At 33.4% G+C, this 142,789-nt stretch overlaps 12 protein-coding genes, 3 long non-coding RNA genes and 1 pseudogene across 30 annotated transcripts; 8 read left to right on the forward strand and 8 right to left on the reverse strand.

The window, feature by feature from the left end:
- The first annotated feature begins 1,234 nt into the window (after window positions 1–1,234).
- LOC148550048 (uncharacterized) lies at window positions 1,235–3,012 on the forward strand. Of its 2 annotated transcripts, none has more exons than XR_015896883.1 (5): window positions 1,235–1,373; window positions 1,518–1,637; window positions 1,719–1,821; window positions 2,607–2,693; window positions 2,835–3,012. It is a non-coding gene; the product is annotated as an uncharacterized LOC148550048 (long non-coding RNA). The 2 variants fall into 2 exon arrangements; XR_015896884.1 differs by having other exon boundaries at window positions 2,607–2,652.
- A 604-nt stretch (window positions 3,013–3,616) lies between these two features.
- Window positions 3,617–5,800, reverse strand: LOC110266123 (uncharacterized). Its single transcript, XM_021110087.2, has 3 exons — window positions 4,989–5,800; window positions 4,639–4,737; window positions 3,617–3,818 (listed from the first exon to the last, which is right to left on the reverse strand). Exons 1-3 carry the CDS (start codon window positions 5,798–5,800, stop codon window positions 3,791–3,793), a joined length of 939 nt encoding a protein of 312 aa, XP_020965746.2. The 3' UTR covers window positions 3,617–3,790.
- A 1,707-nt stretch (window positions 5,801–7,507) lies between these two features.
- LOC148550049 (psbP domain-containing protein 2, chloroplastic-like) lies at window positions 7,508–9,344 on the reverse strand. Of its 3 annotated transcripts, none has more exons than XM_088497139.1 (5): window positions 8,929–9,344; window positions 8,585–8,734; window positions 8,083–8,135; window positions 7,927–8,005; window positions 7,659–7,783 (listed from the first exon to the last, which is right to left on the reverse strand). In XM_088497139.1, the coding sequence occupies exons 1-4, from the start codon at window positions 9,244–9,246 to the stop codon at window positions 7,951–7,953; spliced, it is 576 nt and encodes a 191-aa protein (XP_088353265.1). In that variant the 5' UTR covers window positions 9,247–9,344; the 3' UTR covers window positions 7,659–7,783; window positions 7,927–7,950. The 3 variants fall into 3 exon arrangements, with proteins under 3 accessions (XP_088353263.1, XP_088353265.1, XP_088353264.1); XM_088497138.1 differs by having other exon boundaries at window positions 8,094–8,155; XM_088497137.1 differs by lacking the exons at window positions 7,927–8,005; window positions 8,083–8,135 and having other exon boundaries at window positions 7,508–7,783; window positions 8,929–9,342.
- An 18,186-nt stretch (window positions 9,345–27,530) lies between these two features.
- Window positions 27,531–28,514, forward strand: LOC148550050 (uncharacterized). The gene is made up of 2 exons (XM_088495914.1): window positions 27,531–28,240; window positions 28,355–28,514. Exons 1-2 carry the CDS (start codon window positions 27,531–27,533, stop codon window positions 28,512–28,514), a joined length of 870 nt encoding a protein of 289 aa, XP_088352040.1.
- Window positions 28,515–49,549: 21,035 nt separating this feature from the next.
- LOC110266129 (uncharacterized) lies at window positions 49,550–51,327 on the forward strand. 2 transcript variants are annotated; one of them, XR_015896889.1, is made up of 5 exons: window positions 49,550–49,688; window positions 49,833–49,952; window positions 50,034–50,136; window positions 50,922–51,008; window positions 51,150–51,327. It is a non-coding gene; the product is annotated as an uncharacterized LOC110266129 (long non-coding RNA). The 2 variants fall into 2 exon arrangements; XR_015896890.1 differs by having other exon boundaries at window positions 50,922–50,967.
- A 604-nt stretch (window positions 51,328–51,931) lies between these two features.
- LOC148550051 (uncharacterized) lies at window positions 51,932–54,115 on the reverse strand. The gene is made up of 3 exons (XM_088496050.1): window positions 53,304–54,115; window positions 52,954–53,052; window positions 51,932–52,133 (listed from the first exon to the last, which is right to left on the reverse strand). The coding sequence occupies exons 1-3, from the start codon at window positions 54,113–54,115 to the stop codon at window positions 52,106–52,108; spliced, it is 939 nt and encodes a 312-aa protein (XP_088352176.1). The 3' UTR covers window positions 51,932–52,105.
- A 1,707-nt stretch (window positions 54,116–55,822) lies between these two features.
- Window positions 55,823–57,954, reverse strand: LOC148550052 (psbP domain-containing protein 2, chloroplastic-like). 8 transcript variants are annotated; one of them, XM_088496056.1, is made up of 6 exons: window positions 57,830–57,954; window positions 57,587–57,734; window positions 57,451–57,480; window positions 57,244–57,341; window positions 56,900–57,049; window positions 55,823–56,098 (listed from the first exon to the last, which is right to left on the reverse strand). In XM_088496056.1, the coding sequence occupies exons 5-6, from the start codon at window positions 57,011–57,013 to the stop codon at window positions 55,859–55,861; spliced, it is 354 nt and encodes a 117-aa protein (XP_088352182.1). In that variant the 5' UTR covers window positions 57,014–57,049; window positions 57,244–57,341; window positions 57,451–57,480; window positions 57,587–57,734; window positions 57,830–57,954; the 3' UTR covers window positions 55,823–55,858. The 8 variants fall into 8 exon arrangements, 7 of the variants coding, with proteins under 7 accessions (XP_088352182.1, XP_088352179.1, XP_088352181.1 ...); XM_088496053.1 differs by having other exon boundaries at window positions 57,244–57,480; XM_088496055.1 differs by having other exon boundaries at window positions 57,451–57,734.
- A 4,589-nt stretch (window positions 57,955–62,543) lies between these two features.
- Window positions 62,544–65,477, forward strand: LOC107611736 (uncharacterized). Of its 4 annotated transcripts, none has more exons than XR_015896024.1 (5): window positions 62,544–63,735; window positions 63,880–63,999; window positions 64,081–64,585; window positions 64,727–65,012; window positions 65,156–65,477. It is a non-coding gene; the product is annotated as an uncharacterized LOC107611736 (long non-coding RNA). The 4 variants fall into 4 exon arrangements; XR_015896022.1 differs by having other exon boundaries at window positions 64,081–64,405; window positions 64,504–65,012; XR_015896023.1 differs by having other exon boundaries at window positions 62,544–62,787; window positions 63,588–63,735; window positions 64,081–65,012.
- Window positions 65,478–65,978: 501 nt separating this feature from the next.
- LOC107613987 (uncharacterized) lies at window positions 65,979–69,614 on the reverse strand. Of its 2 annotated transcripts, none has more exons than XM_016316199.3 (4): window positions 69,326–69,614; window positions 67,350–68,518; window positions 67,000–67,101; window positions 65,979–66,184 (listed from the first exon to the last, which is right to left on the reverse strand). In XM_016316199.3, the coding sequence occupies exons 2-4, from the start codon at window positions 68,459–68,461 to the stop codon at window positions 66,157–66,159; spliced, it is 1,242 nt and encodes a 413-aa protein (XP_016171685.2). In that variant the 5' UTR covers window positions 68,462–68,518; window positions 69,326–69,614; the 3' UTR covers window positions 65,979–66,156. The 2 variants fall into 2 exon arrangements, with proteins under 2 accessions (XP_016171685.2, XP_088352175.1); XM_088496049.1 differs by having other exon boundaries at window positions 65,979–66,501.
- An 18,323-nt stretch (window positions 69,615–87,937) lies between these two features.
- Window positions 87,938–89,568, forward strand: LOC107611737 (uncharacterized). The gene is made up of 4 exons (XM_088495915.1): window positions 87,938–87,961; window positions 88,078–88,212; window positions 88,293–88,754; window positions 89,263–89,568. The coding sequence occupies exons 1-4, from the start codon at window positions 87,938–87,940 to the stop codon at window positions 89,566–89,568; spliced, it is 927 nt and encodes a 308-aa protein (XP_088352041.1).
- A 45-nt stretch (window positions 89,569–89,613) lies between these two features.
- Window positions 89,614–90,006, forward strand: LOC148550053 (uncharacterized). Its single transcript, XM_088495916.1, has one exon. It carries the CDS (start codon window positions 89,614–89,616, stop codon window positions 90,004–90,006), a length of 393 nt encoding a protein of 130 aa, XP_088352042.1.
- Window positions 90,007–92,062: 2,056 nt separating this feature from the next.
- Window positions 92,063–95,326, forward strand: LOC107614034 (uncharacterized). The gene is made up of 10 exons (XM_021110107.2): window positions 92,063–92,387; window positions 93,011–93,108; window positions 93,220–93,262; window positions 93,529–93,611; window positions 93,690–93,754; window positions 94,001–94,059; window positions 94,188–94,247; window positions 94,494–94,526; window positions 94,836–94,901; window positions 94,998–95,326. The coding sequence occupies exons 1-10, from the start codon at window positions 92,133–92,135 to the stop codon at window positions 95,040–95,042; spliced, it is 807 nt and encodes a 268-aa protein (XP_020965766.1). The 5' UTR covers window positions 92,063–92,132; the 3' UTR covers window positions 95,043–95,326.
- A 1,055-nt stretch (window positions 95,327–96,381) lies between these two features.
- Window positions 96,382–101,755, forward strand: LOC107613049 (putative glucan 1,3-alpha-glucosidase). The gene is made up of 6 exons (XM_016314884.3): window positions 96,382–98,144; window positions 98,973–99,246; window positions 99,368–99,503; window positions 100,309–100,519; window positions 100,609–100,815; window positions 101,032–101,755. The coding sequence occupies exons 1-6, from the start codon at window positions 96,558–96,560 to the stop codon at window positions 101,398–101,400; spliced, it is 2,784 nt and encodes a 927-aa protein (XP_016170370.1). The 5' UTR covers window positions 96,382–96,557; the 3' UTR covers window positions 101,401–101,755.
- Window positions 101,756–111,901: 10,146 nt separating this feature from the next.
- Window positions 111,902–114,126, reverse strand: LOC107613196 (uncharacterized). Its single transcript, XM_016315084.3, has 3 exons — window positions 113,984–114,126; window positions 112,930–113,640; window positions 111,902–112,278 (listed from the first exon to the last, which is right to left on the reverse strand). The coding sequence occupies exons 2-3, from the start codon at window positions 113,539–113,541 to the stop codon at window positions 112,066–112,068; spliced, it is 825 nt and encodes a 274-aa protein (XP_016170570.1). The 5' UTR covers window positions 113,542–113,640; window positions 113,984–114,126; the 3' UTR covers window positions 111,902–112,065.
- Window positions 114,127–115,613: 1,487 nt separating this feature from the next.
- Window positions 115,614–123,097, reverse strand: LOC148550054 (beta-galactosidase 10-like). Its single transcript, XM_088496296.1, has 19 exons — window positions 122,435–123,097; window positions 121,870–121,965; window positions 121,457–121,569; window positions 121,314–121,380; window positions 121,107–121,199; window positions 120,860–121,003; window positions 120,501–120,589; window positions 119,901–120,006; window positions 119,719–119,806; window positions 119,414–119,532; window positions 118,965–119,129; window positions 118,403–118,599; window positions 117,890–117,999; window positions 117,691–117,800; window positions 117,348–117,455; window positions 117,120–117,230; window positions 116,804–117,018; window positions 116,080–116,410; window positions 115,614–115,974 (listed from the first exon to the last, which is right to left on the reverse strand). The coding sequence occupies exons 1-19, from the start codon at window positions 122,585–122,587 to the stop codon at window positions 115,864–115,866; spliced, it is 2,526 nt and encodes an 841-aa protein (XP_088352422.1). The 5' UTR covers window positions 122,588–123,097; the 3' UTR covers window positions 115,614–115,863.
- A 6,019-nt stretch (window positions 123,098–129,116) lies between these two features.
- On the reverse strand, window positions 129,117–141,978 carry LOC148550055 (beta-galactosidase 6-like; annotated as a pseudogene).
- Window positions 141,979–142,789: the final 811 nt, after the last annotated feature.

Here is a 142,789-nt window from a genome sequence, read left to right on the forward strand (position 1 = left end):
TCTTTCCATATTTACCTAAAAAGTTGTGGGTTCGAATTTTCCTATTTTTTAGTAAAAAAAAAAAAGCATTGATATTTTTATACATCAAATAATTTTTTTTAGTCACAAAAAATTTTTTTTTTCTTTTTGGTTTTTCAATCCAATAAGGAATATTATCGTATCGCAAAATATGTAGCAGTGCTTTATTGGAGTCGGTTTCAAAAACAGCCGCCCTCTGCAGTTTAGCGGCGATTTCGGTGACACATTGGAGAGAAGCGGCTATTTGCTCTTTCTTTCCCTCATCCATCACCGTCTCTGCACCTCCCCAAAGTTTCTACGCTCTGCTAGCTCCTCTGCTTCTTCTGCTCCCTCTGCTCTGCCAGATCAGCGTAGCGACACGAGCATTCTCCACCACGCCCGCCGCATGTTCTTCTTCTCCTTCTTCCTTTATTTCTTTATTTGGATTCTGGTTTATTTTTCTTCTTTTTTTTCTGCTAGGTTTTCACCTGTTTACAAGAGGAGAAGTGCCCCTCACCCATAACAAAGGGGCTCTTCTGTCCTTCTGCTTTGCACCTTCACTTCTGGTTTTCTCTTCATGTTTTTTTTTTTTTGTTCTGATTTTTTGCAAACTCTGCTCTTAGGTTTTCTACTAATTAAATTGATTGTTTTGATTTATGGTAGAAGAAGAGAAAGCTCAATAGAGAATCTTTTTAGTATATTCCATTCAATATCAGAATATCTAAACAAGTTGTAAATTGCAGTGTGAGAATAATTTTTACAAATATTTCTATAAATTTGTCATAATCAAGTGATAATACCCTTTGAGTTTGGACATGGGAGCTTAGAAGATAGGTCATGAATCTTGGTTGATATTGAGACTATTAAGCCTACTCATGTTTTTAATGTTGATGATTTCACTAGTGCCTTTAATTTGAAGTGGTTTGAGGCTAACAAAACAGAATCTATTGGTGTTGATGTTGTTGGTGTGCTAACATTGGCAAATGCTTGCAAGGACCATAGCCTCCCCATGTGAATTATGCCTTTAGTGGCAATTTTAAACATAAACCAAATTCTAATGTTTCTTTCTACACTAAAACCCAAGTCAAGGCGAGTTCCAAAAAGTATACAGTCTTGGTTAGATGATTAGATGTCCGATGTTTTTGGTGCATCAGGACTTATTGATTTTTATAATCAGTATATATTGCGAGTGAATTTGTCTTTGACCCTTTTAAAATTTTGTGTTAGGTTGAAGAGCTTCTAAAGGATTATGATTTATGAAAATGTATGAACCCTCAAAATTCAATTTCCAATATCCTCTGAACTTAAGCAATTCACACAACTTCATCACTAAGATGACAAGATCAGATAAAGTGGCTAAAGTATCATTATATCTTGTAAGATATTTTATGGTCATTTTATTGCTTTTTTATTTATTATTATTTTTTATGTTGACTCATATTATGCTTGTAATTGTAAATAGGTTCCATACATAACTAAAAATCTGATATATTTGTATTGCTTGAATATTCATCCAACAGGCATATCAAAACAAAGAGGGTCACTAGAGTTGAGTTGAACAAGAGACTCAGACACAAAGAACAACAGAAAAAAGCAGCAGAAGCTAAGAAGTTGGAGGACTTGTCGAAAGAAATTGACAGGTAGTATGAATTGATCTTTTTCTATGTTTACAAACACGACAAAGTGTGATATTTGAGCTGTGTTGATTCTTCTGGTTACAGCATACCTGAAATTATGGAGGAAATCAAGCAAGAAGATGAGGAAAAGCAGAAGAACATGCTAAGATAGGTTAAAGGCACGGCCACCACGCTTAGGAAAGCACAAGTAAGTAGGCTTTTCTATTTATCTTAATTTGCCATCAAAATCTTAGTTATTCAAATGAGAGAACATGCTTAGAGTACTTCAGTGGTTTTGACCTAACACATATTATACACACAATTCTTTGTGAGTGTCTATTTATCACAATTCGTTAATAAGTTTGAGCCTGTTCCCCTTCAAGTTCTCCTAATCGAGGAAATAAATGGATCCATCCAGAAGCTTATGGTAAGCTTGTAAAAATTCTCTTGCTTACTTTTTGTTATCCGTTTTCTGAGTTTTTAAAACATCCAAGAAACTTTTCAATTTCCATGACATATATGTAGGGTTGTTGTATCCTTATAAAGGATCGATATAAAAGTTTAGAGAAGAAAGGATTGATTGTTCCAACATCCAAAACATCCAAGAGGAAGTAGTTTACTGCTCTAACATTATATGAAACATGTCATCATCAAATCATTTTTGCATATAGTTCATACATCTATATTTTAACCGTTTGATATGACACATTTAAAATTTGTATGACATTGTGTTTGTGTTATGGCTTTGGCACGAAGTAGAGTCCTCTTGATTGTTGGTTCCATAACCAAGCATTGACGCCAGGGATAAAAGACCAATACAATTTTATCTAAATCAAGATTTTGTTTTCTTGTGTTCGTTTCATTTATACTCCTAGCTAGTCACAGTTAATGTGTTTTCATATTAATCTGTAATCCGATATTTTTACATATATTTGTAACCATATTTATAATTTCTCAGAGCTTGAATGAACTTTTTTTTTTCTTTTGCAACAGTGTTCAGTGAGCATTACACACTCCTTTGTGCAATTTAGAAACAAAGGTAAACAAATACACACTCCTTTGTGCAATTTAGAAACAAAGGTAAACAAACTTCTCCTTTTATGGTCGCTCCACTTTAATGTGTTGAGCTTTCTTTGTTCAAAAAAAATCTTTTCTTTATATCTATTTAATTTCATTCTAAGACTAATTTGACATTTTCCATCTTCTCCTTTTCTTTGGCAGATCAATATCAGCATAAAATATCTCCTTAGCTCTCCACTTGTTGCATTCAATCTCAGCTACCTATCCGCTAGGGAAGACCATTATTAAAATGACAAAATACGCATTTTACTTCTGGCATTTTGTTTCGGAGATATCATTGTCTTAAACTCTTGATTTGTTATTAATTTATTCTTGTGATATTTTAGCCATCTTTAGGTTGCTTTATTTTTGTGTTTGTTTGGATGTAGAAGCAATTGAGCAGCTTTGTAAGACCAACATTTTTTTAATTTAATTGTGAAAATTGTGGGGGTTATAAACCAAATAAGAACAACAAAAGTGTTATTACAAAAGTCACTTATTCTCGTTCATAAAAAAGAGGCAATAATATTAATAAATCAAAATTTTGTTACTGGCATCATGTAAATACAGCACACAACAAGTTAATTGGAGTAATTGTGTAAATACTTAACAAGCTAATTAGTATCAAATATTTTGTTTATAATCTAATTAGTGTCAAGTTCTTCTTATACTAACTCTCAACTTCAATGACAACCAAATAAAATATGAAAAAAAAGTAATCATTAATAAAAGTATAAAATTAACTAAATATTTTATAACTAATTTTTATGGATGAAATACTTTTAAAATTTTTTTACATATCTGTTTAATTAATACATTTGAAGCTAATAATCTTTTAAAAAGATACATCTTTTTTACCAAAAGTCCCTTCGGCATAGCCATCAAGACTTTTGATAAAATCTAGTTCACTGTCCTCTTCGGCATTGCCATCAAGGCCAGAGAACTAGAAAATCAAATATTATTGATAAAAATGTTATGAATCACAATTACATCTATATTGATTTACAAAACCAGCTAACAATTAACTCGAACTAGATATGTGCAACCTAAATAGGGCAATTAGATATGTGCAACCATTTACATGTTCTTCCTGCTTTAAGCAAATCCTCCTCCATCCATTAAAAACTTCGGAATAGGGCACAATTTCTACATTGAAAAACAATTAAAATAGTATAACTATCATGAATAATAACTTAATAGAGTTTAAAATAGTCAATTAAATATTTTCTATATTAGTAGAAATTGAATTAGACTAACTAAATGAGAGTAAAGAAATGACTTACGATGATCAAATTACATCAAAAATGCTTTTTCTTAGCTTTTTTCCTTTAGCCAATTCTTTTTGATGTTTAAAATATTTCTGAGCATGACTGGCAATTTGACTAGAAGTTTTTGTTTGTACATAATATTTTGAAATTCTTTTCCAGTGTGAACCTTCTTCTTGGTATCCTCTAAGAAATAACCTACCAAAATATGATTTTTGAAATAATTATTAATAAATTTTATACTAAAAATTTTTAAACAAAAACATAAACTATTTAATTAGTAATGATATTTTTAGATATCAAACAATTTTTTTTCTTTTTTGGTTTTCAGTCCAACCAAAAATCTTATTATGCTAACCACGGTCAAAACAAAAATAAATTTAGCAATCAATAAAAATTACTTTAGAACTCGCTCATATTGCTAGTTATTGGTACACAAAAACACTGATGTATGAAACCTTTAATTAACAAGAGAACAGTGAAACTGATCTTATAAAAAAGAGGTGCTAAACTTATATATTGTAGACAACATACAATCATCATCGACAAATTAGAGATATATCTAAATCAAGAGAAGTGCTCCTATATGTTGATACTAGTTGCTTCACTTTTTTTTTTTTTTTTGTAAATACCAATATTCAACTAGATAATAAATAAATAAATAAATAAGAGGCAAAAAGAAGTAATATAATCATAAATACCTATGTTCATCTTGGGTCCAATGATATCCTGAATTCCTTGGTGCGGCCTCCTCCTCTGCAGTTGACACGACCTCCTCTGCAGCCGGCAGTACCTCCTCTCTGCCATGATAATAAACAAAATATTTGATAATCAATGAATTTTATGTAAACAAAAATATTTATATATTTGATCATCTCCATTTCAAAATATTTTATTTATTTTAAAAACAAATCAAAGGGAAAAAAAGGTTCATTGTTTATTAGGTTTGTTCATAAAACTTAGAGAAGAAAAAGGAAATATAGAATAAGTAAACAAAAAGAAAGAAAGAATACGAGAAATAAACCTTGCGAAATAAGAAGAGAATACCGACCTGTGATGTTGATGATCAGTCGAATAAGGCGGTAATGGTGGTGGATTGATGATGGGGATGGAGTGAGGGTTGTGTTCCATCATGATGGTCATGTTATCAGATGCAGCATTGAGAGGAGTGTTTGTAGGATAACCGTTATGGATGGCACTGATGTCGTTCATCAGCTTCTGAAAGCGTTCTTGCAGCTGTGCCGGGGTCCTGCCGGGGAGACGAGCAGCCACTTCCTCCCAGTGGTTACGTAGAGCATCCTGAAAACAACTGGTAATAACAGACTCAAAAGCTTTGTTCTCCTCCCAAGTCCAGACCGGAGGTTGAGGTTGAAGTGGTTGATGACCACCGACATCGGGAATCAGCTCTAACATGTTCCTGGTATCCCACTCAGTCTGAGGCTGAGGCTGAGGCTGAGGCTGAGGCTGAGGTTGGGGATAACCACATGTGTCAGCGAAAAACTCATTCGTCGCCGTCTCAGACTGAGGCCGAGGCTCAGAAAGAAGCCGAGGTCGAGACCGAGACCAAGGCTGAGACTGAAGTGGCCGAGACCAAGGCTGAGGTTGAGACTGAAATGGTTGATAACCAGATATGCCAGCAAAACAAGACTGCTCTGTCATATTCCTTTTATCCAACTGCAGCTTGGACTGAGGTTGAGGTTGAAGTGGTTGATGACCACCGACATCGCCGGCAATCAGCTCTAACATCTTCTCCATATCCCAATCAGCCTCAGGCTGAGGCGGCGGATTACCACCCACATTGTCGTCGTCGACAAAAAGCTCTGCCTCTATCATCCTCAGCACGTCTGAATTCTCTTGACTCATTCTTGCTTTTAAGTGGTCGCCTTCTTAGTTAGCTTCTTGCTTCTATTCCTTTTCTTAAACACAACATTTATATAAGCTCACTTGTTAGTTAGAGTACGTTAATTAGATTAGATTCTAGTTAAAAATAGAAAAGATTTCATTTCAAAAATTTCATATTTAAATTAATTTTAAAATTTTTTGTTTTCGTATTATATGTAAATGTAGAAAGTTTTAAATACATAAAAAAGATTCTCATATATAGGACATAAAAAAAAATTTAATTTCTAAACAATATAACTAGTGTATTTTTTTTTTAAATTTATTATATTTGACAATAATTATTATTAAAAAAGCAAATGATCGTATTATCCATTAATATAGTGTATAAAATAATTTTTTATTTTAAAATTAAGTCTAATTAATGAGATAAAATTTAAAATAATATTTTATTTTTTTATTAATATTTAAATTTAAAATTAATTAACAACTCACTTTCCTTTTAATTTCAATAACAAAAAAATTAATTCGGTGAAAAATATTTAGCATTCAATGATTTTAATCATTTGACTTTTAATTACTAAAAGTTGGATTAAAAGTTTTAGTTTGGTTGATTTTTATGATTTTCAACCGAACATAAATCAATTGTCATATTTTAAAAACCAAAACTCAAGAGAGGAGAATAATATCTAATGTATAATTAGTCATAAGATAATATATATTATATTATTATGTAAATAATATTTAATATATAATTTTTTGATAGAGTTAATATATAATTTATGGAGAGTTGATTTATTATAATTCTTTTATAAATTTTGTAGAATATAAAAATAGTGATATTTTTTATATTATTATTTAAAAAATTATTCATAATTTTAAACTTAATTAATAATATTTATTATTGCTTTCTAATCGAAATATTGTGTCCTTCTAAAATCATCTGCAATAATTTGCCTTGTAGGATATCTATAGAATGAAAATTTGGATGAGACTTCAAACTTTTTCTGGCCAAGTAGCCAACAATCTAATCCTCTTTTCCTTCCTTGTACACATGCTTTAATTACAAGTTATCTATTTAGATAAGAAATTAACAAAAAAAAATTAACTCGTTTAGAATGAAAGATTTTTTAAAAAAAAAAGATTAAATTTTTATTTTGAATATCCATATATATTTGATATATAATTAGTTCATCTATTTAAATTTATAGTAGATCTAAACGAACTGAACTAAATGGACCAATTTGTTTAACACTCCTATTTACACAGCTAACTATATTCAAAATTGAAACTACGATTTAACCAACAATATTTCTGAGCCAAAATATTTAGATTTCCGTTTTCAATTATATAATTATAACTATGTATTTTTTTTCTCTTTCTTCATAAATAGCTTAAGGGAGGAAGGATAAGTAGAAAGGATTCTATGCCTGTGAATTAAATCTAGTTGAGACCTTGCTTACTATAATCTTCTGAAAATAATTTGCTCATGCAATCAACATTTTTATCTTTGTTGAAAATAATTACACACCTCCTGCAACATTTTTCCTTTTAAAAAGATATAATGTTCAACTGTTTAAGTAATATGTAGATATATAAGTTAAAACATAGTGATATAAATAAAATCTATACACTAGAATTTCAGTCTGGTTGATTTTTTATGACTTTCAACCAAGACTGAACATAAATCAATTGCCATATTTTAAGAACCAAAATTTAAAAGAGGGAGAATAATCAGAGAAGAAATGAGATTTTCATTCCAAAGTTTTAAGCTGCTGCATTAAAGGAATGGAGAACTTGATCTAAAATAATTTGTTTATGTGGCTCAAGAGGACTCTCTGGTTTATCAGAATGAACAATGTTAAGAAGATAGAGTTTCTTTGAGGTCAATATCCTCTTCTTTCCTCTACGAGTACTATCAATGATGTATTCAAATTCATAAATTTGCAAACTTCCATCCCCTGATCTTTCTGAAGCTGCAATTAGTTCAGCTTCCTTTGTACTTTCCTGAACATGAGGAGAATAATACACACAAGTTAAAATGATATACAATCACATAGACATTTGATTATTCCTGAGGATCAAAGACAATTATGAACACAGAAGGAATATTTCACTATTTCAGAGAAATAAGCTTTTTGCCTTCTTACTTTAGTTGTTAAATGCAGAGCAAACTATATGTAATGGCCATTATTCCTTTCGTCGAAATATAGAAGCAACAGGGTTAGCCTGGTGAACAAGCATCCGCATTAACACAGGATTCGGAAAAGGGCCACACCTAAAGAGTGTAATGTACACAAATTAACCTGATAATTACATTAGTGACTGTTTCCATGGCTTGAACCCGTGTGACCTTTCCCTATATTTGTTAAAGAACTCCTGCTCCGTGAATATATCTATGATCATTGCTACTTTTGATTTAAATAAATAAAGATCAACCAAGAATCTGCTATGGATAAAAGAAATCATTATAGGAATATTTTAGAGAATAGGTGAGGTGCCAATAGTTTGTGATAGAAAGGGAATGTTCTAGATTATTATATGTAATTATTTGGAATGAATGAAACGCAGAAGACAACTGTAAGCTAATTAGTTAATTTAGCCATTAGTGTCTTAGTGCTCAGTATTAGCTAAAATCTGTTCACAACAGAATCAAACTAATCCAAGAAAAATTTCCAGCTCATTGTTCCCTTGCTTATGTTGTTACCCTAGAAGTACAGGGAGATTCTTCTAATCAATACCATCAACACTTGACTCAAATTTTGCATTGGTCATAGAAAGTTCCAGCAATGGAAACAAGAACCTTACCTTAAGCCTTTCTGCTTGTAAATGCTTATCAGCTACAAACTCGGGGATCCCGAAGTCTCCAAGATTTGCAAGACGAACTGGGTTCACGACAACCCCAATGTTGTTGCTCCCCATACTTGCATCTTGAAACAAAGCAGTTGCCCCATCCCCCTATTCATTGTAGAAAAAAAATAATTTACCCACCTCATTCCATTTCCATTTAACTCTATTGAATCATTTTCAAACGCATCATACCAAACAGAGAGGAAAAAAAACATATGCAATTCTTCACAGTAGAAAAAGCTTATCAAAGATTAAGGTTAATAGTAATTTTGAATGCTAAAAAAATGGGTAAATAATTTTACCTTAGTCCAAGAAGAGGGTATAAGAAGAGTGTAACCTTCCTTGGAATCAGTGTATCTGTGAAGCTCCAAGTCCAACTCTTGAGCCATCAAGAATGCAGCACTAGTGTTTGATAAATTGCACGAAAGAAAAGTTGTGAGAAGAGGAGGAAGATGGAGCTTCCTCTTAGTAAAAAATGTTGAGAAATGCAGGATGTGGTTGTTGTGAGGTTCATTGTGAAGAATGCAGGAAGCAGAATTGAAAGAGGGGATTGAGAAGAAGGTTCTGGAAGGAGAGTGTTGTGAATGGTGGAGAAGAGTGAAGCAAGTTTTCAAAGCCATTGGAATTGAATTGCAAAGTCTAATGTGTTGGGTTTCATTCGTCACAGCTCACAGCCTCACAGGGACATGACAACGTTAAGCGCGTTAATTGTAAAAATTGAACTCATTTGTTACCGTTTTATTTTTATTAGTAGTTTCAAATGTTTGAGGTTTGAAAATCAATCGGGTCATCTAAGCAGTGAAATTAGATATTCAAAAATATAATCGAAATTTAATTAGGATTTAATGGGATATAATAAAATAGAGGAATGTTAGGGGACCAGTAACTTTTGTGATTTGTAGCCATCAAATAGCCATCAATGATGGTTTTAATAGTGTGAGATTGGTGTGAGATTTCATCCAATGGCTCACTTTTCTTTGCTGGTTACATGCTGGCCAGAATTTAACAAAGTTGCTGGTCTCCTAGACTTTTCCAATAAAATAATATATTAATATATATAAAATATTTTAAAAAATAGGGTAAAAAACAAGAATAAGCCATGGAGAAAAAGACATTAGTACATTACGTGAATAAGCCAAAACAAAATCCGTTTCACCAATCAATCAATGCACAAATATATGTAGTTCGAATCAATCAGTTTCGAACCTGGATTGAACGTAGTTCGAATTGAGGCAATTCGAATTACTATGAAGCCTGAACTAAGCATAATTCGAATTGAGGCAATTCGAACTACTATGAAACGTCAGCTCAACATAATTCGAATTGAGCTGGTTCGAATTACTCCTATCTAATTCGAATCAAGCTGATTCGAACTCCTCTCATGCATGCCATGCAACGTAATTCGAGCTGGCTTAATTCGAATTACTCCAAGTCTAATTCGAACCAGGCTGGTTCGAACTATAATGGAGCAGAGTTGTATATATATGTTGTGGACATGAGTTGCTCTCATTAGAGGGGTAGAATGGCTAGTGAGGAGAGTTTTGTGGTGTTGGTTCACCACAGAGGATCGATTAAGAGGAAGACACGTTCCGGTGTGAAGTTCACTGATAAGGATTCTCTCTGTATTATCGTGAGGCCTACGCTAAGGTACGATGACCTTGTTAGCTCTGTGCTGATGAAACTGGGTCTGGATGGTGTGAAACGGGTTAAGAAGTTCTTCTATCGCATTCCGATCACGGTGCTCCAAGAAACCGTGAAGTATGATTGTTTCACGATCGGGAGTGATGAGGACTTGCAGGTCATGTTTCAATGTCGCCGGTAGTTTCCGGAAGTGAGGACACCAGAGCTGTTGGCAAAGTTGGTTGATGTGGTATCCAGCTCGGGGTTCGAACCGGAATACCACCACTTTAGCCACGGTAGCTAGTTCTAGCTCCAGACCTGCCGTTGCTTCTACCTCCGTCCCTGCGTACGAGCCACCCGTCCACCCTGTCGCCTCCCCTTCCTTCGCTGCTGATCTCAACGGCAGTGTAGGCGACGAGGTAGAAACAGGGAAATTTCGGCCGAAATCTTTACAGTGTGCTGCACCGGTGGGGTTGGAGAGCAATTTTTGGATGATCCAGAGGACGATGATGTCGAGCCTGATATGATTGCTGATGACAGTGGCGATGATATTGGAGCGAGTGAGCCTGCTGGGGCGGGAGGTGGTTCTAGCTCTGGCACACAGCAGTACCCTCCACATTTTTCATCCTTGGACTTGGATGCCATGAGGCAGGAGGGGGTTCAGGGGCAGCCTGCTGGGTTTGGCGCCAGAGATGCGGACGGGTCTGCAGGTTTGACAGAATTCCAGGTTGGTCAGCAATTTCAGGACAAAGATGAGGCCCTGTTAAGTGTGAAGACTTACAGCATCCGCCGAGGGGTACAGTACAAGGTAGTGGAGTCTGACTATCGCCGGTATGTGGGCAAGTGTTCTGAGTTCGGGAATGGGTACACATGGTTGATTCGGCTGAGTCTTCGGCAGCGCAAGGACATTTGGGGCCAGTGAAGGCAACATACGGAAGGCTGGCCGAACTATTTGTTCGCAAGGGGAGAGAGGCTGAGGCCCAGCTGCGAACCGGACAACAATTCAGTCAGCACTTGGTGACTTGTATCGAGGCCAACTTGAAGACGGCGAGGTGCTTCACGGTGACTTTGTACGACAGGGATAACTCGGAGTTCACCGTCGCAGAGACGACTCCAACTGGTTCGTTCTTACTGGGTAGCTACAGAGTCTCGCTTGCATCTCAGACATGTGATTGCGGATACTTCCAAACACTTCATTTTCCGTGTCTGCACGCACTGGCATGCTGTTCCTACTCACAGCTTACATGGCAGCCTTACGTCCACCAGGTGTACCGTCTTAGTTCAGTGTTCAGTGTGTATCGGATGGGATTCACACCTCCCATTCCGGAGGGTTTCTGGCCACCATATGATGGGCCGACTATGATCCCGGACCCTAACAAGAGGCGTGCGAGAGAGGGTCGTCCGAGGTCCACTAGGATACGGACCAACATGGACGAGTCAAATCCGAACCGGCCAAAGAGATGTGGCCTCTGTCGGCAACCCGGACACACACGTCGGAGTTGCCCACAGGTCGGAGGGCCAGAGCATACAAGGGGACATGAGTAGGTGTATTGTTAGCTTTGGTACTTTGTTTATTTCACTTTAGCGTTTACATTCCACTGTTATAGGTTTTCTTACTTGTTGTTGTTAAGTGATAGAGTTTGTTAATGTTAATGCGATGTACTGTGCATCAGATCTTACTTAATGAATATGTTCCGTTTCCGGAGTTTTGTACGAAATGTCTGTTGAATTCACAACGCAATAAATAAATCTACAAATTAAACTAATACATGATGCGGAAAATATGCTAGTAACTGAAATAAACCCTGAACAGCCATTTTCAAAGTAGAATATCATGATTTGGAACAACATATATATACAACTCTACTCCTTTATAGTTCGAACCAGCCTGGTTCGAATTAGACTTGGAGTAATTCGAATTAAGCCAGTTCAAATTACGTTGCATGGCGTGCATGAGAGGAGTTCGAATCAGCTTGATTCGAATTAGATAGGAGTAATTCGAACCAGCTCAATCCGAATTATGTTGAGCTGACGTTTCATAGTAATTCGAATTGCCTCAATTCGAACTACATTCAATCGAGGTTCGAAACGGATTGATTTGAACTACATATATTTATGCATTGGTTGATTGGTGAAACGGATTTTGTTTTGGCTGATTCACGTAATTTCTTTCTCCCCATGGCTTATTCTTGTTTTTTACCCTAAAAAATAGATTTAATTTTTTTTTTTGTAATTTATTATTTTGAATCGATTAACTGTTAAAATATATATATCAGTTTAATTAGGTAATCAATTTTTTTTATTTTTAATTAATTTTCTGTCAATCAATATATATTAAATCGAACTAATTTGATGGCCAATTCTTAATTAATTGGATGGAACAGATTAATTTCAATCTGATTTTTAATAATATGGTCATGTTAGTTCATTTTAAAAAATAAAAACTCAAAATAAGAATTTTTTAATAAATTTTTTATTGAGATTTTTTATATCTATAACAATATATAAAGGTAATAGGAGAATTTGGTATCCAATTTTCGCTTTTTTATGTTAACCCCATTAATAAAGAGTAACTGATATAACCTTTTATTTTTAAAAAGGTCAAAAAAATAAATTACCAATTCACTTTTTTTTTTTATTTCTATTACGGTTACTTTTCTATTTCACGGATAACTTTCGATCACTTCGTCTTCTTTCTTATTTCATTCTCTTCTTTTAGGTTTTTGTCTACTTTTATTAATTTTTTTAACCTCTCTGTATCTTTTTCCATTTTTTAAATTAATTATGTGTTACTTTTTTTTTTGTGTCTTCAAAAAATTGTAAAAAAAATGACTCATAATTAACTATACCAAATTTTTTCCATTTTTATGATAATAAGAAAAATAAAGGGAATAGAAGAGTTTGGTGTCTAATTTCTGCTTTTCCATCTTAACCCTATTAATAAAGAGTAACTGATATAACTCTTTATTTTGAAAAAAAGTCAAAAAAAAATAAATTACCAATTAACTTTTTTTTTATTCCTGTTGCAGTTACTTTTCTATTTTACGTATAATTTCTAATCTTTTCGTTTTCTATTTTATTCCATTCTCTTCTTTCAGGTCTTTGTTTATTTTTATTAATTTTTTTTATTTCTTTGTATCATTTTTTATTTATTAAATTAATTATGTATTACTTTTTTTTTGTCTTCAAAAAATTATTAAAAAAAATGACTCATAATTAATCCTACCAAAAATTTCATTTTTATGATAACTATGAAAAGTGGTTATAACTTTTCAACAACTTGTGGTAATATAAAAGATTGGATTAAGGCACAGTAAAAAAAGACTGAAAGTAGATAGAGTATATATTTTTTGTCTTCATATGATTTACATAGAAAATTAAGAAGGAATCAATTTTTAAGAAAAAAAAAAGATATACTTTAGAAGGGATGAAGACAAGGCAAAAATAGTCTCAATTTATATGGTTTAATACTAACTATATACTCTGTGATATATTGTACTCTGACTTGTAATTCGGTCTCAACTTTTAACAAACATAAATAGAGAATTCATTACATACATACATGCATTTTTAAAAAATGATATTATAAAATAATAAATTAAAATATTTTTTATAATATTATTTAATTGATATATATCATTAATAATTTGTTTTGTAACTTTTTTTAGATAAATATATTAGTTTTACCGCTGATTTTCATATATCATATATTTAAAAATAAAGTAAAAGTGTTTCATACAATATTACTTGGTTAACATTTTTTATTCATAATATCTTTCATTTTGTTAGGTCACATTCTATTTCACATAATTTTTTATTCTATTATTTGACCACAAATTAGTCATTTTTTAGTTTTGTTTTAAATCTTAGTTTAAAATCTTAATTCTGTTTTAGGGCAATATACCAAAATAAATAATTTGACTTCCAATTTTACTAGAATACACATTTTACAAAACGGATACTACATTTTTTCCATAAACTATATAAACCGCGATAGGGTACCCACGGTTTACAAATGAACGTAAACGCTACAGGGATCTCGCGTATTACGTTCGAAGCCAAACTGCACATAATCCGCGATAGAGATCTCGCGGTTTGTATATGAATTATAAATGTACATAAATCGCGACCCTTTTTGGGGTGAAATAATAATTTAGTTGATTCGGAGTGTTTTCAAGCCTTTCTTCCTTCCTTGCACTATCATCGTTGGTATCTACATCTCTCCATCTTCTTGCTATGCATCACCATGCATCACTATGTCCCTGCTGTTAGTCCCACCACATTGTTTGATTCTCCCACCAAAAGGGTATTAGCCAAAAATCAGCCAAAATATCTTTGGTGAATCCAAAATCTCTACGAGTTAATATATATGGATGTTTCTTCTGCTAAGTATCAGAATGTTTCTTTTTCATACTAAATGGTTGTTCTTTTATATATTTTTCGAACTTTTTTGTATTGCAAATGTGAATGTCTCTATTTCTTTAAGAATTTCATATTTTTTTTAAATTTTATAGATATTTAATTATTTTTGCTAAAATATAACTGGATATTTCTTTTGTTAAGTATTAAGATATTTTTTTCATATTAAATGAATGTTTTTTTTATATTTCTGTAATTGTGTAGTTTGCAGTCTCTTTAATCATCAAAACGGCACCTAATATCCCAAAACGCAGAGAGCAACATCGTGATGATGCTGCTACCGTGCAATTACTGTGAAAGCCATTGACAATCCAAACTTCACATGATCACCTGCATCATAGTACCCTCCAACCAAGTCCACTTTCAAAAATAAGAACATATATTCTGTGCCGCTCTTTTTCAGTCTCTACTTTTCGAAGCATGTGGGCAAACGGTTAACCCGCTTAACGGTGACGTTGGACTACTGTGGACTGGAAACTGGTACATGTGCCAGGCCGCCGTTGAAACGGTGCTCCGAGGAGGCTCCCTCAGGCCTATGCCGGAGCTACTCGGTCTCGACGCGCCTGTTCCTATCGCTATTGACGCCGGCTTCGAGGGAGAAGTCACGTGCGCTGACGCGCGGAAGCTCCGAGACCCGAACCCGAGTCCGAACATAAGGTTCACGAGCTCCCGATCTGGTAAAGACAGTTTCAGCTGGAAGCGGAAGCGATCGGAGGAGTGGGTCGCGGTGGGGAGGCGGAGAGGGCTAGACGGTGAGAGAGAGGTCTGTGTGTGTGATTGTTGGAGGTAGGTAGGTTAATGTGAGAGAGAAGATGAAGGTTTTTATAGGTTTTAATTAGGTTTACTTAATCAATTTTAAATTTTTAAAATTTTGAATTTAAAAAATTTAAAATTAATTATTAATATAAATTAATGTGGTTTTGTTTAGTTTTTTACTGGTAACCTCTTGGTTCCATATGCTTTTTCTTTGTCAGGCTATGCCTTCTCTAATTATTGACCCATTTCATTGGCTAAATTTTCTGCCATTTGATCAAGAGAATCTCAATGATGCTCCTGAATCTTCCTTCAAGTTTAAGAACAATTTATTTTTATATAATATCAAATATGAAATAAATTACAATATTAAAATAATTAATTGCATTTATATGGATCAACCATTAAAAAATAAGACTAGTAAATTAATCTATTATTCACTATAACTCTTTTAATTCAGGTAGTACAAAATAAAAAAATTTAGAAATAAGGTATCTTTTTAAAAAAATTTAAATGTAAAAAATTGAAAATAAAAATTATTTTTAAAAAATAAAAATAAAAAACGAAATCTAAACCTGTTCTTAACAAACCCCTTCTCTCTTTCCACGATGAGATGTCAGACAAGGGTGAAGCACTGAACCTAGTGAAAATTATGCTAAGGTTGAAGGTCTAGGACTCTAGGTTGAAAAAATATTCAACTGGAAGAAAAAAACACATATACACAGAAACCGCGAGACACCTACCGTGATTTTTAGCCATTTTGCATATCAACATAAACCGTTGTAGGAGTATAGGTTTATGCACGTTTGTAATTCACATACAAACCGCAACACCCCTATCGTGGATATGTGCAGTTTGGCTTCGAACGTAGTCCGCGAGACCCCTATAGCTGTTTACGTTCATTTGTAAACCGTGGATCCCCTGTCGCGGTTTACATAGTTTATGGAAAAAATGCATTTTGGTATTCGTTTTGCAAAATGTGTATTCTGGTAAAATTGGAAGTCAAATTATTTATTTTGGTAAATTGCCCTATGTTTTAATTTGTATTTTTTGTTTAGTTTATTTTTAATCAAATTTGATTTATTTATGGGCAATTTACTGAAATAAATAAACTGGCCTCCAAATTTACCAGGATACATATTTTACAAAATGGATACCGAAATGTATTTTTTCTATAAACTATGTAAACCGCGACAGGAGTCTCGCAGTTTACGAATGCACGTAATCCGCTATAGAGTGTCACGGATTACGTTCGAAGCAAATCATCACATAATCCGCGGTAGGGGTGTCGCTGTTTATGTGTGATGATGCAAACGTGCATAAATCGCTACAGGGGTCTAGCGGTTTATGCTTTGTCAAATTCGCCTATATATACCACTCAAGTTAGGGAGTGGGGCATTTGAGGAGAGTTATTTTCACACTTTCACAAATGGATAGTGAGGAGAGCTTGTTGGTTCTAGTCCACTACTCTGGTAAAATAAATAAAAAAAGGTAATAGGCATGGTGTTAAGTTCACTGATAAAGAATCACTGAGCATTTTTATCCGTTTGATTGATACTTTGTCGGATCTGAAGAGGAACATATTGTAGAAGGCAGGGTTGTGTGGGGCCAAGTTGGTGAAGAAGGTATTCTACAAGATTCCGATGGTAGTTGTGTCAAGTGGTGTGCAGTATGAATTATTTGTGGTAGGGTCGGATGAAGACATAGAGGTCTTGTTTCATTGTCGGCGGAGTTTTTCGGAGGTGAGAATACACGATTTGTTTGCCAAGTTGGAAGACCGTGTCGACAGTTCCGGGGCTTCAGTGCCAAATCCTTAGTCGACGACAGTGGGGGGTGCTTCGACTTCGATGCTTGTCGTTGCACCTGGTTGTCTCTTAGCAGCACCTTCACTTGTTCTAGCACCAGCAGCTAACTCACCTGGTTTGATTACTGGTCTTGTTGGTGGTGGTGAGGCGGATCACGTTGAGGACGCGATACGGGAAGATGATTCGGACAATGAGCCCGATCACATATCGGGAGATAGTGAGGCGGAGACTCCAGTGGCCCCACCTGCACCTTAGGGGCCATCCAGTTCTGGGTCCCACCAACAAATGTAAGACTCAAGACTTTTGAAAAGTCCTATTTTGAATTAATCTCAAATTATATATTTTTTTATAGTTTTAATTTCAAAAATTATTTTTAGTAAAAATAATTAAAGGCAATTAATTGGATTTGAAATAAATTAAAGTTTTTATCCAAACTTTATACTTATGGATTATTTTCCTATTCATGATTAAAGTTTTAGAAATTCGAGAAATAATGAGGTTTGGCTATTTAAATTAGAATTTTGTGTAATTTTATAATTATTGAATTATTTTCTATATTTAAATTATAAAATTGGTAGTTATGAAATAATATGAATTTTATATGATTTGATTTTAGATAATTTAATTAATATCATTTAATATTTTAAGTTAAAGATAATGAAAAAATTAATTATATTACCATGAATTTTTATTTAGGGTAATTTATTGAAAATCAATTAGTATTTTTATACCCCAAATAATATTTTTAAAATAATTTTAAAGATCAAATTAGATTTCAAATTAATATTCTATATCCTAATTTGATTAAATTAAAAACAAAATCCTAACTTTTCTAATACTACCCACCGCCAGTAACCTTCCTTCCCCAAAACCCACTACTCAGCAGCTTCAGGAAAATCAAAGAAAGAAATAATTAGGGCTGTACACGGATCGGATCGGATCGAATATAGCCTAAAATTCTATCCGATCCACACTGTACTCATCGGATCGGATCGGATACGATATCCGCATTTTTTCAGGCCAGATCCGATCCGATCCGATCCGCATATTTGCGGATCGGATCGGATCGGATATCGGGTATATCCGCATAATTAAAAAAAAAACTATTTTAAAATTCTATTTGGCTATTTTTACAAAAAAATATCCATAAAATTCATTTTTCACCTGTTTGAGCCTATTTACTTCTAGAATATTATCAATAAAAATTCTCTTGAATAACAAAAAAAATAATAACACAAGATTTAAGTTTAATTATTCTAAGTTGAAGTACAACATAAAAAATTAAAAACAAGATATCATAAAATTCATAAAACAACACACTAAAATTTATATCACATTAAGGTTTACTTTCTTAAACTATGCTATTTATATGAGACATGCGGATATGCGGATTTGCGGATCGAATCTGCGGATATCACTGCTAAATCCGCAATCCGATCCTACCATAGTGCGGATCGGATAATATCCGCAAAATTTGGATCGGATGCTGATAATTACCGTGGATATGCGGATATTATCCGATCCATGTGCAGCCCTAGAAATAAAGAAAAGAAAGGAAAGAAAGAAAGGGAAGAACGGAGAGGGTGAGAAAAGGGAAAGAGGGAAACAGATCCGCAGAGGAGGAGGACGGGGAAGAGAGAGATTTGAAGGGAGAGGGAGACCGTGACTGGCGGCGCCACCGCCTCGCCCAGCTGCCATGCTTCTCGTCGTCGCCGCCGAAGGGAAGAAGGAGAGAGAGCGCCGTCGAACAGAACGCGAGAAGGGAGAGGAGTTGTGTTCTGTTTTTGACGTCGCACCACCGCCACGCCACCATGCTGTGCGAAGTCACCGCCGTCGCCTCGAGCCTCGCTGTCGTCGTCCTCGGCCCGAGCCCTTGCCGTTGTCGATGGGGTCGAATCCACCGCTAGTTTGAGCTGAGAGAGAGGAAACGCGTATAGGAGAGAGAACAGGGGGCTTCGTGGGAGCTTTGCCAATGCCTAATTGCCGTCACAGGAGGAACGTCCCGCCACCACTATGCTCTGTCGCCGTCGAAATTGGAACATCCACCGTAACTCTGCTTCTTCCTTACTTAAAATATGTTCTGCTTCTATTCTGTTCCACTGTTTTGATTATTGTTGGTGTCTCTGCTGCCTTAATCACTCATATTAATGCTACCGACGCCACTGGCTTGCCATTTGTGCTCGGCTGTGCCCTTATTTGCCGTTCTGATTGTTGAAAGGAAATGTTGTCGAAGCTATAACTTCTCCATTCCCCATTCTCTTATTTCTTTTCTGGTAAAAAAAAAATTCTGTTGTGCTTTATCTCGCCATAATACTCCATTCCGACTCTGTTTTATTAGTGCGTAATGTTTCTCTTTGCCTTGCTTGGTTGTGTTTATTCTGTCTGTTACCTAGAGCTGCTGTGTTTGCAGTTATTACTTTTGCTTGTCATTCTTCTCCATTAGCAGAGGGTGCTTGGAATACAAATCATGATGTAGCTGCTGCAGAATAAGGTGAAAAGAGGGTTTATCGCGTTAAAATCGCTGCGGGTTTGATTCTTTGAGGTAGGGATTTTTCTTAAAATCTATTTTATATTACAGAGTTGTGATAAATAGATATTGATGCAAAAAGATATACTTCTGTGATTATATTTGTCTTGTGGATGTGATGGTTGGTTGGACTGGATTATTGGATGCTTGATTGTGTGAGTGATGTATGGTTGTTGATAAAAATCGGTTTGAAATGTTATTTACTTGATTATTATGAAAAGTGAATTTTCTTGGTTTTGGAGTTTACTTGGTAATATAAATGAATCGATTTCGGAAATAATTTGAGATATGAAAATAAATTGATTCTGGGAGCGGTTTGATTTTGAGTTGATCTGATTTTATAAATGATTTAATATTTGAGCTGATTTGATTTTAAAAAGAGTTTTATTGTTGGAATTGGTTTAATTTAAAAATAATTTGATATTGGAATTGGTTCAACTCTGGAAAATGTTTGAGATTTGGAAATGGTTGAGAAAAGGTTTGAGAAATGTTTAGATGGGACCCGAAAAGGGTGGCAGTGTCCGAGTTTTAGAGGAGATGCTGCCGAAATTTTATAAAATTGGAAGTTTCATTTATTATTTATCAAAGAAAGAATTATGTTTTGAATTGGGATTGTTAATGGACGGAATGGAAAGAAGGATGATGAGGATTTTCTTTGAAATATGGTTTTTGAAAGAATTTGGAAATGAGATTTGGATTGATGAATGATTATGATGTTAAGAATGTTGAGAATGCTGAGATATCAATTGAGAATGTTAAGATATGATTTTTGAATTATTCATATGGCTTATGAATTTGAATTATCTGAGATACGAGGTTCCCTGGATAAAGTACCATGGCTTTCCACCACGTGTACCAGGTTGAAAACTCGATACTCTATTGACCCTACAACGTAAGTGTGACCGGGCACTATATAAATTCCCGGGAATGTAATCCCCATTGAGCAATATTGATTATTTGAGAAAAAGCTATGCATAGACTCTTGGGGATGCACGTCGGGGGACAGTCTAATTATTTTCAGACTTATCGGGTTGGCTGGATAACCGACAGATGAGCCTCATCAGCCATAGGAAAGGCATGCATCATATGCATTTGTATGCTTTGTTTGGGTTTGAACTTGTTTTGGTTTGCCTAATTGCTAAACTATTCTTAACTGCTACTTGAACTATTTGCTGTAACTACTACCTAAACATGTGCTTTCCTTGTTTGTCTTGCTTGTGTTTGTCCTGGCGTGCTACATTTGAGAATGAACTTTGGTGCTGGATTAATGATTGTGTTGTTTGATTGCGTGGTTGGTTTCTGATTGAGATTTTCCTATAAGAAAGGAAAGGTTTCGGATTTCTGAAAGATTAAACATTGTTTCTTTGAAAAGGTTTTGAACGATTACCTATTGGTTTTTAAAAGATTCATAAGGCAATGATAATCACTGAGCTTGAAAACAGTTTTCTTATTAAATATCTTCTTATGACAATTTTGAAACTCCGTGATGAGACCATGTGGTTAGGTTCTCACCCCCCTACAACTTTACCTTTTCAGGAACCGGATGAAGCATTATGAAGAGTTATACTGCATTTAGTTTATATGTTGTTGTATTAATTAGATTATTTTCTTCCCTCATCTTTGTTATTACAAGTTTGTAAGAGGGATAGGAGTTGTATATTTTATATGTATATTATATCATGAGATATTATGTAAGGAGTATTGTATATGAATCTATGCCTGCTTGTATTTTTCTTAAGATAAAGTATTTATTTCTGGTTTTCAAAGAAATCAGCGATACGGTGTCAAGTCAAAGGCTCCTATTTTAATATTTAGTATATAAAGTAGTCGTAATACTTCTTGCTATCAAAGTGGCGCAGTCGAAAGCGTGACATTCTGGTAGTGAGGGTGTTACATTATGGTAGTGAGGGTGTTACATTATGGTATCAAAGTGGTCTTTCCTGTAGAGCCTTGGGAATGGACTGGTTATGCTTCAATTGCATACTCTGAGAGTCTGTCATGTAGTAGGTCTTGTTTGAATAACAAGAATTAGAGCTTTATGAACATGACGGTCTATTGATTAATGCTATTAGTCTTGCGTTGCATAATTCCTGGTATTAAGTTTGGCCGGCTTAACACCAGTGAATTATGTATATGTAAGCACTAATGGGTTATCATAGACGATATGCGAGTCATAGATAACGCGAGACGCGAGATTTGGGAATGCTAGAGACTAAGTTCTAGAGATTATTTCTGTTTCGACGTATAATCTTTATTCGTGCTTGATGTTACCTCTTTCTTTATCAATTGTATTGGAATCTCTAGTTCTTGATTTCTTTCTTGAAATGTGTTTTGTATATTTTTCTACCATATCTTGTCATTCAGATATATCTTTGCTTGATTATGTTCCTAATTGTTGCTTGAATCTTTAAGGAACATTCGACCTTGACACTATTCATAAATTTGGTATTTATTGATTTGATCTTGAATTAGTTTTAGTGCAATGCATAATCCTTGATTCCTAAATTATTTGAAATCTTAAGAGTCGCGATTCGTAGTAAATTGATTATGCGATTTAGTTCTCCTGTTCTGTGTTCTACAACTATTGTGTGTCCTGCTCGGATTACAATTTTTGGTTTTCTGTTTCTTTGTAAAATGATAAAAGCTGACCTTATTTTGATAAAATGTATCAATTCTAGTAGTTTTCTTCTACAATTCTTATCTTGGAATCTCTTTTAAAAATAGTTTCATTTTGGTTCTTTTTCTGTTTGATTCTGATTGTAACCATTATGTGAATTCTGAATACGACAACCTTTGATTTTACAAGTATTTTCCTACAAAAAATAAATAATTTCTTTATATAGTTACAACATGCTTTTATCTACAAGTACTACTTAGTCTTTATTTATCCTTACAAGAATACTTTACCTTAGATTTTCTCATTATATATATATATGTTTACTTGATTATGTATCTACGAACACTTCAAACCTCCTAAAGCAAGATGTCTGCTTTTATTCTAATTAATTTTCATTTAATAAACTTTATATAAATTATTTTAATTTGAATTTGGTTTATCATAACATAATATTTACCTTTGTTTAGTTTTTTTTTTGAAAAATATTGTATTTATATACTTTCTTTAGAAAAAGATAAACTAATTCCCTTAGGTTCAATTTGAAGTTGTTCTAAATTGCTGTACTCTCTTTCTTATTATTGCCCATGTCGAAGCTCTTGAATTCAGAATTCCTTCTTAAGCTTTTGAATTAACTCCCTTTACATTACACTTCATTGCTTATATACATCCTTGTTTGTTGATAATCTCACGTATTTTCAAAATCCTTACGAAATACCATCCTTGTCTAATTGTGAACCTGGGCAATCTCTCGATTTCTTGCAAATACCGTTTATGCCGTTTGTCCTTCTCTTCTCAAGTTCCATATTCCTTGTATGTTAGCTCCTAGTGATGTGAATTGTGCACACGAAAAATGAATTTGGTAAGTGTACAAGGTTATAAGGAGTCGCGAAGTTTCGAGGTAACGCAAACATCTATACTTTGTTTAGTTCCCTCAATTGTTTATTTCATATCTTCTCTTTTTGCTAGGTAAGATGATCTTCCTCTTAAATTTATCTATTCCTTGTGGACCTTTCATTTGATTGCATTCCTACACATTTCCTTGGATTTTGTAAATGACGTCCTTGACTCTGGTCACCTTCCTGTGAATCTTGTACTTTGATTCATCTTGAATTCAATTCTAACCGTTTTCCTCTCATCGTCTCCATTGAAGTTCTTTAATCTCTCCATACGTCCGCCTCTTATTTGTAAAATGCTATTTGAATCTTGAAGAACGTCTATCCTTGTCATTATACTTCTCTTTGACATAACATTGGAATTATTTTGGGTACGATACCGACCCTAGCATCTTTGAAAATGTAAAGTGCCTTTTTTTTATTATATGTGTTCTAAATTGTGCCATTCAATTTGACGTGTCATTCCTCCTTCTCTTTTCTTGAGATGTAATTTAAATTTCCTTGCTTCACCATTTGTACCTTACGTACACCTTGATCTGTTTACACTTCTGACTATGTTAAAACTTTTGCAATACGGCTATTGATTTCGTACTCCTCCACGAACTATGAAAACCCCGTGATTATTTGAAGATGTTCCGCAGTAATTCGTCACCATAGTCTTTAATCATTCATTTTCTATGAAATCTCATACTTCTTCGACTCAGCTTGGATATGTTTTAAATTAATGCGCTAATTTTCTTTTTATTGATCCTATTGAATTTCTTTGGTCCAAAGGTTATCCTTGAAGTTGTCAATTGATTTCTTTCTAGCAAACTTTGTTGCTTGAGCATCATTGTTTACCTACAATTGCATTTATTCTTTCAAATTCTCGCGAATGCGGTCCTTGTCACTTTTCATTCTTTTCTATGGTCGATTATCTTTATGAGTATACTCGAGATTAATTTTAGTATCTTGTGTGATCGTTAGACTTAGTAAACGACACATTAGCTCTTTAGGACACGTTTGATGAACGCAAAAGGTGAAAATTTGTAAATATACGACGTTGCAGTGAGTTGTGGAACCTTATTTCATGTGAAAGAATTTTGTTGATGTTGGGTTTGTGACCATTAAGATTTGCGAAGTGTTGACGAGGTTAAAAACCCTCAGATGAGTTGTTTGATGAAGTACGATTAAGGATGGAGGAAATAAGTTAAGTTGAAGTTTGAATAATTGAATCTCTGAAGTTGGTGTGAGAATCCGGGTATTTGAAACTATATATATATATATATATATATATATATATATTAAGAACTTTTTGCTTTTTCTTTAAATGTATTCAAGAGTGGAGTGATATGAAATCTCTTTTATTTTGTATCAATTTTTTATGATGAAAATTTTTATAAGGTGGGTAGGATGTAAGACCCAAGACTTTTGAAAAGTCCTATTTTGAATTAATCTCAAATTATATATTTATTTATAATTTTAATTTCAGAAATTATTTTTAGTAAAAATAATTAAAGACAATTAATTGGATTTGAAATAAATTAAAGTTTTTATCCAAACTTTATACTTATGGATTATTTTTCTATTCATGATTAAAGTTTTAAAAATTCGAGAAATAATGAGGTTTGGCTATTTAAATTAGAATTTTGTCTAATTTTATAATTATTGAATTATTTTCTATATTTAAATTTTAAAATTGGTAGTTATGAAATAATATGAATTTTAAATGATTTGATTTTAGATAATTTAATTTATATCATTTAATACTTTAAGTTAAAGATAAAGAAAAAATTAATTATATTACCATGAATTTTCAATTAGGGTAATTTATTGAAAATCAATTAGTATTTTTATACCACAAATAATATTTTTAAAATAATTTCAAAGATAAATTAGAGTTCAAATTAATATTCTATATCCTAATTTGATTAAATTAAAAACAAAACCCTAACTTTCCTAATACCACGCCCGCCGCCAGTAACCTTCCTTCCCCAAAACCCACTACTCAGCAGCTTCAGGAAAATTAAAGAAAGAAATAAAGAAAAGAAAGGAAAGAAAGAAAGAGAAGAACAGAGAGGGTGAGAAAAGGGGAAGAGGGAAACAGATCCGCAGAGGAGGAAGAACGGGGAAGAGAGAGATCTGAAGGGAGAGGGAGATCGTGACTGGCGCCGCCGCCGCCTCGCCCAACTGCCATGCTTCTCGTCGTCGCCGCCGAAGGGAAGAGGGAGAGAGAGCGCCATCGAACAGAACGCGAGAAGGGAAAGGAGCTGTGTTTTGTTGTTGACGTCGCACCACCGCCACGCCGCCGTGCTGTGCGAAGTCACCGCCGTCGCCTCGATCCTCGCCGTCATCGTTCTTGGCCCGAGCCCTTGTCGTCGTCGATGGGGTCGAATCCGCCACTAGTTTGAGCCGAGGGAGAGGAAACGCGTATAGGAGAGAGAACAGAGGGCTTCGTGGGAGCTCCGCCACTGCCCAACCGCCATCGCAGGAGCAACGTCCCGCCACCACTGTGCTCCGTCGTCGTCGAAATCGGAACATCCACCGGTAACTCTGCTTCTTCTTTACTTAAACTATGTTCTGCTTCTATTCTATTCCACTGTTTTGATTATTGTTGGTGTCTCTGTTGGCTTAATCACTCAGATTAATGCTACCGCCGCCACTGGCTTGCCATTTCTGCTCGGCTATGCCCTTATTCACCGTTCTGATTATTGAAAGGAAATCTTGTCGAAGCTATAGCTTCTCCATTCCCCATTCTCTTGTTTCTTTTCTGGTAAGACAAATTCTGTTGTGCTTTATCTCGCCATAATACTCCATTCCGACTCTGTTTTATTAGTGCGTAATGTTTCTCTTTGCCTTGCTTGGTTGTGTTTATTCTGTCTGTTACCTAGAGCTGCTGTGTTTGCAGTTATTACTTTTGCTTGTCATTCTTCTCCATTAGCAGAGGGTGCTTGGAATACAAATCATGATGTAGCTGCTGCAGAATAAGGTGAAAAGAGGGTTTATCGTGTTAAAATCGGTGCGGGTTTGATTCTTTGAGGTAGGGATTTTTCTTAAAATCTATTTTATATTACAGAGTTGTGATAAATAGATATTGATGCAAAAAGATATACTTCTGTGATTATATTTGTCTTGTGGATGTGATGGTTGGTTGGACTGGATTATTGGGTGCTTGATTACGTGAGTGATGTATGGTTGTTGATAAAAACCGGTTTGAAATGTTATTTACTTGATTATTATGAAAAGTGAATTTTCTTGGTTTTGGAGTTTACTTGGTAATATAAATGAATCGGAAATAATTTGAGATATGAAAATAAATTGATTCTGGGAGCGGTTTGATTTTGAGTTGATCTGATTTTATAAATGATTTAATATTTGAGCTGATTTGATTTTAAAAAGAGTTTTATTGTTGGAATTGGTTTGATTTGAAAATAATTTAATATTGGAACTGGTTCAACTCTGTAAAATGTTTGAGATTTGGAAATGGTTGAGAAAAGGTTTGAGAAATGTTTGGATGGGACCCGAAAAGGGTGGCAGTGTCCGAGTTTTAGAGGAGATGCTACCGAAATTTTATAAAATTAGAAGTTTCATTTGAAGTTATTAATTAAAAAGATTTATTTTTAAACATTATATATTTTAAGATTGATTTATTTATCAAAGAAAGAATTATGTTTTGAATTTGGATTGTTAATGGACGGAATGGAAAGAAGGATGATGAGGATTTTCTTTGAAATATAGTTTTTGAATGAATTTGGAAATGAGATTTGGATTGATGAATGATTATGATGTTAAGAATGTTGAGAATGCTGAGATATCGATTGAGAATGTTAAGATATGATCTTTGAATTATTCATATGGCTTATGAATTTGAATTATCTGAGATACGAGATTCCCTGGATAAAGTACCATTGCTTGTCACCACGTGTACCAGGTTGAAAACTCGATACTCTATTGACCCTACGACGTAAGTGTGGCCGGGCACTATATAAATTCCCGGGAATGTAACCCCATTGAGCAATATTGACCGGACACTTGCCTAGCCACTTCGATTTCGAGCGACCACCGACAGCTCGATTACCACGTAATCTGTGCGAGGATATATCCATTGGTCCGGACGGATGCAGCGGTTACGATAAAAGTGTTGCAATAAGCTACTGAGTCAACTTACGGATTCAGGCCTAATTATAGGAAGGTGTGGAAGGGAAAGCAGAAGGCAGTCACATAGATTTATGGAGATTGGAAAGAGTTGTATGCCGAGTTGCCCCGGTGGATCCTTGGGATGCAAGCAACGATGGATGGAACGGTAGCTTTGTTGAAGACTTCTCTAGTGTGTGTAGGTGATGAGGTTGATGAGTCTATAAAGTACTTTCATCGACTTTTCTGGACATTCCCTCCATGCGTTGACGGTACACATCTGTATGGGAAGTATGGCGGGACTTTGCTTCTGGCTATTGCGCAAGATAGAAACTCGAATATATTGCCAGTTGCCTTTGCACTTGTTGAGGGAGAGAATGCTGAGTCGTTGGCTTTTTTCTTACCCCACTTGTGTCAACATGTGACCCCACAAGAAGAGATTCTGGTGATCTCTGACAGACACAACTGCGTTAAGGCTACACTGGAGGCACCAGACAGTGGTTGGCAATCGCCTCATGCATATCAAGCATATTGCATTCGACACGTTGCGGCTAATTTTGCTCTCAGTTTCAAGGATCAGGATGCAAGGCGGATGCTCGTGAATGCGGCGTATGCCAAAACTGAGGCCGAGTTTGACTACGGATTTGATATTATGAGGACGAAGAATCCAGCTATGTGTGATTGGGCCAATCGACTGGAGTACGATACGTGGACCCAACACCAAGATGGAGGCAGTCGGTTCGGCTACATGACGATGAACATATCCGAGTGTGTTTACTCTGTATTGAAGGGGACACGGAATCTGCCAGTTACTACACTTGTGAAATCCACATACGGGAGGTTGGCAGAGCTTTTTGTCATCCGAGGGTAGACAGCAGGGGTGCAGTTGGGATTAAGCCAACGGTTTTGCCAGGCGCTGGTCAAGGCGATAGAGCGAAACTTGAAAGATTCGAGGTGCTTCACGGTTACTCTGTTTGACAGATATCAGTCTGAGTATACCGTGGCTGAGACGACTCTTACCGGTAACTTTTCGCTTGGAACGTATCGGGTTTCCCTCAGAGATCGCACTTGTGACTACGGGTACTTTCAAGCTCTCCATTACCCGTGCTGCCATGCAATTGCAAGTTGTGCTCAGTCCTGATTAGACTGGGCTACATATGTCTGTGAGGTTTATACCATGAGTAAGGTATTCAGTGTATACCGGATGGGGTTTTTGCCCCCTATTCCAGAGGGTCTTTGGCCACCGTATGCCGGTCCTACTATCGTTCCTGATCCTAGCATGAGACGTGCCAGAGAAGGGCGATCGAGGTCAACAAGAATCTGTAACACCATGGATGAGGCCGATACTAGTCGGCCGAAGTGATGTGGGCTATGCAGACAGACAGGACACACTCGCAGGACTTGCCCTCAGCGAGGATCCACCCCCAGTGCTGAGGCATAGGTGTCATTAAGTCGTCATGATTAGCTTTCATTTTTCTTTTCTTATTTGTGTTCTTGTCCTGTTTTAGTTGTACTTACTGTTAAGTAAAGTTGTACTTACTGTTTGCTTTACAGTGACGTGGTTATTGTTAGCGATTCTCTATGTAGTTGGGATTCTCTTGAGTAAAGGTGTTCTAATTTTATTCGTAATTCTATGAGTTCAAGAGACTAATTTTAATTAAATCAAAGTATCAACCTATGTTGCGCCATACATAAAAAATGCAAACCAAAGTTTCATCCAAAAACTCATCCTCCATTAAAATTGAACTAAGTCCACACTAAGGCATAAACTGCTAGACCCCTATAGCGGTTTATGCACGTTTGCATCATCACACATAAACCGCAACACCCCTACCGCGGATTATGTGATGATTTGTTTCGAACGTAATCCGCGACACCCCTGTAGCGGATTACGTGCATTCGTAAATCGCAGGACCCCTGTCCTGGTTTACATAATTTATGAAAAAAATACATTTCGGTATCCATTTAGCAAAATGTGTATTTTGGTAAATTTGGAGACCAGTTTATTTATTTCAGTAAATTTTCCTTTATTTATTTATTCTAAAGTATTATTATTATATTTATAAAAAATCTTATATGTAGTTGATTTTTGTAGTAGTTAGGATTATGGCATTAATGTTTGAAAATAAAAATGTAGCGAGGAGAAGAAGAGAAGGAATTATAGTAAAAAAAATCCAATATCAAGGATTAAGTTGTAATTTCAATCAAAGTTTTATTTTTTCTAATATGTCTTTTTTTTTGCACAAATAACAGTTAAAAACGGTGAAAGTGTAATTTAAATTTTTTAAATGAGTAACTAAGTCTAATATTTCAACCTAGAGTTTATTTCTCTTTACATTTTTTTTTGTAATCTACTTTTATATTTTTTAAAATACAACCAAATTACAACATTTATAAGGTGAAACCATATAGATATATTTATATTTATTTAAAAAAAATTGTTGATTGATTTTATGTAGGTTGTAAACCAAGACATTGTAACATTTTATTGTTTTGCTAGTATTATTTTGAGCTTTTTCTACCAATAGTTCAATACTTAATTTGTTGTTTTTTAAAATTTAAAATAACAAATCATATTACTTCTTTATTCATGTGTAAAATTATTTTTATTTCAGGTTCTTTACATATTCAAATATTATTATGTCTATACTTCAGCATATATTTTTGGGTAATAATCTATTTCTTCTCGATGACATAACATACTTATGAATAAATAACTTCAATTTTAAAATGTGATTTTTGATTATTTACTTGCATTTCATCTCTTTAATTTTTATTTATTATTTTTAATATTATTTATTTATTTATTCGAAGAATCTCTTCAAAAACTATCAATTTAGTATTCAAATTATATTCTAATTTTGTCTTTACATTTTTTTTTCAATTCTATCCTATTCAAGAGGAATAACTCAATAAATATCTAACTTTTTCTTCCTCATTCTTTTTACTATTTCAATTCTTAGAATTTATAATTATTTTTTATTCTTTTTTATTCTTTCATAATTACTTATCGACTATCCTGATGTTTATACTTATCTTCACATAATATTTTATGTATATGTTGATTCACATAAGATTTTTAAATTTTTTTTAGTTATTTTTAAAGTTTTATTTACTTTTAAGTGTAACTAAAATTAATAATTTAATATAAATTAATAAATTATTTTACTTTATTAGTTAAAATTATGATGTGATTGTTATTATTTCTCCATTCAACTAATTATAATATTACAAAAAAGTTTTATTTTTTTGAAATTTTAGAAAATATGAATGCAATGATCTTTGAATTACATGGCTTAAGATTCAAAGATGATGTTTTTAAATACATATTGATTGGAACTAAAAAGAATATTATAAAAATATGCATAACTAATAGAAAATATATTGATAATATACATGCTAATTTAAATAGCCAAAATAAAATAAAATAAGTAACAAAAAAATAAAATTTTACCTTTTGTTTTGTGGTACAAAAATAATATATAATAATATGATAAACCGTATTGTTTTGATATAAAAAAAATATGAAGCTTTTAAGATAAAATAAAAAGATGTGATATTTTATGCGTTAGATAATTTAAAAAATACTTATTATAGAGAAAGTTAAAACTATTTTGACCTAAAGAAAACTATTTAATAAAATTAAGAGAGCAAAAGAAAGAGGATGTTAAAATTTTGTAACTAATAAAAAGAATCACCACCATCAAGCTATTAAATTTGAGTAATATCAAGTGAGAATTTAAAAACAAACTCGAATGATAAGTTCAAAAGTTTTCTATTTTTCTTTATATGGTATTGAAATGATAAATAAAATAGTAAAAAAATTCGCATTAGTTATAAAAACTAATGTCATCCTTAATACGATCGCATAATTTCAAAACATACAAAATGATATAATAAAGTATAGTTTAATTAATGTGCACAATAAAACAAACATAAAACTTATATAATAGCAGTCAAATATGAAAAGTAACGACAACCATCTGTTTTAAGGTATTATATTAAATTGTAACTTAAATTTATAATTATTAGTTAAAAACTTACAGTAATATACTATTTTTATTATATTAGTTAAAATTAATATATTTTGATATTAGTTTTTAGGATTACTAACATTAAATTTTGATAATTTGAACAAAATGTTTAAATATTTTGTCTTAAATTTTTTATTAATAGAATAATAAAATTACTTAATACGCACGTCAATAAAAAAATTATTATTTTTATACATCTAGATATTCAAGAGACAAAAACGAATTCTTTTAATAATACTTTAACAACTCATAAAAGTTAACATAATGGATGGTTATAAATCAAAGTGATAGATTCAGATTGAAAATTGTGATAATTGTACTTGGTGATAATTAACTACAATCGGGTGAAGAAAAGGTGTTGGAGGAGAAAAAAGAAAGAAACAAAGGAGAACAAAGCAATATAACAGTTGTGCTGAGACAATGGCAGATATGTGTATAGAGAATAATAGTAAGAGAAATAATAGTAAGAGAAATAATAGTGTGTGATACAATGAAGGAATATAATAAAAGTAAATAAATTAATAATTTGAAAAAAGTAATCAAATTAAAGATAATTTAATAAATTGAATAATTCTAAATTTTATATTCTAAATTTTATCACCTAATACATATGTTTAACAAACTAAATAGTATTGTTACGGTGGGTAACCGGAGATTAATGGACCGGATGGCGTTGGTTGGCCCAAACGTGTGAAGGAGGTGGCTTTCGAGTGGATCTGTTACTCGGTATTCCTCCGTCCGACTTGTACATGTGAAAGAATGGGGGGTGGTACCTGCAAAGACACTCCGATGCCTAAGTTAGCAAGAGTGTGAGCAGGTTAGAGAGTATTGGAACTTAGAGATACCTGAGAAGTGTCAGTGTATTTATAGTGGTGAACCAATAACCACCGTTGGAGTAGTGCCACTTTTTTAGGGTGTTAACCATCCTTTTATCTTAGGGAAGTTAAGATATGGCTTGTGGAAGTGGTTAGAGGGTTTCTAGGGGCAGTTACTCATTCGAATGAGTGTTATCTGCCAGCTAACCCTCGTATCCGACTTCTTTGGAACAGGTCGTGTTCAGTACCGACTTCTGGGATGAAGGCTGGTACTGAATGGAGGGCCAACCCTTTGGGTTGGGCGTCTTTGCTTGGATCCTGGGCCCTATTTATTGGGCCAGGGTATGAACAGTGCCCCTACTCGAGCCCAATTCCTTTTTAAGAGTTGGGTTCGAGTATTCAACTCGGGATCTTGGCCGATTTGCGAGAGGACCGACGTGATGATTTAAGAACCGACGTGATTTTTCTTGACCTTTCGGTTCTGACGGTTACGTCTAATCAAGCGTCGTGTCCGTTGGGTATGCGTAGGGATTTAATGGCCTTGGTAACGGTGCACCTTTATTAAGGATTGCCCCAGTTTTACCATTATGCCCCTAACGTCTTTATAAATACTTTCCCTCTCTTTCGTTGTTTCGTTTCTGCAATCTTTCAAATTTCCCTTGCATTTGTTCGTGCTGCATTCTTGCGTTTCGAAGGCTTTTACTTCCTCCAGTCTTGATTTCAGACTTAAAGGTTAGCTTTTTCCCCTTCTGTAACATGCTTTCTATTCGCGTGCCTTTATCTTGTAGGTAGATTTGGTTTGTAGGCTTTAGTTCCGTACCCCTTCCCTTAGAGACCGTGTGTTGATTTTCCTTTTCTTTTGTAGGTTTCTTGTCACCCTTTTTTAAGAAAAGAAAATGGCTTCCGTAGATGCTCTCTCCCAGTGGGTTGATGTTACGGTCCTAGGGGAGGAGCCCTCAGTTGATACTGAATTTATCACCCACCTTCGTACTCACTATCATGGTTCTGAAAACCGAACCGAACCGGCCGGTTCAACCGGAATAACCGGGAACCGGTCACCTAGCCGGTCCGGGTAACATCGAAAACCAATTGGCAGAGAACCGGTGAAAAAACCGGTCAAACCGGCGGTTAACCGGTGAACCGGGAGAACCGTCCGGTTTTTTAGCGGTTTTATGGTTTGCACCCTGAGAGGCCAAACGACGTCGTTTTGAATTTTTTTTTTTAAAAAAAAAGAGAAAGGCGTAACACCCAGTGCACCCACTAACCCTAATCAGTTTCCCCTTTCCCCTTTCCAAGTGCATTCAGCAGCCATTCACCCACCATTGCCACCAAGCTCCAGATTTGAGAAACCACCGAGCCACCCACAGCCATCCACAGCAGCCGCGACCACCACCGCGTTCTACACCCACCATTGCCACCAATCTCTAGATTCGAAAAACCACCGAGCCACCCACAGCCATCCACAGCAGCCGCGACCACCACCGCGTTCTGCTTCTACCTGAGCCCGCCTCCTCGTCGCCAAAAGTCGCCGACACCGCGTCTTCACTCGCCGCCGGTAAGACTCTGTTCTTGACTTCTTGTCTTCTTGATTTATTTGCTGCCTTCTGGGCTTCTAGGTTCTGATTATGATTTACGAGCTCGCCTGCTCTATGGTTGAACTTGCTTCCTTATGAATTCTGATGATGATTTATGAGTTCTATGCTTCTTGATTTTGATTTTCTGATCTCGCCTCCCTCTGAACTTGCTGCCTTCTGATTATGAGTTCTGTGCTTGAATATGTTTTGCTGCTTCATGATGAATATGTTTGCTGAATATAATTTTTTATTTTGAATGCTGTATGAATTGATATAATCTTCTGGGTTCTGAATTGTTATCATTTTGAATTTTGCTATAATTGTTGGATGTAATTTGTAATTTGGATTTCTAGATTTTGGATTTGGATTCGCTTCTGAAGTCATGACAAATTCCTCGCCCAATTCAATCAATCATGTCATTCACAAATCCCTCGCCCAATTCAATCAATCATGGCATTCACGGACATGTTCCTGCATTGAAGTATTTTTTTTGTTAATCTATGTAAGGCAGAGGTGTGCGTGCTCTGGGTCACAAAGGGTGTTGAACAGAACTTTGGAAAGGAGATTAAGGAAATGATGAGTGGGCACTCGAAAGAGAAGGTTATAGTTCATGACACTGCTGTGCTTGGCAGGCCAAACGTGTCTGAGATGAGTGTCAATGCTGCCAACAACTTTGGTGCTCAAGTCGTCATTGTCACAAGCAATCCTCAAGGAAGCAGAGATGTTGTCAATGCATGCAAAGCTAATGGAATTGCAGCCTTTGGTCCCATTTGGGATTCCTAGTTCTTCCATCTCTAATATATTGCTTCTTAATTTTGTTTAATATATTGTTGCTATGTGTTCTTGGTATGCATTGAAGTATTTTTTTTGTTAATCTCTTTATATGTTGTGTTCTCCTTGGCTACATAAAATCATTCTTGGTATGGTAGAAATTTCTAGAATTAGGTAATTGTTGAGAATATAGTTTAGAAGGTTTTTTATTTTTATTGGTACCATTTGTTTCTAAATAATGGAAAATAATGGAGATCCTGTCTTAATTATTATGAATGTATTATCTCTATTAGTGTTTTTACTGAGCATCTTAATGTAGTCAGGGTTGGTATTTTTAAGAAACCTGTTAATATCTAATTTTGAGGTATAACACTTTTAGTCTCATGTTGAGGTATAACTTCAAAATTATTTCCATATTAAAATTTTTAGATTTAGAAATTATTAAATTTAAATATTGAAAATTATATATTATTTTTAATAATTTTATTTATATTTAATTAAACCGGTTGAACCCCGGTTGAACCCCGGTCGAACCACTGAACCAGTGAACCAATTGTCTCACCGGTTCATTGACCGGTCCGGTTCTCGCAACCTTGCTCACTATAGAATTCGTACTTCTGAAGAAGATGAGCCGAAGTACGAGTTGGTAGTCCCGGGTCCAGAAGACCGGGTTTGTTTCGGGAGGGCCGACGAGACGGCCCCTCATTTCTTTTTTATGTATGAGAGTATGGTCACTCGTTTGGGCATTTTTCTCCCCTTTTCAGAGTTTGAAATGTCTGTGTTGCGTCATTGCCGGGTTGCTCCCACCCAGCTTCACCCCAACTCTTGGGGTTTTTTGAAAATTTACCAATTTATCAGCCAGGCCTTAGAGTTCCCGACTTCTCTGAGGATTTTCTTCTATCTCTTCCATATGACCAAGCCCTTCAGTGGGTTAAATAATAAGCAACAGTGGGTGTCCTTCCGGGCCATTCAAGGTCGGAGGCTTTTTACCCTTTTTGACGAATCCTTTCACGATTTCAAAAACTATTTTTTCAAAGTTCAAGCAGTAGAGGGTCACCACCCCTTTTTCCTGGATGATGATTCTTCTCCCCGATTTCCTTTATATTGGCTGGAGGCCTCTCCCTGCGAGAAATATGGTCTGGATGACCTGGATGAGGTGGAGGCGGCCATTGTGGGGTTCCTCCGAGAAGTGTGGGGGAGGGCCCCATACTTGGATACTAAAAAATTTCTCCAGGGGTCGCCGGCCTTTGTCCAGTCACAACTAGGTAGCTTTTTGCGTTTTTCACTTATTTCCGACTTGCAATTTCTTTTACCGACTTGTCTGACTTTTAGCTACCAATTTGTTTTTGTAGAGATGGCAAAGAAAAATGCTCAAGAGTCTTTCCAGAGGGTTCAGGAAGCCAAGGCGAAGTCTCACGCCAGATCTGGCGGTGCTAGGGTGGTTGTCTCTCCTTCTCCTCCTCCTCGGAATGTTGGGACTCCCTCCCAACCTATTGTGATTTCTTCCTCTGCTTCCTCTCTGCCACCCCCTTCCGTCCGACCTACTCCCGAACCAGAGCTGAAGAAGCGCAAGACCTTAGAGTCTGGCGCTTCTGGTGAGGCGGACGCTCTTGCGTTCGTCCGAAAGAACATTTATCCTCATGCTCGTATGAGTATGGATGATGTTTCTGTTCGGCACTACCTCACCACTGTGGTTGAGGAGAGTCTCAAGACGGCGGGGGTTTGTGGCAAACTCTTGGATATATTTGAGAAGACTCCTATCAGCTCTTTAGGGACGACCTCGAGGGTCGAGGAGCTGGAGGGTAGGCTTCGCATATATCAGGAGCATGAGAGGGAGTTGGAGGGGAAAGTCGCCAAGCTGAAGGAGGAGAGGGACAGCCTCCGGGAGAAGGAGCAAAAGTTGCAAGCCCAATGCAACATGGAGGTGGATTTGAGGAAAGCAGCGCAAGCCAGCTACAACAGTTTATTTGCTGATCTTGTGTCTGTAAAGAATGACTTGCTGAATGCTCGGAAGGCCTATACCGAGTTGGAGGACTCTATTGCGGATGGTGCTGATGAGGCCTGGAGGGTTTTCAAGGAGCAGGTCGGAGTTATTGCTCCTTACTTGGACCTTTCTCCTTTGGACCCTGATAAGGTTGTCATTGATGGTGCCATCGTGGATCCTCCTGTCCCCGTGGTGGAGTCTGAGTCTGATTTGAAGACTCGGGGGCAGAGGATCATAGAGTCCCCTCCTCGCTCTAAGGACGCTCCGAGTTCTTCTGCTGCTCCTCCGACTTTCTCCCCAACCCCTAGTCCTGGTGGTGGTGATCCTCCTACTCCTCTTGCAAAGAAGTGATTTGGCTACTGGGGGTCCGGCCTGTGGACCCCCCCCTTTTTTAAACTCTTTATATTTATTTGTTGGTGTTTGAACAATTTTTGGCCTTTTAAGGCCATAAACAAAACAATTTATGATGCCCTTTTAAGGGTTTAATTTAGCGTTTTAAATAAATGCCCTTTTTGGATAAGGGTTTTGGGTTACCTTATGCGCGCATGCTTTTCTGTTCGTGGTTCTTTTGACTCTTTGATCTTTTCTGGAAAAATCCTTTCTTTGGGGCTTGCCTGCTTTTCTGAATCTCCTTGATCCTCAAGGCAGCCTTACAATTTTTTCTTAGTTTTTCCTATCTCTTTTTGTTATTCCTAGTACTCAATTTTGTTTTATTGAGTTTTTCATGACTTAGGCTACTTTTGCGATTCATTTTAATTTTACTCGGTTTCGCATTCCGACTTATGAGTCGGACTGCTCCTGAGTTTATCATGATCGACTTCTATAGCCTCTTTACGCCGACTTGTACCTCGTTGTTTTATCCTGACGACCATCTAGGTCGGTTCATGGGATTTTCACGTTTTGTCGAGCTTAAATCGGCGCGTTTCGTAGAAAGAGAATAAAAAGGGAATTTAAAATGAAAGAGATCTTTATTAATTGAGGAGGTACCTTATTGCTACTAAGGGCTTTTGATTATTTGTTTTCCCTTAGCCCCTACTATGATGCCTCGTTAAAAACCCTTTTCAGAAAAAACCCTTTGATTTTTGGAAAAAATCATGAAATCGGGAAAAGAGTACATCAGGGAGTAGGGTTCGCTTTTAGCTGTAGTACCTTTTCATATTACAAGCATGCCATGATCTGGGTAACTCGTTGCCGTCGAAGTCGGTTACCCTATAATAGCCCTTTCCTAGGACCTCGTTGATCTTGTATGGTCCTTTCCAATTAGCAGCGAGCTTTCCTTCTCCTGATTTGTTGACTCCGATATCGTTTCTGATCAGGACCAAGTCATCTGGGGTGAAACTCCTTCGAATGACTTTTTTGTTGTATCTCGCAGTCATCCTTTGCTTCAATGCTGCTTCTCTTATCTGGGCTTCTTCTCAGATTTCGGGGAGCAAGTCGAGCTCCTCTTTGTGCCCCTGTATATTCCTGATCTCGTCGTGGAAAATCACTCTTGGGCTTTGCTCATTGACCTCTATTGGGATCATGGCTTCTACGCCATAAACTAGTCGGAAGGGTGTTTCTCCAGTGGCGGATTGAGGGGTTGTTCTGTAAGCCCATAGTACTTGTTGGAGTTCTTCAGCCCAGGCTCCTTTCGCATCTTGTAATCTTTTCTTCAGCCCTGCCAGTATGACTTTGTTGGCTGCTTCGGCTTGCCCATTGGCTTGTGGGTGTTCCACTGAGGTGAACTGGTGTTTGATGTTCATGCTGGCTACTAGGCTTCTAAAGGTGGAGTCGGTGAACTGGGTTCCGTTATCTGTGGTAATGGAATAAGGTATCCCATACCTTGTGATTATATTTTTGTAGAGGAACCTCCGACTTCTTTGTGCAGTGATGGTGGCCAGTGGTTCTGCTTCTATCCACTTTGTGAAATAATCTATTCCCACTATTAGGTATTTAACTTGTCCTGGCGCCTGGGGAAAAGGACCTAACAAATCCATTCCCCATTTTGCAAAGGGCCATGGGGAGGTGACACTGATGAGCTCCTCTGGGGGGGCCACGTGGAAATTTGCATGCATTTGACACGGTTGGCATTTTTTCACAAAGTCTGTGGCATCTTTCTGCAAGGTTGGCCAGTAGAATCCAGCTCGGATCACCTTTTTGGCTAACGACCTTGCTCCGAGATGGTTCCCGCAGATTCCACTGTGTACCTCCTCTAATACCTCAGTGGCTCTTGAGGTCGGCACACACTTTAACAATGGTGTCGATATCCCTCTTCTATAGAGAATATTTTTCACCAAGGTGTAGTGCTGCGCTTCCCTTCGGATTTTCTTTGCCTCCTTTTCCTCCTTGGGGAGGATGTCGAATTTCAGGTATTCGACCAAGGGGTTCATCCATCCGAGGTTTAATCCGACCACTTCAAAGACTTCTTGTTTGTCTTCCATTTTTACCACTGAAGGTTCCTGGAGAGTTTCTTGGATCAGGCTTCTGTTATTTCCCCATGGCTTGGTACTTGCTAACTTGGATAGGGCGTCTACTCTGCTATTTAGGTCCCGAGTTATGTGCGTGACCTCGGTTTCTGCAAAGCGCTCGAGGTGCTCCAGAGTTTTTTCCAAGTATTTCTTCATATTTGGGTCTTTTGCCTGATATTCTCCACTTATTTGGGAGGTCATAACTTGAGAATCACTGTATACCATTACCTTGGTAGCACCGACTTCTTCTGCCAGCTTTAATCCTGCAATCAAGGCTTCATATTCTGCCTGATTATTTGAAGCTGGGAACTCAAACTTGAGGGAGACCTCTATCTGGGTTCCCCTTTCATCTACCAATATTATGCCTGCGCCGCTTCCTGTTTTATTGGAGGATCCATCCACGTAGAGTTCCCAGGTAGTTGGTTTATCCTCTTGATCCCCTGCATATTCCGCAATGAAGTCGGCGAGGCATTGGGCTTTAATTGCCGTCCGAGTTTCGTACTTCAAGTCGAACTCGGAGAGCTCTATTGCCCATTGAACCATTCTTCCTGCAACATCCGTCTTTTGGAGGATTTGCTTCATGGGTTGGTTCGTGCGGACTCTTATTGTGTGAGCTTGGAAGTAAGGCCGTAGCCTTCGAGAGGCTATTACTAAGGAGTAGGCAAACTTTTCTAATTTGTGATACCTTAGCTCAGGGCCCTGTAGAACTTTACTGATGAAATAGATTGGGTGTTGACCGACTTCATCTTCTCTTATCAAGGCTGCTGAGACAGCCTTGTCTGCCACGAATAGGTATAGGACGAGGTCTTTTCCGGCTATAGGTCGGGTCAAAATAGGAGGTTGGCTCAAAAACTTTTTGAACTCCTGGAACGCCTCCTCGCATTCGGGAGTCCACTCAAACTGGTGCCCCTTTCTCAATAGGGAGAACAGTGGGAGGGATCTTAGTGCTGATCCTGCCAAAAATCTGGAGAGAGCTGCTAGTCGGCCATTCAGCTGTTGGACCTCTCTCAAACAAGTCGGGCTTTTCATCTCTAGGATAGCTCTACACTTGTCGGGATTGGCTTCGATCCCTCTTTGTGTTAGCATGAATCCTAGAAATTTTCCTGCCTCCACTGCGAAGGCGCACTTTGCAGGATTTAGTCTCATCCCGTGCAACCTTATGGTGTCAAAGACTTGTGAGAGGTCAGACAAGAGGTCGACTTCCTTCTTGGTCTTTACCAACATATCGTCGACGTATGCTTCCATTAAGTTCCCTAAATGAGGGGAAAACACCTTATTCATCAGCCTCTGATATGTGGCCCCTGCATTTTTCAATCCAAATGGCATGACCACATAGCAAAAGTTAGCTCTGGGCGTGATGAATGGTGTTTTTTCCTGGTCTGGTTCATACATCGGGATTTGGTTATATCCTGAGTAGGCGTCCATGAACGACAAGTATTGATACCCCGAGCTAGAGTCTACTAGGGCATCAATGCTTGGTAGTGGATAAGGGTCCTTGGGACATGCCTTATTTAAGTCGGTATAGTCGACGCACATTCTCCATTTACCATTTTGTTTTTTGACTAGCACTACATTGGCTAGCCATGTTGGATACTTGACTTCTCTGATGAAACCGGCTTCTAGGAGCGCTTGTACTTGCTCCTCTACTATTAGAGCTCGCTCTGGGCCGAGCTTGCGTCTTCGTTGTTGTACAGGCCGAGATCCCGAGTAGACCAAAAGCTTGTGGGACATGAGCTCGGGGTCTATCCCAGGCATGTCGGAGGCCTTCCAGGCGAAGAGATCGGAATTATCTCTTAGAAGCTTGGTCAACCCTTGTCTTAGGGTTTCCCTTAGGTTGGCTCCTATGTGAGTATTTTTTCCTTCCTCTTTGCCGACCTGAATCTCCTCGGTTTTTCCCCCGGGCTGGGGTCGCAGCTCTTCTTTAATCCTTGCTCCACCGAGTTCTATTGTGTGAACTTCTTTGCCTTTTCCTCTCAGGTTTAGGCTTTCATTGTAGCATTTTCTTGCTAGCTTCTGATCTCCCCTCACCGTTGCTATCCCTGCTGAGGTCGGGAATTTCATGCAAAGGTGGGGTGTCGATACCACCGCTCCGAGTCGATTAAGGGTAGCTCTGCCGATTAAAGCATTATAGGCCGACCCCACGTCGATGACTATAAAGTCTATACTCAGAGTCTTTGTCTTCTCCCCCTTTCCAAAGGTGGTGTGGAGGGGCAAAAATCCTAGTGGCTTTATTGGCATGTCGCCTAATCCGTACAAGGTGTCGGGGTAGGCTCTTAACTCTTTCTCGTCTAATCCTAGTTTGTCGAAAGCGGGCTTGAAGAGGATGTCCGCCGAGTTTCCTTGGTCTACTAGTGTTCTGTGTAGATGGGCATTTGCCAGGATCATGGTGATTACTACTGGGTCGTCGTGCCCAGGGATTATTCCTCGCCCATCTTCCGTTGTGAATGAAATGGTTGGGAGGTCGGAGGACCCCTCTTCAACCTGGTAAACTCTCTTGAGATGTCTTTTACGAGAGGATTTCGTGAGTCCCCCTCCCGCAAACCCTCCTGAGATCATATGGATATGTCTCTCCGGAGTTTGTGGTGGTAGGTCTCTTTTGTCCATATCATCTCGCTTTCTTTTTCCATGACTGTCCGACCTTTCTATGAGATATTTGTCAAGCCGACCTTCTCTGGCCAGTTTTTCTATCACATTTTTAAGGTCGTAACAGTCGTTTGTGGAGTGCCCATATATTTTATGGTACTCACAGTAATCACCGCGGCTCCCTCCTCTTTTATTTTTAATGGGCCTGGGAGGAGGCAGCCTTTCAGTATTGCAAATTTCTCTGTATACATCCACTACAGGAACTTTCAGTGGAGTATAAGAGTGATATTTTCTTGGCCTATCGAGGCCGAGTTCTTCCTTCTTCTTCACTTCCCTCTCCCTCTCTTTCGTTGAGGGAGGGTGCCCGGGTCGCAAACTCGGGTCTCTTAGCCTAGCGTTTTCTTCCATATTGATGTACTTTTCGGCTCTTTCCTGTACATCATTTAAAGAGGCGGGGTGTCTTTTTGATATGGACTGTGAGAAGGGACCTTCTCTAAGACCATTGACTAGCCCCATGATGACTGCTTCGGTGGGCAGGTCTTGAATCTCCAAACATGCTTTGTTGAACCTTTCCATATAGGCCCGTAAGGACTCCCCGACCTCCTGTTTTATTCCCAGGAGACTTGGTGCATGCTTTACTTTGTCCTTCTGGATGGAGAACCTCATCAAGAACTTTCTTGAGAGGTCTTCAAAACTGGTAATTGACCTCGGAGGGAGGCTGTCGAACCACTTCATCGCTGCTTTTGACAAGGTTGTCGGGAAAGCTTTGCATCGCGTAGCGTCAGAAGCGTCGGTCAGATACATCCGACTTTTAAAGTTGCTCAGATGATGCTTTGGATCGGTGGTTCCATCGTAGAGGTCCATATCAGGGCTTCTAAAGTTTCTCGGAACTTTCGCCCTCATTATGTCCTCGCTAAACGGATCTTTCTCTCCTAAGGGAGAATCTTCTCTATCGCCGTGGGAATTCTGACCTTTGAGGGAGGATTCTAACTTTAAGAGTTTTCTTTCTAACTCTTTTCGTCGCTCCATCTCCTCTTTTAGGTTCTTTTCGGCTTCCTTTTGTCGTTCCCGCTCCTGTTCTAGCTGCTCGAGGCGGCTATGGATTAATCCCATAAGCTCACTAGTGTGGGAGGGTCCTTCTTTTTCTGATTCGCGCCCCTCCGAGGAGTTCACCTTCGGATTTTTTATTCCGGAGGTGCCTTCCCTATGTTGATCATTGGCTTCCTGGTGGAGGGTCTGATCTGCCTCATTGTTTCCAGTGTTCAAATTCTCTTGTTCGGAATCTGTCTCCACATGACCCTCTTCAGGGGATCTATCCGTCATCACTGGTTGATCTCTCGGGTCCCCGGCAACGGCGCCAATGTTACGGTGGGTAACCGGAGATTAATGGACCGGATGGCGTTGGTTGGCCCAAACGTGTGAAGGAGGTGGCTTTCGAGTGGATCTGTTACTTGGTGTTCCTCCGTCCGACTTGTACATGTGAAAGAATGGGGGGTGGTACCTGCAAAGACACTCCGATGCCTAAGTTAGCAAGAGTGTGAGCAGGTTAGAGAGTATTGGAACTTAGAGATACCTGAGAAGTGTCAGTGTATTTATAGTGGTGAACCAATAACCACCGTTGGAGTAGTGCCACTTTTTTAGGGTGTTAACCGTCCCTTTATCTTAGGGAAGTTAAGATATGGCTTGTGGAAGTGGTTAGAGGGTTTCTAGGGGCAGTTACTCATTCGAATGAGTGTTATCTGCCAGCTAACCCTCGTATCCGACTTCTTTGGAACAGGTCGTGTTCAGTACCGACTTCTGGGATGAAGGCTGGTACTGGATGGAGGGCCAACCCTTTGGGTTGGGCGTCTTTGCTTGGATCCTGGGCCCTATTTATTGGGCCAGGATATGAACAAGTATAATAAAATATTAAGAGGCACAATATTGTCATTGTCATCCTAAAAAACTATAATTAATAGAGCTCCTTTGTATTTTTCATACAAATGTGTGTCATCTACTTGTATGATTGGTTTGCAGCTCCTTAATGTTTTAATGCAAAGATAAAACTTCCAAAACACTCGCGTCATTATCCTAATATCCTCAACCACCTCATTCTCTCGGTATGTTAAATTTGATGACTCTTTTTGTACCTCTTATTGCGTCAAATCACGATGGCAAAGCTTCATAAAAAGCTTTCCAACCACCAAAAATTTTTGCAATTGCCCACTGCATCGTCCATATAGCTAAAGGGCGCATGTTACAGAGTCTGTCATTAGTATCCCATACTTCAAGAGTTTGGAAAACATAATTGTTTATTCAACAGAAGAATCAATTTTCATTAACTATTTCTAAAAGAATACATGATAAAACACAGAAAGCTTTATTTTAAATTTTTTTATTGAGTAATATCTAAATCTGTTTTTACAAAGTATTTAGTCAAGACATTTTAATGTTTATCCTAAATTTTAATTACCAAATTAATCTTCAAACCTTATTATTTGTCTATATAGAGAGATTGATTTAAAAAATTTAAAAACTTTTAAAAACTGTTGTGTCTTTATTAAATAATAACAGGACTAATTTGTCTAATTCTTTATCAAAATTTGACGTGAACATTTATTCGTCTAAGAAAATAAAGAACATTTATCATGCATCATTATGACTTCAAGTTTGGAAAAAGCATAAGCAGTGCAAAAGATGAGTAAAAATGAAAATTGGATACTCGATGCCTTCAAGATAAAAGAAATTGACCAATGTTTTCTTCCCCTTCTTGAAACACATTTACTCCATTTGCGGACTTTGATGCAGTTGGAGTGTGTATAGAGCTAAATCTTTCAAGAATGTTAATAGCAGTATCACTCTGGGCCGATAAATTTGAACTTTCTAAATCATATATGAACCCATCCAGCAAAAATTTTCTTAACACATAATCATACCGAGTCTGAAAAGTTTTAAAGCAAATAAACATGGCTTAATTAGCTAATATATAAAACTCAAGTTTTAAAGAAATACCTGTCCAAATTGTGAACCCAGATTTCAGATAGTAAAGCTCATTCAGAAAACTCTGAAAGCTTCAGAATTTTTAAAGTACAAGAAGAAAGTTAATAAAGAACTGAGCATTACCACTCAGGAAGTCTTTTTTGTCTTGAAGGATTGGTCTTTGCTAGTCTTCGATCTGAGCCTCCCATTGCCGGTGTGCCCTATGTCACCAATTCATAGAAGCTTTAGTAAGTTATTCATGAATTCTATTAGGCTATTAGCAATTATAACTATGGTGCATGCTTTGGGAAATCATCTAAATTTTGACATCAAAGAAAGAACAAAAAAGAAAAGAGAAAATTTTATCCATAGTCTGGCTCTTTAAAAATATATCTATGGATATAATTCTCAATATTGAGTTTCGAAGCAATCCCAACTATACAAATACAAAATTTAATGTATCTCATCAAAGAGTATTACTGATAATAGCATCGTGCGCAATCTTTGCAGCTGCATCCCCATTAGTACCATAGAATTTAGTGTAACACCTGTTAAGTTTCTTTACAAGATACATCATTTTTAAGAGTTCAAAAGGGGTAATTGTTTAGGCTTCCAATATTCTGAAACAGTGATGCTTGATAGGACTTGAAGTCTTCAACATTGTAATTGTCATAATTGACAAGAAATTATTTATGATACCCAAATAAAAGAAAATCCAAGTGCTTGTCTTATATAATGCTTAGAAGCTAGAACAAAATAATTAGCTTTATCCAGGAGAAGAAAACATGATGGAACCAATAACTTGATATAACAAAACAATGAATAAATATTTTTCAAGTTTCAATGAAATATTGTGAAAAATTATAAGTTGTCTCTTAACCTGTTTAATTTCATTCCACATATCCTCTGTGAGATACCCTTGTGAGCACCAGAAATAACAAACACAGGACATACTGATATATGCACATCCTCTGTCTCCTCTGCTGCAATTGCAAGGAGTTGAGAAAAATACCTATGACAAACGTTCTCCAGCGAAAAATGGCATAAAAGGATTAATGGGAAATCAAAAGAGAAAGAATGGCTTGAACACTACTCAAGCACGAGAACAAAAAATAGATGAAATAAGACAATAATGTAGGACAAGTAAAAACTGGCATATTTAATGAACAATTTCAATAAAGAATTCAATGATGGTGGCAATGAATATGAAAATAACTATCTCTTCAAGGAGTAGATAAATTGTGAATAAGATTCCAACAAGTATTGTGAATCATATTTACTGTGATCAAATAAAACAACTTACATAGAAATTTATTCAATAATTTTATATAGAAAGTGTACATATTATATAACATAAAAATATATCATGGAAAATATATAACTTAAATTGAAGTATGTTTTATGGATTTGCCTTTTTTTTTTCTCCTTTATGGAATGAAAATAGCTTTCTTCTATGAACAATAGATCATTCTGTTATATCTTGTCTTCATTTTCTTATTTAAGGCCGTCATGGTAAATATGATTTTCACCATAAATAAGAACAACAAAAGTATTGTTAGAAAAGTCACTTATTCTTGTTCATAAAAAAGAGGCAATAATAGCATTAATAAAACAAAATTTTATTATTGGCATCATGTAAATACAGCACAGCAAGTTAATTGGAGTAATTGCGTAAACACTTAACAAGCTAATTGGTATTAAATACTTTGTTTATAATCTAATTAGTGTCAAGCTCTTCTTATACTAACTCTCAATTTCAATGACAACAAAATAAAATATGAAAAACAAGTAATCATTAATAAAAGTATAAAATTACCTAAAGATATTTTATAACGAACTTTTATGGATGAAATATTTTAAAAAATATTTTACATATCTATTTAATTAATATATTTGAAGCTAATAATCTTTTTAAAAAATACATCTTTTCTACCAAAAGTCCCTTTGACATAGCCATCAAGACTTTAGATAAAATCTAGTTCACCGTGTCCTTCGACATTGTTATCAAGGCCGGAAAACTAGAAAATCAAATATTATTAATAAAAAGGTTATGAATTAAATAGATTATCCTACAAAATAAATAAATTGGTACATTTAACTTGTTTAACTTTTTTTTATCATTGTCGTTTAATTTATTTTTAATGCTTTTGATAATTTTTTTAATAACCTAACTTAAATATGTCAAGTTTTAATCAAAATATCTCAAATATTTAACCCAAAGTTGATAAGTATCTAAAAATTTATTATTTTATTTGTTTTTTAGTTAAAAATTGTCTATTAAAAAAAATAAAAGGACCTTTTTAACTCGACAAATTTTTCTTAAGCAGGCCAATTTCTATCTTAAAGATCTATATACTTGATATATAATTAGCTTTCATTGAACAATCTATTTGACATCTTTAGTGGAAGCTCTGATATTAATAATCAATTCTTTTTAACAACAATCAAAGCAGAGTACAAGATAATTAATAATAACAGTAAAAAGTTACCAAAATATTTTAGAATAAATATTCAATTTATTCTCCAAAATTTTTTAAAAAAAAATTTTATAGTGAATTAAAGTATCTAATTTAAAATTCGTTAGAAAATTAATTTAAATGTTTATTAAAAAATAAATAATTTCTATTTCACAGGTTCTTTTAATTGTATGTTCGTTTAATTGGTGCGTTTTAAACTAATGATTATTAAGTCGATCAATATTGATGATTTTCTTGTTTGAGCAGTATTTTTTTTTTCTATGTAGCAAATTCATTCTCACAAAAATGGTCTCATCAATTAAAACTCAAATTATGGAGCTATTCCTGTATAAAATAATTTAAATAGTATAATTAGGATACATAATATAATTTAAACTTTAAAAAGATTAAAATAACTAATTAAATATTTTTATAATTAGTAGGGACTAACTAAACAATTAAGAGAAGGGTGGCCAACAAGTATTGGGGATTTTTTTTAAATAAATAATTTAATTATTTTATTTACTAAAATAAGTAATTTGTAGTATATTTATTATTTTACATCACATAATTTATCTCATTTATCGTATTTATTTTTATTATGTAACTTGAATACGTAAAAGTTTTTTTTAATTTAAATAATCTAATTCATTCTATAATTTAATTTAAAATTTTATATGTACTCTTTTTGATTATTAATTGTTCAAACATAATTTTTGTTTTAATTTCTTTCACTAAAATTTTTAAGTACTAATTGATATTATTTGAATCGTAATTTGTTTTATAATAATACACATGTTTTTCAAACTTTAAATATCTTGTTTGCAAACAAAATATTTGACTTATCTTATCTCCACGCACAAACTCATCTCATTTATACCGTAAATGAGATAAATTATATGATGTAAATTGATAAATATACTATAAAATATATAGTTCGGTAAATAAAATAGTTAAATTATTTAATTGAAAAAAATACTAAGTATCGGTTATAACGTTATGTCATAAATAATTTTTTTTTATTTTTCTTTTTAAGTTTCATGTGATGTAGCTTCAGTTGGATAAATAGTTTAATTAAATTTTTTTTTAAAAATAATTTAAATAATAAATATTTATATTAAAAATTACTTATAAATAAGTTATTTTGTATTTGAGTTTTTAGTTATGAAAATACTTATTTTTAAAAAAATGTGATAAAAAACTTTTTATTACGAAATAAGTCATTTTTTTAATTTTTCTACAAATACTTAAATAAATTTTTAAAAGGTTACAATTTAATTTTAAAAATTATATTTAAACATTATAGCTTAAATGATATAGTCTTTCCATATTTACCTAAAAAGTTGTGGGTTCGAATTTTCCTATTTTTTAGTAAAAAAAAAAAAGCATTGATATTTTTATACATCAAATAATTTTTTTTAGTCACAAAAAATTTTTTTTTTCTTTTTGGTTTTTCAATCCAATAAGGAATATTATCGTATCGCAAAATATGTAGCAGTGCTTTATTGGAGTCGGTTTCAAAAACAGCCGCCCTCTGCAGTTTAGCGGCGATTTCGGTGACACATTGGAGAGAAGCGGCTATTTGCTCTTTCTTTCCCTCATCCATCACCGTCTCTGCACCTCCCCAAAGTTTCTACGCTCTGCTAGCTCCTCTGCTTCTTCTGCTCCCTCTGCTCTGCCAGATCAGCGTAGCGACACGAGCATTCTCCACCACGCCCGCCGCATGTTCTTCTTCTCCTTCTTCCTTTATTTCTTTATTTGGATTCTGGTTTATTTTTCTTCTTTTTTTTCTGCTAGGTTTTCACCTGTTTACAAGAGGAGAAGTGCCCCTCACCCATAACAAAGGGGCTCTTCTGTCCTTCTGCTTTGCACCTTCACTTCTGGTTTTCTCTTCATGTTTTTTTTTTTTTGTTCTGATTTTTTGCAAACTCTGCTCTTAGGTTTTCTACTAATTAAATTGATTGTTTTGATTTATGGTAGAAGAAGAGAAAGCTCAATAGAGAATCTTTTTAGTATATTCCATTCAATATCAGAATATCTAAACAAGTTGTAAATTGCAGTGTGAGAATAATTTTTACAAATATTTCTATAAATTTGTCATAATCAAGTGATAATACCCTTTGAGTTTGGACATGGGAGCTTAGAAGATAGGTCATGAATCTTGGTTGATATTGAGACTATTAAGCCTACTCATGTTTTTAATGTTGATGATTTCACTAGTGCCTTTAATTTGAAGTGGTTTGAGGCTAACAAAACAGAATCTATTGGTGTTGATGTTGTTGGTGTGCTAACATTGGCAAATGCTTGCAAGGACCATAGCCTCCCCATGTGAATTATGCCTTTAGTGGCAATTTTAAACATAAACCAAATTCTAATGTTTCTTTCTACACTAAAACCCAAGTCAAGGCGAGTTCCAAAAAGTATACAGTCTTGGTTAGATGATTAGATGTCCGATGTTTTTGGTGCATCAGGACTTATTGATTTTTATAATCAGTATATATTGCGAGTGAATTTGTCTTTGACCCTTTTAAAATTTTGTGTTAGGTTGAAGAGCTTCTAAAGGATTATGATTTATGAAAATGTATGAACCCTCAAAATTCAATTTCCAATATCCTCTGAACTTAAGCAATTCACACAACTTCATCACTAAGATGACAAGATCAGATAAAGTGGCTAAAGTATCATTATATCTTGTAAGATATTTTATGGTCATTTTATTGCTTTTTTATTTATTATTATTTTTTATGTTGACTCATATTATGCTTGTAATTGTAAATAGGTTCCATACATAACTAAAAATCTGATATATTTGTATTGCTTGAATATTCATCCAACAGGCATATCAAAACAAAGAGGGTCACTAGAGTTGAGTTGAACAAGAGACTCAGACACAAAGAACAACAGAAAAAAGCAGCAGAAGCTAAGAAGTTGGAGGACTTGTCGAAAGAAATTGACAGGTAGTATGAATTGATCTTTTTCTATGTTTACAAACACGACAAAGTGTGATATTTGAGCTGTGTTGATTCTTCTGGTTACAGCATACCTGAAATTATGGAGGAAATCAAGCAAGAAGATGAGGAAAAGCAGAAGAACATGCTAAGATAGGTTAAAGGCACGGCCACCACGCTTAGGAAAGCACAAGTAAGTAGGCTTTTCTATTTATCTTAATTTGCCATCAAAATCTTAGTTATTCAAATGAGAGAACATGCTTAGAGTACTTCAGTGGTTTTGACCTAACACATATTATACACACAATTCTTTGTGAGTGTCTATTTATCACAATTCGTTAATAAGTTTGAGCCTGTTCCCCTTCAAGTTCTCCTAATCGAGGAAATAAATGGATCCATCCAGAAGCTTATGGTAAGCTTGTAAAAATTCTCTTGCTTACTTTTTGTTATCCGTTTTCTGAGTTTTTAAAACATCCAAGAAACTTTTCAATTTCCATGACATATATGTAGGGTTGTTGTATCCTTATAAAGGATCGATATAAAAGTTTAGAGAAGAAAGGATTGATTGTTCCAACATCCAAAACATCCAAGAGGAAGTAGTTTACTGCTCTAACATTATATGAAACATGTCATCATCAAATCATTTTTGCATATAGTTCATACATCTATATTTTAACCGTTTGATATGACACATTTAAAATTTGTATGACATTGTGTTTGTGTTATGGCTTTGGCACGAAGTAGAGTCCTCTTGATTGTTGGTTCCATAACCAAGCATTGACGCCAGGGATAAAAGACCAATACAATTTTATCTAAATCAAGATTTTGTTTTCTTGTGTTCGTTTCATTTATACTCCTAGCTAGTCACAGTTAATGTGTTTTCATATTAATCTGTAATCCGATATTTTTACATATATTTGTAACCATATTTATAATTTCTCAGAGCTTGAATGAACTTTTTTTTTTCTTTTGCAACAGTGTTCAGTGAGCATTACACACTCCTTTGTGCAATTTAGAAACAAAGGTAAACAAATACACACTCCTTTGTGCAATTTAGAAACAAAGGTAAACAAACTTCTCCTTTTATGGTCGCTCCACTTTAATGTGTTGAGCTTTCTTTGTTCAAAAAAAATCTTTTCTTTATATCTATTTAATTTCATTCTAAGACTAATTTGACATTTTCCATCTTCTCCTTTTCTTTGGCAGATCAATATCAGCATAAAATATCTCCTTAGCTCTCCACTTGTTGCATTCAATCTCAGCTACCTATCCGCTAGGGAAGACCATTATTAAAATGACAAAATACGCATTTTACTTCTGGCATTTTGTTTCGGAGATATCATTGTCTTAAACTCTTGATTTGTTATTAATTTATTCTTGTGATATTTTAGCCATCTTTAGGTTGCTTTATTTTTGTGTTTGTTTGGATGTAGAAGCAATTGAGCAGCTTTGTAAGACCAACATTTTTTTAATTTAATTGTGAAAATTGTGGGGGTTATAAACCAAATAAGAACAACAAAAGTGTTATTACAAAAGTCACTTATTCTCGTTCATAAAAAAGAGGCAATAATATTAATAAATCAAAATTTTGTTACTGGCATCATGTAAATACAGCACACAACAAGTTAATTGGAGTAATTGTGTAAATACTTAACAAGCTAATTAGTATCAAATATTTTGTTTATAATCTAATTAGTGTCAAGTTCTTCTTATACTAACTCTCAACTTCAATGACAACCAAATAAAATATGAAAAAAAAGTAATCATTAATAAAAGTATAAAATTAACTAAATATTTTATAACTAATTTTTATGGATGAAATACTTTTAAAATTTTTTTACATATCTGTTTAATTAATACATTTGAAGCTAATAATCTTTTAAAAAGATACATCTTTTTTACCAAAAGTCCCTTCGGCATAGCCATCAAGACTTTTGATAAAATCTAGTTCACTGTCCTCTTCGGCATTGCCATCAAGGCCAGAGAACTAGAAAATCAAATATTATTGATAAAAATGTTATGAATCACAATTACATCTATATTGATTTACAAAACCAGCTAACAATTAACTCGAACTAGATATGTGCAACCTAAATAGGGCAATTAGATATGTGCAACCATTTACATGTTCTTCCTGCTTTAAGCAAATCCTCCTCCATCCATTAAAAACTTCGGAATAGGGCACAATTTCTACATTGAAAAACAATTAAAATAGTATAACTATCATGAATAATAACTTAATAGAGTTTAAAATAGTCAATTAAATATTTTCTATATTAGTAGAAATTGAATTAGACTAACTAAATGAGAGTAAAGAAATGACTTACGATGATCAAATTACATCAAAAATGCTTTTTCTTAGCTTTTTTCCTTTAGCCAATTCTTTTTGATGTTTAAAATATTTCTGAGCATGACTGGCAATTTGACTAGAAGTTTTTGTTTGTACATAATATTTTGAAATTCTTTTCCAGTGTGAACCTTCTTCTTGGTATCCTCTAAGAAATAACCTACCAAAATATGATTTTTGAAATAATTATTAATAAATTTTATACTAAAAATTTTTAAACAAAAACATAAACTATTTAATTAGTAATGATATTTTTAGATATCAAACAATTTTTTTTCTTTTTTGGTTTTCAGTCCAACCAAAAATCTTATTATGCTAACCACGGTCAAAACAAAAATAAATTTAGCAATCAATAAAAATTACTTTAGAACTCGCTCATATTGCTAGTTATTGGTACACAAAAACACTGATGTATGAAACCTTTAATTAACAAGAGAACAGTGAAACTGATCTTATAAAAAAGAGGTGCTAAACTTATATATTGTAGACAACATACAATCATCATCGACAAATTAGAGATATATCTAAATCAAGAGAAGTGCTCCTATATGTTGATACTAGTTGCTTCACTTTTTTTTTTTTTTTTGTAAATACCAATATTCAACTAGATAATAAATAAATAAATAAATAAGAGGCAAAAAGAAGTAATATAATCATAAATACCTATGTTCATCTTGGGTCCAATGATATCCTGAATTCCTTGGTGCGGCCTCCTCCTCTGCAGTTGACACGACCTCCTCTGCAGCCGGCAGTACCTCCTCTCTGCCATGATAATAAACAAAATATTTGATAATCAATGAATTTTATGTAAACAAAAATATTTATATATTTGATCATCTCCATTTCAAAATATTTTATTTATTTTAAAAACAAATCAAAGGGAAAAAAAGGTTCATTGTTTATTAGGTTTGTTCATAAAACTTAGAGAAGAAAAAGGAAATATAGAATAAGTAAACAAAAAGAAAGAAAGAATACGAGAAATAAACCTTGCGAAATAAGAAGAGAATACCGACCTGTGATGTTGATGATCAGTCGAATAAGGCGGTAATGGTGGTGGATTGATGATGGGGATGGAGTGAGGGTTGTGTTCCATCATGATGGTCATGTTATCAGATGCAGCATTGAGAGGAGTGTTTGTAGGATAACCGTTATGGATGGCACTGATGTCGTTCATCAGCTTCTGAAAGCGTTCTTGCAGCTGTGCCGGGGTCCTGCCGGGGAGACGAGCAGCCACTTCCTCCCAGTGGTTACGTAGAGCATCCTGAAAACAACTGGTAATAACAGACTCAAAAGCTTTGTTCTCCTCCCAAGTCCAGACCGGAGGTTGAGGTTGAAGTGGTTGATGACCACCGACATCGGGAATCAGCTCTAACATGTTCCTGGTATCCCACTCAGTCTGAGGCTGAGGCTGAGGCTGAGGCTGAGGCTGAGGTTGGGGATAACCACATGTGTCAGCGAAAAACTCATTCGTCGCCGTCTCAGACTGAGGCCGAGGCTCAGAAAGAAGCCGAGGTCGAGACCGAGACCAAGGCTGAGACTGAAGTGGCCGAGACCAAGGCTGAGGTTGAGACTGAAATGGTTGATAACCAGATATGCCAGCAAAACAAGACTGCTCTGTCATATTCCTTTTATCCAACTGCAGCTTGGACTGAGGTTGAGGTTGAAGTGGTTGATGACCACCGACATCGCCGGCAATCAGCTCTAACATCTTCTCCATATCCCAATCAGCCTCAGGCTGAGGCGGCGGATTACCACCCACATTGTCGTCGTCGACAAAAAGCTCTGCCTCTATCATCCTCAGCACGTCTGAATTCTCTTGACTCATTCTTGCTTTTAAGTGGTCGCCTTCTTAGTTAGCTTCTTGCTTCTATTCCTTTTCTTAAACACAACATTTATATAAGCTCACTTGTTAGTTAGAGTACGTTAATTAGATTAGATTCTAGTTAAAAATAGAAAAGATTTCATTTCAAAAATTTCATATTTAAATTAATTTTAAAATTTTTTGTTTTCGTATTATATGTAAATGTAGAAAGTTTTAAATACATAAAAAAGATTCTCATATATAGGACATAAAAAAAAATTTAATTTCTAAACAATATAACTAGTGTATTTTTTTTTTAAATTTATTATATTTGACAATAATTATTATTAAAAAAGCAAATGATCGTATTATCCATTAATATAGTGTATAAAATAATTTTTTATTTTAAAATTAAGTCTAATTAATGAGATAAAATTTAAAATAATATTTTATTTTTTTATTAATATTTAAATTTAAAATTAATTAACAACTCACTTTCCTTTTAATTTCAATAACAAAAAAATTAATTCGGTGAAAAATATTTAGCATTCAATGATTTTAATCATTTGACTTTTAATTACTAAAAGTTGGATTAAAAGTTTTAGTTTGGTTGATTTTTATGATTTTCAACCGAACATAAATCAATTGTCATATTTTAAAAACCAAAACTCAAGAGAGGAGAATAATATCTAATGTATAATTAGTCATAAGATAATATATATTATATTATTATGTAAATAATATTTAATATATAATTTTTTGATAGAGTTAATATATAATTTATGGAGAGTTGATTTATTATAATTCTTTTATAAATTTTGTAGAATATAAAAATAGTGATATTTTTTATATTATTATTTAAAAAATTATTCATAATTTTAAACTTAATTAATAATATTTATTATTGCTTTCTAATCGAAATATTGTGTCCTTCTAAAATCATCTGCAATAATTTGCCTTGTAGGATATCTATAGAATGAAAATTTGGATGAGACTTCAAACTTTTTCTGGCCAAGTAGCCAACAATCTAATCCTCTTTTCCTTCCTTGTACACATGCTTTAATTACAAGTTATCTATTTAGATAAGAAATTAACAAAAAAAAATTAACTCGTTTAGAATGAAAGATTTTTTAAAAAAAAAAGATTAAATTTTTATTTTGAATATCCATATATATTTGATATATAATTAGTTCATCTATTTAAATTTATAGTAGATCTAAACGAACTGAACTAAATGGACCAATTTGTTTAACACTCCTATTTACACAGCTAACTATATTCAAAATTGAAACTACGATTTAACCAACAATATTTCTGAGCCAAAATATTTAGATTTCCGTTTTCAATTATATAATTATAACTATGTATTTTTTTTCTCTTTCTTCATAAATAGCTTAAGGGAGGAAGGATAAGTAGAAAGGATTCTATGCCTGTGAATTAAATCTAGTTGAGACCTTGCTTACTATAATCTTCTGAAAATAATTTGCTCATGCAATCAACATTTTTATCTTTGTTGAAAATAATTACACACCTCCTGCAACATTTTTCCTTTTAAAAAGATATAATGTTCAACTGTTTAAGTAATATGTAGATATATAAGTTAAAACATAGTGATATAAATAAAATCTATACACTAGAATTTCAGTCTGGTTGATTTTTTATGACTTTCAACCAAGACTGAACATAAATCAATTGCCATATTTTAAGAACCAAAATTTAAAAGAGGGAGAATAATCAGAGAAGAAATGAGATTTTCATTCCAAAGTTTTAAGCTGCTGCATTAAAGGAATGGAGAACTTGATCTAAAATAATTTGTTTATGTGGCTCAAGAGGACTCTCTGGTTTATCAGAATGAACAATGTTAAGAAGATAGAGTTTCTTTGAGGTCAATATCCTCTTCTTTCCTCTACGAGTACTATCAATGATGTATTCAAATTCATAAATTTGCAAACTTCCATCCCCTGATCTTTCTGAAGCTGCAATTAGTTCAGCTTCCTTTGTACTTTCCTGAACATGAGGAGAATAATACACACAAGTTAAAATGATATACAATCACATAGACATTTGATTATTCCTGAGGATCAAAGACAATTATGAACACAGAAGGAATATTTCACTATTTCAGAGAAATAAGCTTTTTGCCTTCTTACTTTAGTTGTTAAATGCAGAGCAAACTATATGTAATGGCCATTATTCCTTTCGTCGAAATATAGAAGCAACAGGGTTAGCCTGGTGAACAAGCATCCGCATTAACACAGGATTCGGAAAAGGGCCACACCTAAAGAGTGTAATGTACACAAATTAACCTGATAATTACATTAGTGACTGTTTCCATGGCTTGAACCCGTGTGACCTTTCCCTATATTTGTTAAAGAACTCCTGCTCCGTGAATATATCTATGATCATTGCTACTTTTGATTTAAATAAATAAAGATCAACCAAGAATCTGCTATGGATAAAAGAAATCATTATAGGAATATTTTAGAGAATAGGTGAGGTGCCAATAGTTTGTGATAGAAAGGGAATGTTCTAGATTATTATATGTAATTATTTGGAATGAATGAAACGCAGAAGACAACTGTAAGCCAATTAGTTAATTTAGCCATTAGTGTCTTAGTGCTCAGTATTAGCTAAAATCTGTTCACAACAGAATCAAACTAATCCAAGAAAAATTTCCAGCTCATTGTTCCCTTGCTTATGTTGTTACCCTAGAAGTACAGGGAGATTCTTCTAATCAATACCATCAACACTTGACTCAAATTTTGCATTGGTCATAGAAAGTTCCAGCAATGGAAACAAGAACCTTACCTTAAGCCTTTCTGCTTGTAAATGCTTATCAGCTACAAACTCGGGGATCCCGAAGTCTCCAAGATTTGCAAGACGAACTGGGTTCACGACAACCCCAATGTTGTTGCTCCCCATACTTGCATCTTGAAACAAAGCAGTTGCCCCATCCCCCTATTCATTGTAGAAAAAAAATAATTTACCCACCTCATTCCATTTCCATTTAACTCTATTGAATCATTTTCAAACGCATCATACCAAACAGAGAGGAAAAAAAACATATGCAATTCTTCACAGTAGAAAAAGCTTATCAAAGATTAAGGTTAATAGTAATTTTGAATGCTAAAAAAATGGGTAAATAATTTTACCTTAGTCCAAGAAGAGGGTATAAGAAGAGTGAAACCTTCCTTGGAATCAGTGTATCTGTGAAGCTCCAAGTAACTCTTGAGCCATCAAGAATGCACCACTAGTGTTTGATAAATTGCTCGAAAGAAAAGTTGTGAGAAGAAGAGTAAGATGGAGCAATCCCAACCACAGAAATACAAAATTTAATGTATCTCATCAAAGAGTATTACCGATAGTAGCATCATGCACAATCTTTGCAGCTGCAACCCCATTTGTACCATCGAATTTAGTGTAACGTCCGTTAAGTTTTGTTAGTTAAGCATAGTCTTAAGACAGGAAATTTTATACAAGTTCTCTACAGCCAACCTGTTGTAAACCCTTCCTGCCGGAACTTGACTTCAGGGAAGTCTCATGCTAGTGAAAATGTGACGGTTTGTTGAGCATCTGAAGCAATAGTCAGAGTTGCTGCAACAGCTGCTCCAATCTGAAGCAATGAATAACTTTGTCATTCACCCTAGCATGACATAATATGTATCTTGAATGTTAGAATAAAAAGCAATCAAATGGGAGATTTTCACAAAGAAGGTGAACAAGTCACAATTTTCTTACATCTTTGAATTAAAATGATCGCCAGTAAACTCAGAAAGTCCTCCAACAGAATTCTGAATGCATACATCAATTGTTTGCATTAAGCACCCCAACAGAAAGGGCCAAGAATAGGATAAAACATTAAAACACCAACAGTGTAATAGTAAATATTCAACAAAAAAGTTTCACTTACAGTCCATATAAAAAGCAAGGTGACATCTGCTGTTGTTTTTCCAAAATTATTTAACTGCATAAACAACATTCATTGCTTATTAGGAGCAACATATGTATCAAATTCTAAGTAAAAAAGAAATTGAAGTGACTCTTGCCTACCACAAAAGTAAAAACTGATGATGTAATGCAGTAACAAAATAGCTTCAAGTGTAAATTAAATTAAACTCTCGTAGGCAGTGGCGGAGCTTAGTTCAGATAAGGGGAAAAAAACTTAGTAGTACTTATTCAAAAGATAAAAAATAGTTCAATTAACTTAAATACTTTACTATGACTTAAAGTATCTAGTAAATTCAATAAACAACACTCTCTCTATCTTTAAGTTCAAATATAAAAAATTAGATATTTTTTATTTATTCAATTTAATATTATTTTATATTTTACTATTTATTTAATTTAATTTTTTATATGATAAAAAAAATAGAATATTCAATAAGTATTAATATTATTGTATTTGTATAAATTGATAAAAAAAATTCAATAAATATTATAAATTTTAATATTTGTTATATATATTCAAATTTTTATATAAAATAATAATGAAAAATCAAAGAATTGATACATTTTTTAAAAGGAAGGCTAATATTTAAGAAGGAGAACATATAACTTTTACAATATCAACACCTGTAGATAGTTCTTCTACTTTAATGAATCATGAAAAAAGTGAGATATAACCTTCAAAAGTTCAAAAAAGTTACATCTGATTACTTTAACCTTAACTTTTTGGAACGAGATCTTGAAAAACGACTTTAAATTTGGCAATATCACCCAAACCAGAGAGATGAGATTAGACGAACTTATCTTAAATGGGTCCATATCAAAAACATTTTGACAATTATTTTCTATCTGGCCCCCCAAAATTTTGTTTCAAGTTCCGCCACTGCTTGTAGCTAAATTAGCTTATTGGAATCATAACAAGAATAATGCACTAAATTAAACTAAAGCGCCAAGTCGAAGACACTCAAGATCATAAAGGTTCTACCATGAAACAAAGAGGTGAAGCAAGGAGTTGAGAAAAATACCTATGGCAAACGTTCTCCAACGAAAAATGGCATAAAAAGATTAATGGGAAATCAAAAGAGAAAGAATGGCTTGAATACTACTCAAGCACGAGAACAAAAAATAGATGAAATAAGACAATAATGTAGGACAAGTAAAAACTGGCATATTTAATGAACAATTTCAATAAAGAATTCAATGATGGTGGCAATGAATATGAAAATAACTGATCTCTTCAAGGAGTAGATAAATTGTGAATAAGATTCCAACAAGTATTGTGAATCATATTTACTGTGATCGAATAAAACAACTTACATAGGAATTTATTCAATAATTTTATATAGAAAGTGTACATATTATATAACATAGAAATATATCATGGAAAATATATAACTTAAATTGAAGTATGTTTTATGGATTTGCCTTTTTTTTTTTTCCTTTATGGAATGAAAATAACTTTTTTCTATGAACAACAGATAATTCTGTTATATCTTGTCTTTATTTTTTTATTTAAGGCCGTCATGGTAAATATGATTTTCACGATAAATAAGAACAACAAAAGTGTCTTGTTCATAAAAAAGAGGCAATAATAGCATTAATAAAACAAATTTTTATTACTGCTTCATGTAAATACAGCACAGCAGGTTAATTGGAGTAATTGCGTAAATACTTAACAAGCTCATTAGTATTAAATACTTTGTCTATAATCTAGTTAGTGTCAAGCTCTTCTCGTACTAACTCTCAATTTCAATGACAACCAAATAAAATATGAAAAATAACTAATCATTAATAAAAGTATAAAATTACCTAAAAATATTTAATAACGAACTTTTATGGAAGAAATACTTTAAAAAATATTTTACATATCTGTTTAATTAATATATTTAAAGCTAATAATCTTTTAAAAAGATGCGTCTTTCCTACCAAAAATCCCTTCGACATAACCATCAAAACTTTAGATAAAATCTAGTTCATCGTCCCCTTCGGCATTGCTATCAATGCCGGAGAACTAGAAAATCAAATATTATTAATAAAAAGGTTATGAATTAAATAGATTTTCCTACAAAATAAATAAATTGGTCCATTTAACTTGTTTAACTTTTTTTTTTTTATCATTCTCGTTTAATTTATTTTTAATGCTTTTGATAATTTTTTTAATAACCTAACTTAAATATGCCAAGTTTTAATCAAAATATCTCAAATATTTAACCCAAAGTTGATAAGTATCCAAAAATTTATTATTTTATTTGTTTTTAGTTAAAAATTGTCTATTAAAAAAAAAATAAAAAGACCTTTTAACTCGACAAATTTTTCTTAAGCAGGCCAATTTCTATCTTAAAGACCTATATATACTTGATATATAATTAGCTTCCATTGAACAATGTATTTGACATCTTTAGTCGAAGCTCTTATATTAATAATCAATTCTTTTAACAACAATCAAAGCAGAGTACAAAATAATTAATAATAACAGTAAAAAGTTACCAAAATATTTTAGAGTAAATATTCAATTTATTCTCCAAAATTTTTTAAAATAAAATTTTATAGTGAATTAAAGTATCTAATTTAAAAGTCGTTAGAAGATTAATTTAAATGTTTATTAAAAAATAAATAATTTCTATTTCACAGGTTCTTTTAATTGTATGTTCGTTTAATTGATGCGTTTTAAACTAATGATTATTAAGTCGATCAATATTCAATATAGATGATTTTTTTATTTGAGTAGTATTTTTTTCTATTTAAAAAATTCATTCTCACAAAAATGGTCTCATCAATTAAAACTCAAATTATGGAGCTATTCCTGTATAAAAAAATTTAAATAGTATAATTAGGATACATAATATAATTTAAACTTTAAAAAGATTAAAATAACTAATTAAATATTTTTATAATTAATAGGGACTAACTAAACAATTAAGAGAAGGGTGGCGAATATTGGGGATTTTTTTTTAAATAAATAATTTAATTATTTTATTTACTAAAATAAGTAATTTGTAGTATATTTATTATTTTACATCACATGATTTATCTCATTTATCGTATTTATTTTTATTATGTAACTTGAATACGTAAAAGTTTTTTTGTTTTAAATTTAAATAATCTAATTCATTCTATAATTTAATTTAAAATTTTATATGTACTCTTTTTGAGTATTAATTGTTCAAACATCATTTTCGTTTTAATTTCTTTCACTAAACTTTATAAGTACTAATTGATATTATTTGAATCGTAATTTGTTTTATAACAATACACATGTTTTTCAAATTTTAAATATCTTGTTTGCAAACGAAATACGTTCACAAATAAGATTTGACTTATTTTATCTCCACACACAAACTCATCTCATTTATACTGTAAATGAGATAAATCATATGATGCAAATTGATAAATATACTATAAAATATATAATTCGATAAATAAAATAGTTAAATTATTTATTTAAAAAAAAAATACCAAGTATTGGTTATAACATTATGTCATAAATAATTTTTTTTTCGATTTTTCTTTTTATGTTTCATGTGATGTAGCTTCAGTTGGATAAATAGTTTAATTAATTTTTTTTAAAAACTAATTTAAATAATAAATATTTATATTAAAAATTACTTATAAATAAATTATTTTGTATTTGATTTTTTAGTTCTGAAAATATTTATTTTAAAAAAGATGTGATAAAAAAATTTTTTATTACAAAATAAGTATGAGGAGACTATGCCATTTGAGCTATTATTCATTGACAAATAAATTATTTTTTTAACTTCTCTACAAATACTTAAATAATTTTTTAAAAAATTACAATTTAATTTTAAAAATTACACTTAAACATTAATATTACTACTTTTTATAAATTAAAAGCTCAAACAAATAATTTTTGAAGTTTCTCAAATGTACCTACAGTCATGTAGACAAAATTTCTTAATATCACTAACAATTTATACTTGAAATTTGGTTTTAACATCATTTTCTAAAATGTTTTATCAATATGATTTATATCCTGATTATTCAAGTTCTTCACAAAATAACCTAACAAGACAAATATATTTTGAAAGAATTATGAATGAACTTTATATGAAAAATATAGCTGATTTAGAAAAAAAAAAACATATATTATTTAATGTGAGAGTTTTAAAGAGCAACATTTTTATTAAAATTTATTTAGTATTTAATTATAAAAAAATATATAATTTTATACTATTAAAAATACTAATAATAGTTAATTAATAACTACAAATCATAGAATATAATGGCACTTTAGTACCACTGATATTTAATAATCAGAGTAGTATTGATATTTTTATGCCAATAAATTATAATTTAAATGACATAATCTTTCTATATTCACCTAAAAAATTGCGGGTTCGAGAATTTCTATTTTTTGGTAAAAAAAAAAAAGCATTGATATTTTTATATATCAAATAATTTTTTTTAATCACAAAAAAAAATCTTTTTCTTTTTGGTTTTTCAATCCAATAAGGAATATTATCGTATCGCAAAATATGTAGCAGTGCTTTATTGGAGTCGGTTTCAAAAACAGCCGCTCTCTGCAGTTTAGCGGCGAATTCCGTGACAGATTGGAGAGAAGCCGCTATTTGCTCTTTCTTTCACTCATCCATCACCGTCTCTGCACCTCCCCAAAGTTTCTACGCTCTGCTAGCTCCTCTGCTTCTTCTGCTCTGCCAGATCAGCGTAGCGCTGTGCGCGGTTCAAATCTGCAGTAGCGACACGAGCATTCTCCACCACGCCCGCCGCATGTTCTTCTTCTCCTTCTTCCTTTATTTCTTTATTTGGATTCTGGTTTATTTTTCTTCTTTTTTTCTGCTAGGTTTTCACCTGTTTACAAGAGGAGAAGTGCCCCTCACCCATAACAAAGGGGCTCTTCTGTCCTTCTGCTTTCCACCTTCACTTCTGGTTTTCTCTTCATGTTTTTTTTTTGTTCTGATTTTTTGCTCACTCTGCTCTTAGGTTTTCTACTAATTAAATTGATTGTTTTGATTTATGGAAGAAGAAGAGAAAGCTCAATAGAGAATCTTTTTAGTATATTCCATTCAATATCAGAATATCTAAACCAAGTTGTAAATTGCAGTGTGAGAATAATTTTTACAAATATTTCTATAAATTTGTCATAATCAAGTGATAATACCCTTTGAGTTTGGAAATGGGAGCTTAGAAGATAGGTCATGAATCTTGGTTGATATTGAGACTATTAAGCCTACTCATGTTTTTAATGTTGATGATTTCACTAGTGCATTTAATTTGAAGTGGTTTGAGGCTAACAAAACAGAATCTATTGGTGTTGATGTTGTTGGTGTGCTAACATTGGCAAATGCTTGCAAGGACCATAGCCTCCCCATGTGAATTATTTTAAACATAAACCAAATTCTAATGTTTCTTTCTACTCTAAAACCCAAGTCAAGGCGAGTTCCAAAAAGTATACAATCTTGGTTAGATGATTAGATGTCCGATGTATTTGGTGCATCAGGACTTGATTGATTTTTATAATCAGTATATATTGCGAGTAAATTTGTCTTTGACCCTTTTAAAATTTTGTTAGGTTGAAGAGCTTCTAAAGGATTATGATTTATGAAAATGTATGAACCCTCAAAATTCAATTTCCAATATCCTCTGAACTTAGCAATTCACACAACTTCATCACTAAGATGACAAGATCAGATAAAGTGGCTAAAGTATCATTATATCTTGTAAGATATTTTATGGTCATTTTATTGCTTTTTTATTTATTATTATTTTTTATGTTGACTCATATTATGCTTGTAATTGTAAATAGGTTCCATACATAACTAAAAATCTGATATATTTGTATTGCTTGAATATTCATCCAACAGGCCTATCAAAACAAAGAGGGTCACTAGAGTTGAGTTGAACAAGAGACTCAGACACAAAGAACAACAGAAAAAAGAAGCAGAAGCTAAGAAGTTGGAGGACTGGTCGAAAGAAATTGACAGGTAGTATGAATTGATCTTTTTCTATGTTTCCAAACACGACAAAGCGTGATATTTGAGCTGTGTTGATTCTTCTGGTTACAGCATACCTGAAATTATGGAGGAAATCAAGCAAGAAGATGAGGAAAAGCAGAAGAACATGCTAAGATAGGTTAAAGGCACGGCCACCACGCTTAGGAAAGCACAAGTAAGTAGGCTTTTCTATTTATCTTAATTTGCCATCAAAATCATAGTTATTCGAACGAGAGAACATGCTAAGAGTACTTCAGTGGTTTTGACTTAACACATATTATTCCATACACAATTCTTTGTGAGTGTATATTTATCACAATTCGTTAATAAGTTTGAGCCTGCTCCCCCTCAAGTTCTCCTAATCGACGAAATAAATGGATCCATCCAGAACCTTAAGGTAAGCTTGTAAAAATTCTCTTGCTTACTTTTTGTTATCTGTTTTCTGAGTTTTTAAAACATCCAAGTAACTTTTCAATTTCCATGACATATATGTAGGGTTGTTGTATCCTTATAAAGGATCGATATAAAAGTTTAGAGAAGAGAAGATTGTTCCAACATCCAAAACATCCAAGAGGAAGTAGTTTACTGCTCTAACATTATATGAAACATGTCATCATCAAATCATTTTTGCGTATAGTTCATACATCTATATTTTAACCGTTTGATATGACACATTTAAAATTTGTATGACATTGTGTTTGTGTTATGCCTTTGGCAGGAAGTAGAGTCCTCTTGATTGTTGGTTCCATAACCAAGCATTGACGCCAGGGATGAAAGACCAATACAATTTTATCTAAATCAAGATTTTGTTTTCTTGTGTTTGTTTCATTTATACTCCTAGCTAGTCACAGTTAATGTGTTTCCATATCAATCTGTAATCCGATATTTTTACATATATTTGTAACCATATTTATAATTTCTCAGAGCTTGAATGAATTTTTTTTTTGTTTTGCAACAGTGTTCAGTGAACATTACACACTCCTTTGTACAATTTAGAAACAAAGGTAAACAAACTTCTCCTTTTACGGTCGCTCCACTTTAGTGTGTTGAGCTTTCTTTGTTCAAAAAAAAAATCTTTTCTTTATATCTACTTAATTTTATTCTAAGACTAATTTGACATTTTTCATCTTCTCATTTTCTTTGGCAGATCAATATCAGTATGAAATATCTCTTTAGGTCTCCACTTTTTGCATTCAATCTCAGCTGCCTATCCGCTAGGGAAGACCATTATGAAAATGACAAAATACGCATTTTACTTCTGACATTTTGTTTCGGAGATATCATTGTCTTGAATTCTTGATTTGTTATTAATTTACTCTTGTGATATTTTAGCCATCTTTAGGTTGCTTTATTTTTGTGTTTGTTTGGATGTAAAAACAATTGAGCAGCTTTGTAAGACCAACATTTTTTTAATTTAATTGTGAAAATTGTGGGGGTTATAAACTTCTGCAATATATATATTTTTAAAATTTGGTAAATATGATTTTCAGGATAAATAAAAACAAAAATTTTATTACAAAAGTCACTTATTCTCATTCATAAAAAAAGGCAATAATATTAATAAAACAAAATTTTGTTACTGGCATCATGTAAATACAGCACACAACAAGTTAATTGGAGTAATTGTGTAAATACTTAACAAGCTAATTAGTATTAAATATTTTGTTTATAATCTAATTAGTGTCAAGTTCTTCTTATACTAACTCTCAACTTCAATGACATCAAATAAAATATAAAAAAGAAGTAATCATCAATAAAAGTATAAAATTAACTAAAAATATCTTATAACTAATTTTTATGGATGAAATACTTTTAAAAAAATTTTACATATCTGTTTAATTAATACATTTGAAGCTAATAATCTTTTAAAAAGATACATCTTTTTTACCAAAAGTCCTTATGGCATAGCCATCAAGACTTTCGATAAAATCTAGTTCACTGTCCTCTTCGGCATTGCCATCAAGGCCAGAGAACTAGAAAATCAAATATTATTGATAAAAATGTTATGAATCACAATTATATCTATATTGATTTACAAAACTAGCTAACAATTAATTAGAACTAGATATGTGCAACCTAAATAGGGCAATTAGATATGTGCAACCATTTACATGTTCTTCCTCCTTTAAGCAAATCCTCCTCCATCCATTAAAAACCTCGGAATAGGACACAATTTCTACATTGAAAAACAATTAAAATAGTGTAACTATCATGAATAATAACATAAAAGAGTTTAAAATAGCCAATTAAATATTTTCTATATTAGTAGAAATTGAATTAGATTAACTAATTGAGAGTAAAGAAATGACTTACGATGATCAAATTACATCAAAAATGCTTTTTCTTAGCTTTTTTCCTTTAGCCGATTCTTCTTGATGTAAAAAATGTTTCTGAGCATGACTGGAAATTTGACTAGAAGTTTTTGTTTTTACATAATATTCTGAAATTCTTTTCCAGTGTTTACCTTCTTCTTGGTACCCTCTAAGAAATAACCTACCAAAATATGATTTTTGAAATAACTATTAACAAATTTTATACTAAAATTTTTTAAATAAAAACATAAACTATTTAATTAGTAACGATATTTTTAGATATCAAACAATTTTTTTTTTCTTTTTTGGTTTTCAGTCCAACCAAAAACCTTATTATGCCAACCACGGTCAAAACAAAAATAAATTTAGCAATCAACAAAAATTGCTTTAGAACTTGCTCAAATTGCTAGTTATTGATACACAAAAACATTGATGTATGAAACCTTTAATTAACAAGAGAGCAGTGAAATCGATCTTACAAGAAAGAGGTGCTAGACTTATATATTGTAGACAACAGACAATCACCATGGACAAGTTAGAGATATATCTAAATCAAGAGAAGTGCTCCTATATGTTGATATTAGTTGCTTCACTTTTTTTTTTAAAATACCAATATTCAACTAGATAATAAATAAATAAATAAATAAGGGGCAAAAAAAAGTAATATAATCATAAATACCTATGTTCATCTTGGGTCCAATGATATCCTGTCTTCGTTGGTGCTGCCTCCTCCCCTGCAGTTGGCACGAGCTCCTCCTCTGCAGCCGGCAGTACCTCCTCCCTGCCATGATAATAAACAAAATATTTGATAATCAATGAATTTCATGTAAACAAAAATATTTATATATTTGATCATCTCCATTTCAAAATATTTTATTTATTTCAAAAGCAAATCAAAGGGAAAAAAGGTTCATTGTTTATTAGGTTTGTTCATAAAACTTATATGAATAAGTAAACAAAAAGAAAGAAAGAATACGAGAAATAAACCTTGCGAAATAAGAAGAGAATGAAAATATTGAGAATACCGACCTATGATGATGAGCCGTCGAATAAGGTGGTAATGGTGGTGGTGTTGTTGCATTGATGATGGGGATGGAGGGAGGGTTGTGTTCCATCATGATGGTCATGTTATCAGATGCAGCATTGAGAGGAGTGTTTGTAGGATAACCGTTATGGATGGCACTGATGTCGTTCATCAGCTTCTGGAAGCGTTCTTTCAGCTGTACTAGGGTCCTGCCGGGGAGACGAGCAGCCACTGCCTCCCGGTGGTTGAGTATAGAATCCTGAAAACAACTGGTAATAACAGACTCAAAAGCTTTGTTCTCCTCCCAAGTCCAGACCGGAGGTTGAGGCTGAGGTGGGGGATAACCACATGTGTCAGCGAAAAACTCATTCGTCGCCATCCTTACTATTTCCGTCTGAGACTGAGGCCGAGGCTCAGAAAGAAGCCGAGGCCGAGACCGAGACCAAGGCTGAGAACGAGGCCCAGACCGAGGCTGAGGCTGAGGCGGTAGCTGAGGTGGTTGAGACGGTAGCTGAGGTGGTAGATTACCATACATGCCAATGGCACACGGCTGAGGCTGAGACTGAAGTGGCCGAGACCAAGGCTGAGACTGAGACGGTATTTGAGGTGGTTGATTACCACACACGTTAATGGGACATGACTGAGGCTGAGACTGATGTGGTTGATAACCAGATAATGGGCTTCCACAATAGTGCTCTGTCCTCTTCATAACTTCCGGGAAATACTCATCAATAACAGGCTGAGACTGTAGCTGAGGTTGTTGATTACCACACACGTCAATGGCACATGATTGAGGCTGAGACTGAAGTGGTTGGTAACCAGATAATGGGCTTCCACAATAGTGCTCTGTCCTCTTCATAGCTTCCGGGAAAAACTCATCAATAACCGGCTGAGGTGGTTGATTACCAGTCACGTCCATGGCACACGGCTGGGGCTGGGGATCACCTACATTGGCGGCAACAATCTTGTTTTCGTCCCCATTCCAGACGGGCTCAGGCAGAGGCGGAGACTCAAACTGAAACTGCGGTGCTTCATCGGCATAAAAGTCTATCATATCCCACGGGTCTCCGATATCCCACGGATTCATCATTGCGGAATCTGATTGCTCGTCACTCATTCTTCTTCTTCTTCTTCTTTCTTGGTTTCCTATTTCTTCTTCTTGTTTCTTGGTTTCCTATTTTTAGATATAGTATTTATTTATGTAAGCTTCACTTTTTAAGATAGAGAGTGTCAGGCCAGCAGGTTATGGAAAAATTAAATGATTTCATTTTAAAAATTCATTCTAGGATTCTTTTTTTTATCTTTTTGTATTATGTAAATGTAGATAGTTTTAATTAAAGCAAAAGACTATAAGAAGGCATTATACAAGCTTCACTTGTTAAAATAGAGTGTGTCAATTTAATTTATATTATATTATGGATAAAAATTAAAAGATTTCATTTTCAAATTTCTGTTTTAAAATTTCATTCTAGGATTTTTTATCTTTTTGTATTATGTAAATTTAGATAGTTTTTAATTAAAACAAAAGACTCTCAAGAACAAAAGGCATTAAATATTGATTTAAATTAAATATAAGTTTAAATATAAAACCAAAATTCAAATACAATATTGTAGTGAGGGCGTAGGCGTTAAAGTAGTAAAATGGAGAGACATAGTGAAGATATTGAAGGCAGTTAATATGAATAAAGTAGTACTTAATCTTGAAGCCTAAAATCAAGGGGTTATGTTAGAAGGAGGAGATCTTGTCCAGAATTTTTCATTGGGATCAAAATCCAAACAGAGAGGAAAACATATAGATTTTAACTCAATATTTTACCCACCTCATTCCATTTCCATTTAACTCTATTGAATCATTTTCCAACACATCATACCAAACAGAGAGGAAAACAAACATACGCAATTCTTCACAGTAGAAAAAGCTTATCAAAGATTAAGGTTAATAGTAATTTTGAATGCTAAAAAAATGGGTAAATAATTTTACCTTAGTCCAAGAAGAGTGTAACCTTCCTTGGAATCAGTGTATCTGTGAAGCTCCAAGTCCAACTCTTGAGCCATCAACAATGCACCACTAGTGTTTGATAAGTTGCTCGAAAGAAAAATTGTGAGAAGAAGAGTAAGATGGAGCTCCCTCTTAGTAAAAAATATTGAGAAATGCAGGATGTGGTTGTTGTGAGGTTCATTGTGAAGAATGCAGGAAGCAGAATTGAAAGAGAGGAATGAGAAGAAGGTTCTGGAAGAAGAGTGTTGTAAATGGTGGAGAAGAGTGAAGCAAGTTTTCAAAGCCATTGGAATTGTAAAAATTGAACTCATTTGTTACCCTTATTTTTATTTTTACTAGTAGTTTCAATAAATGCCATGTTTGAGGTTTGAAAACCAAATCGAATGCTTATCCAACCGTAGAATTAAATGTTCAAAAGATTTAAAAAGATATATTTTGTGGTTTATTATTTTATATAATAAAATAATATATTAATATATAAAAGATATATATTTTTTTAAAAAGATTAAATCTTTTGTAGTTTATTATTTTAAACCGATGAACTATTAAAATACGATATCAGTTTGACTAGTTAGTCAATTTTTTATTTTTAATTAATTTTCTGTCAAACCATTTATATTAAATCAAACTAATTTGATGGTAATTTTTAATTAAGGAAAATTTTGTAGTGCTGACACAAGATAAAAACATGCTATGAAGATTATAGGTGTTTTGTTTAAAAAATGATGCGTGGTTCTTTTTTATTGTTTCAATCAATTTTTTTAATTGATTTTCTCTTCCTGTTCCCTTCTCCTATGTGAGAGTTTTTTTTAAGCTTTTGTAGGTTTTTATTTAATTAAAATTCTTAGTAATTGTATTCACAAATTTTATTTATTTTTAATATTTTAATTTATCATAACAACATTTATTTAGTTTTTTATTCCAAAAAAATAAAATGTATGACACTAGTATTGTTGAAAAACTTTTTCTTTTTAATAGTTTTTTATTATTTTTTTCATCCATGCACAAAATACTAATAGATTTTCTTTATAGTTAATTGGATATCAAGTTATAATTTTTATTTGAAACTTTTATTCACATGGTAAATATATTATATTATTTTTATACCTTTTAATTTTCACAAACTAACAAAATTTTGGAGATTACCCTAACTATAACCACAATTATTAATCTATTCTTATTTCAATATTCATATTTTCAAACTATCAATATAATTATAAAAATATATATTGTTTTCTTCTATAGTCATAAATGATAATCATAAAAAATAATATTTTGTTTTTTTTTCTTTATAAACAATTTTTCTTTTAAGATAAGCAATATTTTTTTCTAATAATTCTTAATAAATTGTTGTTTCAGATATTTCAGTATGCGTAAAATAAATATTCTCCGTTAAGCTATTATTTTAAAAATCATAATTTGATGTAATGTATTTGTGTCTAAAGTGTTCCTAAACATATAATGTGAAGAAAAAAGCATTACAATTATCTTTATAAAAGGTATAATAAATTAATAATACATTAAAAAAAATCAAATTCTTCAAGCGTTCAGTGCAAATAGCCAAATTAATTAATCTTACAATTATCCTCCTTTAATCTCACATAGATCCTGACAAAAAAAACCTCACATAGGAGAAGGGAAACATGAATAGAAAATCAATTAAAAAATTGTAACAGAAACAATAAAAAAATTTATGCGTCACTTTTTAAACAAAACACGTATGATCCTCATAACATGTTTTTTTCTTGTATTAGCACCATAGAATTGGGTGGAACGAATTACTTTCAGTATGATTTTCTCGACTCATTCTTGCTTTAAGTTTTTTTTTTTGTCTTCTTAACTAGCTTTTTGCTTGGATTTCTTTTTTTAAACACATTTATATAAGTGAATACATTTATATAAAGTTCACTTTTATTAGCTAGAGTATGTTAGTTAGATTAGATTATGATTAAAAATAGAAAAGATTTTATTTCAAAAATTAGATATAATAAAATATAATCGAAATTTAATTAGGATTTAATTGGATATAATAAAATAATATATAAATATATATAAAATATTTTAAAAAAATAGATTTAAATTTTTTTTTGTAGTTTATTATTTTGAATCGATTAACTGTTAAAATATATACCAGTTTAAATAGTTAATAATTTTTTTATTTTTAATTAATTTTCTATCAAACAATATATATTAAATCGAACTAATTTGATAGCTAATTCTTAATTAATTGGATGGAACGGATTAATTTCAATCTGATTTTTAATAGGATGGTCATGTTAGTTTAGGGGTGTCAAAAATTTTCAAGAAGTGGAGATCCCTGCAAGGACCGCCCCGAATGGGCCCCAATAGTGGAAAATTTTTTCCGTGAAGATGGGAATAGGGAGCAAAATTTTCCCGAGACAAGCGGACTCCAGCGGGGATCCGCGCCCCATCCCCGATAATTTCTCGAATTTTTGAACTTACTTAATAACTCTTATTTTATTTCTAATATAGGGGTTTTTTTAATAATTTCATTCATTGAAAAACCTTAACCCTATTATTCAAGATTTTATTTTATGGACTATGATTTGCTATGTTATATTTCTGGACTTATAATCTTGAATAAGATATGTTTGTGTGTTTATAATAATATTTTGTAATTTATTTTTTTGTTTTTTATATTTTTTATTATAATTTCTATATGAATATTAAACATATGGAGATGGGGAATGGGATCCCGCGAAAAACACGGGAACGCGGAAAACGGGGGGATGGGGATTAATTCTGGGAACGGGGAGCAGGGAGGCATCCCACGCCCCCACCCCGTCCCATTGACATCCCTGTGTTAGTTCATTTTAAAAAATAAAAACTCAAGATAAGAATTTTTTGATAAATTTTTTATAGAGATTTTTTTATATCTAGAAGAGGTAATAGGAGAATTTGATGTCCAATTTTCGCTTTTCTATCTTAACCCTATTAATAAAGAGTAACTGATATAACTTTTTATTTTTAAATAGGTCAAAAAAGTAAATTATCAATTAACTTTTTTTTCATTTCTATTACGGTTACTTTTCTATTTCACAGATAACTTTTGATCACTTGGTCTTTCTTATTCCATTCTCTTCTTTTAGGTTTTTGTCTACTTTTATTAATTCTTTTTATCTCTTAGTATCGTTTTTCATTTGTTAAATTAATTATGTGTTACTTTTTTTTGTCTTCAAAAAATTATAAAAAAAAATGACTCATAATTAATTATACCAAATCTCTTTCATTTTTATGATAATAAAAAAAAAATAAAAGGAATAGAAGAGTTTGGTGTCCAATTTCTGCTTTCCCATCTTAACCCTATCAATAAAGAGTAACTGATATAACTTTTTATTTTAAAAAAAAGTCAAAAAAATAAATTACCAATTAACTTTTTTTTCATTCCTATTGCGGTTACTTTTCTATTTTACGCATCATTTTCAATCACTTCGTCTTATTTTTTATTCCATTCTCTTCTTTCATGTCTTTGTTTAATTTTATTAATTTTTTTATCTTTCTGTATCATTTTTCATTTATTAAATTAATTATGTGTTACGGCCCAGCTCAGCTAGTGCTCTGCCTGGTCGACCCGGCATGCAGTGCTACCCGACCCGAGCGGTCGGTCTGCTGGGCGCCGCACGTCCGGACCACGACCCGGACACCTCCCCTTCAAGTAGCCAGCTACCTGACAGCTGGGAAGGAAAATTTTCAGGAAAGAGACCTAGCCTGTTGGACTCGCCCTACTGACAGAGTATAAATGGGGAGGGTCGTACCCCTCTCCCACGTCACCATTCTACTACTCTCACGGTCATCTGTATTATTTCTGACTTGGGCGTCGAAGTGTCATTGCAGATGGCTCCCCCCTCACACCGCAGCAGCTCGGGAGGTCGTGAAGTCTCCGCCCTCTTTCTCAGGACCCAGACCAAGGCTGGTTCCTACCATTCCATCTTCAGAGCTCCACCGACCTATCCGGAACCCGAAGTACCGAACATTATGTATTACTTTTATTTTTTTTGTCTTCAAAAAATTGTAAGAAAAAAATGGCTCATAATTAACCCTACCAAAAATTCCATTTTTATGATAACTATGAAAGGTAGTTATAACTTTTTAATGATTTGTGATAATATAAAAGATGTTTATTTATATTGGATTAAGATATAGTAAAAAAAGATTGAAAGTAGATAAAGTATATATTTTTTGCCTTCCTATGATTTACATAGAAAATTAAAAATGAAGCAATTTTTAAGGAAAAAAAAAAGATATACTTTAGAAGGGATGAAGACAAGAAAAAAAAACAATCTTAATTTATATAGTTTAATACTAACTACGTACTCTGTAATATATTGTATTCTAACTTGCAATTCCGTCTCAACTTTTAACAAACATAAATAGAGAATTCATTACATGCATATATGTATTTTTTAAAAAATGATATTATAAAATAATAAATTAAAATATTTATTTATAATATTATTTAATTAATATATATCATTAATCATTAATCATTTGTTTTGTAACTTTTTTAGATAAATATATTAGTTTTACCGCTGATTTTCATATATCATATATTTAAAGATAAATTAAAAGTGTTCCATACAATATTAATTGATTAATATTTTTTATTCATAACATCTTTCATTTTGTTAGGTCACATTCTATTTCACATGATTCTTGATTCTATTATTTGATCACAAATTAGTCATTCTTTAGTTTTGTTTTAAATCTTAGTTTAGAATCTTAATTAATTCTGTTTTAGGGTAATTTACCAAAATAAATAATTTGACTTCCAATTTTATCATAATACACATTCTTGATCGAAAAATATTTTCGATAAAAGTAAGTGGAATCGAAACGAGTCAAGTATGGTTTCTCGAGAAGACACGCGCGTAAGTATAAAATTGGAAGTGATTGGTGCCGATTTGGTTTTCGATTGTTTTGTTGATCGAGTGAGTCAAATCGAGGAGAAGGTTCGATTCGAAAAATCGAGTAAGGCCTTTGAAAGAGCCGGTCGAATAGTTGTGAAAGTGGAAAGTTAATAGCTTTTATTGCACGAGGAGATCATGGGGAATATCTACAATTATACGGTGAAAACGGTTACCAAGGAAGACTGCACTTTAAATTTGAAATGTTGTATTTAATTTTAATTAATTACCAATTAATCGTCAGTTATGTAAAAATTAGCCTATAAATATTAGGAAATCTTAGTGAAGAGGAACTTTTACTCAGAAAAAATACTCTAGCACTCTCACATCCCAGCGAATCCCTGAGTTTGCAATCGAGTTACATTTTCTGTAGGGTTCCTTCCATCTTCTCCTTTCTTTCAATTTATTCTTTCTGTAAACTTATCATTTAAATTAATTTTATTTACTAAACGTTCTTTACTTTTGTTTGTTCAATTTATCCTTCTGCATTTGAATCTTTTATGTTGAAGTCCTTTCGATCCAATCAAAGGCATTTTATTGTCTTCTTTTAATTTCATTGCAAATCTTTCCATTTATTATTTATTTAGTTTTCAAAACTTTCAATTTATAAGTTTTAATTATTAATTTATAGATTTACTTTATTTTAATTTTTAAATTTGGTCTAATCGAAGACGCTTTTGATGCACTTCTAGAAAACTGGTACTCGCACAGAGGAGTAGGTTTCGCTCCCAGACCACTAGATATCGAACCACCATCGATTTGCTAAAAATCGAAAAAACAAATTGGCACGCCCGATGGGACAGTTTTAAATCGAAGTGTGTCAAATAGATATTTTTTCAGTAATTGTTGGTGTATGCAATTACGAAGTGGGAAGACCATTCACATGGCTGATGAATTATCAAATGTAAATGGTAGTTCGTCCACCAATGATAGTATACCAGTGTCCATACAACAAGTTGATGTGTCTTCACGTTCAGAAGGTGCAATTAGAACTGAAAGTATAGTCGTTATGACTATTCAAACTGGAAATATTGGACGTAATACTCGTCCACGTGGTCCTGTGCCACCATATCAACCTCCATTAACCGCTGGTTGGCCCCCTTATGGTCTTCCTCCCGGTTATACCCCACCGGTGGGTGGTTTTATGCCGCCTGTCCATTTGGGAATGTAAATGGAGCGAATAATGTTCAAAACCCACAACATTCCGAGTATTATCGTGATTATCATGTGGGTTCCACTTCGAATGCTGTGAATTCAATGGCAGTATATCGACAACAAGTGGAGGAAAGTCAACATGACTTGGTCAATTTATTGACTCAGCAAATGACTACGATTTTGAATCCCATGATGGCTGATCATGAATCGAGATTCGAGCGTCTTGCTAGACAAGTCGAGAGGATTGCTCGAATCGTCGATTATGATGAAGGTGAGAGGCATAATGCCAGGGGAAATAACGAAGGAATGGAAAATATTTTTCAAAATGAAAACCATATTCCAAATCGAGAAAATTCTCACGTGGTTCCCTGAGGCCAAAATGCTGATGACTTTTTAGCCAGATTACATGGTGGTGAACGTTATCAAGTCACCAGAATTGTGGAATAAGTACTAAATCGAGTTGGATTGAATGTTGGTTTTATGAATCAACCACATTTTGTGTCCGCTTTTCCCCAAGTGGTTCAAATGGCAGAAGTGCCAAGAGGGGTAAAAAATCCAAAAATAACCACAAAATTTGCTGGTGAAGTTGGAGAATCAACTACTGAACATGTTGCTCGTTATTTGGTCGAGATTGAGAATTTAGCTAATGATGAAATTTTGAAAATGAAATTTTTTCCTTCTTCATTGACTAAGAATGCATTTACTTGGTTCTCGAATCTTAGACCAAATTCGATTACAACATGGAATCAGTTAGAAACAGCCTTTCATGCTCAGTTCTATCGAGGTGAAATAAACGTAGCAGTTACCGATTTAGTGGCTTTGAAACGTGAAGATGGTGAGACCATTGATGATTATTTAATACGTTTCAAAAATAGTAGAAGTAGATGCTATGTGTCATTACATGAGAATAAGATAGTGAAAATAGCAACTATGGGGTTGGAATTTTATATGCGCAGAAAATTGCTTAATGTGCATATTCCCAATTTGGCCCATCTGGCTGAAAAGGTTCGACAGACCGAACTTATGAAAAAAGAAAAAGAAAAATATAGGAGTGAGTAGAGGTCAAGGAGTAAACCATTTACTCGTAAAGAAAAGGTGGCATATGTAACTATGGAATCCTCAGAAGAGGAATTCGATTTCGAAACAGAAGTCGATTTGGCTGAACTTAAGAAAGGTCCTCCATATGTTTGTTCTTTACTGAAAAAACTTCCTAGTAATGAAAAGTCGAATGATTCAAAACTTAAAAATGGAAAGAAGTATAGTTTTGATATATCGAAATCTAATCAGATTTTTTATGTGTTGCTTAGAGATAAACAATTAGTTTTACCTGAGGGTAGAACTTTACTTTCCATAAAAGATTTGAAAGGAAAGCCTTACTGTAAATTTCATCAAGCAACTAGTCATTCGACTAACAGCTGTGTGCGTTTCAGGGATTTGATTCAAGAGGCAATCATGGAAGGACGTTTGAAATTTGACAATGGCAAGAAGGAGATGAAGGTTGATGTAGATCCCTTCGAGGTTGATGCCAGTTGTGTCGAGCCTTACTTAGGAGTGAATATGGTTGGCATGTCTTATGATTTCGATGTGGCTCTTGATGATTTTGAGTCACAGGTAAGTTCTGTATATCCCAGAACGGGGGATGGTTTGCTGGACTTTTTGGTTCAGTAGAAGATAAAAGACCGGGACGTATCTCTGTGTTCGCGGTGTAATGATGTCTTTGATGCTGAAGCGGCAGCAATATTTGAAAAAGAGAGAATGAAGAAAGAGTTGGCTCATAGGGAAGAACAGGCCTGTCAGAGGCAGCCACTCAGGCGTATAGGGGGCTCTAGTTTGAAAACCCCTCAAGAGAATGTAAGCACACCTTTAGGCTGTTTTCAGGCTATAGGTGTTCAGTGGATCAGAAATTGTCAGGAATTCCAAAGGCGTGATCACCTGTATCGGCGCAATCCTCAGTGGGGGCATCGAGCACCTTCCCAAAATCAGTATGCCTTCTATTGGGGTCGAGCCAAAGGTTATCCAAGAGGTAGAGGTGGAGGAAGAAGTTTCAATCGGAATAAGAAACTTCAAATTGAGACAGGAAAAGAGATAAGCAAGGGGGCAACGCCTTCTGTGCATTCTCGGATTGTTTTTCCTTCTGATGGAGAGACTTATCCTAAGGAAATTCCATCACCAGCAAAGATGGAAAAGGGTAAGGCAGTGGCTCAATCCTCTGGGGTCGACAAGCATAAAGATGTTGATGTTGATGAAGAGTATTTTGATGAAGGAGATGATGATATGGTGGGAACGATCTGGATTATTCCAATTGAATACCTTGGGAAATATGAAAGTAATCCAGACGAGGATTATGATCAAGAAGATGAATGAGCTTTCTCCTTTATTTGCATAGAAGATGAGCCAGGGTTCTTTCTCCGGCCAACTGAAAGACAAATGTCTCATCTACGCCCCCTTCATGTTATTGCAATACTGAATGGGTTTAAAATAAACAATGTGTTGATTGATGGTGGGGCAATAATTAGTCTTCTGCCTGAGAGGATATTGGAAAAAGTAGGAAAGCATCTTGATGATCTGGTTCCTACGAATATTGCTGTGACTGACTTTAGTGGGACCTCTACACCAGCGAGTGGGTTGTCACTTTGACTGTAAAAGTAGGGTCTTTGGAGAGACACTCTGTGTTTGTGGTGGTGCCATCAAAGGCTAGTTATAATGCTTTACTGGGGAGATATTGGATCCATGGGGTAGGTGTTGTACCTTCAACAGTGCATCAAAGCGTGCTTCTATGGACTAAGGAAGGCAAACCTAAAATTGTCAAAGCAGATTCGAGTCTATATGTCGAGCAGATGCATGTTGATTTTAGAATTTATAATAAAAAATTGAAGCCTTTAAATGTTGATCGATCTCTAAATCCTTATAATTGTGAAGGGTGTTATTTGACGTCGGAAGGCCTTTCGGTAAAGTTGCGTTATCCAGACGTGGGTTTCGAACCGACTGGTTGGGACTGTCTTTCTTGAAGACTTTGAAGACTGCTTCATGAGCCAGGTTGATGGGGTGTCCGACTACCTGGTAACATTATATAATTATTTAAATAATTTTCAGTTTTTAGAAAATAAAGATGATTCTTCTGATGAAGTTGAATCAGATAGGGTTAGTAAATTTGTTAATGATAGTATGTTTGATTCGATGCTTCCAGTCGAATTTAGTAATTTTTCTACTTCTTGTAATGAAACTAATGATGTGAGCCGAACTGCCGATTTAATATCAGAGGCCCATTGTGTAGAAAACAAAAATAGTAATGATTTAGTCAAAAGTCAAGTTTCTTCTATTTCTCATGATTCTATTGATTTTACTTTCGATTGTATTTATGATTTGGAGCCTTTGGTATTTGAAAAATATTCAATTAAAGAGGATGATTACTATAAAGGGTTCGAATCTCAAAATCCTTTAGAAGAAATTAATTTGGGGACTCATGATGACGTTCAAATTACATATATATGTAAAGATCTTATTGATCCTTTTTTAACTGACCTTTTCAATTTGTTGCATGAGTTTAAATATTGCTTTGCGTGAGATTACCATGAGATGCCTGGTCTCGATCATTCGTTAATAGAACATCGATTAGCATTAAAGCCCAACGCTCGACCTGTGAAGCAAACCCCAAGACGTTTTGCTCCTGAAATCAATGTGAAAATAAAAGAAGAAATAGAACGCTTGATCAAAGCGAAATTTATTCGAACTGCATGGTATGTAGAATGGGTATCAAACATTGTCCCTGTTATGAAGAAGAATGGGAAGTTAAGAGTGTGTATCGATTTTCAAGATTTAAATAATGCCACCCTAAAGGATGAATATTTTATGCCAATTGCAGACATGTTAATTGATTCTACAGCAGGAAATGAAATTCTTAGTTTCATGGACGGTTATTCTGGATATAACCAAATTTTTATTGCGGAAGATGACGTGGCTAAAACTGCCTTTCGTTGTCCTGGGGCGTTAGGTACGTATGAATGGATGGTTATGCCTTTTGGTTTGAAAAATGCTGGGGCAACATATCAGCGTGCCATGAATGCCATTTTTCATGAGTTTATTGGGAAGTTTATGGAGGTGTATATCATAATGGTAAAATCGATTCCTGTGAGTCAGCATATAGACCATTTAAGAAAAGCATTCATTACTATGAGGAAGAAAAGATTAAAAATGAATCCTTTGAAATGTGCTTTTGGGCTATCGGCTGGAAATTTCTTAGGCTTTGTTGTTCATAAAAAGGGGATAGCTATTGATAAGAATAAAGCAGATGCGATATTAGCATTATCTGTACCCAAATCGGAGAAAGAAGTACAATCGTTTTTGGGAAAAGTAAATTACCTTCGGAGATTCATCTCAAATCTTTCGGATCGAACTAGGGTATTCGCGCCTTTGGTGAAGTTAAAAAGTGGTTCAAAATTTGAATGGACCACAGAACATCAATCGGCGTTTGATTCGATTAAGTCATATTTATCAAAAGCTCTAATTATGGCGAATGTGCGTCCATCTGAACCTTTAAAATTATATATTGCAGCATCTGAAAACACTATAGGGTGTATGTTAACCCAAGATGATGAGAATGGGCATGAACGGGTAGTTTATTACCTTAGTCGAGTTCTAACTGATATCGAGACAAGGTATTCTCCGATTGAAAAATTATGCTTGTCATTATATTATGCTTGTATGAAGTTAAAATGTTATATGGTGGCTAAGTCGGTGAAAGTGATAGCACAAACTGATCTTGTTAAATATATTCTAAGTTTCCCTATGTTAAGAGGATGTTTGGGAAAATAGATGTTAGCATTAACAGAATTTGATTTACAATATGTCCCGGCCAAGGCTGTGAAAGGACAGGTCATTGCAGATTTTCTTGTGGACAATTCGAAAGATCTGAATGACCAGGGGGCAAATATAGTTGATGTAGAAGTCAATTATTAGAAATTGTATTTCGATGGGTCTAGGCATAAAGATGGTGCAGGGGTTGGAATCCTCATTATCTCACCAGAACGTATCCCATCAGAGTTTTTGTTCGAATTGAAGTATCCTTGTTCTAATAATGTAACCGAATATGAGGCTTTAATTTTGGGTCTCAAAATTTTAATTGATAAAGGAGCTTCAGAAGTTCAAATTCTAGGGGATTCACAGCTAGTTTTAAAGCAGTTGTCAAAGGAGTTTAAGTGTAATAATGAGACGTTACAAAAATATTTAGTAACTGCTTGGGAGTTATTGACGTCTTTTCGAAAAGTTTCTTTAGTGCGTATCCATAGAATTCATAATGAGATTGCTAATGAGTTAGCCCAAATTGCTTCGAGGTATCGGATTAGTCCGGAAACTATTAAGAAATTATCTAGTATCCATCAAATTTTAGTACCAGCAAATGAGAGAGAGGTGTTATGCATGGATGAATGGGAGGATTCTGATTGGAGAAAACCTATTGCTCGATATTTGAAAGATCCCAATATTGTAGTCGATAAAAAAGTAAAGTTGCGAGCAATGAACTTTGTCTTATTGGCTGATGAGTTATACAAAAAAGGGATCGATGGAAGTCTATTGAGATGTTTGAGCCAAGAAGATCAGAGTATTGCTTTGGGTGAAGTTCATAATGGAATATGTGGTGCTCATCAGGCAGGAAAGAAGATGAGATGGGTATTGTATCAAAATCATGTATTTTCGCCATCTATGATAAAAGATTGTATTGATTATGCAAAGGCATGTCAAGAATGTCAGAAACATGGTTTGATACAACAGATTCCAGTGGCTAAACTGCATTCGATAATAAAGCCATGGCCATTTAGAGGTTGGGCTTTAGATCTAATTGGATTGATTCACCCCCCTTCATCGAAGCAGCACAAATTTATTTTAGTGGCTATTGATTATTTCACGAAATGGGTTGAAGCAGTTCCTTTGATAGAGGTTGGTCAAAATGAGATAATTGACTTTATTGAGGAAAATATTATCCATCGATTTAGAATTCCTCAGACGTTAAGTACTGACCAAGGAACTATGTTTACTGGCCAGCGAATTAAAAATTTTCCGGCTTCAAGGAACATTAGTATGGTTACTTCAACTCCTTATTATGCACAGGCTAATGGACAAGTAGAGGCAGCAAATAAGATATTGATAGGCTTGATTAAAAAGCATATCGAAAATAAGTCTCGAACATGGCATGAGACTTTAAGTCAAGTATTATGGGCTTATCGGAATTCACCAAGAGGTTCGACAGGAACTTCACCTTATAAATTGGTGTATGGCCATGATGCAGTGTTACCATTGGAAATTAATTTGAATACTTTAAGAGTGTCAAAACAGAATGATTTGCCAGTCGATGATTATTGGAATGCAATGTTTGATGAGTTAAATGAGTTAGACTCGGAGCGAATCTTAGCACTTGATAATGTAATTCGACAAAAAGAAAGTGTTGCTTGAAGTTATAATCGTCAAATTAAGGAAAAATCTTTCAAGATAGGAGAGTTAGTTTTGAAAGTCATTTTACCGATGGAAAAGAAATTAAGATTCCTGGGTAAGTGGTCCCATAATTGGGAAGGTCCCTTTCAAATAATAGGGGTATATTGTGGAAAGGCTTATCAAGTTAAAGATATTGAATCAGGAAAAGTGATTAATTCGATTTATGGGAAATATCTGAAATATTTCTATTGCTGGCAAATATAGAAATTAACATGCATAAGTTCAGAAAAGTTGAAAGTCATTACAAAAACAAAATTACAAATGAAAAGAAATTCAAAGTGCCACTAGTTTAGCCAAATCAAAGCGCAGCTTTGCCCTTTTGTTTTCCAGAATAGAAAGCACCTCAAGTTGTTTAAACTTGTCAGCTTGAATTTTCTCAAGTTATTTTTCATATTCTCATCGCCTTGGTATCAATTGAGACAAGTTCTTGAATAAGGAGATGTTGATCTTGCTGGGTTACAGCCAAAGGTTTGCCTAGGGTGGCTCGACTTTGGCGTATAGTGGCAAGTTGTTCTTGAATCTGAATTAATTCTGCCTCAAGTCTTGCCTCTTCTTGATCATGAAAAGCTTGAACAAAAATGGCATGGGAAATTCTTACATCAAATTTCTCACGAGAAGCTTGGATGGGTTGAGCAGTTGCGTGACAATTTTCTATATTAGATTTGGCTGTTGCTTTTTCATTTTCGATTTTTTGAAGTTGGAATTGAGATGAAACACTTTCATTGAGAAGCTGTTTGAATTCTTGAATGGAGACCGAATGCGGTGTGTTAGTTGGGAGTTCAAAAGAGGAATTCAAGAGATCAGCCAAGAGTTTGTTGAGAATTGGATCATTAACCCATGTGATAGTAGATAATCCAAAAGCTTGATGAGTGATCGAAATTGTTCCCGAATATCAGGATCCAATTCAATTGAAGGTCTTGATATGGCAGGTCTTGAGATCGCTAGTACAGGCACTGGAATTTTATTTTCCTGGATAACTTTATTTAAGACAGAAATCAAGTTGTCCAAGGAAGCACTTGTAGGAGTGGTGGAATACTCGTTGTTCCAGGTCTTCGTCCCGGAGGAGTTTGAACGTTAGTTTGGGGTGAAGATCTGGGTTGTAACTCGGGAGAAGTTTTCGAAACTTTGGACTTAGAGGAAGTTGAATTGGTGGTGTCAGCAGCTTTAGAAGCAGAATTGGAGTCTGTGACTACTATATTTTCTGTAGAAGACACGACTTGATTATTTGGTGAAGTTGATTCAAGTCTGTGGGTTTCTTCTGGAGAGTGCTGCAAAGGATTCGCCGTCAGATCGAGCACTTGTGTTGTGTGAGGAAGAGGCGGATGAGTAGTAGGAATTGTTTGTAGGGACCCAGTGAATTGGATTGAATCATGTGATGTGGAGTGCTCTGGGTCAGTCTGTTGTTGAGGAATTAGTTGATCGAGAGCTCCAGTGAAAGAGGCCGCCTGGGCAACATTAATGGGCTAATATAAAAGGTACACAATTATGTGTTTAAGATTTATTTTTAAACTAAGTAAGAGGTGTATAGTGATGGATGTACTACCTGAGGAATTCTGGACCTTAGAATTAGCTGAGAGCCATGATCAGAATCGGCTGCATCTTCTGATTGAGAGGAAGCAGCGAGAGAATCCTTGTTGGTTGGTTCACTTTCATCATCGCTTTCGCTTGATGATTGCAAAACTAGATGTTAAAAGTCTAGGATCAAACAGTCTTAAAAATGTATAATAATAATATTAGAAGGACATTTCGAATTTGAAAGTGGAGTTATGAATAGAAGAATTACTCTGCGAGAAGTTCTAGTAGGAGTTCTTTTACTCTTGGCTGGTGGTGGTCGAGTAGCTTCAGCTTTTCTCTTGTGAGTTCTTTTTGGGGAACTTTCTGTGACAGCTGTTCAAATGGCAGTTTGTTAAATTTCTTCCAAGGTACGGGTGTATCTAGAGTAGTAAGTAGCCCACCATTCAAAACAGGATTTTGTGATATAAAAACTGCGATCATACACCACGAAATTGAAACGGTCCCTGCATTGTTGATTCTTTAAGAGGCAAGAATTAAAATCCTCTTGAGTGGTCAAAGTGATGTGGCAGAAAGGGTCATCATTTCGAGGTTGTGGTGTTGGGATGGCTTGAGAAAATCCCAATTATCTGGCTGTTAAGTGTAGAGCATACAGGGTAATTTTGAAGCTTTCTTTTTTATGTAGAGGTAATCCTATTGGTATTACCTGGACAGCCAACATGTTCGCCCAACTTTGATTTGCAAGTTCATTTGCTTCGTTGGTATCAGGAAAAAGTAAACGTTCCAGCCAAGTAGGACCACGATTGCGACGCAAGAAAGGAGTAAAATTGAGTTGGTTATTGTCGAAGTCTTTACAAGTAAGGAAAAGAGAGAAAACAGCCCAGAATCTATCTTCATCTGATTCAGTGTCCGGAAAATTGGGCTTGAATTCGGCTAATCGAAAACCATCAATGTATTGTTTATCAATACTACTACTTTCAGATTTTGTCATGAAATTTTCAAAGATGGCATTAAGCCATAGTTGAAGAAGCCATAGAGGGCCCCCTGTACTGATGATCTTGTTGTCTCGAAGGTCACAGACAAATTGACCAAGTTCTTCAAAAATGTGTCCTAGAAGAAGCTTGACTAAATTGAGGGCTTTTCCTTCGTGGAGAAGAGTAGCTAAAGGGAGGTAAAATTTTGACATTTGGACACTTCGAGAACAGAATAGGACAGCATTTAACCAGTAAAATAGGAAGGCAACATGTTCATTTTTAGTGATTTTCGTACCTTCTGCACCCATGTTATGGGCGATAAAGTCACTGTAAGAATTGGTTAAAACCACATTATATTGACGCTTTGACTGCATGTCAGGAGTACAATCTGGAGAGTTGATTGGGAGCCCTGTAATAGCAACCACATCCAGAAGGGACATTCTGATCATTCCACATAGGAGGTGGAAGTTATTGGTTTTTCTATTCTAGAAACAGGTCACAGCCCCAATCATCCAAGGGTATGTGGTAAGTGAGAAGTGGAAAAGCCTTAGTAGTTTGTGGATTCCTAAAGCTTTCCAATCAGCACTTTTGGTAGGTTCAAGACGTTGATACCAAGCTGTGAAATCGTATCCCCAAGGATTAATCTTTGGATTGTTCCTGAAGAATTTTTGATTGATGAAATGGGAGATGTTAAAAGATTGGTTTATTAGTAAATCTTCCCCTTCAGCACTTGGGAAGAAAGAGAGTTTTTTATTTGCCATCTCCAGAGACTCAATTGGCCCAAGGAAGCAATGTGTCTCGGCACCAATTGTGAATGGAATTAGGATTCTGGTGTCATTAGTTGGTAAATGAGTATCGTCAATGACTTGATTGAGAATGCGAAGGGCCGGTGGAGGTGGCGGTGCTGTTATGGGGCCTTTCCCCTTGTCTTGGGTGGCAATTTGAGAAGAAGAACTAGCCATTTTCAGAAGGAGTAGAAGGGGAATAAAGGTTAAAGATTTTTGTGAAGAGTTTGCCAGTGTAGAGGAAACTTAGAGAATGATGAAGATTCAAGAAATTTGAATTAAGGAAAGAGTGATCAATTTAAAGTATCACTGTAACCGTTACTGTAGAAGGGGATGTGAATGGAGGTAACTTCGTGGAGAAGATGAAGTGGTAGAAAGAGGAAGCGTAAGTCTCGAGAGACGTGTCGAGTGAATTAATGGTAATGGGGTTTAAATGACAATTATTACTGATTTGAAAAAATTGACGTCTTTTTGGATTAAGTGCTTTATGGTTTGATGATAATATCGAAGAAAACCACATTAATCTAAGGGGGCAATTTGTTGATCAAAAAATATTTTCGATAAAAGTAAGTGGAATCGAAACGAGTCAAGTATGGTTTCTCGAGAAGACACGCGCGTAAGTATAAAGTTGGAAGTGATTGGTGCCGATTTGGTTTTCGATTGTTTTGTTGATCGAGTGAGTCAAATCGAGGAGAAGGTTCGATTCGAAAAATCAAGTAAGGCCTTTGAAAGAGCCGGTCGAATAGTTGTGAAAGTGGGAAGTTAATAGCTTTTATTGTACGAGGAGATCATGGAGAATATCTACAATCATACGGCGGGAACGGTTACCAAGGGAGACTGCACTTTAAATTTGAAATATTGTATTTAATTTTAATTAATTACCAATTAATCGTCAGTTATGTAAAAATTAGCCTATAAATATTAGAAAATCTTAGTAAAGAGGGGTTGGAACTTTTACTCAGAAAAAACACTCTAGCACTCTCACATCCCAGCGAATCCCTGAGTTTGCAATCGAGTTACATTTTCTGTAGGGTTCCTTCCATTTTCTCCTTTCTTTTAATTTATTCTTTCTGTAAACTTATCATTTCAATTAATTTTATTTACTAAATGTTCTTTACTTTTGTTTGTTCAATTTATCCTTCTGCATTTGAATCTTTTATGTTGAAGTCCTTTCGATCCAATCAAGGGCATTGTATTGTCTTCTTTTAATTTCATTGCAAATCTTTCCATTTATTATTTATTTAGTTTTCAAAACTTTCAATTTCTAAGTCTTAATTATTAATTTACAGATTTACTTTATTTTAATTTTTAAATTTGGTCTAATCGAAGACGCTTTTGATGCACTTCTAAAAAACTGGTACTCGCACAGAGGAGTAGGTTTCGCTCCCAGACCACTAGATATCGAACCACCATCAATTTGCTAAAAATCGACAAAACACACATTTTACAAAACGGATACTAAAATACATTTTTTTCATAAACTATATAAACCGGGGACCCACGGTTTACAAATGAACATAAACGCGACCCTTTTTGCATCTACATCTCTCCATCTTCATGCTTTGCATCACCATGCATCACTATGTCCCTGGCATTAGTCCCACTGCATTGTTTGATTCTCCCATTATGCTCTCCAATTCTCAGGTTACTCTGCTTTCTCTCTCTATATATATATATATATTCTTAATTTTTTCAACAATCCTTTTAATTATTTTGTTTTAATTTTATCAAAAGATCAAATTTTTTGGACCCTGGGATGTTGTGTTTATTTATTTATTTTTGTTTTCATTTTTTTTTTGTCAGGATATGCCTTCTCTAACTATTGACTCATTTCATTGGCTAAATTTTCTACCATTTGATCAAGAGAATTTTAATGATGCTCCTAAATCTTCCTTCAAGTTTAAGAACAATTTATTTTTATATAATATCAAATATGAAATAAATTATAATCTTAAAATAATTAATTGCATTTATGTGTTGAAAACTATGCTAAGATTGAAGGTCTAGGTTGGAAAAATGTTCAACTGGAAGCAAAAAATACATATACATAGAAACCGCGAGACCCCTACTGCGATTTCTAGCCATTTTGCATATTAACATAAACCGCTGTAGGGGTATAGTGGTTTATGCACATTTGATATTCACACACAAACCGCGACACCCCTATCGTGAATTATGTGCAGTTTGGCTTCGAACGTAATTCGCAAGACCTCTGTAGCGGTTTACGTTCATTTTGTAAACCGTGGGTCCCTTGTTGCGGTTTACATAGTTTATGAAAAAAATGCATTTTGGTATCCGTTTTGCAAAATGTGTATTCTGGTAAAATTAGAAGTCAAATTATTTATTTTGGTAAATTGCCCTCTATTTTAATTTGTATTTTTTGTTTAGTTTATTTTCAATCAAATTTGATTTATTTATGGGCAATTTACTGAAATAAATAAACCGGCCTCTAAATTTACCAGAATACACATTTTGCAAAATAAATACCGAAATAATTTTTTTCCATAAACTATGTAAACTGTGACAGAGGTCCCGCGGTTTACGAATGCACGTAATCTGCTATAGGGGTGTCGTAGATTACGTTCGAAGCAAATCATCACATAATTCGCGGTAGGGGTGTCGCGGTTTATGTGTGATGATGTAAACGTGCATAAACCGCTACAGGGGTCTAGCGGTTTATTCTTTGTTAAATTCGCCTATATATACCACTCAAGATAGGGAGTGGGGCATTTGAGGAGAGTTATTTTCACACTTTCACAAATGGATAATGAGGAGAGCTTGTTGGTTCTAGTCTACTGCTATGGTAAAATAAAAAAAATAATAGGCATGGTGTTAAGTTCACTGATAAAGAACCGCTGAGCGTTTTTATCCGTTCAACTGATACTTTGTCGGATCTGAAGAGGAACATATTGCAGAAGGCAGAGTTGTGTGGGGCCAAGTTGGTGAAGAAGGTGTTCTACAAGATTTTGATGGCATTTGTGTCAAGTGGTGTGCAGTATGAAACATTTGTGATAGGGTCGGATGAAGACATGGAGGTCTTGTTTCATTGTTGGCGGAGTTTTTCGGAGGTGAGAATACACGAGTTGTTTGCCAAGTTGGAAGACCGTGTCGACAGTTCCGGAGCTTCAGTGCCAAATCCTCAGTCGACGATGGTAGGGGTGCTACGACTTCGATGCCTATCGTTGCTCCTGGTAGTCTCTTAGCTGCACATTCACTTGTTCTAGCACCGGCTGCTAGGTCACCTGGTATGATTACTAGTCTTGTTGGTGGTGGTGAGCCGGATCACGTTGAGGACGCGATGCGGGAAGATGATTCGGACGATGAGCCCGATCACATATCGGGGGATACTGAGGAGGAGACTCCAGTGGCCCCACCTGCACCTCAGGGGCCATCCAGTTCTGGGTCCCACCAACAACCACCGTATTTCTCGACGCTGAACCTGGAAGCAGTGAGTCAACAACCGGATGAGGCATACACCTTCGAGGGTAATACTTCTGGGGAATTTCATATTGGCCAATCTTTCCAGATTAAGGAGGAAGCTGTGATGAGTGTTAAGGATTATAGCATTGGTCGTGGAGTTTAGTATCGGGTTATGGAATCAGATCATCTGAAGTTAGGGGTGGCAACGGGGAGGGTAGGGGTAGGTTTTTGGTCTACCCGACCCCGCCCTACAAAAACCCGCATCAAACTTGCCTCGCCTCTACCCGCGGGTAGTAAAATGTTAAACCTTAACCCGCCCCTGCGAGTACCCGCCCCGCTCCTACCCGCCCCTATAATTATTAAATCCAACAAATAAAATTAAATTTTAAAATTATATAACCACCATTTACATACATAACATAAATTAAAGTCAAAATTTAAATATGATATAATATTATTAATCATTTTATTAATTATTTTATATATGTTACACATATTATATATACCGGGACGGGTTTAACCTAAACCCAGCCCCGCCCCGTCCAAGAACCCGCCCCGGTGTAGGGGCGGGTAATTACTCGCCCCGAATGAGTAGGGACGGGGTGGAAACCCGCGGGTTTGGATAGTGTTGCCACCCCTATCTGAAGTATGTTGGGAGATGTAAGGAGTTTGGAAACGGCTGCACGTGGATAATCCGCGTGGCACTTCGGCAGCGCAAGGGTAACTGGGAGGTTAGAAGGTACAACGGAGCCCACACTTGCCTGGCCACTTCGATTTCGAGCGACCACCGACAGCTCGATTACTACGTAATCTGTGCTAGGATCTATCCGTTGATCAGAGCCGATGCAGCGGTTACGATAAAGGTGTTGCAAGAAGCTACTGAGTCAACCTACGGATTCAGGCCTAGTTATAGGAAGGTGTGGAAGGCAAAGCAGAAAGCAGTCGCACAGATTTACGGGGATTGGAAATAGTCGTACGCCGAGTTGCCCCGGTGGATCCTTGGTATGCAAGCAACGATGGACAAAACGATAGCTTTGTTGAAGACTTCTCCAGTGCATGTTGGTGATGAGGTTGATGAGTCTACAAAGTACTTTCATCGACTTTTCTGGACATTCTTTGAGGCTTTTGAACATTGCAAGCCATTAATCAGCATTGACAGTACGCATCTGTATGGGAAGTATGGCGGGACTTTGCTTCTGGCTATTGCACAAGATGAAAATTCGAATATATTGCCAGTTGCTTTTGCACTTGTTGAGGGAGAGAATGCTGAGTCGTGGGCTATTTTCTTATCCCACTTGCGTCAACATGTGACCCCACAAGAAGGAATTCTAGTGATCTCTGACAGACACAACGGCATTAAGGCTGCACTGGAAGCACCAGACAATGGTTGGCAACCGCCTCATGCATAGTAAATAAGTAAGTATTTTTTATGAATAGTATTTAAATGACAAATAAATAAGTAGAAAAATTCGCATTAGTTATAAAAACTAATGTCATCTTTAATAGGATCGCATAATTTCAAAACATACAAAATGATATAATAAAGTATAGTTTAATTAATGTGCACAATAAAACAAACGTAAAATTTATATAATAGCAGTTAAATATGAAAAGTAATGACAACCATCTGTTTTAAGGTATTATATTAAATTGTAACTTAAATTTATGTGATTATTAGTTAAAAATTTATAGTAATATACTATTTTTATTATATTAATTAAAATTAATATATTTTGGCATTAGTTTTTAGGATTACTAACATTAAATTTTGATAATTTGAACAAAATATTTCTTAAATTTTTTATTAATAGAACAATAAAATTATTTAACACGCACGTCAATAAAAAATTATTATTTTTATACATCTAGATATTTAAAAGAGACAAAAATGAATTCTTTTAATAACACTTTAACAACTCATACAAGTTAACATAATGGATGGTTATAGATCAAAATGATAGATTTAAATTGAAAATTGTGATAATTGTACTTGGTGATAATTAATTACAATCGGGTGAAGAAAAGGTGGAAGGAGGAAAAAAAAAAAAAAGGAAAGGAGAACAAGGCAATATAACAGTTGCGTTGAGACAATGACAGATATGTGTATAGAAAATAATAGTAAAAGAAATAATAGTGTGTGATACAATGAAGGAATATAATAAAAGTATAAATTAATAATTTGAAAAAAGTAATCAAATTAAAGATAATTTAATAAATTGAATATAAAATTTAGAATTATTCATGAAGATAAAGAATGTTTTAAATATAATATTTTATCTTTGCTTCATAGCTCAAATGACATAGTCTCCATCTTCATCTAAAGATTTTGGATTCGAGTCTTAATTCTAACTCTTAAAAAAATAAATAAATAAATTTATATAATGTTTATAAATAATTACTTTATAAATATTTATCATTATTTTATTACACATAATAATGATATAATAAATTTTTTAATATTTTATTTAATTTAAATTTATAAATTTTTAATGTTCTAAAATTTAAATAACTTAAAAATTTTTATGTTTATTTTTAAATAGTATTTATTTTAAAATTTTAAATTATTTTATTAAATTTATAATTTTTAAAATAAAAATATAAAAATTAATTTTTTAAAATCAATAGAAAAACGGCTAAATCATCTCTGTTGAGTCGCTAGTATATATATTTTAAAAGTTGCAGCCTAGGTTAATATCTAAAAAAAATTGAGAATAATACAAGTGATAGGATAAACTTATATAAAATATTATGATTTTTATTAATATATTTTTAAAAAAAGAATAAATTTTAATTTTCTTAAAAAATTGTGAAAACTAAAAAAAATAGAGAAAATATAAAATTATAGTTTTAAAAAAAGTTGAAACGAAATTTGAACCCACACTTCCATTAAAAAAAAAACATAATTTTGATAAGATATTCAAATTAACAATAAAAACTCTTATGCTATAATAATTAATATATACTAAAGATTAGGATCTCTTTTAACAAATTTAAAATAAAAAATTATATAAAAATTATACTAAATAGGAGGGTTGTACTATGAAGATAAAAAAATTCAAATATAAAGGAAAAAGAAATTAAATATTAACTCACTACATGTAATAAGAAGATGAATAAAAAAATATAATGTATTGTCACCAATTTAGAAAATCAATCCCTCAGTAGAAAAGTTTCTATGTTTAGCAAGAGAGAAACCAAGAGAGCGGAAGTAATGAGAAAGATGTGAGAGTGAATGATAAATTAAACATTTTGATTCAGAAGATAAAAAGCATAAGAGTGAGTTGTTTCATGCGTTTGGAGTGTGAATATTTTTGTTATAGAAAATTTTGATAATTTAATTAGATTTGATTAACCAAAAAATTTAGTCATATAATAGTAATGTATAAATATTATAATTATAAATTATTAAATCAGACGAATACAAATGAGATAAATATTAAAAAAAACTCTATTTATAATTAAGTAAAAAGTAATTTTATGAAATCAATTATTTCCAATTAATTTTGTGAGGATGAAGCTGGGAGTGTAATCAGAAATGGCGGTGCCAACATTGAAGTTGAGGTGCTTTCCCACCGCACTCCGATTCCACTCTAACCTTCCTTCATTCTCCACTCTCCGCCCTCTCCTCTGCCACGCCGCCACCACCGCCAACAGAAACAACAAGAGGAGTAAGAGTAATAATAACACCGCTCCTCCTCCTTCTTCTCCTCTTCCCAAACCACCAGCTGGATTCGTCGTCGACCAACGCGGCAAGCTTGTCTCCGCTTCCAAGCACCGCCTTGCCACTCTCGTAACTTTATTATTATTATTATTATTATTATTATTATTATTATTATTATTATTATTATTATTCATGCTTGATGTTAGAATTTTGAGCAAAGCAATAATTTAGTCCCAAAGAATGAGGCCATGAAAGTTATTGCACTTGAAAGGCCTAAACTACCCTATGATTCCGAAAATAATTGACATAAAGCACTGCCGTTAGTTAAAAACGAAATTGAGATAACGGTTTTGACAAATTTGTGAAATGTAGCACATCTTTCAAGTAACTCGGGCTTGTTTAGTTTTTGGCTGCTACACTCTCAGATTTTCAATATTTGAATTTTTTATGACTAAATTGTTGGTGTAATTGGGAATGTCCAGGGTGCTTGTTGCTGTGTTAATTTGATTGAGTTGGATGGTTACTAACTAACAGATTAAACTTTTAGCTTTTGAATTTGTTCCTTGTTACCCTGTTCTTCTAAATAAATATAGAATTCCAACATACTGCAATTTGCATAATTCATGAAGGAGCATAATAAATATCTAACTATTCATGTGCCTTTACCTAACCACAGAAATGGTTCATGACACACAGGAAAATAAAATGAGTGTTTCGAGTTTAAATGATAAATTGTTTTTGTTGTTGTTAAGGTTGATCCGGCAAACAATCTTCCCTTGGAGTGTGTGGTTAGGAGAGAGTTCACCAGCTCTCAAGGCCACCAGTGCATGCTGCTCTGCCCGGTCGACTTGTCTGTAAACCATTTCTATCTTATGCTGTTATACTATTGTGTCTTTGCCTTTATCTTAATATATATTGTTTCGTGATTATGGACTGTGGACTCTGGAATTCTTCACTGCAGGCCTATCCAAATATTGAGGAGTACTGGTGTTGGGTGGTCCGATGTAAGTTTCGACTCGTTTGTATATTTATTGGTTGCTGACTATTCTTGAATCTTGATTCAGCACTGAATTTTCTAGATATATTTATTGGTTCTAGATGTATAGTGTGATCTTGTTTTATTTATATTACTATAACTACCATGAACTAGTTTTGAATAACTGATCATCTTAACTAGAAGAAAGTTTTGTTTACTAGTTACATGGAAAAGGCATTTCTTTTCCTTCCCTCGGTGAGGCTCCATTCCAAATATCTTGTTTCCATGTTTTAGGTCGGTGATGCGGAACTTGAATCTATCATGCCTGCTGCTGCCTATGCACTTGCCAAGATACGCATGTATTTGGTTTACAGTGGGTATGTATTCCTTCCCTCATAATTCAGAAAGTTATGGAATTTATTTGATCATTAAATATTTAGGCTTGTCCATCTCAGATACTGTTACACAGCTCGTGGTGGATTTTGCTACTCAGAAGAGAACATATTTGACTTTCATGCAGGTAAGGAGTAGTGCTTTATTTGCCCTTTACTCACAATATCTAATATCTCAGACACCAGAAGATATGATATGCTGCATAACAATTTGAATTTTGAACTACTGCTAAAGTGATAAAATTCTCCCTACTTTGCTTGTTTGTCTCTTGCGCGTGGTATTTTGGGGTGATGAATTTGTAATATGCTGTATAACTATTTGATTGGACACCCAATATTTAATGGATGATGCTTTTCATTAATTTATTTTGCAGATGGTAAAGAGGCGGATGACTCACCAACTGAAGGTGTAGAAATTACACATTTCAGTCAGGTAATATATCAGCTTCAACTGCACAAACATGTGATAGTTTTGTTGTCTCTTTGAAGGTTTTTATTTTTGGCATAACAAAGTTTACCAGTTATATTAGTGTATGCTAATTTTTAGCAATATTGTTACAGGAAGGGGAACACTACATGATTTATACACCATCTGATCCACTTCTTTTTGTTGCTGTCAAGGTAAGTTTCTGCAATCAAGTTCTGGAAGCAGTTATTACTTCTATTAAACAGTGGCAGACGTGAATTGAACTGCAAATTTTTCTGTTATTCCTTCTATGGTTGATTGGTAACTTTTCAAATAACAAATGCTAATGTAATGCATTTCTATGGTTGGTTGGAAACTTCTGAAATATTAAAGACCATTGCCATGAGAAACTGGGTATTCTGAAGCAAAATATAATCAACTTAGCCGTCTTCTTTCTGCAGGATCAAAATGGGATGTTGCAAATTGCTGATGATGTAAGTAGGCGCTCCACACAGAATTCGGAAACTTCACTTTCTCAGCTTCTATATGTTGCTTATAGTTTGGTTTATATTTCCAATAAGAATTCGGAAACAATCTTGTGGAGCACTTAAATGGGTTGTGCTCCTTTCATTCATAGAGTGACGCATGAGCAATTATAATATGTTAATCCATAAATGGATAGAGTATGACCCACCCTAGTGTTCTAGGAGCATGCAATCTCACACTGCAAATTTAGTATAATGTCCGCATTATTTCCCAAACAGGGTGACTATGACGGAGCTAATGTCAACTTTTGTGGACAGGAACTTCTTGAGGATCCAGCTGTCTCTAGCGCCATAGATGAAGAGACCGAATTCAATACCTTGGTGGTACGTAGTTTCGTTCTTCCAAACTTTCTTAATGTTATCAACTTCATCTCTATTCATTTCTGTAATTTGTGATGTCATTTACTGATTTACAAGCAGGAGGAAGAAGCTGCACTTCTTGACTCATTGTTGGGTAAAAGATAACCAGAAAGTAGTTTCCTCAGAAATGCCACCAAATTCTGCTGTTTCTATTTTTTGTATAGGATCAATTTTGTATTGTGAGTATGCATGTGCTTTATGTCTAGTGCAGTATGCTAATGTTAACATGTAACAATTCTCCTTAAGATTTAGATTTCATTTGATATAAGCTTTAGCGCTTAATGTGATTATTATAAAGATTGCATGACATGGAGGCAATGTAATATTGGACCATTATTCAAACTTTAACGGCAGAATAAATCGTTGTCAGAGGTGCATCTTCGTCTGCATTAGACAGTGTAGTGATGTTATTTAGATGAGAGTATGGTTTAGGATTTTAGGGCGGCAGAGTTGCATTAAATTTAAGAGAGCACCTGCTATCATAAGTCTTGTACTGGGAATTAAATTTGTGTTCTTGTGAGATACTGGCTCGTTTTTTATTAAATGTCATTGGCTTTGTAAACAAATGATTCAACAGGAAAGAATTTAATTTTGATTTATTGGTAGCATAAAGTAGTATTATAAAAGATAAAAGTGATATTATTGTTCTTTTTTATGACAATCACCCAATACATATGATAAAGTCAAGTGATATTTTTATGCGTGAAAAAGTAAAAGAAAAACTTAAGATTGTCTTACTTGTCTAATCTAAGTGTTTGTTTGGATATTATTATTTTGATAAAAAGAATTTTTTTTTTAAATGTGTTTGATAAATTTCTAATAGTAAAAATAAAAGTATTAAAAAAATTAAAAAAATATTTTTTTAAAAAGCTGTAATTTATATTTTTTTTAAAAGATTTTTTTTAGAAAAAAAGATGTTTTTTATGTAATAAATAAATAAAAAATATTTTATATTGTTATATTTAAATATAATTAATAAATAAAAATATTTTTTTTATGAGATATTCAAATATAAAATTATTTTTATTTTTACATAAATTTTTTTAAAAAAAAATAATTCGAAAAAAGATTTTTTTTTTTTTAAGTTTACCCAAACAAATCCTAAGATCATGTTGGGTAAAGCACTAAAGCATTTAGGTAGGACATTAATTAAATTGTTAACTATAAACAATTAAAATATGTCTATAATCTAGTAAAAATTTACTAACATTTGTTTTTATATGAAGTTGATAGTTAAAAATTATTAAATGATAATTTAGTTAAATATATCAAATTATTTAATATTTTTAATTATTAATTTCATATAAAATACGTAAATTTTTATAATATTTTATTATTTCTAACATTTTAAAAATTTTAAAATAATCTCTAAAATTTAATTTATATTAATTTTTTACCTAACATCTGAGAAAGTAGTAATTCGATGGATATGCAAGTAAAACATGCCAACAACTACCCAAACTACTTTCCGAAAACGAAAATTACAAACATGCCCTCAAGGCCATGGCTGAGTGAGAGTGAGTGAGGAAGACGTTGATTGCTGAATGCTGTTACACTGAGTCATAGCTTCATGTAAGAGTGTAAGACCATAGCTCCATTTCCATGATCTGAACAAAGAACATGAAGAACAAGACCCAAACCCTCCCTCTTCTCTTCTTCCTCCTCTTCCAATTCCTCTTCTTCAACCACGTCCATTCCTGGAAGAAAGAAGAGTTCCGAACCTGCCACCAAACCCCTTTCTGCAAACGCGCCCGATCCCGAACCTCATCCACTTCCACCCCTCTCATCGCCACTGACGTCACCATCTCCGACGGAAACCTCATTGCCAAACTCGTCGCTAAATCCAAACAAGAAGAAACCCAACAAAACACAAACCCTTTACTCCTCTCTCTCTCCGTATACCAAAACGGCGTCGTTCGTGTAACCATCGATGAGGACCGTTCCCTCAACCCTCCCAAGTCCCGCTTCCACGTCCCCGACGTCGTCGTTTCGGAGTTTCAAAGCACAAAGCTATGGCTCCAGCGCGTCACGCAGGAAACCCTAGACGGTGACGATTCTCCTTCCTCCGTCGTCTATGTCTCTGATGGATTTGACGCCGTGCTCCGCCACGATCCCTTCGAGGTCTTTGTCCGAGATAAATCGAATGGGAACACTCGTGTCGTGTCTATGAACTCTCACGGATTGTTTGATTTCGAGCAATTGAAGGTGAAAGGCGAAGGCGACGATTGGGAAGAGAGTTTCCGAAGTCACCACGATAAGCGACCTTACGGTCCTCAGTCGATTAGCTTCGATGTCACGTTTCATGGCGCGGATTTTGTGTATGGAATCCCTGAACATGCCACAAGCCTCGCGTTGAAGCCGACGAAGGGGCCTGGTGTGGAAGAATCTGAACCATATAGGCTATTCAATTTGGATGTTTTCGAGTACATTCATGATTCACCTTTCGGCCTATACGGATCAGTTCCGTTCATGCTTTCGCATGGGAAGCAGAGGGGGAGTTCCGGTTTTTTCTGGTTGAATGCTGCTGAAATGCAAATCGATGTTCTTGGATCGGGCTGGGATGCGGAGAATGGGATTTCGAAGCTGCCCAAGAACCGGGTTGATACGCTTTGGATGAGTGAGGCTGGTGTTGTGGATGCGTTTTTCTTTGTTGGCCCTACTCCTAAGGATGTGCTGAAGCAGTACACTAGTGTAACGGGGATGCCGGCAATGCCACAATTGTTTTCGACAGCTTATCATCAGTGTAGGTGGAACTATAGGGACGAGGAGGATGTGGAGCATGTGGATTCTAAGTTTGATGAGTTTGATATACCTTATGATGTGTTGTGGCTTGACATCGAGCACACTGATGGGAAGAAGTATTTTACTTGGGACAATGTGCTGTTCCCTAACCCTGAGGAGATGCAGAGGAAGATTGCCGCGAAGGGCAGGCACATGGTTACCATCGTGGATCCTCATATTAAGCGCGACAATTCATTTCCTTTGCACAAGGAGGCAACTGAGAAGGGGTATTATGTTAAGGATTCTAATGGCAATGACTATGATGGATGGTGCTGGCCTGGCTCGTCTTCGTACCTCGATATGTTGAGCCCAGAGATTAGGTCTTGGTGGGGTGATAAGTTCTCTTATCAGAATTATGTTGGTTCAACTCCTTCACTCTATATATGGAACGACATGAACGAGCCTTCGGTCTTCAATGGTCCTGAGGTATGTGAGATATTTCAGGGGCGTACTTGCTATTTTGGTTTCATGGTTTTGATTATGTTCTGGATGTACTTATGCAATGTATTTCATGGTACATTGATGATTTCATGCATTTGGATTTAGGAAAAGGAATAGAATTCATATATTTGTAGGGAACTAACCACTGATCAATAAACCCATTTCATCATAATTATCTAAGCAATGCAATAATGATCATATGAGCCTCTAAATAGAAGACTGGTATTCCGCTTATATGCTAGGAAAATCAATAAGATTTTAAATAGTTCATGCACGCATAGACTGGCATATGTTATCTCTATAAGGCCAACAAAGATGATATGCATATATCACAACTCAATAGTATTAGAGGCCAATAGCTTCTTCCCAATTTTTATTCCACCACAATGCTTCGTATCATTTGTTGTTATGGCAATAAACTGTTAGTGTAGCTTCTGTAGCAAATTGCCTCAACTGGAAGAGGCTGGAGAATAAATACTAAATCTCCCTTGGTGATTGAGGAGTCAATCAATATATAGGATAATATTGGGGCTAAAATTATTGTAGAAAGTTTGATTCTGAGATATCCAACAATGTGGTCTAACTTGTTCTGCTATCTTATACAAGTATCTATGAATGTTCATTTCTCATGTCTATTTATAATGTTTTAAGATTTGTTGTCATTTGAAAAGTAGAGCATGGATCTATGGGTTCCATGTAATCCATATTTCCTGCTCCACTGTTCTTTTGTGACATGTCTATTGAGATTTTAATCTTATAATGTCCTCTTGGAGATATGCAAATCAAAGATGTGGTTGGTTGCTTTGTATCCAGGTGACAATGCCTAGAGATGCTTTACACATCGGAGGTGTGGAGCACCGTGAGGTGCACAATGCCTACGGATACTACTTCCACATGGCAACATCTGAAGGGCTGGTAAAACGTGGTGATGGGAAAGACAGGCCATTCGTTCTGTCGAGAGCATTATTCGCTGGAACTCAAAGGTATGGAGCAATTTGGACTGGGGACAACACTGCCGAGTGGGATCACCTAAGAGTTTCTGTTCCAATGGTTTTGACCCTTGGTCTTGCTGGGGTGTCATTCTCTGGTTGGTACCATCCTTCTCATGAAGTATTAATTATTTCTATTTATTTCGGATATTTATTCTCAGTATTAGGTATTAGCACAATATGTCATTCAAATGATCATATCTCATGTATGTTATATAGGTGCTGATGTTGGTGGCTTTTTTGGGAATCCTGAGCCCGAATTATTAGTTCGGTGGTATCAGCTAGGAGCTTTCTATCCTTTCTTTAGGGCCCATGCTCATCATGATACCAAAAGACGAGAACCATGGTTGTTTGGGTAAGATTGCTTTACTTTAAGACTTTCTTTTTCTTAGGTAAAAGAAATCGTTTTCTTTTGGTAATTAGTAAGCAGCCTTACTTTTCTTTGATTACGAGCCATCCACTGCTGAAAATGAGTGAAATTCATATTAAATCATGCAATAACCTATTGAAGTGAAGTGACTGATTTTTTTTTTCTTTTTTCATTTTTTTTTTTTGGGGGAGGGGGGAAGAAGGGGGATAAGTGAAATGACTACAAAAATATTCTGTCACTTTAGATTTATAAATGAATTGGAGCACACCATATGAAATATTACTAAATTGTTTCTAAAAGGGTATATATTAAATTAGGCTATCTGTACACTAGAAATAAAGTTCTCCACAGAAGTACTATCCCACTTTAGATGTAAATGAATTGGAGCTACATTGTATATCAAACTTCAAATCAGTATATTATAAATAGATGTCCACTAAAATTCACAACAACTCCCATTTGGCTTCATCTCCTGATCTCCCTAACTGGGTGATGCAAACATGAAGGGAGTTGATATGTAGCAATTCTGCCTAAATTTGTCATAATTCAATTGTCTCGATTATCAAATTGTGCCTGATATTGTGTGAAATCTTTTTTTAATTTTCTCATATTTATTTTTATTTTATTTTATTTTTTTAAAGAATGTCATCAAGACAGGGAAGTATAGTATTATAAGATGACAGCTTAAGAGATCCTCCTTACTAGAGTTAAACAAACAATTTCCCAACATTTCTGATTTGATTAATTTTGTTTGTCAACATTATGATTTAGTGATCCTCGTGTTATGCAGAGAACGAAATACAGAGTTGATTAGGGATGCAATACATGTTCGATATGCACTGCTTCCATATTACTATACATTATTCAGGGAGGCTAACACTACTGGTGTTCCTGTTATGCGTCCATTGTGGATGGAATTCCCATCTGAGGAAGCTACCTTCAGCAATGATGAAGCTTTCATGATTGGAAACAGTCTATTAGTGCAGGGGATATACACTGAGGTGCTTTAGTTAGTTTTTCAGTAAAATCATTTGTTTCCTTCATTTTTGTGGTTCCTGACTGAAGATTTTACAATGCTTATGGATGGCAGCGAGCTAAACAAACTTCAGTGTATTTGCCTGGAAAAGAATCCTGGTATGACTTTAGAACCGGAAATGTATACAAGGGAGGGGCGACACACAAGTTGGCTGTTACAGAAGAGAGCATTCCTGTCTTCATGAGAGCTGGAACCATTATAACAAGGAAAGACCGATTTAGGAGAAGTTCCACTCAGATGACAAATGATCCTTATACTCTGGTATGTATTCAAGCTGATTTTCTGCAATTCTTGTTAATATGCTTGAATGCTTATACTTGGTCTTGGACTATTGCTTTTCTATTCAACAGGAACACTTTGAACATTGTATGCCATATTGCCATTGTGAGAAGATATTGCTGTGGAATATTTGAATGAGTTTAATGTAAAATGGTTTGCTACTCTTATCATGATAAAATTTCTGATGTTGTCTGACAGGTAATAGCTCTAAATAGTTCTCAAGCAGCCGAAGGTGAACTATACATTGATGATGGCAGCAGCTTTAATTTTCTGCAAGGTGCCTATATCCACAGGCGTTTCATTTTCAAAGATGGCAAGCTTACATCTTTAGACCTCGCACCTGCTTCCAGTGGCAATGCTCGGTATCCGGTAAACACTGTTATTGAGAGGATTATTCTGTTAGGACATGCTTCTGGTTCAAAGAATGCTCTGGTTGAACCTTCAAATCAGAAGGTTGATATTGAACTCGCCCCATTTTGGGTTCAAAGGAAAAACTCACCAGCAGTAATGACCATTCGCAAGCCTAATGTCCGTGTCACTGATGATTGGACTATAAAAATTTTGTGAATCAAAGTTTCTTTGAGGGAGGAATCTAATGCCCAATCATCAATCTTGGAGGGCAAAACCAAATTTGCCCTGTTTCTATAGCTATGTTTGTAGAAGTTGAGGCAAGAAAGGGAAACAAGTCAACAACATTCTTGAAGAATGTCTGCACCAAATTCAGTTTCCTTGTTTAATGACGTAGGATTTGGTAACTTTTTGAGACACCGTTGTTTTCTACGAGAATCAGTTTGATAAGGAAAATTTTTCATCCTCCGGAATGGTGCTCTCTTGAGAAAGCTGATGTGATCAATTTTATAACTTGGTTAGTTTAGGTTTATGCAAACTTAATCATCTATACTAAATGGATTTTCACTTCAAATTTTATTTGTTAAATAGTTGACGTGACTTGAAAGTTGGGTATACATATAACGTATTAGCGCTGCCGAAATGTGCTAATTGAGGAAAAATATCAACATAACAAATGTTATATAGATAAAATGTGATCATTTCTAGGTTGATCAAGTTTTATTTGTGGTCAAATATTATTCATTTGTGATATCAAATAAAATTTTATTTAATTGTAAAATCACAGAAAAGAAAAACTAAAGTATATATAACCATCTCTTTAAAATTTTTACGAACTTAAGAAATGTTGCAGCAGACCATATGCAATTTGGTGTATAAATATAAATAGATAATTCCCTTAGCACGTCTGCACGTGGCTATTACAAAATCAATAATGCTAGATGAAGAACCATTCTTGATTTCTTGTCCAATCATTGTACAACCAAGTTATAGAAAGTTTTCGTATTTAGTTTTACGAATAAATAGTTATTTTTTATCATGAAAGATTGAGGCGCAAATAATATTGACAATTATAACTGATGTGGACCATAAACCCCGGCCCAAACAAACACAACGGTTACCAAGAGAGCTAGGAACCAGGTAACAAATCACTCAACAACAGAAGGAAGATTCTAAACACCAACCACGATGAGAACTGTAGGAAAGTCCGAGATATTGGTTATTTGGCACAACGGCTTCCCTATCTATTTAAACAACATCGGATTGACGGAAGAGATAAGCACTATACAGTACCACTTCTTCTTTTCTCTTTGACTTTATCTTCGATTCATTTGAAATACTTCTTCTTACTTGAGCGTCAAAGATTCTTTTGCAGGTGTTCCACCCGCGGAGATTGGTAACCAGCCGACCTATACCTCGCCCCGACGAATAGCGGCACCGCGTATCTGAAATTATTTAAAGCTCGGATCGCCTATAGATCGGCCTGTGTAACCCGGACGGAACATTTGGCACCCACCGTGGGGCCAGAAAATAAAAACCCCACTAAGCTTAACCCTCTTTTTTAGCTTTGTGCTCCCTTTTTTCAGGATTTCTCAAATCTCGAAAGATGGCTGACAACGGAGTCCAGCAACACACACAAGCAGAGCTCTTAGCTCAGATTGCCGAGTTTCAGGCGAAAGTTCGAAGGATAGTTGAATTGTCGTCCAACAACCGAGCTGGGAAATATGGCGAGGGAGATCCCAAAAGCTCAAGCCAGAATGACACGGAATCCCAAAAGCTCACCCCGCCAAAAGAGAAACTGACTATAGACAACCCCTTCTCAGAAGACATCATGAAATTCCAAATGCCAAAAAATTTTATGCTGCCTGCTGTCCTTGAACCATACAAGGGGTTCGGTGATCCTCGTGTCCATATTAGAAATTTCAATCCATGATGTTCTTTAATGGTGCCTCTGAGCTCATACTTTGCCGAGCCTTTCCTACTTATTTAGATGGTTCTGCATTACTCTGGTTCTCTAAGTTGTCTGCAGGTTCAATATCTTCTTTTGAAGAACTGGCGAGATCCTTCATCGATTGCTTCGCTGCATCAAGAATATATGTGCATGGGACAGACTACCTAAGCACCATCAAGCAAGGGCAACACGAGAGCATAAAGGACTACATGACGCGGTTTGCTAAGGCAATCATGGAGACTCCAGATCTAAGCCCAGAGGTCCACCTACACGCCCTCAAAAGTGGCCTCAGACCTGGCAAGTTCCAAGAGATGATCACAGTAACAAAACCGAAAACGTTGGACGAATTCCGAGAAAAGGCCGCTGGCCAAATGGAGATCGAAGAGTTTCGGGAAGCTCGGAAGATAGACAAGCACCAACCTAGAAGGGAGGAAGAAAAGAACTTTAGATCACCAAGCAACAAAGAGCTAAAGAAACCTTTCAAACTTAACCCCAAGTTCGATAACTATACTCGGTTCAACGCGAAAAGAGAAGACATTATAAAAGAAATCCTTCATGCCCAGATAATCAAACCTCCGATCAGGGCCGGTAATTATCAGAATCAGAGGTTCATTGACGGAACAAAGCATTGCGCCTTCTATCAGAAATTCGGCCACACAACAGATGAATGTGTGGCGGCAAAAGACCTACTGGAACGGTTGACAAGGTAAGGACTCTTAGACAAATATGTTGACGGAAGAAAGAATAGAGAAGGAAACAAGACACCAGAGACAATTAGTCAAGGGAAAGAGGAGAATGACAAAAGATAGTGGGCAAACCCAAGACAGCCACGAGGAGTCTTAAATTGCATTTCAGGTGACTTCGCCAATGGAGGTACTACAAGTTCGGCCCGGAAGCGAAGCTACCGAGCAATGTTGGAAATTGGGGGGATGGCCTTCTTACCCAAGAAGGATGCACCCACGGGAGAAATCACTTTCACATCCTTAGATTACACGTCAGCAAGTCCAAACCTCGACGACCCCATTGTCATCTCAGTACAGATGGGAGACTTGTTGGTAAGAAAGGTCTTGCTATACCCAGGTAGTAGTGCTAATGTTCTTTCTTACTCAACTTTTAGAAAAATGAACTTATCTGATAAAGCCATTCAACCCTACTCCGGGGATCTACTTGGATTCTCAGGAGAAAGGGTACAGGTAATGGGATTTATTTGGTTAAGAACTGTTTTGGGAGAAACCCCCCTCACAAAAACGGTCGATATTTGATACCTCATAGTAGATTGCATAAGTCCATACAACATTTTAGGTAGACCAGCTTTAAATATTTTTGGTGTAATTGTATCCACTTTACATCTGTGTGTTAAGTTTCTAGTACAGGACGAACTCATCGTTACAGTACATGCCGATCATAAAGAAGCACGACAATGTTACCATGCTAGCTTAAAACAACAGGTATTGAACAAAGCAGTTCCAACACAAGTACAGGCCGTCTACAACCCGGACGACCTCCCTATCCTCACTGAGCTTGACCCAAGGGAGGAATTCTGAGAAAGACCTCAAGCACTAGACGAACTCGAGAAGGTAACGTTTTATGGAATCCCTAACAAGTTTACATACATCGGTAATGCACTTTCAGGTAAGGAAAAAGCTCGGTTAACAGAGCTCCTCCGAGACAACGCCGATCTCTTTGCGTGGACTCCAGCAGATATGCCAGGCATCAACCATAGCATTATATGCCATAAGCTAGCTGTAGACCCGTCAGTCAAGCCCTTGGCTCAAAAGAAACGCAACCTGGGAGAGGAAAGACGACAAGCATCATTAGATGAAACCAAAAAGTTGCTATCAGTAGGATTTATCAAAGAAGTAAGGTTCACAACATGGCTATCGAATTTTGTAATGGTAAGAAAGAATACAGGTAAATGGCATGTGCGTCAACTTCACAAACCTTAACAGGGCATGCCCCAAGGATGCATATTCACTACCTTGTATTGACAAGTTGGTAGATAGTGCATCCGGTTTTAATTGTCTGAGCTTCATGGATGCATATTCTGGGTATAACCAGATTCTAATGCATCCTAAAGACCGGCATAAGACCGCATTTATAATAGAATTTGGCAATTTTTGTTTGACGGTAATGCCTTTTGGCTTTAAGAATGCAGGTGCAACATATCAGCGACTAATGGATAAAATGTTCAAAAAGCAAATCGGGTGAAACATTGAAGTCTATGTCGACGACTTGGTGGCCAAAACCCCACAAGGGAACTCACATTGCGAAGACTTGGCCGAGGTCTTTGGTCAGATCCGAGCATATAACATGAGGCTAAACCCTGAAAAATGTACTTTCGGTATACAAGGTAGCAAATTTCTGGGCTTCATGTTGACCTCCAGGGGTCGAAGCAAATCCTGAGAAGTGTGACGCAATCCTTAACATGACCTCGCCAAGGACTGTGAAGGAAGTACAAAAGCTGACAGGGAGAATAGCAGCTGAAGGTTGTAGTAGGCTTAGAGAAGGGGGGTTGAATCTATGTCTTCCTTTTAGTTGCTGTTATTACCCTTTTTAAACAAACTTTCAATTCAGGTTCTGTTTGAACTCAGCAGCGGAAATTTATGAGACAATTTATTTTTGTCTCATGAATATCAGAAAACAAAACTCAGCAGAGAAGAGAAAAGCTAACACCAACATGTATCCTGGTTCGGTTGCCTTGTGCTATGCAACCTACATCCAGTCTCCTCCACAACTATGGAAGAATTTCACTATAGTTAACAGTATTACATACACCAATTTCACAGGATTGACCCAATCCTTTCACACTCAAGTTCTAACCTAACTTGACATTGGCTATGCTAATACCTAACTATTCACTCTTAGTGCTAACCCAACTAAGAAAGGAATACCTCACAGGTACAAGATACAAGACATAAACACACCTAAAGAAATCTGAAAATAACTCTAGGCTTTTCTCTCAAGTGTATCACTTAGCCTTTTTCCACTCATGGCTTTTACTTGAGCTTTTTCACAATGCATTTTCTCACAAGAAATTACAGAAAGATAAACATAGAAAAGTACATTACAATCTGTAAAACATGAAGGAGATTGACTTCATCAGCAGCCTCTTTGCTATGTGCAAAACCAGATTCGCAAACCTCAGCTTGAGTTCTTCAGTATTGGCCGAATGCTTCTTTGAAAGAAAGCATTATCCAAGTAGAGGAACTTCTTTACAGAACAATGTTCTCACACTCTGGTTTTCTCTCCTTGGTCTCTGAATGAACAGCAAGCCTCTTTTTATCTCTTTGCATGTTGCTGGGTTCTTCTTCCAAGGTCAACACCTTGAGCCTTGAGCTTCACCAACCCACAGATTCACTTTTTCACATTAAACCTTAGAGTAGAAACTTTGCTTCTGACTCCTTTATCTTGACCGAAAGCCATAATATAGCAACCATAGAGATCTTCCAATGGTCAACTTGATCTGAGCCCTTGAAAACCAACTTGGTCCCCAAGTCTTGTTTAAGATCGTAGATACACAGCAGAAAAGAACAGAAATCCTCTTTCCCTTGTATCCCATTTCGGATAGAGCAGAGAGTTGGGAAGAAGAGATGGAACCGAGTTGCATGTATGAGGAAATGATTTACCTATAACTTAAGCTTGATTTGGTTTGGATTTTCTAATTAGATTTCTGTGTTTCAAGCTTAATCCTTCTCTCTCTTGCTTCTTTGGTGACTAGCTTGGTGAAGAAGCTCTCTCTCTCTTTCTCTTTCTTACTTTTCTGAAGCTTTGATTTGACTTGATTAGAGAGGAGAGGAACGTTGCTTCTGGTAAGGCAAGATGGAGGGAATTGAAAAACAATTCGGGCTTGGATCGGGTTCTTCTCAAGTTCAGCCCGTTGGTGCCTTGTCTTGCTTCTTGGAAGACTTTTTGCTTGAGATGAATGACTTGGGCTTGTCTTTATTTTCACTTACCATTCAGCCCATTAGCATATATCTTTTGTTTGATGTTGGGCTGCTGCAACACTTGTTTTTAGCCTGCATCACTTATAAAAAATAATCAAAACTAATTGGGTGATTAGCCCACTAATCAAATGTTTGTCATCATCATTTTTATTAATTAATTTCTTAACTCAACAGTAGCTCTGTCACGGTTCCTGCCAGCAATAGCAGACAGATCTTATTATTTTTTCCAAGCAATATCGAAACACAAACAGTTCACTTGGACAAATGCCTATGAAGAAGCTTTCACGAAGTTGAAAACTATGCTGGCGTCTCTCCAGATACTACAGAGCCCGGAGGCTAGTAAACCATTATATTTGTATTTATCTGTATCTAATCATGCTATAAGTTTGGCTCTTGTAATTGAAACAGGAAGAACACAAAAACCAGTATACTTCGTCAGGAAGGTCTTGCAGCCAACCGAGCAAAGATACCCAAAAGTAGAACAATTAGCTCTGGCCTGGTAACCACGGCTAGAAGGCTCAGACATTACTTCCAAAGCCACACCATTATAGTACGGACAGATCAACCCCTGCGGCAGATATTAGCAAAACCAGAAGTGCCAGGAAGCTTGATCAAATGGTCTATCGAATTATCCGAATTTGATATCCAGTATCAACCCACGCCAGCTCTAAAGTCACAAATCTTAGCCTACTCTATCGCTGAGCTCACTAGCCCACATAACATCATTGAACCGAGCACAAGGAGAATGTATGTTGACGGAGCATCTAACAATGAAGGAAGCGGAGCAGGAATCATACTTGAATATGATGACACAATAGTATAACAGTTCGTAAGATTCTCTTTCGAAGCTAGCAACAATCAAGTGGAATACGAAAGGAAGATTCTAAACACCAACCACAACAAGAACTGCGGAAAAGTCCGAGATATTGGTTATTTGAATATTTGGCACAACGGCTTCCTTATCTATTTAAACAACATCGGATTGACAGAAGAGATAAGCACTATACAGTACCAGTTCTTCCTTTCTCTTTGACTTTATCTTCGATTCATTTGAAATACTTCTTCTGACTTGAGCATCGGAGATTATTTTGCAGGTGTTCCACCCGCGGAGTTTGGCAACCAGCCGACCTATACCTCGCCCCGACGAATAGCGGCACCACGTATCTGAAATTGTTTAAAGCTCGGATCGCCTATAGATTGGCCTGTGTAATCCGGACGGAACAGTAACCATGAAAGATTTACTCCGTTTAACATTTATAACAAAAAATGTCAATTTGTGTGATGACGTGGCTGCAGCAAAAAAAAAAAAAAAGATGGCATAGCTGCAGCCAAAGAAACAGGATCGGCAGCACCTGTTAAATGCCATCTATGGTGACTTTAACTATTCCATTTGATTTAGATATGTTTTACTTCATGTTATTTATTTTATCTTTAAACAATACCTCGTAGTTTTAATAAGTTTTTGCAATTATTTTCTCTCTAACCAGGTGATACCAAATTCGGCTCCACTGTTTCCTCTTCAAAATCACCAACCTCTAATTCAACTGGCACCTATAAAACCACCACCAATCAGATTTTCACTGCAGAATAGGCCCTCCTCTAGCAAGAGGCCGACCAAAAAAAAGAATACAAAAAGGCATCCTTCAACTCTATTCAATAACGCCAGGCCTCCTTCAATGAGTAACCCCTCAATAGGGGTGGCAAGTGGGGAAGCCCAACCCGCCCCGTCCCGCCTATTGAGGCGGTCCCAAAATCCCACCCCGTCCGCCTAACTGCGGGCCGGCGGACTAAGCACCAAATATCCTATTTTTTTATTATTATTAAATAATATATATAAAGGTATAAAAAAGATCGCTTCTGTTTTTTACTTTTAACTATTATAATTTTTAAAGGTATAAAAAAATTATAATTTTTATATTCACAAATATTAAAGTCTTTGTAATTATAAATATCTAATAAACATAATTATAAACCAAGTTTTCATCCAAAACATAATTATAAATATTGTTCCCAAAACAAAATAAACATAATCTAAAACATAATTATAAATATTGTCTCTAAAACAAAATAAACATAATACAAAACACTCAATTTTCATCTTCATTCTCTTGTAAGTTGGGTTGGGGGAAGTTAGGTTTTGGCAAAAAAATTGTAAAAATACTCCTTATCAAAAAAATATTAAGCCCGGCGGGAGGAGCCTGCCCCGCCCCGCCCCGCCAAAGCCCGCAATTTAAGCGGTGCGGGTTATGCGGGCTTTTGTTATTTGGCGGTCCCAATTTTTCAGTCCGACCCACCTTTTTTGGCGAGTTACGCGGGCCGGCCCAACGAGTTTAAACCCGTTTGCCACCTTTACCCCTCAAGTAGGCCTATTGTTAGCCAAGAGACCATGCACAGTGCTAGCACTGGAATTGCTACAACCTACAAGATTCATGCAATTTATACCAACTTCAAGACTTGAAATACCAACAAATAGACTCTCTAATGGCAGTAGTAATTTCACACCTAATTAGGACCTAAGATGATTTGGATTAATGAATGTTTGTTGTAGTGTTAAATACTGTTATATATGGCTTGTTATATAAATCATGTGCACTACACTCTTTTTTAGAACTTAGTTATAGTATTTTGGTATTGTTATATAGACTAATCATATTGGTAATAGCTAGGTTTACTTTGTTACTTATGTTCATGAAACAGCTATAATGAATTAGCATGAACTTATATGTCTACTATATTATGATTACAATTTTTGGCTTTGTCCTATGTTGATTCGATTCAAGAATTTTCTTCTTCTGCAATTGTCACAATTAATACTTATTGCATATCAATGTTGGATCAGTATTTGTTTTTCGAAATATAAGTAGCTATGTTGAATTTCAAATTTTTGAAGGTTATTTTTATCAAATTTTCTATTTTTATCAATGTTGGATTTGTCAATACATGTAAATTTGTCTGATTACTTTTGTCAAAAAAAAAAATCAAACATACACAAATCTTTCGAACGTGAGATTTTACTTTCATTGCAATTCATCTTAACCTGGAACCAAATTAAACTTCAATTTTACAGTTTAAATGCTAGGAACATAATTATAAGGAAACACAATAGAAGTCCTATACCAATTGACAAAATTCATACTCTAATTTCTCTAATTTTTCCTTTAATCTTTTTTATCTTCATAACCACGTTCATGTTAGATTCTTTAGGCAGCTCGGTTATGGTCATAGTGTAAAAAAAATCAGGTTTATTGTTTGTCCGATCATAAATCTAGCCAAAGCTTTCTACTCATTTTCAATTTCATCCACCCAAATAAAATATTTACAGTTTTATCCCTTTAATATACGAACAAGAAGCAACGAACATGTGCACAAAAATATAAAAAAAAAAATCTCTATTTCTAACAAAACTTTTAGAGTCAGAGTTTATTTACCGCCCACCTTAGACAATGGATGAAACTTTTTCCAAAATTTATCAGGGTACTAGACTCTAGCAATACTACTTTCATCCCACATTAATATCTTCCACCTAGATTTTTAGCAATACTACTTTCAGAATTGCTGCAACTTGCATTAGATGTAGTCGGATTTGTAATTTGGGGCCTAGATATTCCTCCAACTAGCTCCTTCGAAATAGTTTCATCAGACTTTGATGTCTAGGGTTTCAAATTTTCGAAGAAAATACACACTTAAGAAGAAACACATAAGGTCATTATGGTAAAATCAAGAGATAATACCACATTAGGAGATGCATTAAGAGCTTGTTTAGATGAGCTTCTAAGAAAAGATCTTTTTTCGAGTTATCTTTTTTTAAAAGATCTTATGGAAAAGTAAAAGTAATTTTATGTTTGGTATCTCATGCAAAAAGATCTTTTTATCTATCAATTATGTTTGAGTATAACAATATAAAAGTATTTTTTTGTTTATTTATTACATGAAAAACATCTTTTTTTTAAGAGAAAAAGATCTTTTAAAAACAAATGTAAATTACAGCTTCTCAAAAAAGATGTTTTTTTAATTTTTCTAGTGCTTTTACTTTTACTATTAGAAATTTGTCAAACACAATAAAAAATTAAAAAAAATCTTTTAAAAGATCTTTTTTATCCAAATAATGACCACAAACAAGCACTAAATCAAGTTAAAAGTTACTTACCAGTGGAAAACCAAAGGAAAACCAAACTAACGGATTGACTTTGATTAAAAATGTCAAAGAAGTAAATTTTTCATAATTACAATGATTACAAAATTTATTTAAATCATTCATGGTCAATATTGTGAGTACCTCAATCTTTTATGGTCAAAAATAACTATTTACTCTTAGTTTTACACGCTTTTTTATTGCTTTTGAATTATGATAAAATCAACTGTTCAAATGAATATGTAGAATTTAGGGTTAGATATTTGATGGAATAAAATTCATTAGGATTTTGAAACTTTGATCTTGGTTTTGGATTTCATTTTTTGAAATAAATATCATTCTTTATATTCAAGTCTGAACATTTATTTTAAGCAGGATCCTGTTAAAAAGGCAAACCTTACTGTAAACTCTCTAGAGACTCCAACACATATAAAAAACTCCCTATATATATGAGTTCAGGATAAAATAAGATTAAAATACCATTACAAGCATCACATATAGAAGACAAGAGTAAAATTCTAAATCATCTCATCATATTTAATTGGTTTTGCAATTACATCATTTCAGTTGTCTCAAAATTCATTTTCAACTTTTAAGTAAAAGTATCAAACAAACACACACTTTATGATATATTCAGAGTGTTCCTCCAACAATAGAGTTAATGGAAAGGGAAAGAATAAAGTAAATCCAACATTTAGATTAGTGATCCTCTATGATATATATAAATTCGTCCATAAGGACCAAAACCAATATCATAAATAGTCAAGTTACTTTAGGTCTTGGTACATCCATTATCATTGTAATTAAAGGGAAAGAGGGGCAAAAAATGCTATATCTGTTTCAGAACTGAGTTATGTTTATTCTGTCTTCTTCTCTGAAGATTGGGGTTTGTTGATTGGTGAAGACCTCTTTTCCTCTGCTGACTTGGCATACATCTCTCCCTTCTGTTGCAAATACTTCTCAAAAGCTCTGGGAAGGAACCTTGGTATCAAGAAAAAAAACAGATTCATGGAGAAATATCCCAAGTTTGCCACTGCAAGACCCTTCCCAAACCAATACCATACTATGTCCTGCATTATTCAACAGTTCTTCAAATTCATTTCCACATATATTTGCTAACATATCAAAAATGGAAAATGCTACTTGTACATATGAAGTGAGAGTTAATCTTGATCATTAGATAGAATGTAGACCGAGTCGGTACAGTATCAGATCTATTTATGTGCATTTTTGTCAAAATTCTGAAATAATCAACTAGAATCTAGTGTGTTTTTTTTGTGGATGCAATAAATGGATCAGCACAACTAGGATATCGAAAATCAATGATCAACAAGCTAACGGTTCATTTCCATTATAACAACAACAACAACAAAGCCTTATCCTACTAGGCAGGATCGGCTACATGAATCAAATGACGCCGTTGAGCCTTATCGCGTATCATGTTTACCGTGAGACTGTTTATACGTCAGCTCGTTTCTGTTAAAATTAAGATATCACGCATGATACCCTTTTGTTTTATAAAAATATACACCAGTTTCCCTTGAACTTTAGAGTGATATACACCTTATATCGAGGTATAAAAAATATGACACTAAGTATTCTAGCCAACATGACACCTTATATATTAATGTTGTATGACAAAAAAAGAGTTAAACATTGTTTCAATCGTTGGATCCTAAAAGTCCTATCTATCAAAGAAACTATGGAGCAAATGAAATTACCTGAAGGCTTGCAGTTGCAGACAAAGTCTTGTTAAGCCAAACATCATGAATCCAATCAACATCAACAAAGATCCTCCTGACAGTGTAAATCATGGGCACCAGCGCCCTCACCGGAGGTGAAAACAAAGACAATCCACTAATAACATTCTCAGTGAGAATCTGACATGACAACAAGAACAAATGTGGTGTTGCTGACCTCACAGCATGCTCATCCCCTCTTGCAAATCCACCAAGAACATAAGCCAATGGCAAGAACAAACCCACTGCTGTTCCAACAATCACATACATCCTAAACAACTTGCTACCCTTAAAGATCTCTTGCTGAAATGATGGTGATGATGAAGATTCATGTGATGGGAATGCAAATTGTGAGAGTGCTAATATGTATAGAGTTGCAAATGCAGGGAAGATAAGATCAAGAATTGGAACAAGTCCACTTGCTGAGAAAACTAATATGAATGCAACAAGCTGAAGTTCTATCATTCTCAGTGACCCCATTATGCCCCCAGAAGGTTTTGCAGGAGTTTTCTGGTTTGTGCTTGTTCCTTCTGTTGTAGCCACTTTTTGTTCTGACACTACTGTAGGAGCGGTAGCTAGAGACACACCTGACATTTTTTTTTCTTTTTTGCTTGATTATGTCGTCACAGATGTTGATTTGATTTGGTTTTACGAGGTTGGTTAGTTCCTTCCTATGTTCCTTGACAAAAAAATCTGGGAAAAAAAATTAAAAAGAGGCATTTTCACGAACAGGTAGAAGGATGCCAGTGATATATACAGTTAGAATTTTTGTTATCATTAAAATCTGACTTAACTTATAATCAGACTACAAAAATTGTGTTTCTGATTGTGACATTACATAAATTAAAGATATAATTACAATAATGCATGTTATTTGACAGAACTAACAATTCAATTTTGATATTTCTGGCTTCATCATCATCAATCATCACATGTAATTAATTAAGACTATAAAATATAAATATAAATCAATTAAATGCAGGTAAATATATATATAGCTAAGTGCAATAACAATATATATAAAAATAAAACATACCGAATAGGCCAATAGAGAATCAAAACTGGAAACAGAAAATTAAATCGTCAGAACTCAGAAGAGAAGAGAAAGAAAAGAAGATGATTCAAGAATGAAGCAATGCCGTTAGTAATGGTGAGTGTTGATAGGGAGAGAAGAGTGGTGTACGGTCCTTAGAATAATAAGAGACATAAGGCAACGTTGTAACGTGTAATGTTGCATGCATGACACTTGCCTAATGATCAAGTGTGTGCATTTTGGATGCTTCTAGCTACTTAATCCATTTTCTTTTTAATGTTATAATTTTAAAATATATAATGTGAAATTAAAATAATTGAATTGGTAAGTTATTTAAGATTTTCACTTTTTCAGTTATAATAAATTGATATTAGATTCTAATCTTATAAATGAAAAAAAAAAAATGGATGGATTCAATTATTTCAATTCTCTTTATATGTATATTCTTCTAAACATGTACGTCACTTAAAAAAAGATCAAATATACGAATAAATTTTTAAGTATCTATCGTTCTAGAGTCAACAATCAATCAAATTTGGGACATGACGCTTAAACGTAAGATTAGAAATGAGTAAGATTTAAACTCTGTCTTAATTTTATTTATGAATTTAAATTTTTTTAAATTTAATTTTATTCTATATGTGAGTTGAAAATTTTTTAACTCTATAACTCTATCTACATTTTAAAATTTCATACTCGATCTTGTCCGATTTTATTCACAACAAATTAATTTTTTCAATCAAATATAATATTTAATTATTTTATATTTTATAAACATATTAATAAAAAAATATAAAATTAAGTCTATATTAAAATTAAAAATAAAAAAATCATAATAAAATTTATGTTAAAATTATAAAAAAAATATATAAATTTGATCTTCATCAATTTTAATGTATATGTATAATAATTTTTAAATTACATATTATAATTGATCACAAATGCGAATAGGTCAAGTGGAGTTAGGACTAAATTTGCCCCAAATCCTACTCGTAACTCAATCCGTTTTATTTTCAATCTGATTCGTAATAAGTTAAATTGTCAATCCTATCCGAATGGATTGAGTCAAATTCAATATCCACAAATAGAATTAATATTGTTAGTACTACTTAAGTGACCCAAGCAATTACCACTTATATTAGACTCTAATAGTTATTAATTATTATTTTTTATATTATTTAATGATTTCTTGTGTTTTTTTTTCACATAAAAATGGTATAGTATTCAAAATGTTCAACAAAATTATGTAAAGAATTCTCCAAATAGGCAATTTAATCAAACTAACCTGAGTAATGTTAGGTAATTAATTTTTTTTATTACTTTGATCATCTTAAATTTTAAACTCTAAATCATAAACTTTTAACTTTAAATTCAAAATTATAAATCTAAATTCTAAAAATTACTAATATCAACTAACTAAAGGTTAAAACTTAGTTCTCTGTATATTTACATTGTTTGATCTTAATGGGAGAATTCTAAATCCTATGAAAACGATTTGCATCAACATCATCATCATATGAATAGATAATGCAACCACATTTTAAGATTTAAGCTTCTACTTGGTCTCACACTCTCACTCCCACACTATCATGTTCTACAAATCAATTCAATTGCAAAATAACACTAACATATAAGCACACCCTAAAGGACTGAACTCCTCTCACATTACTGGTTAATCAAAATGTGCAGTTTCAGACCCTCATGGATGCTAAGAAAATACAATAATGGATATATCCCTTAATCCCTGCCATATGTTTATATATAATATTAATACAAGAAAAATTGCTTCTGCTTCTTTGTGCAGCTAAGCTGGTAAAAATAAATAAATTGTGTAAAAATGCAGTGTTCCAAATTCCAATCAACTCTTCTTGTCTTGGAATTGATCAGCTGCAAATAGCTTCCACTGCAAGTTTCCTTGATGAACCAGGACACAGATTGTTCTTGAAATTCTCTTCGGCTAATTTTACGACGCAATCGTTTTTGTTTAGACATGCCTGCAGCAGTGAATCATATAAGGATCAACATTGTAATGAATCAATCACAAAATCTTTTAAGAATATATCAAATGCGATGCGAAATAAGTTGCGAAAAATGCATACCTTTTCAACAACTGTGCTACTATTGGGATCATGGCAACTTCCCAAAAGGTAAGATCCACATTTTCCAGTAGGGGTTCCAAAGCTAGCAAATTTCACTGAGGATATAATTGTGTTTCCGGGGCATGTTAAACGGGCAAAAGGAGTGTTCTTGTTGATTTTATCTTCACCCTGAGAATCAAGTCCAATAGAAGGGTAATCCTCGGCAACATCGGCACATGCTCCGGTTACTTTACGCCTAAGGAACTTAATCTTTGTTGGATCTCCGCCTTTCTCCTCGAAAATAACAAGAGTGTTCCCGGATGGCTTGAACCAAGACCTTGGAACATGATACCTAAAGAGAATGATACATACATAGTTTTTATAGTTATGGTGAATCATGAATGCTTTCTAGTTTCTAGTTTCTTTTCTTCACAACTTATGTTAGTATTTTCTTGGAATATATCTCATACTTGTGAAGGTTTCCACAGAACTCTTCCATCCACTTTTAGTTATGAAATCAAAGGGGAAAAAAAACATAGTGCATTTAAATTTGGGGTAAATTACATCAACCTCTACCGAGATAGGGGATAATATTACACATGACATCCCTCGATTTGTCGTGTTTACATGTTCTTATCATGTTTGTACTAATCGAGGGGTGTCATATGTAATATTGTTAACCACAGCGAAAGTTGGTGTAACGTACCCTTGGATTTGTGAACCTTACTAATGCATATAGTGTTACCATTTCTGTGTAGGCTTTCCACAATCAGTGTCACATTTGTCAGGGAGGAATTTGCCTCTGTAGTCACATTCTTGTACACAGTCTTTTTCCTCGAACTCGCTATTCCGAGCCCAATATCTTCCAATTTCTTCTCCATTTAACCAAGCTAGACCCTTTCCCATATGCAACATATCCAATCCAATTGGTTCATCCCCGGACGGAGCATCCACGACGGCCTGCATGACCAAGTGATTAGAATACTAACTGAAAAACACAACATTAAATAAAAAAATGACAGTTTCCATAGTTAATGCCAAAAATAAAGAAACTTGGCTACCTTGTACCATGTTAATGCCTGCCCTTTAGGTGGTTTGGATGTGGTTGTCCACTTCAAACTACTCGACCCATCTCCCTGGTATAACTTCAGTTGTTCTCCTTGTACTCCGATCTGGCAAAGCAAGAAATATAGATGTAGGACAAAAGGGTAATAGAAATTTTCATTTTTGATACCATACTCATGTTTCTACAAATGATTGAAAATCGGATAATGTAAGAGCAAAAATACCTTGTAACTCCAGGCACTAGAAGACAAGTCTACTGTCCCATTGTTGAATCCCTTAATCTTTACACTTATCAGTCCTGCTCCGACGAAGTCGTAAAATGGTCCAGCAGTCTAAAACATCAGAAAATCATGGCAAGAACTCAAGTCAATTAGTGGGAATGACAACAAATCATTCTACAATAACTATTGTCTCAAAGGTAGTTAACTGTTAGTACTTATAATTTAAAACTTTAAACTAATGAAGAGTAAATTCAACAGAGCTTTTCAAATTTCTATTAACATTTTTTGCCACTGAATTCCAAGCATCAGGGTAGTTAAGGAATCTCATAAGGAGCAAGCAACTCACCGGTAAGCCAACGGTCAAGCATAATAAAGCAATCTCATTCTTCCCTGGCCTCAGAGGAATAGGATTCTTGAAAAAGAATGGCGAATGTGTACCATTTCCAGTTCCGGTACCTGAAACAAGAAAATGGTTTAAACTCTGAGATTCCATTTAAATTTAATTCCAAATACCTTCAAACTTATTAGATTTATCAGAGAGTAACCTTGGTACTCCTGATTCACAAATGCATGGAGAGCATGACCAGTGGAATTTATTAGAAGAACTGGTTTGCTTCCATTCTTTAGGAACTCTTCATTTTCACCAACATATATACTGCCATAAACACAAAAGTTAGCCGTAATCGACAAGGCAACTTACTTTACTAGTACATTTCAACTCATTCATACATGTCTGAGCATTTTACATTATATATAGATGAGTGTGTGAAAAGAAGCAGCATGCGAACTATAGACAATATGATGAACATGCAAACCCACCTATGCTTTAAAAGAGAACCAAATTGGATTCATAAAATATAATGTCTTGGTAGTGATATTCATCAATTTTATTAACATGTATTGAAACCGAAACTCTCCAACATTACCAGAAGAAGAAGCAAAAGCAGATCTTATAAAACATTTAATAATAAGTTATTGACTTCCATGATTCCAACATATTTTGGTAGAAATTCCTAGGTGTTCCGAAAACAACTCAGTACCCTTACTCCTATCAGTACCTTGTTGTGTGCCACAGATAATCAGTGGTATCTTTGGTGGTATTTATAAGGTCAACAAAACCGGTTTTAACGAAGTCTGCCTCCCCCCAGATTCCTGCATTCTCCTTCAATACATCCCATTTGAAAGTCACTGCACCTTTATCTGATTGCTGCAAATTCTCATCAATCATCGAAACTACGTGTGTCTGAGTAGAAACCTGTTGAAGATTTCATGGCTAAGTGTGCAGAATAGAAAAGGAAATACATAATAAGATCAATACATTAAAATCTTTTACATTATTCTATTTCAGTCATATTGGCATACATATACACCAAGGTTTTAAGGAAAGATAATCATAAGATTGATATAATGTGTCTCAATGTATGCAGAATTCTATTATCATTGCTGAACTTGCAAAATGTTCTACTTTTAAGGACACGTCTGAAAACATCACCGAAACTATGAGCAATGCATCAACTCTGAACCGAGTTCTTTATGTAGAAGTTTGTGAACACATAGACAAAACAAGGCTACTTCATCAAGGAATGAAGTCGGTGGGATGAAGGAACAGAAATAACATACCTTTGCCGTGTTAAAGACTACATTCTTGCAATCAGGAAGGATGCTAACCGACCACGCCGGCAGGTGATATGACATATTGCGAAACTCCACCGTCCTATCATTTTTGTCGTCAATGTTTGCAATAAAGGCAGCACATGCTCCTGATTCATCGGTATAGACATCGGCCTAGTACAGTGGTAACCACATAATGGCTTATAATTCCATACGAGTACACTATTAAGTACCATCAAAATCAAATACAACATGGAAGAAGGAATGTGAGAGCAAAAACAAATAAACAAAGAAATGCAACCTCAGATTATGATTAAATAATTTGAATAAGCAAATGAAGACAGAAAATAATGGCCATGGTAAAAGATCCTCTATAGTTCTCCTTTCTTTTCGCCTTCATTATTGATCATCTACTCGAAAACATAACTAAGTGTAAATGCTTAAAAGAAGGGAAGTACCTCCACAGAAGGACCAAGGGTGATATTAACTGATTTGCCATTAAGCAATACAGGCTCACATAACTTGATAGCTCTGTGAAGCTCCTTAAGATGTCCCCATTTCGGGAATCTAGGTAACCCTGCAAAAATATGATAAGCTTACGAAATTAACAACTTTAGCATTGATTGGTAGGACATCTAACACAAGAAGGAGACTTAAGCATACACTGTTTATTTGGAGAATTCTAAATTTTGTTTTTTTTTTTTTTTTTTTGAGAAGCTTATCCAAACAACCTTACACAAACTTCAAATTTTTGATGACTTACCATACTCATCTATCGGGGCATCGTAGTCATAACTTGTAGTAATGAATGGACCACCGGCTGTACGCCCGAAATTTGTTCCTCCATGATACTAGTAAACATGATTGAGATAAATAAAACCAATATTAGAGAAAAATAAAGTATATGGCATAGCATTTAGATGCAAGATATTTTAATGGTAATACCATGTAGTAGTTTTGCACACTTCCACCTTTCTGGAAGAAACGAGCAACTGCATATGCCACATCTTCAGCTGGCCGGTGAGGATTTCTTCCACCAAAAGTTTTGAACCTTAAATTAGTAGAAGACCACAACACAGATCATTAAACATGAAATACTTTCCCCTTTTGCAAGATCAAAAGAAAGTTATAAATGTATGCACAACTTTAACTCTTCTAACTCAAGATAAAATAAGGCTAGAAGAAAAATATCCTCACAGTTTTGTTCTAAATAAATTCTACAGGCAACATAATTAAAAATTGAAAATGACCATGAATCGTCTCATCTTTAGCAGAAGATGATAACTTAAAATCCATGAAGTATTATTTATATAATAATTAACTGAAAATTTTGGCATACATATCTATTTTAGTAGCTGCACTAATTTTCACTTTGATTTGATACATAATTGTCAAAAATAAAAAATTTGATACATCTGAATTTACTCAATAAATAAATTACTCATGATAAATACATGTCACTATGGCATGGTAAAATGTACAATTTTTATGCAAAAATATGAATAATGGACTACAAGGAGCAAGTTAATAATGGATCCAGCATACCATCCAGGCCAGTTCTCGGTCCAAATTTTTGGCCTATTTGGAGAAGTAGGTTTAAATTGGTCACAATAGAATGAGTTACAGGTATCTATCTGCAAAAGAATTGTGAACAGTCAGTGTATCACTTAAATGTGACTAGCACTATAGAAATACAAAAGAAAAGAAAACTTATATTCATATAAATAACAAAATCTAAGAATTGTGCAGTACAAGAAAGCTGAATTGCATAGGCTGCAACATATTGATTCAAGATAACATATATTATATAGTGTCGCGTTTATTATTTATGATTAGTAACTTTGAATATCTTCTTGCAACAAGCAACATGAATCCAGGTTGATTTTACAAATTTATAGTCATACCACAGGATCTGGAGCATCCCATTGCTGGCACATTATCCACGGGACACCGGTATTCTGAGCAACAGCCATCTTTGCAGCCCACATTGCATACTTCTTACCGTCCTCCTTATAAAAATTTTCATAGTATCCGTACTCATTTTCTATCTGCAATATTGTGAAGATTCTAAATTGAGTCATTGGATTATATATGTACAAAGTAGAATACAAACCATTGAAAACAAATCAAAGTGTTTATGGCTATACTTGCCTGGGACAAGATGATAGGACCCCCTTGCGACGCAAAAAGCTTCTCTTGTTTCATAAGATTTACTATGTATGTTGTAAAGTTCTGCATATGAGACTAAACCCCAAGAAAAAGCTAACTATGTTAAAGAGATCACAATTTTTTTTTGTTCTACAATTAAATAAATGAATACAGAATTTTGAGTTACAATTGAAGATCATTCTCACATACCATAAAAGGCTGATTGTATGTCCGGAACACCGTGCCTGGAATATAATGCAACCATACCGGTACACCACTGTAAAATACAGCTTTTGTTTAGTTCCATTTTTCATATTGCTACAAAATAATAGTGAAAAATAGTAGTTACTTACCCGTAATTCCATTCCGCTGCAACAAACGGGCCTATCCGAAGAATCAAGTGCATTCCAGCCTGCTGGACAATCTTCACAAACTTGACTAGATCGAATCGTCCTCCAAAGTAATACTAACATTACATCATAAGAGAGAAGAAAAGAAAGTCTCAAATTTTCTTCAATCTCAGTATAAGCTATAGGACTCTTAAGAGTATGTTGCAGCTAACAATCAAGGTTATCAAACTCTCAAGTTAACTAACTTGCAAACTTCTACAGGTACACCAGTTTAACTGTTTCGATCACCAGTCAAATTTACGAGTCGAGTTCTATGATTCAAGTTTGCTTAACCTCATCGAGTTCCCGAGTTTGATAACCATGCTAACAAGTAATAATGCATCTAACTATCTAAGTTACTTCATCATCTTACTCACATTTCCTGGAGAAAGCTCATGACCGTTCCAGAAAACATAGGTTTCTATGACATCTATGCCTCCTTCCTTAGCTGTTTGAACAAGACTTGGCCACATCTGCCACAATCACAGTATGTCACATACACAAAGTACTGAAATTACTCATCACAAGTTCAAAAAAAGAAAAAAAAAATGCTGAGCCATATATAATAATAAACAGAATTCAATTCAACTACAGATCAATAAACACTGAATGTGAATAAACTGACATTGAAAGACACTCTAAAAAGCTGCATTCATATTAGTTCCCTCCAAATTCCAGCAAATAAGCAAAAGTAGTAACTAACAAAGATCCCTTTTCAATAACCCAAAAAATAAATAAATAAATAAATAAATAAAAGAAAAAACCCACAAAGCTTATTCCTTGAAGAATGTGGTTTTGACTATAAAAAAGGATTTTTTTTTTTTTTTTTAAACTTATTGAAAAATAAAAAGTTTTCACTCTCCAATTTAGAGCTAGAATGTTGAATCAAAAAGCAAAGTTGGAAACTTTAGAGTTAGAATGTTGAATGTGTGAGTTACTGACAGCGGGAACACTTCTGGGGTAGTGAATGGAAGCAGAGAGAAGAAGCTTCCTTTGGCCATCAATGATGAGGGAGCGACCATCGTAGCTGACATTGGAACCCAAAGCAAGAAATGCGAATGAACAAAGCAGGCAGAGAAAGAAACAAAGCTTCATTTTTTATTGTTTGAGATGTTGAAGAAGATATTATTTGGAGCAGAGTCTGAGTGTTCTTTAATAGAAGAAGAAGGAGAGTTCTGAAGCAAGTTGATCAAGGTGTTAAACTGTTAGTTAATTGAATTGTTAAGGGTGATTTGACAATAATTAACCCAAAATCAAAAATCAAAATAAAACTTCTTAGTGAAGTAGAAAATATACAAATTGGTTTGACAATAATTAACCCAAAATCAAAAATCAAAATAAAACTTCTTAGTGAACTAAAAAATATACAAATTTGAGTGGATAATTTTAATTTTGATGCATTGACACAGCAGTACAATTATATTGATTTTTTAATGATTATTCACTCTAGGGGTGTCAAAATTTTCTGAAGCGCGGGGATCCTGCGAGGACTGTCTGGAATGGGATCCAAAGGCGGAAAATTTTTTCCGTGGAGATGGAGATAGGAACTAAAATCTCCCCCGAGACAGGCACGAGGACCCGAACGGGGATCCCCGCCCTGTCCCCGATAATTTCCCGAATTCTTGAGTTTATTTAAATACCCTGAATTTATTTTTAATATATGGACTTTTTAGTAATTTCACCTATTGAAAATCCTAACCCTACTTTATTGAATGTCTTCTATTCTCTCCTACTACTCCACTTAGCACCGTTTCAAAGCCCCAACTCTCCAGAAAAGTTCAAAACTTCCAATCCCCCATAATTGTGTCAACAGTCACAGCCATAGCAGTATACCCTCTTGTCAGTCGCTACCGGCCACTCTTTCTGCTCAGTGCTTACCCCCTTATGGACTATGATTTTTATGTTGTATTTCTTGACTTATAATCTTTGATAAGATATGTTTGTAATAATGTTTTGTAGTTTTTTTTTTTACTATAATTTTTCATATAAATGTTCAACATAGGGAGATGGGGAATGGGGCCCCGTGGGAAATACAGGGAACGCGGAGAATAGGGATGGGAACGATTATCCCACATGGCAAGGATCGGGGTGGGGATGGGATCAATTCTGGGGGCGGGGACGGAGAGCAGGGAGGCATCCCCGCCCCACCCCGTCCCATTGACATCTCTAATTCACACGGTCAATATAAAATATAATTATTTTTACTGTTGTAATATTAGGTAATTGAATGTACTCATAAAACTACTTTATATTAATTGTATATCAAAATTAAATTCATACTGTTAATGTTATATTATTTTAAAAATAAGTCACATTATTATTTAAAAAATTAAGAATATATTACTTAAATATAACATAAATCTTACTAGTATAAAAAGTAAAGTCTCTTTACAATTTATTAAAAGAATAAAATTTGTGTTATTATTTTCTTAAGAAATAACCTTAAAACATTTTTCAAATAAATTCCTATTTCATATTGTATAAGCGAAATAAATATATTAGAATATAATATAAATTGAATAGTGAAAAAAAATAAGTCATCAACTTTTAAATTTGAAGACAAATAAATTTTTAATTAATTAAAAATATAAAAATAGTTATTTTTTAAAATACAAGATATATATTTAAATTCTTTCGTTTAAAATATAAGAGGATAAATAAGTTTTTATAAGAATTTGAACATCTCACATTTTAAAAAATAAATGATATTTTTATATTTTTAATTAATTAATAACTTATTTATCTTTAAATTAAAAGGTTAAAATTTATTTAACATTTTTTTATTAATTAATTTGAGGATGAAAAGAGTTAAGTAATTAACTAAGTTCTTTAGTCATTAGCTCAAGGTAAGCTATGTTGGTTGGTTCGATTTGGTTTGATTTGTTCGGTTCAATTCGGTTCGGTTCGATTTGGTTGGGTTGAAATTAGTATTTCCAATTTGAGCCACCGAACTGGAAAGTGGGCAGTGTTGTTTCCCACCAGACAGATATTGCCAGTTTGTATACAACTACGCTCTGCGCACCAAGATTTTTCATTTTGTGGATAAATATACCAAATAAATATATTTACAAAATTAATGTCACTTTAGTAATTTTAGGTTATTTATAATTGAATTTCATAATTTATCTCTCTTACCAAATGAACTATTTATTAAGTAACTTGTTATATATATCTATATTATTAATACAACATTATGCTGTACCTAAAAATACAAGATTATGCACAACAAAAGATTAAGAAATAAAGTAATTATATTATTACAAATTCATTATTAGGTAAAAATATTTTGATAATGTTTTTATTAATAAGTGATAAATATTTTTAAAAATAATAAATATTGAAGACAAAATTGGCATTAAAATTAATATTAAAAATATCGTTACTAATAATTCAGTGCATATGTCATCTTATTTTTAATACTAAAATACATAAATTGTTTCAATCTCAATTATTTGTTATTGTAGGATGAGAAATTTGTAAGAGTCAGTAATTTTTAGTATTTTTTATTATTATTTAGTTAATATAAATATTAAATTATTTTTAATTAATAAATTTTATTAATTTATGTGTATAAATTTTAAAAATACGAATACAAATTACATTGATTTATGTATATAAAATTATAATAAATATAAATATAAATTATATGTTTTTTATATATAAAATATCTATAAATATAAGTATAAATTATTATTAATTAAATATTAAATAAAAATAATAATATTTATTAATAATATAATATTATTTTTTTAAAAACTTCATAAATAAAGAAAATGAAATAAATTTATTATCGAAAATATAAATGTAAAGTTATCCTTTTACTCAACACAAATCTTAACATCCAAAAATAAATTTGAGTTAGTTAAATAATTTGTTTATTTATTCACTTAAATAAATATTAAAATTTAAATTATATTTTATATATATAATAATTGATTGATCGATAATAAATTTTTAAATAAAATTTAAATTAATAATAAATTAGTCTTTGATACGCCATATTGAAAAGATATTGTAGATGGCTAACAAAATCTTCAAGAACCCACATTGAATTTTACTTATTTATTATTTGTTTGTATGTTTGTTATTCTTAAAAGCTTAAGACATACAGCGTGCGTGTAAGCATGCGCCTCAGTCTCAAATCTCAAAAGTTAAATATATATATATATATATATATATATATATATATATATATATATTTATTGATTAGATTTAGATTTTAGTACTCCAAATCTATTTGGGACCAAATCCCAAACTTAAATTGACTAGTGTCTGCACTTTGCATGGAGGCACTCAATGTGGGGTCATAACATTATTTTATGACGGATCTAATCTTGTATATCTATGTTTTTTCAACAACCTACCTATTGTTTTGCCATTCCAATCCCACCCACGTTCTTCTTTTAATACATAGTTTGTTTGTTTGTTCTTTAATTAAATTACAAGCCTTCTATATTACGTGGGTATACATAAATGATAAATACATCAATTAACATTTAGAATTTCTTAATGCCTAAGTAATAAGTATAACAGAGTGATTCATTAATATATTTTATTTTGTCCATAGTATTTTCTAACTCAATAGATATTTAAGAGTTTATCATTAACCAATAGATTGTTATATGCACAAAATGAGATTTAAACTCTCAACATATATTTAAATAGATAAATGAACTGACCATTCGACCAACCCAAATTAGTTGTGATTCATTAATATATATCAATATAGATTTACAATTTTTTTTATCCTAAGACTTTGTTTAGTTCTTCTAAATATCAAATCAGTATCCAAAAATATTTAGTATTGATAAAATAATATCTGATATTTGCTATTAACAAAATGATCTCTGAAAGATTTTAAAATTTGACAAAAATATCCAAATATAACAAGTATGATGTCACATTGAATGAAAAATGCTGATCTGACTATCAGAAGAGCTTCTGTGATGGTGACAATGAGCTCCAATGGCGTTTCTAGTGAGGAGGGGAGCTTGATTCGCTAATTTCTTTCCTCACCTCACTCCAACCCAAAACTCTAATCTCTTCCCTCACCTCCTCTGCTATCTCTTCTTCCTCCAAACTTGATTTGCTCCACCATGCATGGTCATAAATCCAACCTCCAAGTTCATCAAAGTTGATGGTCTCAACCTCCACATCGCTGAAATCAGAATAGGTCATAATCCACTATACTCACATGCATTCTGTTTTCTTATGCTTTTGATTTCTTGACCCCGTCACCTTCTTCAAACTCTTTCTCTCTCTGGCTTTTTATTTTTAGGTCAAAACGTCGTCATATTCTTACATGAGTTCTCTGAGGTATGATACTCCTGGCGTCACTAGATGATTGCCCGCGCCAATGCGAGTTTCAGAGCCATTGCTCCCGATTTCAGAGGCTACAGTCCCTTCGATTCCTCATCAAACGTCACATTCTCTCATCTTCTTACTTATCTCCTTGTAATTCTCAATTCTCTTGCTATTCCCAAAGTAATACATGGTAATCTTAGAGCAAAGCGAAGGAGGTGAGAAAATAGATTAGGGTTTCGAATTGGAGGTGAAGAGGTGAGGAAAAAGATTAGTGAATACGCTCTCCCTTTTCTCACTGGAAACGCCATTGGAGTTCTCTGCCACCATCACTGGAGCTCTTTTGATGGTTAGATCAGTATTTTTCGTTCAATGTGACGTCATGCTTTTTACGTTTGGGTATTTTTATCAAATTTTAAAATCTTTTAGAGATCATTTTGTTAATAACAAAAATCATGTACTATTTTATCAACGCCAGAATTTTTCGAATATTGATTTAATATTTATCTCAAAAAATAAATAAAATACTAAAAATATGATATAAAAAATAAAAAATACAAAAGTTAATATTTTTTATATTTATTTAATAATAAATTAAATAAAAAATAAATTATATATTTTTATATTTTTTATTAAAAATATAAAATATATTAATTTAATCTCTTCTGTGAAATATATTTTTTATTTTTATATTTTTGTCTTTATATCTGGCGGTTATAAATAAATGGATTAGCGGATCATCATTTATTTATTATTTTTTTATCAAAGATAGGAGACTCGAACTCGCAACCTCTTAATTGAGTATGGGGAGACTATGTCATTTGAATTATTACTCATTCGTTAAAAATTTGAAAAGATATATGACTCGAACCCACAACCTCTTAATTGAGTATGGAGAGTCTATGTCATTTGAGCTATAACTCATTGACAACGAATCATCATTTATTATGTAACTAAGATGTAAACTTTATATGAAAATTTATATTTTTCTTGCAATGAATTCGTGTGCCTTACTCTTCGGTTTAGAATTTGCGCTTTGGTGCCCTTTAATTTGCTGCCGTTTCTTTCTTTATTTATTTTAAAAAAAACGCTTACAGCCAAGAATTTGATAGTCATTTTCAAGAAAGAGAGCACTAACAACTTTCTCAAAAATATTGCAAAATTTGTTCTATGTTGACTATTTTCAACAAATTGTAATATCCTCTATTTTATTTTTGTTTTTCAACTTTAAAGTTTAAACTCATCCTTCAATCTTCAGCATGCACTTACAAAAAGAATCAATCCGGACCTACATGCAGAGGTCACAATAAAAAAGGTTTTTTATTTAAATAAATTATTTACAACCCTATTTACACGTGAATCCCCTAAATAGTTTTCTTGAACGTGAATTCCCTAAACCATATAATATATAAATCGTCCTAGGCTGGTGTGTGTTAATTAATATATAAAACATTGTACCATGGGACGATTTATGCATGAATTGCATAGGTGAATAGAACATAAATCGTCCCAGGCTAATGTGTTTTCGTAGTCACACATAAATCATCCTAGCCTAGTGGGTTTTATGTGTTTTCACCTAAAATTCACTACCCTGCCACGATTTACATGCATCTATGTAACCCTCAATCCCCTAGCACGATTTACGTGCAAGTCCCTAACCCACAACACCCTAAGACGATCTATGTGCAAATCTTTATCCCTCCCCTCCATTGCCCCTCCTCGCCGCTAATGGAGTCTCTCACAAATGAGACTTTACTCGTGGAAGGTAAGTAAGGTTTGGGTTAACAAATGAATCGTTCTAGGCTGCTGAGGGGTATTTATGCACGTAAATCGTGCTAGATTGGTGGGGGTTAGGTTTGCACATAAATCGTGCTAGGTTGGTGGGGGTTAGGGACTTGCACGTAAATCGTGCTAAGGGGTTGAGGGTTACATAGATGCATGTAAATCGTGGCAGGGTAGTGAGTTTTAGGTGAAAACACATAAAACCCACTAGGCTAGGACGATTTATGTGTGACTACGAAAACACATTAGCCTGGGACGATTTATGCTCTATTCACCTATGCAATTCATGCATAAATCGTCCCAGGGTACAATGTTTTATATATTAATTAACACACACCAGCCTAGGACGATTTATATATTATATGGTTTAGGGGATTCACGTTCAAGAAAACCATTTAGAGGATTCAAGTAAAATAGGGTTGCAAATAATTTATTTAAATAAAAAACCCAATAGAAAATCTTGTTTTTTATTTTTATTTATTCATTCTAAAAAATAATTAAATATTTATTATTGTGATTAGATACAAATTACCATCCAAGAGTATACAAAATGAATATTTATTATTATTAGCATTAAGCAAAGGATGGAAATGAGAGTAAGTTAGATTTGGTTTGATGAAAATTAGCGACAACAACAGTGTTTAGGGTTATGGCAAGAGGATTCCCACCACCTTCATCAACCAAAACCAACACATTTTCAGACTTGTCTTTAAGGAAAGACCGTGGCACATGATACCTGTTCCAACATATACATATATATACAATTAACTATTTATTTATTATAATATAAATTAAAGAAATCGAAGACTCACATGCACGTGCACGTATTTGTCTTTATGTGAAATTGTTAGTTAAAAATCGTTAAATAATTTAACATGTTTGAGTAAATTATTAATCTAACAGTTTTTAACTTATAATTTCACTATAAAGATAACTACACGTGAATTTTTACGGTAAATTAAATAATTGTGAGTAAGTTGGTTGGTTGCATGGACTTACATTGATTGTGAAGGGTTGCCTTTGGAATCATGGAATAAGATCCAATAGCGACCAATGCTCTCTCCATTAACCCAAACTTCACCTTTACCCATTGAGCTTAGGTCCAATGCAACAGGGTCATCACCCTCTGGTGTTTCAAATGTACTCTACAAATTAAATTCTCAATTACTCTTTATTCATAAAGAGAAAAAGTAATTTATACATTTAAAATATTGCATTAAATAAATTATCATTTCTCATCATAAAAAAGTTACAAATAAATAATTTAACTAATTTGATATTCATCACTAAAGATTAGATGTAACTAAAAAAATGAATCTAACCAGTTTTTCTAGCACTTTGAAATTAGAATTTTTTATATATATAAATCGGATGATAACTGTATATTTACGATATTTATTTGTATCCGATCCAAAATTTATGAATATTATCTCATCTGTAGAATTATTGAATTGGATAAGATCCGATTTACACTTTAATAAGATCAGATAGTGAATATTACTTTGATATCTCTGGATTCAATCCGAAAATCCACACATTTAATAAATAAATATATAATTGAATAATATAAATATTATAATTAAAAAATATGAACCCTAACTCAAACAATAATTCTTACGGAGCTGGCTTGGAACTCCAATTCAATCTTTGACGGATATTATATTTATTTTTTATATATATTAAAATTATGAGGGTTTAAATTTTATAATTAAAAATGATAATTTATTGATTCAAAATATCAATTTTATGGAGTCCCTCTTCGATAATGTCATCAAATCAAAGTTACACTTCCTGGTTACTCTGTTATGAAATTTAATGCATGTGTAAATTATAAGCAAAAAAAAAGAGACATTTAATTAGATATTGTAATAGTATTTTTTCCATTAAAGATTGTGAATATATGTAATGAAACCATTTGATGATTTGAAATAAATTAAACAAAATAAAGCATAAATCTTATGAGGAATTTTCACACATAATTTGGTCATAATAAATGATCTCTTACTATAATTATTATTTTGTCACATGTCATGTTTCTATGTTGCATTTTTGTACGATCATCATTAAATTTTTATGAACTTTAAAAGATTGTGTATTATTATTCTTGGATTAGAGGCAAAGCTTCATGTATTGAAATATTAAATAACAAAAATAAATAGCCAAAAATAACTAGAATTTACTTTATTTAATATTTATTAATTATTAATAATTAATAAATATTAAATAAAATAAATTTTAATTTTTTTATTTCTCTAATATTATCGGATATATAAATTTACCTTATACCAAACAAGCATCTGAGTGGTAATATTTTCCAGTGGAGTCCATTCAGTATCACTGCTATTTTGTTCTCTATATACTTGTGATTTCTCTCCCAATAATCCAACCTTTTTTGCAAGCCATGAATAATTTAAAACAAAAATGAATACCATCTTAGAGTGTGTTACTTAAATTATTTAACTAATAATTACTAATTATTTAGTAGAGTAAGAAAGAAGAATACCTGATATCCCCAAGTGGAATTGGTCAAACTAAGTGACTCTTGTTTACTACATTGGAGTTCCACATTCCTTAAGCCAGCAAATCTTTTTTCCAGATATGCCCCTGAATCCTTTCAATCAACACAACCTCACAAAATTGTTACACTCATTTTTTACCAAAAAAAAAAAAAAAACTAAAATTGTATTCAACGTAAAATAATCTTTAAAAATTGACAAAAATATCAATCATGAAATAATTTTGTTTTTGTTGACAAAAGAGTCTAACACAACGGTAAACATGATGTTTATGTGACAATCTTATATAATGTTACATTAACCTTTTTCATTAACAGAAACAGAAGAATTATTCAAAGATTAATCAATTTTGTCAATTTTTAAATTTTTTAGGAAATATTTTATTATTTTTATTTTTTAGATTATTTTTTACTATGTGTTTAAATATGGCATAACCAAAATCCTTATTATAAACATACCGGTAGTCCAACCATAACACTGAGGATAGAAAGGTTGTTTGTCCCTTCATTCACTGTAACTGCACTGTAACTGGGAGCTCTAATTTGAATGAATTCACATCATGATTTCCATGTGCTCCACCTAGTACATTTGAATTAATTAATTAACCACATAATTCAAATTAAACTAGCTAGGTTCATAACATGATATTGTGTGATTATGCAATCGTTTAATTATTCTGTCGGTCCTATAATTTTACTGAATTTTCAATTAGATCTCTAGTTATACTTTTTTTCTTTTTGATTAAGTCTTTATATCATATTAAATTGTATAATTAAGTCAAAATGTTAGAATTAACAGAATATTCCATTAAATAAAATAAAGAGAAAAGGACAAATAGGTCCTTAACCTTTTCATCCGCAGACATTTAAGTCCTCGAAGATTTGAAAATACATTTAAGTCCTTGACTTTTTCAAAACCTGAACATATCGATCCCTCATGTTCACTTGGGTCTATCAGACTTATCGGAAAAATCAAACGTGACTCCTACTGTACTGACCTGGTTGATACGGATGCATATGTGAGCGAGAGAGATTTTAAAATTGGACAAATTAGACTCAGGGATCGATATGTTCAGATTTTGAAGAGGTCAAGGACTTAAATGTATTTTTAAATCTTCAAGGACTTAAATGTCCGCGGACAAAAAAATTAGGGACTGATTTGTCTTTTTCTCTAAAATAAATATGCCTAACACTTGACAAAATATTTTATTAATTTTAACATTTTTGTCACGATAAAGACTTAGTTACAAAATCTAATATAGTATAGGTACTCAATTAAAAAAAAATATAAGAACTTAATTAAAAATTTAGTAAAATAATAGGAATCGATAGAATAATTAAACCTTATGCAATATTTAGGTACCTATGTATGTGGTGTTCACAAAAGCATGAGCAACATGTGCCCTGGACTCAACAACAAATGTTGGTTCGCTACAAGATAAATTATATTCAAACCTGCATTCATAAAATAATTAAACTAATTATTAAGAAGTTTGTTAGTTGTTCAAATTTTACAAGCACTATGAATGAGACAAATTAAATAACTAACCTAGTAGTGTACCAAAGGTAATCTGATTTGTCTTTAGTTGTATTCATTTGTTCAAGCAGAGTGTTTGATCTTAGTGTGGTGTCATCAAAATTTGGAATCACATCTTCAAATTTCTCCCAATCATCTATTGAGCTGAAGTTTTGTCTGTTAAAATAGATTCTTGTGTTGCTTGTTGTATTTACCTTCATTGTGGTTTAAACAATTAATTAAATAGATAATCACCAAAGACAAAATTGGTACATATATTTATCTTTAACTAAATTAAATTGAAAATTTAGGGTAAGTTGGATTTGTGTTTTTGTTTTTTGTATTTTTTTAATTTTGTGAAAAAAAAGAAAGAAAATGATAAATAAAAATAGAAAACAAAATTTTACATAGGGTAAAAGTATGTTTTTTGTTCTTAAAATTTGTATTTTCTTTTAAAAATATCTCTAATGTTTAATTTCATTCAATTTTGTTCTTAACGTTTTCGATTAATTTAATATTGTCCCTAACGTTTTTATTTATTTCAAAATTATTCCTAAACATTTTTTATTTTGTCGTTAACATTTTAAATTGAGGTGACGTTCAGGAATAATTTTGATACAAATTGAAAATGCTCGAGACAAAATTGAATATAATTAAATGTTGGGAATATTTTAAAAAAAAAATTATAAATATTAAAGATAAAAAATACTTTACCTTTTTAAATATAAAAAAACCGAAAATAAAAACACAAATGAAACACAAGGGTGTTATTTATTACTGGTTTAATTATTCTGTTGGTTCTTATAGTTTTCCGAAATTTTCAATTAGATCCCTATACTTTTTTTTCTTTTATTTGAGTCCTTGCACCAAAATTTTTTTTAATTGAGTCTCTACACTTTTTTTTCCTTTTATTTAGGTCCCTATACCAATTCTTTTTTTTTTAGTTGGGTCCTTATAAAATTAAGTCAATTACTACTAAGAGGGACTTAATTGAAAAAAAAAATTAGTGCAGGGACCAATTAAAAAAAAAAGTATAAGGACCTAATTGAAAATTTTACAAAAACTATAGGGACCAACAGAGTAATTAAACCTTTATTACCACTTACATTTGCTGTATTGAATGTCACATTTTGACAATCTGGTAAGATACTAATTGACTTAGGTAGCAATTCAAAGGTTTTGTTGCGGAATTGGACATTTGTGTTATTCACTCCATCATTGTTTATGAGGAATGCAACACATCCTTCATTTTCTTCTTCAAAAACATAACCCTGCTCAAAATTATTCTAGAATTATTGTTCAAATATTTAAGTTTCAATTAGTGAAACATTTTAGAGAAAGAAAATATGATCACCCACCTCTTGCAATTTACCTAAAGAGAAATTACTTTGAACTCCTTGCAACAAAGTTGAAGAGCAAGACTTGATTGCAGCATGCAATTCCCTAAGATGTCCCCACTTAGGTTGCCTCAACAAACCTAATAACAAATTTTGGAAAAATTAAGGTTCAAATGAGGTAGCAAAATAGTTTGAGTTTAATTTTGATACGAGATTAGTGTAAAACAGTTTTATATTAACATGTATTTAAGTTTTATTATGTGAAAAAAAATTGGTTAATTTTGACTTCTACTATCTCAAAAATAAGTTATTTCTTACTATGTCATAACACACCTAATTGAATATCTAGTATAAACAATTTTAAGCTCTTAAATGTATAGCAATTAAACTAAAATAGTTAATAGTGTACACTTACCATATTCATCAAGAGGGGCTTGATCATAATATGCTGTTATAACATAAGCAGAGGCTGTTCTCCCAAAGTTAGTTCCACCATGGTACTATTTCAGTTTGCAAACAACATTAATTAATTTAATTATACAAAGTTTAATTAAGATGGTTTAATAAAGAGTGACATTAGATGGAAAAAAATCTCGGAAAAATCTTTAAGAATTTGGCTAAAGAGTATAAGAAAGATTTTTTTTTTTTTTTTAATATTGAATATATTTGTCTCAATTCCTAAGTAGAGAGTGAAGAATCTAATAATTACTCATCGATGAAAACTTACCTGCGGTTATTTTTATGTAAATTTAATATTTAAGAACCGTTAGATAATTTGACAATTTTAATTAAATTATCATCTAACGATTCTCAATTCTTACCTTTACATAAAGATAACTGATGTGAGTAAGAATGATAATACAATTTGGACCCGCGACTATCTGCCCTGCCCTTGGACAAGACGGGAGCGCGGTTGGGGTTAGGGAATATATAATATATATAAAAAATTAATAAAATGATTATTAATACTATTTTATATTGTATTATTATATTTTTAATTTAATTCATGTTATATATGTGATTATGATTATTAAAATTTTAAAATTTAGTTTTGTTTATTGAATTTTGATAATTATAAAAGAGTATTATGATTCAGATTTTTACTAGATGCAAATAAAAACATAACGAATTTTATACGAATCATTATAAGACAAAATGGAATCCAATAAGACAAAAATCTACCCTTATTAATTTCATTGTCACCTCTACATGTGAGTTGGGCGAAAATGTGTTGTTAACAATTAATTTCGAACAAATAGCAAGAGAAATATTTGTGATCATATAAATTTAGGTTAAAGTCTTGTAGAAAGAGCAAAATGACTTAATATTTAAGAAGATGGATGGACCAACAGACATATAATACAAATTAAAGAGGGGGACCTTATATGAAGACAAAATAGAGTTTAAAAGTAAGAATACCATATAATAGTTGACATAGCTTCCATTTCTTGCAATAAAAAGAGTGACGTGAAATGCAATGTCTTGTGCAGATCTTATATATGGCAACCCACCATACACTTGATAACTTCAACAACAGGGTAAAAAAATGGAAACAGTTAATCATCTTGAAATTACTTTTTTATTAGATAATATAAATTTGTAATTTGGTCAAATAATTCATTTATCTATAAATAAACTATATATATCAGTCTGAAATGATGACTTGATATTTACACACACACAAAAAAGTTCTTAAACAATATAGTATATAGTAGTTTTTCTTGAATTTGGATTCTCTAAAGTTTTAATTTTACTTTAAAGAGTAAAAGTGTTATTTCTCACCATTTATTTTATAGGTGGGACCAATAATAAATATGAGAGAGAAATCATTCAAGGATAGAAGATTATACTTTACCCTCTAAAGTACAAATTTAAAATTTAGAGGATCTAAATTCGTTTTTCTTGGATCAAAGAATAAGAAATGAATAAATAGGTAGATATTATGTATTTTATTACGTTATTTATGGATTTTTTTTTTTTTAAGAATTGTTGAACTTACAAAGAAGTCCAGTCTTCGGTCCACAATTTGGGCTTGTTGGGCGAGTTTGGGCCTGGAAAGGTTTCTCCACATCTCATGCCATTACATGTATTGATCTGCATGAATACCATGACAACCTTAGAAAAATTTACACTAGAAAACAAAAATAAATAAAAGACCTTACAAGAAAACTATTGAAAAAACAAATTGCTAATTAAGGTTTTAAGTTTCCTATTTTGTTTTGGTCTAAGGTATATAAGGTTAATAACGGTGACTAATCTCCTTAGTAATAACTAATATATATTTTGAGAACTCAAACTCCTAACTAAATGTTTAAGAAGCCCAATTAATTAGTAGCTATGCTATACTCCATGATTCCTAATTAGTGAATTACAAAAAATTATTAAGACTCCTACTAAAAACTAAGTACCCCTCTTATCACTAATTCCTAAACCCTAATACTTTTTAGGTTTTAGCATCAAAATGTCAATAGACCTAGCTGAAGCAACAAATATTACCTAACTTATTTTTGTAGCAAAAACTGTACTAAGGATTTAACTTCAAAACACTAAATTCAACATACTTTTAAATAGAGGTAGCAAAGCGGGCTAGCCCGCCCCAACCCGCCCAGTCCCGTCTTGACCCGTCCTATAAATAGGCGGGCCGGGTAACTAAGATAGACTCAAAATACTAGTTCGCCTCGCTTTATGGCGGATTGGCGAGTCGGCGGGTTAGCCTGTTTTACTCGTTTTTTTTTTTTAAATAAAATTCATTAAAATTAATCAAAAATTAATAATTAAAAAATTAAATACAAATAAAAATATTCAAATTATAATATAATTTTTTTATTATCTTTTTTTTTAATTTTTAACTTCAATAAAATTATTTAAAATAATATTTGTCAATAGAATCATCTTTATTTTAAAAAATAAGTCACATAATTTGAGCATATATATGAAATTGTAAAATAAAATAAATTAAGTTAATAACTAAAAGAAGAATAAAAACAAAAAATAAAAAAAAGTATTTAAAAATTCTATAATTATTACTTTTATAATAGTAATTACTCTTTTATTTAATAAAAAAATAAAAATAAAAATCTCCAGTCCAGCCGACCGGTCCGCCCCGCCTCACCAAAACCCGCCAATTTGGCGGTGTGGGTTTGGCGAATTTTTTTTTATTTAGTGGGCTCTAAATCCTAACCCGACCCACCTTTTTACTGGATCCACCCGACATATTCGACCCGTTTTGTCACCCCTACTTTTAAAATTATAGAGATTAAAATAAATAAATATCTAAAAATATATAATTAGATAACTCTCTTCTTTCTTCTTTTTTTTTTGTGTGTCTCTTGATTTAACCCATGAATCGTGAGCTTCATTTAAAAATTTATCATTTGCATTAAATTGCTACATATACAAAATAAAATTTAAATTTTTAACACTTATTTAAAAAAATTAATAAATTAATTATTAGACCAACTTAAATTAATTATAATTTTTTATTTTTTACAGTATTTGCTAAACATAAACGGAGTGAGTAAACTAACCACTGGATGAGGAGCATCAGTTTGCTTGCACATAACCCATGGAACACCAGTGTCAAGGCTCAGTGCCATTTTTGCAGCCCATTGAACATACTGTGGTCCTCCCACACCGAATGACCTTTCCACGTTTTGATATTCGTTTTCAATCTACCATTAATTTAATTTTATTAGTTATGATTAATTAAAAACAAATTAAAACTCATTAAATTAAATTTATATAATAATAACTTGGAACCATACCTGTGACAATATAATTGGGCCTCCTTGTGAAGCATATAAGCCCTCAGCTTTCATCATGTTCACTATTTTTGTTGTAAAATTTTGCATGTAGAACTACAACATTAGGAATTTTAGAATATACATATTATAATGTGTTATACAATAATGTTGTCTTATATTATATCCTTAATTTAAATAGCATATACCTTGAATGGTTCATTGTCCGTTCGGTAAACAATTCCAGGCACATCATGTAACCAAAATGGGAATCCCCTACATATTTATTAACATTATTTTGATTTAGTTATAAGTGATTTTAGGGGGGGAAAATGAATACAGAAATCAGTCAAAAATAAATTGTGTTTCTATCTCTATACTTATTTTTTATTAATATATTATAAATTATAATTGTTCATTTTTTTAGTAGATAAAAGTTCAAACAAGTTTTATTATGAGATAGAATATTTTGCTTAATTTTATATTTATTTGCTCCTCGGTGAAATAACTAATTACCAAACAGAACTTTGATAGAGAAAATGTTTTAAGATTATAAATTATAACCTATGAAACTTGAACATTAATATTTAATTAATTAACAGATACAATAAAACTATAAAAAATTAAAGCGGTTTTTGTTATAAATATAAGGTTTAATTATTCTATTAGTCTTTATAATTTTATTAAATTTGTAATTAAGTTCTTATATTTTTTTTTTTCAATTAGGTCTCTACACTATTTTTTATTTTGTAATAAAATTATTTTCAATATAAAAATATTAGAATTAACTAAATATTTTTTCACAAATTTAAGGTATCTACAATCAAGAGTTTAATTAGATTTTTTATCACATATTTTTTGAAAAAAATATTTCGTTAATTTTAATATTTTTGACATAAAAAATAACTTAATTATAAAATTAAAAATATCATAAACTTTTTGGGATTTAATTAAAAAAATATTATAGAGATCTAATTGTAAATTTGGTAAAACTGATCCATAATCAATAGAGTAATTAAACCTAAATATAATACCCGTATGTCCATTCACTCTCAATGAAAGGTCCAATTCTGAGGCAAACATACAAGCCTTGAGCTTGGATTTCCTTTATGAATCTGACCAAGTCATATCTACCACTGAAATCATACTGTTGCATTGTATGTAGTATTTACATTCTAATTAATCACTTTTAATTAATAAAATTATTATATCAAGTATAATAATATTTCTCATGAGAATATTGAATAGCTACCTGTCCAGGTTGAGGCTCGTGTAAATTCCAAAACACATAGGTTTGAATAACATCCAATCCTCCTTCTTTGGCTTTGCCTATCAAATCTGGCCACATCTGCAACAATTTTATTCAAATCATCTAAATTATTTATATGTAAAATAATAAAATTATAAAAGCCTTGCATAGGAATTGACTCATACACCCCAAGTTGCAAACCTAATAAAACTTAACTAACTAACCAACCATTTAAAATTATATATCATATATTCATATCCCGTGATACAATAGTAAAATTGCAAGCTTTAATTTGTGGATGAAAAGAGAGGCTACGGGACAGCTTTATTTATTGTTGTAAAAAGGATATTTTTAAAAAATAAAATAAAATAAAATAAAAATTTTAAAAGGATTTTTTTTTTTAAAAAAAAGAAAGAAAAATGGCCATGTGTTAATAATTTAATATTGATCATGGAGGAGATGGAAGGATGAAGCTAGAAAGGATAATGAATTATCACAAGCTTCAAAATTTGGACTTTTTTCATTTTAAATTGACTATTTAGTAAAATAAGGGTAGAATTATTGAATAATGGAGTTCAAAATAATTATGAGCTTCTTCTTTCATAAAAAATTCTCTTGCTATATTTATATAGTCGCTGTTGTCAATTATACTACGTGTATATTAAAATCAGTTATTAATATCAATCACTATTATAAAATATATATTAAAATATAAATATACATTAAAAATGAATTAAATTATATATATATATATAATATATATATATATATTTATACATAATAAATATATTATGCCAGCATAATATATTATTAGTGTCTAATTTTAAGAAAAAATTCTCAATTTTATCCTAAAAATTACATTCGAGTTTTAATTTAGTCGCTAAATTTTTTAAATTTTAATCACGTTAGTTTCTATGATAGTTTCCGTCACAGAATCAATTGAAAAGTTTAAGAACTAAATTGAAGTAATTAAAATTTCAAAACCTAAATTAAAGTTTGAGTGTAACTTCAGGATCAAATTAAATATTTTTTCTTTTAATGTATAAATAACATTTTTGGCTGTTATTTCTAGGTGCTAGCTAGCTACATTTGCATTCTATGGTTCTAGCTAGTTCTACAATTATGCCGGCAATAATAAAATGACATTAATTTCTCAAATGGTTTGTGAATTGTTCAGCAAGACCTAATAAGTATTTAAAACTATAAATAAAAACACTATATATAATGAAAAAGAAAAAGAAAAATTTTATGGATTCTTACTTAATTTTTTTTCTTGTAGTGAAATGTTATTTTTGCTAACAAGTAGTCTAAAGATAATTATTAAAAATATGAAAGTATATATCTTTTTAAGAATTTTAAATTATTTTTTTTTAGTAAAAAGTATTATATTTCTTTTGACTTAATAACTAATAAGTAACAAAAACATTGGTCAGTTTAGTAAAGTTTTTGAAACAAATACTCTATTGAGTATTGACTGCATAGAAATTATACTAATTGACTGTATCGAAAATAGACATTCCAAAAAACAATAACAAAAACAATTACCACTCCCACCATCCTTATCTTAGGTTTTTTTTTTTTTTTTTTTTTTCACATGAATAAATTAAAGATAAATCAATGTTGCAGCAATTTTGTTAAACAAAAATCAAATACCAAAAACTCTTCTTTTATTATTTATGTAAATCGTATTAAACGAAAAAAATATGTATTGAATTTTGATTTAGAAAAATAATGTAATATTGATTTCTCTTTAACTTATTTATATAAAAGGATAAAGTATTAAATTGATCCCTACGTTTGGGCGTAATTTTATTTTGGTCCTTAAGGTTTAAAGTATTCTATTTGAATTCAAAAAAGTTTCATTTAGCTTCAATTTAGTCCCACCGGAGGTCAAAGATAAATAATTAATGAAATGTCCTAAATGACAGCAGTATAAGGACAAGATCGATAATCTAGAGAATAAATACAAGCTCCAAAGGCACAAAATTAACCGTGAATACATTAATACATTTATTTATCATTTTTCTTATAATTAAAATGAAATATTTTCTATAAAACTAAAAAAAATGTTAAATATATGTATTGATGCATTCACGATTGATTTTGTGCCTCTAGAGTTTGTACTTATTCTCCAAATTATCGACCTTGTTCTTATACTACTGTCATGTAGGATATTTTGTTAATTATTTATCTTTAACCTCATGATGGGACTAAATTAAAACTAAATAAAATTTTTTTGGATTCAAATAGAACATTTTAAACCTTAAGAACCAAAACAGAATTACGGCCAAATGTAGAAGACTAATTTAGTACTTTACCTATGTAAAAAAAAACCTTTTATCTTCTAATGTATAATAATGTACAGAACACTATTCAATCAATATTATTCAACTTATTAGTTATTACACTCTCTCTCTCTACCCTGATTTTGTAATTTGAACAACCCCACCAAATTTATGAGATTCAAAATTTGGCTTCATGTTAACATACATATCCTTAGACATGACTTTAAAGCCAACCTTTTACCAGAAAACCAAACCCTTTTTCTTTATGGAATGCTTACTAATCAACACATCATCAAACCCATCCCCTTATTGAGATTTAAACAAAAATAAAAATAAAAAATAAAAACTTGAAATAATGTGTATAGATGTAGATTATGTCATTGATTACAAAAGAAAGACACAAAAACTATGATGAACAGAAGAATAATATTGAATGAAATTCTTAATGGCAATGTCGAAAAAATGAGTATAATACTGAGTAACCAAATTATATTCTGAGAGTTTAACTATAAACCAAAAACTTCCAGAGAAAAAAAAAAAAAAGGAAATGAGAAAAGCAAAAAAATACATATACCTTCGGAGTGCTTCGAGGATAATGAATAGAGCCAGAGAAGAGGAGTTTCCTCTGGCCATGAATGAGTAAAGACCTTCCATCATATGTAACACCATCTTCTTCTCCTCCAACAGTGAATGTGAATAATGACACCATCATCACCATCACAAAAACCTTCCACTTTTCCATCTTCAATATACCTCTTACAATATTAATGCCTTCTCTACTCTGCCCAATAAATACACCAAACCTATATATATATAAAGTAAATGTTAAGAATACAATAATTTAAAATTATTTTATTTAACTTAATTTTTATAATTTATACATATAATATTTATAGTTATATACTTATTATATTTAGGTTTAATTATTTTGTTGGTTTTTATAATTTTATAAAATTTGTAATTAGGTTTTTATATTTTTATTTTTAATTAGATATTTATATTATTTTTAATTTTATAATTAAATTCTTGTCAGTGTAAAATATGTTAGAATTAATACAATATTTTTTCATAAATTGAAGATACATACCGTTAAGAACTTAATTAGATATTTGATTATATATTTTTTGTGAGAAATATTCTATTAATTTTAATATTTTTTATACGAAAATAATTTAATTACAATGATAAAAATATTGTAGGGATCCAATTGAAAAGAAAAAAATGTATAAAAACCTAATTACAAATTTGATAAAATTATAAAATCAATAGAATAATTGAACCTTATATTTAATATTATGCATTTATTCTTATGATAATTAATCAATGAAAATAAAAGCTAAAAAAAATAAGTTATAACTACTTATTGTTTCCAAATTATGGCTCCAAATATTTTTGATGTATAATTGTTAGAGAAAAATTAAATTAAACTTAGGAGACATGTGAGAGTCACAAATGAATAATTGAAGTAGGTGAACAGAAATTTTTGTGATTGTGAGAGGGTGTGATTGGGACTAGGTTTTTCTTTCTAATGTGACATACCAAATTCCTGGGTCTTATTCAAGAAAAAAGAAG

Source organism: Arachis ipaensis, chromosome B8 (assembly GCF_059453495.1).
Source record: "Arachis ipaensis isolate K30076 ecotype BB chromosome B8, ASM5945349v1, whole genome shotgun sequence".
In the NCBI taxonomy this organism is placed as follows: domain Eukaryota; kingdom Viridiplantae; phylum Streptophyta; class Magnoliopsida; order Fabales; family Fabaceae; genus Arachis; species Arachis ipaensis.

Bases quoted from the DNA above. Each gene is read 5' to 3' on its own strand.
- LOC107613049 (XM_016314884.3), top strand. From the start codon at position 96,558: ATGAAGAACAAGACCCAAACCCTCCCTCTTCTCTTCTTCCTCCTCTTC. The intron at 98,145-98,972 runs GTATGTGAGATA...CTTTGTATCCAG, and splicing joins CGGTCTTCAATGGTCCTGAG to GTGACAATGCCTAGAGATGC. The intron at 100,816-101,031 runs GTATGTATTCAA...GTTGTCTGACAG, and splicing joins CAAATGATCCTTATACTCTG to GTAATAGCTCTAAATAGTTC.
- LOC110266123 (XM_021110087.2), bottom strand. From the start codon at position 5,800: ATGAGTCAAGAGAATTCAGACGTGCTGAGGATGATAGAGGCAGAGCTT. The intron at 4,738-4,988 runs GTCGGTATTCTC...TTATCATGGCAG, and splicing joins ACTGATCATCAACATCACAG to AGAGGAGGTACTGCCGGCTG. The intron at 3,819-4,638 runs GTATTTATGATT...TTTTCAATGTAG, and splicing joins TGGACCCAAGATGAACATAG to AAATTGTGCCCTATTCCGAA.
- LOC148550051 (XM_088496050.1), bottom strand. From the start codon at position 54,115: ATGAGTCAAGAGAATTCAGACGTGCTGAGGATGATAGAGGCAGAGCTT. The intron at 53,053-53,303 runs GTCGGTATTCTC...TTATCATGGCAG, and splicing joins ACTGATCATCAACATCACAG to AGAGGAGGTACTGCCGGCTG. The intron at 52,134-52,953 runs GTATTTATGATT...TTTTCAATGTAG, and splicing joins TGGACCCAAGATGAACATAG to AAATTGTGCCCTATTCCGAA.
- LOC107613196 (XM_016315084.3), bottom strand. From the start codon at position 113,541: ATGTCAGGTGTGTCTCTAGCTACCGCTCCTACAGTAGTGTCAGAACAA. The intron at 112,279-112,929 runs GTAATTTCATTT...TGAATAATGCAG, and splicing joins CTGCAACTGCAAGCCTTCAG to GACATAGTATGGTATTGGTT.
- LOC148550052 (XM_088496056.1), bottom strand. From the start codon at position 57,013: ATGGGGAGCAACAACATTGGGGTTGTCGTGAACCCAGTTCGTCTTGCA. The intron at 56,099-56,899 runs GTAAGGTTCTTG...CCTCATGTTCAG, and splicing joins TACAAGCAGAAAGGCTTAAG to GAAAGTACAAAGGAAGCTGA.
- LOC148550054 (XM_088496296.1), bottom strand. From the start codon at position 122,587: ATGAAGCTTTGTTTCTTTCTCTGCCTGCTTTGTTCATTCGCATTTCTT. The intron at 121,570-121,869 runs GTGAGTAAGATG...ATGTAATGTTAG, and splicing joins ATGAGCTTTCTCCAGGAAAT to TATTACTTTGGAGGACGATT. The intron at 119,130-119,413 runs GTACTTCCCTTC...CCACTGTACTAG, and splicing joins CCCTTGGTCCTTCTGTGGAG to GCCGATGTCTATACCGATGA.
- LOC107614034 (XM_021110107.2), top strand. From the start codon at position 92,133: ATGGCGGTGCCAACATTGAAGTTGAGGTGCTTTCCCACCGCACTCCGA. The intron at 92,388-93,010 runs GTAACTTTATTA...GTTGTTGTTAAG, and splicing joins AGCACCGCCTTGCCACTCTC to GTTGATCCGGCAAACAATCT. The intron at 94,902-94,997 runs GTACGTAGTTTC...ATTTACAAGCAG, and splicing joins CCGAATTCAATACCTTGGTG to GAGGAAGAAGCTGCACTTCT.
- LOC107611737 (XM_088495915.1), top strand. From the start codon at position 87,938: ATGGATAATGAGGAGAGCTTGTTG. The intron at 87,962-88,077 runs GTTCTAGTCTAC...TCGGATCTGAAG, and splicing joins ATAATGAGGAGAGCTTGTTG to AGGAACATATTGCAGAAGGC. The intron at 88,755-89,262 runs GTTTAGTATCGG...GGGAGATGTAAG, and splicing joins ATTATAGCATTGGTCGTGGA to GAGTTTGGAAACGGCTGCAC.
- LOC148550050 (XM_088495914.1), top strand. From the start codon at position 27,531: ATGGATGGAACGGTAGCTTTGTTGAAGACTTCTCTAGTGTGTGTAGGT. The intron at 28,241-28,354 runs GTAGACAGCAGG...TCTGTTTGACAG, and splicing joins GAGCTTTTTGTCATCCGAGG to ATATCAGTCTGAGTATACCG.
- LOC107613987 (XM_088496049.1), bottom strand. From the start codon at position 68,461: ATGAGTGACGAGCAATCAGATTCCGCAATGATGAATCCGTGGGATATC. The intron at 67,102-67,349 runs GTCGGTATTCTC...TTATCATGGCAG, and splicing joins TCGACGGCTCATCATCATAG to GGAGGAGGTACTGCCGGCTG. The intron at 66,502-66,999 runs GTATTTATGATT...ATATTTTGGTAG, and splicing joins TGGACCCAAGATGAACATAG to GTTATTTCTTAGAGGGTACC.
- LOC148550049 (XM_088497137.1), bottom strand. From the start codon at position 9,246: ATGGCTTTGAAAACTTGCTTCACTCTTCTCCACCATTCACAACACTCT. The intron at 8,735-8,928 runs GTAAAATTATTT...TACAATGAATAG, and splicing joins TACCCTCTTCTTGGACTAAG to GGGGATGGGGCAACTGCTTT. The intron at 7,784-8,584 runs GTAAGGTTCTTG...CCTCATGTTCAG, and splicing joins TACAAGCAGAAAGGCTTAAG to GAAAGTACAAAGGAAGCTGA.
- LOC148550053 (XM_088495916.1), top strand. From the start codon at position 89,614: ATGGACAAAACGATAGCTTTGTTGAAGACTTCTCCAGTGCATGTTGGT.